We start from the raw sequence: 136271 nt of genomic DNA, 5'->3' as shown, positions 1-136271 counted from the left end.
GGGGGCTTGCCCCATGGCTGAGTGGTTAAGTTCACGTGCTCCGCTTTGGGCGCCCAGGGTCCAGCAGTTCGGATCCCGGGCATGGACCTACACACTGCTCATCAGGCCATGCTGTGGTGGCGTCCCACATGGAAGAACTAGAATGACTTACAACTATGTACTGGGGCTTTGGGGGGAAAAAAAAGGAGGAAGATTGGCAACAGATCTTAGCTCAGGGCCAATCTTCCTCACCAAAAAGCATACTAAAAAAAAAGAATTCTATTCTGAGTTTTAACCACTTGCATTTATTGTGATTATTGATATATTTAGCACTATTGATATTATCTTACTTTTAAATTACTATTTATCCTGCTTTTTCCATGCATCCTAGCTTTTCTGGGTTATTTGATTTAGTGGGATTTTCCCCCCCTTATTTTATTTTTCTCTTTCTGCTTGTTTGGAATTTATTTCCCTATTTCTATTCTTTAGTGTTACTCTTGCTATTTTATCATGTTGTGTTTTCCTTATCATGTAATTCACAATATTTTCTAATTTCCGTTATGATTTCTTGTTTGAGCTGTGGTTTATTTAGAAGCATATTTTAAAAGCCAGAACACATGGGGCTTTTCTGGTTATCATTTTGTCACGATTTCTAGCTTAATCACAATCTGGTCAGACAACATCCTGTGCATATTGTAACTTTGAACTTGGTTGCGACTTGCTTCGTAGCTCAGTTTTCGTAAAGGCTGTGTGAAGTTTTTTATCGAGGGGTCATTCTTTATGAGGCAGACACAGTGTGGTGTGCAAGTTTCAAGTGTCCCCTTTGGGAGTTCTGACAGATGCATGCCCCCACGTAGCCCCTCACTCCTGTCAAGTTAGAGAACATTTCCGCCACCTCAGGAAGTTCTCTCGTGTCACTTCCCAGTCTGTCTCCACAGCCACCCGTGTCTTCCTGTCCCAGCAACCAGGCAACCTAGATTAGTTTTGCCTGTGCTCGAATTTCCTCTATAAATGGAATCGTACAGTGTACAGTAATGCGTTACTTAACGACGGGGATAATTCTGAGAAACGCGTCACTAGGCGATTTCGTCGTTGTGCGAACATCACAGAGTGTTCTTCCACAAACCTAGATGGTATAGCCTACTGCACACCTAGGCTCTATGGTGCTGATCTCATGGGACCAGCATCGGATATGTGGCCTGTCATTGACCGAAACATCACCCTGGGGCGCATGAGTGTATAATAGCTTGTGTCTGGCTTCCGTCACTCAGCACAATGCCTGTGAGATGCTCCTATGTTGTCGTGCACATCAGCAGTTCACTTCTTATTACGGAGGAGCACTCTGTTATGTGGATATGTCATGGTTGGTCCACTCACCCTTTCCTGGACATTTGGGTTGGTTCCAGTTTGGCTGCTGTGGATGAAGCTACTTTGAACATCCTTGGCAAGTCTATTTTCTTTTCATTGCTCTGCTATAAATACCTAGGAGTGGACTTGCTGGTCGTGGGGTCGACGTATGTTTATCTTTCTAAGAAATTGCCACACTATTTCCCAAGGCGGTTGTACCATTTTACACTCCCCCCAGCACGGTATGAGAGCTGCAGCTGCTCGACGTATTAGCCAACACTCGGTGCCGTCATCCTTTTGATTTTAGCCATTCTGGTAGATATGCGTTTCAGAAAGATTGCATATTCTTCAGATGCTGGGTGCAATGTGCTACATGTGACCATTAAGTGAAGTTTGTCAATCCTGTTGTTCAAATCATCTATGTCCTTATTCTTTTTTCTTTTTTTCCCCTGAGGAAGATTTGCCCTGGGCTAACATCTGTGCCAGTCTTCCTCTATTTTGAATGTGGGTCGCTGCCACAGCATGGCCACCAAGGAGTGGTGTAGGTCCATGCCCAGGAACCGAACCCAGGCCACCGAAGGGAGTGCACTGAACTTAACCGCTAGGCCACAGGGCCGGCCCCTCCTTATTCATTTTCATCTTGTGTGTTCTGCCATTTGCGAAGAGGCATCTTAAAATCCTCTTCTATGAACGGGGATTTGTCTATTTCCCTTTCAGTTATTTCATCCCTTATTTTTGAATATTTTTGAATATCCCTTATATTTTGAAGATAAGAGGTACATAAAAATGTGAATATCTTCTTTCGAGTAGATTCATAAATAATATATTTATGAATGTATTCTTGAATATTAGTTCTTACCAGTATATTCTTGTTAATATAATTTATCGATGAAGAGTATAATAACAATTCCTCATGTTCTTGGGCCCTCAGTCTCCCCCCATCTCTGCCCCTTGCTCTCCCTATCTCTCACCCACAGCAGCTCTCGTCATGATTCTTCCCACCATTCTCCAGCTACAGCAGCATGGTCCTGAGGCAGATATACATTAAAAATTCTTAAAATGCCTTTAAGAAGACGAAACCAAAATTGGTCAACTAAACCCCATTAATTTGCCCTTGTCCGACTTGCCTTTTCAGAAATTGGACAACGTGCACAGAATCCATTTCTCTTAACCTCCTTGGTATGTCTCCTTCCTTTGGGACCCTGGGGCCCTTCTGGTCAAGACTCCCATTTCCCAGATGGGGAAACCGAGGCCCAAGGAAGAAAAGCTATTTGCTGGAGTCCTTTGAATGGGAATGGAAGCAAGGAGGACAGTTCGAACGGAGCCCGTGCTTCCTTAGACTTTATTTCTGGACTTAGGGGAAGGAACCAAAAAAGGTGAAAAACCAACTTTCTCTACCACTGGTAAGGCTGGTCAACATTGTGCCACCAGGGGGCGCTGTGGACAGGAAAAGACTTGGTGGGATTGGATTCCTGGGGCTGAGCGAGGAGGGGGCTGAGGGTCTAGACTCCAGGGTCTGATGGAGAAAGGCACTACGAACTCAGGTTCCTGAATTCCTTCAGCTGCATATATTCGGGGGTTCAGTTTCAGGGGTCCCAGCCCCAGGAGTTAACTGGCCTGGATGGTTTTCTGGATCCAGTCCGTGAACTTGCAGAGGTTGGTGTAGACGCCTGGAACGTAGGGTTGGCCACACTGGGCTTGTCCGAAAGACACGAGGCCCTGCAGGTACCCGTTGCAGACCACAGGGCCCCCAGAGTCACCCTGTTGTTGGAGAGGGAATCCAAAACACGAGAGGTGGAGAGAGATGTGAGATGAGACAGGAACCAAAGGAGACCGAGAGACAAAGACAGAAAAAAAACTTCAAAAAAGATAGCAACACACCCCTTAGGGGTTCCATTCCACAGCCCTGACCCCACCTGATTCTGCTCCTCTCGGTCCTAACAGCTAGCCGGTTCTCTTGGGTTTGCTGTTCTGTCTCTGTTTGTGTCTCTCCTCTGTCTGCCCCTCTGGATTGTTTCTCTGTCTCATCGACTTCCAGACTCTCAGTGCCTCTCTGCGTCTCTTTGTAGATTCTGTTTTTTTCCTATTTCTCTTTGCATTTCATCTCTGTGAGTCTGTCTGTCTCTCCAGGTGTATTCCTCTCTCTGTCTCTCTGTGTTCCCGCCTCCCTGTGTCTATTTCTGTTTCTGTCTTTCTTGGCTCCTCTTTATTCCTGTGTCTCTCTGTTCCTCCCCATCTCTCTCGCATTGTCACTATGCCCCCGTGTCTCTGTTTCTCACTGCATGTCCCCTCGTGTCTCTGTCGCCTTCCCTTCTCCGTCTGTCCCTGGGTCTCCCCGCTCTCCCCTTCCCCCATCTCTCACTTTGCAGGAGTCCTTTTGGTCCTGTCCTCCGCCAGCGCAGAACATGCTGGGGTGGTACAAGGCGTCATAGTGCGCACTGCAGCTCTCCTCAGACACCACCGAGATATTCACGCACTGGAGCACGTTGGGCTGGCTGCCTGGGACGCAGAGCTCCGGGTCAGCCCCTCTGGCTGGGCGCAGAACCCTTCAGGGAGGGCAGACACACTCACCCTCCTCAGCTCACCGTTCTTCAGCAGACCCCAGCCCGAGACGAGGCAAGAATCCCCAGGGGTGGGGCACTGGGAGGCGATGCTGATGTTGCGGATGGTGGCAGACTGGATCACCGATTCTTTCAACTTGATGAGCATGAGGTCGTTGGCTAAAAAGGGCTTGTTGTACTCTGGGTGCTGTATGGAGAGGTTGGCGTCCATCATGCAGCTGCCTTCTTCGTGGTTGTCCTCAAGGCTGTGCAGGCCGAGCCCGATGGTGTAGGAGCTGAGGGCCACGGGGGGACGGGTGGGTTTTGTAGCAATTACACCTTTATCTCCTTTCTGGCCCTCAACCACACCCCATCGTCCTTGCTAACAGCTCCTCGCCATGATCTCAAATCCTCGCTCACTGTCAGTAATCCAGGGGCAAGGTCGTGCCTTCATTCGCTAGTGACGCAGCAGCTGAGCTGGGATTTCAACCCAGGATTCTGAGTCTTTCCAAAGCAACAGCCCCCGCCTCCCTCGCAGAGCCTTCCTTCACAGCGATTTGCACATTAGCACCTGGAGGCTGAGCCTGATGTTAGGGGCCCTCCCCTCACCTAACCTAACATCCAGGTCCCCCCAGGCCCCGCCCCCGCCCCATGCTGACCCCCACTCACTTCTGAAAACAGTGCGCGGCCGACAGCACCCATTGCGGGTGCACCAGGACGCCCCCGCAGAAGAACTCCTCTTCCGTGAACAGTGCGGCCTGCCAGGGCTGCGAGTAAGGGCTGCAGTCTTCGCCGTTGATGATCCGGCCCATGGAGGCCAGGCATCCTGGGGGCGGAGTCAGGGCTGGGGGCGGGCTCAGTGGGGAACCAGGGCTCCTGGGGGCGTGGTCACAATGCAGGGGCGTGGTCGGGGCTTCGTGGACAGTCAGGGTTGGGAGGTGGGCTCCGGGTGGAGCCAGGCCTTTGGGGGCGGGGTTATGGTGTAGGGGCGTGGTCAGGGCTTCGTGGACAGAGACAGGACTGGGAGGTGGGCTCAGGGTGGAACCAAAGCTTCTGGGGGTGGAGTCTCGGTTCAGGAGTCCGTGGTCATGGCTAGCAGGGAAGGCTCAGGAGGCGGGACTAAGGCTCCTGGGGGGGCATCACAGCACTGGGGGCCGGACCAGGGCTATGGTGCGGGGGCGTGGCCAGGGCCCTAGGGGTGGAGTCTGGGATCCTGACGGCAGAGACCGGGTGTTTAGTGGTGGTATCCGGAATGGGGAGGTGGGCTCAGGGGATGAGGCTAGATCTCCTGGGGGCGGGTCAGGTTCCTTGGGGTGGGTTGGGACACAGGAGGCGGAGATCAGGGTACAGGAGATAGGGTCACTTGTCAGGGGGAGCGTGAGCTTTGGGTCTGTCACACCCACCTCCGGGACCCACATGCTATGTCTCTCTCTCTCTCTCTCTCTCACACACACACAAGCAGCATGCCAGGCTCATGATCGTCTGGGGCCACAGTCCCCCAGCACAAGCAGACCCTTCACACAGGGTGGCAGAGGCAAGGGTGACACAGCCGGCTGCTCAAGGGGGCAGTGTCGCTCCCTGTGGCCCTCAGAGTCGCGTCTTCCCCGGCTCACCTCCTCCACAGTCGCACCTGCTACAAGCGGGCTCACACAGAGACCCCAGACATCGTCCCTGGACGTGAGTCCCCGAGGGGCCCTGGAAGCAGGCACAGATTCCCAACAATGGGTGACTCTCCTAGAAGCACCGTCTCCCTTTGAGCGGCACCCTGGGGTTCCCACGTCCTCACAGCGTCCTCACACCAGTTGTCACTCCGCCAGATGCTCAGAGGCACAGACTGTCAGCGTCGTTCACCTAGTAATGCACCGACTCTCACAGTCGGTGATCATGCACAGGTACGACCACATGCCCCGTCACACTGTGTCACACAGAGAGGCGTACAAAGCCACACATACACACAGGACACAGGTGGCACACACGCAAGCTCCCTGTGACACAAGGAATCACACATGTGCGACTGGAGAGCAACGGCCACACAGTGCTGTCACACACGCAGCTTTAGTCACAGCCGGGAGGACACTGAGTCACGCCTGCACGGTAACAAACACTGTGCCCTCAGGCACAGACAGTCACACACACACACACACACACACTCAGATACCTGTGACACTGAGGAGGAGGCACCCCAGGAACCAGCCCCAGGGGGTTCCTGCTGTGGTCATCCTGTCGGCACCTGGGCATGAGGGTCATCTCAGGTGAGTCTGGGGGGCCTACAGCCCATGTCTCTCCATCTGTCTCTTTCTCCCTCCCTCCCTGTCCCCCTGGGATATTATGGGGCAGACAAGGACCTATACCAACCCCCACCCCCACCCCAACACACACATTATAGGGGCTAGGGTCCTAGCCCAGAGATCCAGAACTCACAGAGATGCAGAGGCCAAGAGAGGAAAAAAGAGGGGAGAGAGAAGTAGAAAGAGAGAGAACAAGGTGGGGAGGAAGCCACAGAGAAAGTGTCTCTCCATCTGTAAATGGGGAGAGGTAGGAGGATGGAGACATGGCCCCTCGGGGATGGAGGGAAGATGGAAACAGGGCAGCTGAGAGAGACAAACAGAGAGTCGGAGTCGTGGAGAGAGAGATTCAGAGAAAGAGAGACTGGAGGAGACAGAGAGAGAATTGGAGAGATGCTGCTAACTACAGAGAGACTGAGAGGCTCCTGGAGAGGAGATACAAGGTCCAGAGGCTGAGAGGCATAGTGACGTGGAGCTGGAGGGAGAGTCGCTCTGGGGGCAGTGGGTGGGGACCACTGGGATGCTCACCTGGCTGCCTCGGGGCTCCTGGATGCTGTGCCCGGCTGAGCTCCCGCCTGCTGCCTCCTACCGGGTCCCCGTGGGGCTTATAAGCATCCCCAGCTGGGCAGGCCTGCCCCCAGGGACACATTCCTGGGGTCAGGTGCTGGGAGCTTCCAGCTCAGCGCTCAGGCTGCCTCGGGGCCAGGGGGCCAGAGGGGCTGGGAGGGGCTGGGAGCAGGGACCCAGCGAGGAGACCCTGGGCTCACTCCCCTTATGTCTTGGTTCTTGGTTCTCTCTCAGCTTCCCCTCTCTCTCGCTCTCTCTCTCCGCCCCCTCCTCCCCCTCCCTCCCTCTATCTTTCTTCTCTCTCCCCCTCTATATTTCTCCTCTCTCTTTTTCTCTCCAGCTTTCTCTCTCTCTCCCTCCATCTTTCTCCTCTCTCTCTCTCCATCTTTCTCCTCTCTTTCCATCTTTTTCCTCTCTCTCCATCTTTCTCTCTCTCCCTTTATCTTTCTGCTCTCTCTCTGCCCCTCCATCGTTCTCTCTCTCTCTCTCCCTCCATCTTTCTCCTCTCTCTTTCTCCCTGTCTCTTTCTCTCTCCATCTTTCTTTCTCTCTCTCTCTCTCCATCTTTCTCCCCTCTCGCTCCCTCCATCTTTATCCTCTCTCTCTCCCTCCATCTTTATCCTCTCTCTCTCTCCATCGTTCTCCCTCTCTCTTCGTCTCATTTTTCTCTCTCTCATTCAATCTCTCATTCTCGCTACCCGCCCCCCACACACACACTGTACTTCCCCATCAAACTTTCCTGGCTTCAAATCCTGCATCACCTTCAGCCTTGGAACCTCGGGTAGGTGGCTGCACCCCTGTGGGCCTCCACTTCCCCCTCCATAAAATCTGGATAGCCTTCGTTCCTCTCTCCCAAAATACATGCGAAGAGATAACACGGGGAGGCACCTTGATGCAATGTCAGGCGTGTGGGGGGCGCCCGGTCCTTGGGAGCATGACCAAGTCTTCACTAGCAAAAAGCAGTCGTATACTGGCCGTGCCCCGAGCTCTCCTGTCCACCCTCGACACACACAGGAAGGAACAAGCAAATTCTGGCGCTCCTGGGGCTCCCATCCTAGTTGGGGAGGCAGACAAACAGAAAAACTACGGAACAAGCAAATATCTGGTAGTCATGCGTGTGCAGAGAACACGGGTGATGTAGAGAGTGACCGGGACTGGGGGTGGGGTGACCATAGATAAGGTGGGGGTCTGGGAGTCTCAGAGGAGGGGACATTTGGGCTGAGAGCCATCATGCCCGCGAGCCTTGCAGGAAAAAGAGAGAACTCGGTGTGCGTGAGGCAGAGTGAGGTGGAGGACTGGGGAAGATCCTGCAGGATTCGCACGCCAGGAAGAGGAGTTTGCGTTTACTTTAAGTGCAATGGCTTTTAAGCACAGGGTAGGGAGGGGGACAGGATCTTATTGACTTTTAAAAAACATCCCCTAGTGGAGAATGATTGTAGGGGGCGAGATGGAGGCAGGGAGACCAGCGCGGAGGTGGGAGGCGGCCACAGCCCAGTGGGAGAGGCTGTGGTCCAGGGAGGAGGGAAATGAATGGGCACAGGGCTCGTTGTGGGGGTGGAGTCGAGGTCCAGACTGCTTGATGGGTGGAAATCAGGGGAGGGAGGGGGGAGGGAGGCAAGGGGGGCGGGAGGCTTGGTCTGTTGATGGCCCCTTTGGGGCCCCGTTTGTGGAGACAGAGCAAGGCAGCATGGAGACACCTGTGAGAAGCCAGGCGGTCAGATGCAGGATGCGGAGGGCCAGGGAGAGGTCAGCGCAGGTGAGAAACCTCAGCCAGTCACCGGGGGGAGGCGGTGTTTAAGGCCATGGGGCAGGTGAGATCATCGGAGGAGCAGGTGTGGATGGCGCTGATGAGGGGTTGTGTGGACAGAAGATGAGATGAGGGGCTGTGGGGACAGGTGACGTGATGATGAAGCATGAGTGTCTGCGCCTCTCTCTGTCTCTCTCGGGCCTCATCCCTGTCTCTCTGGCGTGTTCCTGTCTCTCTCGCTCTCTCTGATTTCTCTGTCTCCGACTCTTTCTTGGTGTCTGTCTGTTCTCTGGCTCTGAGTCCATCTGTCTGCCTGTGTTCAGTCTCCTGGTGGCACAGACCACCCCTCCACCCCCACACACACACCCCTGCCCTGTTCCCGGGACCAGCTGCTCTGACCACAAGGACGGAGGAGGCCAGGGGCGTGGGGGCTGCGGGATGGGCTCAGGTCTCACAGCCGCCCAGACGTGACTAAGGTCTGGACGGTGGGAGGAGGCTGGTTGGGGCCGGTGTTGGGGGACAGGGCTGGGCAGCCGGAAGGAGGGAGAAGGGAGTGGCGTGGCGTCCCTCTGACCCTGTTCTGTGGCCTCTCCTGTGTCCTGTCCTGCCTGAGGCCAGGCAGACGAGACTCAGTTATCTGGGGATGGGTCCAGGACAGAGCTGTGGGGGAGTCACACCGTGGAGATGCTTCCAGCCTGGCCGGTGGGAATGGTTTGGGTATGGCTCCTGGAATGGGACTCCAGCGTCAGAACCCAGGCTGGGGTTGGGGGTGGAGGGAGGCAGAGATGGAGAGAGACAGACGTGAACGAGGAGGCTGGGGCCAGAGACAGAGAAATAAAGTCACAGAAGGATGTAGAGAGAGACAGAGAGAGATGGAGGCAGAGACAGGGGGACAGAGAGGAACAGAGACACAGGGGAGAAAACAGGGAGAAGAGACAAGGACAGAGAGAGACAAGAGACAGAGAGATGAGAGACACAGAGAGATATAGAGACAAGACAAAGAAAGACAGACGCAGAGAGACAAGAGACAGAGATACAGAGAGACAAGGGACAAAGAGAAACAGAGACACAGAGACAAGAGGCAGAGACATGAGACTGAGAGACAAAGAGAGACAGAGATGGAGATGGAGAGGCACAGAGACTGACAGGAAGAAGAGATAAAGACAGAAAAACAGAGATAGAGACGCAGAATGAGACAGAGACAGATCAAGACACAGAGGGAGACAGAGATAGACACAGAATAGAGAGGGACAGAGAGATGGGCGCAGACAGGGGCAGAGACGGAGAGACAAGGACAAAGAAAGATTATTAAGCATTCTGGAAGTCACTTTAAAAATAGTGACAAAACATAGTTTTAATTTCCCGCAACTTGACCTAAACCCAGCCCCCAGGCCCCCCTCTTGATAAGTGGCACCCCACTCACGGCTCCCCTTTGAGTCTTCTCTCAGCCACGCCAGCCCATCTGCAGGTCCTTTGGGTGGCGCCTCCCCAACAGAATTCACACCTAGCTGGGTCTCCCTTCCACCCCGCCCCCCCGGTCCAGCCTCTCCCTCCTCCACTTCGTCCCCCTCAGTCTGTTTCCCAGAGGGATGTGGCTTCTGTGAATGGCTCCAAGCCCCCTCCTCGCCTCCCTCCTCCTCTAGGCCGCCCCGTGGTCTGTTCCATGCGCCTCCAACACTCTTCCCCTCACTCTCTCCCTCGACGACGCCCACCCCCCCTTTTAGCTCAGCTCAAATGCCATCGCCTCAGTGACATTCAGGGCTGCCCCTCTCCTGGGGGTGTTGGGTGTGTTTGTTTTCCTCTCACAGCATCCTTCACGTTTCTTCACCTTGGTACAACTGGAACCCACGTTATTGTTTGGGTGTTTATTTTTCTAACATCTGCCTCTCTCACGAGCCTGGGAGCTCCTCGGGGACAGGCCCCTGTCTGTCCTGGTCACCGCTGAGAACTCGGTGCCTCTCGTGGGGAAGGCATCCAGTACGTATGCGCTGAACGGATGGATACAGAGAGAAAGACAGACACGGGGACACAGAGACAGACGGACAGACAGAAAGAGAGACAGCAGGAGACGAAGACATGGAGAGAGAAGAATCATAACAAACAATAATAGCTTACGCTTAATAATAGCTCTCTCTCCACTGTGACAGGAGCAAGGAACTTATTAACGTGGTTAATTAATTAATGATGTTGAATTAATGATACTTGTGTCGAGAGCTTACTGTGGCCCTATTTTAAGTGCTTGGTAGGTTTTAACTCATTTTTTCATCACAGCAACACTATGAAGTAGATGCTCTTATTAGCTTTATTTTACAGATGAGGAAACTGAGGCACAGAGAGGTCAATTCGTCCACCCAAGGTCACGGAAAGACTGAGGCTGTGGCGTTTCTCATTGGCTGAGCTGCAGCATTTCTCATTGGCTGAGCTGCAGTGTTTCTCATTGGCTGAGCTGTGGAGTTTCCCATTGGCTGAGCTGCAGCATTTCTCATTGGCTGAGCTGTGGTATTTCTCATTGGCTGAGCTGTGGTGTTTCTCATTGGCTGGGCTACAGTGTTTCTCATTGGCTGAGCTGTAGTGTTTCTCATTGGCTGAGCTGTGGAGTTTCCCATTGGCTGAGCTGCTGGGCTGTTGCCAGGTGGTAGAGAAATCTTCCTTCTATAATAGTTTTACTTCCTGCCGAAGATGCAAGAGTATGTCTCTTCTCGTTTGGAGTAATTGACATATATGATAGGGCATGAGAGCTCCTCCTACAGGCCTTCTTCACTCCAACTTAGTTAAGGTTTCTTTTATTAATTCCCACAAATGGCATATTATTCAGCCTTAAAAAAGAAGGAAATCCTGCCATATGTGATAACATGCACCAACCTGGGGACATTATGCTAAGTGAAATAAGCCAGTCCCAGAAAGACAGACACCACACGATTACACTTATACGAGGTGTCTAAAGTAGTCAAACTTGTAGAACCAGAGAGTAGAATGGTGACCTCCAGGGTTTGGGCGAGGGGGAAATGGGGCATCGCTACTCTACAGGTATAAAGTTTCAGATATGCAGCACGAATAAGTTCTGGAGATCTGCTGTTCAGCATAGTGCCTGTGGCAACAATGCAGTATCGCACACTTAAACGTTTGTTGAGAGAGTAGATCACATGTTAAGTGTTCTTACCACGATTTAAAAAAATGCCCAGACTCTGCAAAGATTCTGCAGCATGTATTTGGCTCAAGAGCTGTCTGTGGGTTGCCTGGGGCAGAGATTCAAGGGAATTACAATGAATTTTACTCCATAACCAGAAGAGGCAGGAAATGACATGTTCCTTTTATGAAACCAGAAGCAATAAGGCCCTCCCCTCCCCTTTCAGAAAGCAAATCTAAATCACGGTTTTCCCCTTTAAGAGAGGGATCTACTTTTAATCAGCAAGTCGGCAGCTGGATCTGTTAAGCAAGGATGATAAAGTCGAGACTCGGTTTTGAACTAAGTTCTATGTCTTGTATTTTCTCACTTCTGGAGTCCGTGGTGCCCAAGGTGAATACCATCAGAATCCTCCGAGGTGTTGCTGCATGTGTTTTCACCTATTTCGAACTAGCCACGAACCCCCCATGTTTGGGTTAGCACCACATTTTGTGAAACATTGTTTCAGCTATTTGCAAAATAGTATCAATAAGAACAACAAAAGCAAACTTTGAGCCAGCCTATGAGCCAGCCACAGTTCGAGCTGTTTTATATTATTAACTCATTTAATCCTGCCAATATTCCATGAAACAAGTGCTGTATTTATTCCCATTTCACAGATGAGAAAGTGAGGCACAGAGAGACTCAGTAACTTGTCCAAGATCACCCAGATAGTGAGTAGCTGAGCAAGGATTTGAATCCTGACAGCCTGGGTTCCAGAGTCCGTCTCTTAGTCAGTGTAAAATGCAACTGACAGATTCATAATTGTTTCTATTACCATAAATGAATTGTTAGCAAGGGCATCAATACTTCCCTCCTCGGGGGCATTTGTTCACTCAGTGAATATTTACTGACCACCTACTATGTGCCAGGTATTGTTCTTGGCACTGGAGATACAATGGTGACCGTGACAGGGATGTTTTGTCCTCATGGAGGAGTTTATGTTCCAGTGGAGGAGAAAAACACAAGGAACAAGTGAATCTTTAAATATGTCGTCTCGGGGCCAGCCCCGTGGCTGAGTGGTTAACGTTCTGCATGCTCAACTTTGGCGGCCCAGGTTCGTGGGTTCGGATCCCGGGCGTGGACCTTCTCTGCTCATCAGCCATGCTGTGGTGGCGTCCCACATACAAAATAGAGGAAGATGGTGATGGACGTTAGCTCAGGGCGAATCTTCTTCTTCAAAAAAGAAATGTGTCGTGATTTTGTGGTAGATAAAATTATGCCCACCACCAAAGATGCCCTGGGAATATGTGATCTTCCTTGGGGACTTTTCAGCTATGATGAAATTAAAGATCTTGAGGTGGGGAGATTATCCCGGATTATCCTGGTAGGCCCAGCATAACCACAAGGGTCCTTATAGGACAGGCAAGAGCATCAGAGTTAGACTAGCTGATGTGATGACAGAGCAAAGGTTGGAGTGATACATTTGCTGGCTGTGATGATGGAGGAAGGGGCCACAGGCCAAAGGACGCAGGCGGCCTCCAGAAGCTGGACAAGGCGGGGGAATGGGTTCTTTCCTAGCACCCCCAGAAGGAATCAGCCCAGTGAGACCGACATTGCCCTTCTGACCTTCAGAACTGTAAGAGAATAAATTTGTGTGTTTTTTTGTTTTCTGGTGAGGAAGATTGGCCCTGAGCTAACTTATGTGCCAGTCTCCCTCTATTTTGTACGTGGGATGGTGCCACAGTATGGCTTGATGAGCGGTGTGTAGGTCCGTGCCCAGGATCCGAACTGGTGAACCCCAGGCCACCAAGTGGAGTGTATGAATTTAACCACTACACCACCAGGCCAGCCCCAAATTTGTGTTGTTTTAAGCCGGTAAATTTGTGGTGATTTCTTATAGCAGCAATAGGAAATTAATACAGATTTATATACTGATAAGTTTTATACTGATGATCAAGGAATATATACTGATAATAAGAGTATATATCAGGTTATATATCATATATAGATAATAGATATATAAGAGTACATATAATCAGAGTATATATGCTAATAATAAAGGTGAAGAAATGGAGCCGCTCTAGACAGGGGGTGGGGAGTGGGGGCCAGGGAAGGCTTCTCTGAGGAGGGGACATTTAAGAAGAAACCTGAATAAGGGCTGAGACTGGTAGATATCTAGGCAAAGAGCATTCTGGGTGGGAGCAGCAGCCAGTGCAAAGGTCCTGAGGTGGGAACATGCTCCACATGTCTAAGAGGCGGCAAGGAAGCAGGTGTGGCTGGAGTGAGCAAGGAGGAGAGGGTGGAAGATGAGATCAAAGCAGGAACAAAGGGGGACAGATGGTGCATGTGTGGGCCTTGGCAGCATGGAGAAGATTCTAGCTCCCACTCTGAGTGTGATCAGAAGTCCTTTGGATAAGTTTATATGGTAAATAGGTGTCTCCTCTAGCCCCCAACCAGTTTGCAAAGTGATTCCGGCAGTTTCCACTAAAGACACAATATCGCTTAAGCTTTTTTGTTTTGTTAATCTTTGACTCCTAATTCCTCCAGATCAGCACTGTCCAATCAAAATATAATGTGAGCTGCATAAGTAATTTTAAATTTTTTGGTAATAGCATTAAAAAAGGAAAAAGAGATAAAATATCACCTCACACCCACCAGAATGGCTATTATTAAAAAGACAAGAAACAACCAGTGTTGGAGAGGATGTGAAGAGACGGGAACCCTCTTACACTGCTGGTGGGAGTGCAAACTGGTGCACCCACTATGGAAAGCAGTATGGAGTTTCCTCAGAAAATTAAGAATAGATCTACCATATGATCCAGCTATCCCGCTGCTGGGTATTCATCCAAAGAACATGAAAACACAAATGCATAAAGATACTTGCACCCCTATGTTCACTGCAGCATTATTCACAATAGCCAGACTTGGAAGCAACCTAGGTGCCCATCAAGGGACGAATGAATAAAGAAGATGTGGTGTTTATACACAATGGAATACTACTCTGCCATAAAAAATGATGAAATCTGGCCATTTGTGACAACATGGGTGGACCTCGAGGGTGTTATGCTGAGTGAAATAAGTCAGACAGAGAAAGACAAATACCGTATGATTTCACTTGTACGTGTAAGACAAATCAACAACAAACAGACACACAGATACAGAGACTGGATTGGTGTTTACCAGAAGGGGAGGGGGTGGGGGGAGTAGACAGGGCTGATTAGGCACCTGTGTGTGGTGATGGATGGTAATTAGTCTCTGGGTGGTGAACATGATGTAATCTTTACAGAAATCGAAATACAATGATGTACACCTGAAATTTATACAATGTTATAAACCAATGTTACCTCAAAATTTTTTAATATAAATCAATAAATAAAAGACACTGGAATAGGTTAAAAAAAAGGAAAAAGAAACAAGTAAAATTTTAATTTTAGCAGTATATTTTATTTTAACCCAATATATCCAAATTATGATCATTCCAGCAGGGAACCCATCTAAAATTACCCAGAAGAGAGTTTGCATTCTGTTTTTAGACCAAGTCTTGAAAATCCAGTGACTGTTTCACACCCACAGCAGCGTCTCCATTCGAAGGGGAAATTTCCGTCGGAAATACTTGATCTCTAGTTAGAGTCTATAAAACCCAGAGTTGAAAGAGTGGATTCACGGACGCAGATCGTCCCAAACGTACCTAAAACTTTTCCAATAACGGGATCGAGTGACAGTGTTTGCATTGAAATTAGTTTCAATTAAGAAAAATTTAGAAGCCGGTTCCTTGGTCACACTTGCGACGTTTCAAGTGCCCAGTGGCTGGTGGCTGCTGTATGGGATGGTGCAGGTCTCAATCCGCCTCACGGGAATGTCCCAGTCATTTCGGGGGTCCCCCATCTTCCTCCGAGGAGTGATGACAGATAACTGGGCTTAGCTGGTGCTAGAAAAATGGGGCAATGTCCAAGCCTTTGGTCCATGGGGCCTGCTGTCTTAACTCCTGCTCCTCTGACATTTGCTGAGGTCCCCCAGACCCCATTGCTGCAGACAGGCTGGGAGATGCCCCCACCGTAGTCCCCACGGCCACCGCCCATCTTGCCTGTGGTCAGACCACGTCCTCCGTGGCTCCCCAGCCTGGAGCGGGCTCCAACCCTCTCTCTCCAGTAAACCCTCCCCAAGGCCCCCCCTCTCCATCCTCCCGTTCTGGGTGGACCCCAGGATGCCCCACGCGGGGCTGGGCTCTCTCCCCTGGGACAGGAGCCGGGAGGGGAGACGCCCACATCAGGCTTTATGGGGCTTTTCCTACTGAATCCTCGGTTGCCCCTAATAAGGGAGGAAAACACCTCTCTCTGGGTCATACAGTCCGTCCCGGTGTAGCTTTAGGTGTTGAGTGAGACGGGGAGCGGTGTTACCCGCAGCGCACAGGCGTTTCTGGACTTCCACAGGCCAGTTCTCTAGCGGCCGCGCTGGACATTCCCGCTAAAACGTGGCCGAGCCACCCTGGGGCTTGGGGAGGATGACATTCCTAAGCAGGCGGCCTCGTTCCACTGCGCCTGGGAGATTTATGACGCTCTCTTGAGTTCAGCCACCCCCGGGGGGTGGGAGGGAGGAGGGGCTCGCTCTTCCCGTCGTGCAGTCAGAGTGGACGCCCCGGGCTGGGGGCGGCCTCACATCATCCCCTCCTCAGCAACGCTCCGTGTCGCCTGTGGCCGAGGCTGCATGGTACCTGCAGGTGGGGGGAGGGCAGATGGCTCAGGTGAAGAGCAGTGGACCCAGGTGCATCCTGGGCGCCCATGACCTGTGTTCCCCCAGAGATGGCGCAGCTGTCCCTCGGCTTCAGCTTCTGTTTCTTGACTTGCAGGAGGGAGGTGGCATAGCAGAGAGCTCAAGATGTGGTCTCTGGAGCCAGGAGCCCCGATTCACGGCCACTTTGCTGTGTGACCTTGGTTAAGTTGATTGACCTCTCTGTGCCTCTATTTCCTCTTGCATAAAATTTGGCATAATAATGAGTAGCTCACACGGTTATGAGGATTAAAACTAGTCAACATGCATAAAGCGGTTGTGATGGCACCTAGTAAAAGTGAGTAATATATAACTGTTCGATCTTTTATTATTTTTTAATTATGATCGCTAGCTCCTGCGATGTATGTCTCTTTCAGTGAGTACCTATCTTTAAGGCCTCCCCTTTCACTATGTTTCCAATTCTCTCCTGCCCTTTATCTGTCCATCTCTGTCTGTTTGTCCATCTCCATCTCTGCCAGCCTCAGTCTTTCCGTGACCTTGGGTGGACGAATTGACCTCTCTGTGCCTCAGTTTCCTCATCTGTAAAATAAAGCTAATAAGAGCATCTACTTCATAGTGTTGCTGTGATGAAAAAATGAGTTAAAACCTACCAAGCACTTAAAATAGGGCCACAGTAAGCTCTCGACACAAGTATCATTAATTCAACATCATTAATTAATTAACCACGTTAATAAGTTCCTTGCTCCTGTGGCAGTGGAGAGAGAGCTATTATTAAGCGTAAGCTATTATTGTTGTTTGTTATGATTCTTCTCTCTCCGTGTCTTCGTCTCCTGCTGTCTCTCTTTCTGTCTGTCCATCTGTCTCTGTGTCCCCGTGTCTGTCTTTCTCTCTCTATCCATCCGTTCAGCGCATACGTACTGGATGCCTTCCCCACGAGAGGCACCGAGTTCTCAGCGGTGACCAGGACAGACAGGGGCCTGTCCCCGAGGAGCTCCCAGGCTCGTGAGAGAGGCAGATGTTAGAAAAATAAACACCCAAACAATAACGTGGGTTCCAGTTGTACCAAGGTGAAGAAACGTGAAGGATGCTGTGAGAGGAAAACAAACACACCCAACACCCCCAGGAGAGGGGCAGCCCTGAATGTCACTGAGGTGATGGCATTTGAGCTGAGCTAAAAGGGGGGGTGGGCGTCGTCGAGGGAGAGAGTGAGGGGAAGAGTGTTGGAGGCGCATGGAACAGACCACGGGGCGGCCTAGAGGAGGAGGGAGGCGAGGAGGGGGCTTGGAGCCATTCACAGAAGCCACATCCCTCTGGGAAACAGACTGAGGGGGACGAAGTGGAGGAGGGAGAGGCTGGACCGGGGGGGGCGGGGTGGAAGGGAGACCCAGCTAGGTGTGAATTCTGTTGGGGAGGCGCCACCCAAAGGACCTGCAGATGGGCTGGCGTGGCTGAGAGAAGACTCAAAGGGGAGCCGTGAGTGGGGTGCCACTTATCAAGAGGGGGGCCTGGGGGCTGGGTTTGGGTCAAGTTGCGGGAAATTAAAACTATGTTTTGTCACCATTTTTAAAGTGACTTCCAGAATGCTTAATAATCTTTCTTTGTCCTTGTCTCTCCGTCTCTGCCCCTGTCTGTGCCCATCTCTCTGTCCTTCTCTATTCTGTGTCTATCTCTGTCTCCCTCTGTGTCTTGATCTCTCTCTGTCTCATTCTGCGTCTCTATCTCTGTTTTTCTCTGTCTTTATCTCTTCTTCCTGTCAGTCTCTGTGCCTCTCCATCTCCATCTCTGTCTCTCTTTGTCTCTCAGTCTCATGTCTCTGTGTCTCTGCCTCTTGTCTCTGTGTCTCTGTTTCTCTTTGTCCCTTGTCTCTCTGTATCTCTGTCTCTTGTCTCTCTGCGTCTGTCTTTCTTTGTCTTGTCTCTATATCTCTCTGTGTCTCTCATCTCTCTGTCTCTTGTCTCTCTCTGTCCTTGTCTCTTCTCCCTGTTTTCTCCCCTGTGTCTCTGTTCCTCTCTGTCTCCCTGTCTCTGCCTCCATCTCTCTCTGTCTCTCTCTACATCCTTCTGTGACTTTATTTCTCTGTCTCTGGCCCCAGCCTCCTCGTTCACGTCTGTCTCTCTCCATCTCTGCCTCCCTCCACCCCCAACCCCAGCCTGGGTTCTGACGCTGGAGTCCCATTCCAGGAGCCATACCCAAACCATTCCCACCGGCCAGGCTGGAAGCATCTCCACGGTGTGACTCCCCCACAGCTCTGTCCTGGACCCATCCCCAGATAACTGAGTCCCGTCTGCCTGGCCTCAGGCAGGACAGGACACAGGAGAGGCCACAGAACAGGGTCAGAGGGACGCCACGCCACTCCCTTCTCCCTCCTTCCGGCTGCCCAGCCCTGTCCCCCAACACCGGCCCCAACCAGCCTCCTCCCACCGTCCAGACCTTAGTCACGTCTGGGCGGCTGTGAGACCTGAGCCCATCCCGCAGCCCCCACGCCCATGGCCTCCTCCGTCCTTGTGGTCAGAGCAGCTGGTCCCGGGAACAGGGCAGGGGTGTGTGTGTGGGGGTGGAGGGGTGGTCTGTGCCACCAGGAGACTGAACACAGGCAGACAGATGGACTCAGAGCCAGAGAACAGACAGACACCAAGAAAGAGCCGGAGACAGAGAAATCAGAGAGAGCGAGAGAGACAGGAACACGCCAGAGAGACAGGGATGAGGCCCGAGAGAGACAGAGAGAGGCGCAGACACTCATGCTTCATCATCACGTCACCTGTCCCCACAGCCCCTCATCTCATCTTCTGTCCACACAACCCCTCATCAGCGCCATCCACACCTGCTCCTCCGATGATCTCACCTGCCCCATGGCCTTAAACACCGCCTCCCCCCGGTGACTGGCTGAGGTTTCTCACCTGCGCTGACCTCTCCCTGGCCCTCCGCATCCTGCATCTGACCGCCTGGCTTCTCACAGGTGTCTCCACGCTGCCTTGCTCTGTCTCCACAAACGGGGCCCCAAAGGGGCCATCAACAGACCAAGCCTCCCGCCCCCCTTGCCTCCCTCCCCCCTCCCTCCCCTGATTTCCACCCATCAAGCAGTCTGGACCTCGACTCCACCCCCAAAACGAGCCCTGTGCCCATTCATTTCCCTCCTCCCTGGACCACAGCCTCTCCCACTGGGCTGTGGCCGCCTCCCACCTCCGCGCTGGTCTCCCTGCCTCCATCTCGCCCCCTACAATCATTCTCCACTAGGGGATGTTTTTTAAAAGTCAATAAGATCCTGTCCCCCTCCCTACCCTGTGCTTAAAAGCCATTGCACTTAAAGTAAACGCAAACTCCTCTTCCTGGCGTGCGAATCCTGCAGGATCTTCCCCAGTCCTCCACCTCACTCTGCCTCACGCACACCGAGTTCTCTCTTTTTCCTGCAAGGCTCGCGGGCATGATGGCTCTCAGCCCAAATGTCCCCTCCTCTGAGACTCCCAGACCCCCACCTTATCTATGGTCACCCCACCCCCAGTCCCGGTCACTCTCTACATCACCCGTGTTCTCTGCACACGCATGACTACCAGATATTTGCTTGTTCCGTAGTTTTTCTGTTTGTCTGCCTCCCCAACTAGGATGGGAGCCCCAGGAGCGCCAGAATTTGCTTGTTCCTTCCTGTGTGTGTCGAGGGTGGACAGGAGAGCTCGGGGCACGGCCAGTATACGACTGCTTTTTGCTAGTGAAGACTTGGTCATGCTCCCAAGGACCGGGCGCCCCCCACACGCCTGACATTGCATCAAGGTGCCTCCCCGTGTTATCTCTTCGCATGTATTTTGGGAGAGAGGAACGAAGGCTATCCAGATTTTATGGAGGGGGAAGTGGAGGCCCACAGGGGTGCAGCCACCTACCCGAGGTTCCAAGGCTGAAGGCGATGCAGGATTTGAAGCCAGGAAAGTTTGGTGGGGAAGCACAGTGTGTGTGTGGGGGGCGGGTAGCGAGAATGAGAGATTGAATGAGAGAGAGAAAAATGAGACGAAGAGAGAGGGAGAACAATGGAGAGAGAGGATAAAGATGGAGGGAGAGAGAGAGGATAAAGATGGAGGGAGAGAGAGAGGATAAAGATGGAGGGAGCGAGAGGGGAGAAAGATGGAGAGAGAGAGAGAGAAAGAAAGATGGAGAGAGAAAGAGACAGGGAGAAAGAGAGAGGAGAAAGATGGAGGGAGAGAGAGAGAACGATGGAGAGAGAGAGAGAAAGATGGAGGGGCAGAGAGAGAGCAGAAAGATAAAGGGAGAGAGAGAAAGATGGAGAGAGAGGAAAAAGATGGAAAGAGAGGAGAAAGATGGAGAGAGAGAGAGGAGAAAGATGGAGGGAGAGAGAGAGAAAGCTGGAGAGAAAAAGAGAGAGGAGAAATATAGAGGGAGAGAGAGAGAAGAAAGATAGAGGGAGGGAGGGGGAGGAGGGGGCGGAGAGAGAGAGCGAGAGAGAGGGGAAGCTGAGAGAGAACCAAGAACCAAGACAGAAGGGGAGTGAGCCCAGGGTCTCCTCGCTGGGTCCCTGCTCCCAGCCCCTCCCAGCCCCTCTGGCCCTCTGGCCCCGAGGCAGCCTGAGCGCTGAGCTGGAAGCTCCCAGCACCTGACCCCAGGAATGTGTCCCTGGGGGCAGGCCTGCCCAGCTGGGGATGCTTATAAGCCCCACGGGGACCTGGTAGGAGGCAGCAGGCGGGAGCTCAGCCGGGCGCAGCATCCAGGAGCCCCGAGGCAGCCAGGTGAGCATCCCCGTGGTCCCCACCCACTGCCCCCAGAGCGACTCTCCCTCCAGCTCCACGTCACTATGCCTCTCAGCCTCTGGACCTTGTATCTCCTCTCCAGGAGCCTCTCAGTCTCTCTGTAGTTAGCAGCATCTCTCCAATTCTCTCTCTGTCTCCTCTAGTCTCTCTTTCTCTGAATCTCTCTCTCCACGACTCCGACTCTCTGTTTGTCTCTCTCAGCTGCCCTGTTTCCATCTTCCCTCCATCCCCGAGGGGCCATGTCTCCATCCTCCTACCTCTCCCCATTTACAGATGGAGACACTTTCTCTGTGGCTTCCTCCCCACCTTGTTCTCTCTCTTTCTACTTCTCTCTCCCCTCTTTTTTCCTCTCTTGGCCTCTGCATCTCTGTGAGTTCTGGATCTCTGGGCTAGGACCCTAGCCCCTATAATGTGTGTGTTGGGGTGGGGGTGGGGGTTGGTATAGGTCCTTGTCTGCCCCATAATATCCCAGGGGGACAGGGAGGGAGGGAGAAAGAGACAGATGGAGAGACAAGGGCTGTAGGCCCCCCAGACTCACCTGAGATGACCCTCATGCCCAGGTGCCGACAGGATGACCACAGCAGGAACCCCCTGGGGCTGGTTCCTGGGGTGCCTCCTCCTCAGTGTCACAGGTATCTGAGTGTGTGTGTGTGTGTGACTGTCTGTGCCTGAGGGCACAGTGTTTGTTCCCGTGCAGGCGTGACTCAGTGTCCTCCCGGCTGTGACTAAAGCTGCGTGTGTGACAGCACTGTGTGGCCGTTGCTCTCCAGTCGCACATGTGTGATTCCTTGTATCACAGGGAGCTTGCGTGTGTGCCACCTGTGTCCTGTGTGTATGTGTGGCTTTGTACGCCTCTCTGTGTGACACAGTGTGACGGGGCATGTGGTCGTACCTGTGCATGATCACCGACTGTGAGAGTCGGTGCATTACTAGGTGAACGACGCTGACAGTCTGTGCCTCTGAGCATCTGGCGGAGTGACAACTGGTGTGAGGACGCTGTGAGGACGTGCGAACCCCAGGGTGCCGCTCAAAGGGAGACGGTGCTTCCAGGAGAGTCACCCATTGCTGGGAATCTGTGCCTGCTTCCAGGGCCCCTCGGGGACTCACGTCCTGGGACGATGTCTGGGGTCTCTGTGTGAGCCCGCTTGTAGCAGGTGCGACTGTGGAGGAGGTGAGCCGGGGAAGACGCGACTCTGAGGGCCACAGGGAGCGACACTGCCCCCTTGAGCAGCCGGCTGTGTCACCCTTGCCTCTGCCACCCTGTGTGAAGGGGTCTGCTTGTGCTGGGGGACTGTGACCCCAGACGATCATGAGCCTGGCATGCTGCTTGTGTGTGTGTGAGACAGAGAGAGAGAGAGAGAGACATGGCATTTGGGTCCCGGAGGTGGGTGTGACAGACCCAAAGCTCACGCTCCCCCTGACAAGTGACCCTATCTCCTGTACCCTGATCTCCGCCTCCTGTGTCCCAACCCACCCCAAGGAACCTGACCCGCCCCCAGGAGATCTAGCCTCATCCCCTGAGCCCACCTCCCCATTCCGGATACCACCACTAAACACCCGGTCTCTGCCGTCAGGATCCCAGACTCCACCCCTAGGGCCCTGGCCACGCCCCCGCACCATAGCCCTGGTCCGGCCACCTGTGCTGTGATGCCCCGCCAGGAGCCTTAGTCCCGCCTCCTGAGCCTTCCCCGCTAGCCATGACCACGGACTCCTGAACCGAGACTCCATCCCCAGAAGTTTTGGTTCCACCCTGAGCCCACCTCCCAGTCCTGACTCTGTCCCTGAAGCCCTGCCCACGCCCCTACACCATAACCCCGCCCCCAGGAGCTCTGGCTCCGCCCTGAGCCCGCCTCCCAGTCCTGTCTCTGTCCAGGAAGCCCTGACCACGCCCGTGCGGCATGGTCACGCCCCAGGAGTCCGGGCCCCGCCCTTACACCGTAACCCCGCCCCCAAAAGCCTGGCTCCACCCTGAGCCCACCTCCCAGCCCTGACTGTCCACGAAGCCCCGACCACGCCCCTGCATTGTGACCACGCCCCCAGGAGCCCTGGTTCCCCACTGAGCCCGCCCCCAGCCCTGACTCCGCCCCCAGGATGCCTGGCCTCCATGGGCCGGATCATCAATGGCGAAGACTGCAGCCCTTACTCGCAGCCCTGGCAGGCCGCACTGTTCACGGAAGAGGAGTTCTTCTGCGGGGGCGTCCTGGTGCACCCGCGATGGGTGCTGTCGGCCGCGCACTGTTTTCAGAAGTGAGTGCGGGGCAGCATGGGGCGGCATCGGGGCTTGGGGGGACCTGGATGTTACCTTAGGTGAGGGGAGGGCCCCTAACATCAGGATCAGCCTCCGGGTGCTAATGTGCAAATCTCTGTGAAGGAAGGCTCTGCGAGGGTGGCGGGGGCTGTTGCTTTGGAAAGACTCAGAGTCCTGGGTTGAAATCCCAGCTCAGCTGCTGCGTCACTAGCGAATGAAGGCACGACCTTGCCCCTGGATTACTGACAGTGAGCGAGGATTTGAGATCATGGCGAGGAGCTGTTAGCAAGGACGATGGGGTGTGGTTGAGGGCCAGAAAGGAGATAAAGGTGTAATTGCTACAAAACCCACCCGTCCCCCCGTGGCCCTCAGCTCCTACACCATTGGGCTCGGCCTGCACAGCCTTGAGGACAACCACGAAGAAGGCAGCTGCATGATGGACGCCAACCTCTCCATACAGCACCCAGAGTACAACAAGCCCTTTTTAGCCAACGACCTCATGCTCATCAAGTTGAAAGAATCGGTGATCCAGTCTGCCACCATCCGCAACATCAGCATCGCCTCCCAGTGCCCCACCCCTGGGGATTCTTGCCTCGTCTCGGGCTGGGGTCTGCTGAAGAACGGTGAGCTGAGGAGGGTGAGTGTGTCTGCCCTCCCTGAAGGGTTCTGCGCCCAACCAGAGGGGCTGACCCGGAGCTCTGCGTCCCAGGCAGCCAGCCCAACGTGCTCCAGTGCGTGAATATCTCGGTGGTGTCTGAGGAGAGCTGCAGTGCGCACTATGACGCCTTGTACCACCCCAGCATGTTCTGCGCTGGCGGAGGACAGGACCAAAAGGACTCCTGCAAAGTGAGAGATGGGGGAAGGGGAGAGCGGGGAGACCCAGGGACAGACGGAGAAGGGAAGGCGACAGAGACACGAGGGGACATGCAGTGAGAAACAGAGACACGGGGGCATAGTGACAATGCGAGAGAGACTGGGAGGAACAAAGAGACACAGGAATAAAGAGGAGCCAAGAAAGACAGAAACAGAAATAGACACAGGGAGGCGGGAACACAGAGAGACAGAGAGAGGAATACACCTGGAGAGACAGACAGACTCACAGAGATGAAATGCAAAGAGAAATAGGAAAAAAAACCCAGAATCTACAAAGAGACGCAGAGAGGCACTGAGAGTCTGGAAGTCGATGAGACAGAGAAACAATCCAGAGGGGCAGACAGAGGAGAGACACAAACAGAGACAGAACAGCAAACCCAAGAGAACCGGCCAGCTGTTAGGACCGAGAGGAGCAGAATCAGGTGGGGTCAGGGCTGTGGAATGGAACCCCTAAGGGGTGTGTTGCTATCTTTTTTGAGGGTTTTTTTTCTGTCTTTGTCTCTCGGTCTCCTTTGGTTCCTGTCTCATCTCACATCTCTCTCCACCTCTCGTGTTTTGGATTCCCTCTCCAACAACAGGGTGACTCTGGGGGCCCTGTGGTGTGCAACGGGTACCTGCAGGGCCTCGTGTCTTTCGGACAAGCCCAGTGTGGCCAACCCTACGTTCCAGGCGTCTACACCAACCTCTGCAAGTTCACGGACTGGATCCAGAAAACCATCCAGGCCAGTTAACTCCTGGGGCTGGGACCCCTGAAACTGAACCCCCGAATATATGCAGCTGTGGGAATTCAGGAACCTGAGTTCCTAGTGCCTTTCTCCATCAGACCCTGGAGTCTAGACCCCCAGCCCCCTCCTCGCTCAGCCCCAGGAATCCAATCCCACCAAGTCTTTTCCTGTCCACAGCGCCCCCTGGTGGCACAATGTTGACCAGCCTTACCAGTGGTAGAGAAAGTTGGTTTTTCACCTTTTTTTGTTCCTTCCCCTAAGTCCAGAAATAAAGTCTAAGGAAGCACGGGCTCCGTTCGAACTGTCCTCCTTGCTTCCATTCCCATTCAAAGGACTCCAGCAAATAGCTTTTCTTCCTTGGGCCTCGGTTTCCCCATCTGGGAAATGGGAGTCTTGACCAGAAGGGCCCCAGGGTCCCAAAGGAAGGAGACATACCAAGGAGGTTAAGAGAAATGGATTCTGTGCACGTTGTCCAATTTCTGAAAAGGCAAGTCGGACAAGGGCAAATTAATGGGGTTTAGTTGACCAATTTTGGTTTCGTCTTCTTAAAGGCATTTTAAGAATTTTTAATGTATACCTGCCTCAGGACCATGCTGCTGTAGCTGGAGAATGGTGGGAAGAATCATGACGAGAGCTGCTGTGGGTGAGAGATAGGGAGAGCAAGGGGCAGAGATGGGGGGAGACTGAGGGCCCAAGAACATGAGGAATTGTTATTATACTCTTCATCGATAAATTATATTAACAAGAATATACTGGTAAGAACTAATATTCAAGAATACATTCATAAATATATTATTTATGAATCTACTCGAAAGAATATATTCACATTTTTATGTACCTCTTATCTTCAAAATATAAGGGATATTCAAAAATATTCAAAAATAAGGGATGAAATAACTGAAAGGGAAATAGACAAATCCCCGTTCATAGAAGAGGATTTTAAGATGCCTCTTCGCAAATGGCAGAACACACAAGATGAAAATGAATAAGGAGGGGCCGGCCCTGTGGCCTAGCGGTTAAGTTCAGTGCACTCCCTTCGGTGGCCTGGGTTCGGTTCCTGGGCATGGACCTACACCACTCCTTGGTGGCCATGCTGTGGCAGCGACCCACATTCAAAATAGAGGAAGACTGGCACAGATGTTAGCCCAGGGCAAATCTTCCTCAGGGGAAAAAAAGAAAAAAGAATAAGGACATAGATGATTTGAACAACAGGATTGACAAACTTCACTTAATGGTCACATGTAGCACATTGCACCCAGCATCTGAAGAATATGCAATCTTTCTGAAACACATATCTACCAGAATGGCTAAAATCAAAAGGATGACGGCACCGAGTGTTGGCTAATACGTCGAGCAGCTGCAGCTCTCATACCGTGCTGGGGGGAGTGTAAAATGGTACAACCGCCTTGGGAAATAGTGTGGCAATTTCTTAGAAAGATAAACATACGTCGACCCCACGACCAGCAAGTCCACTCCTAGGTATTTATAGCAGAGCAATGAAAAAAAAATAGACTTGCCAAGGATGTTCAAAGTAGCTTCATCCACAGCAGCCAAACTGGAACCAACCCAAATGTCCAGGAAAGGGTGAGTGGACCAACCATGACATATCCACATAACAGAATGCTCCTCCGTAATAAGAAGAAGTGAACTGCTGATGTGCACGACAACATAGGAGCATCTCACAGGCATTGTGCTGAGTGACGGAAGCCAGACACAAGCTATTATACACTCATGCGCCCCAGGGTGATGTTTCGGTCAATGACAGGCCACATATCCGATGCTGGTCCCATGAGATCAGCACCAAAGAGCCTAGGTGTGCAGTAGGCTATACCATCTAGGTTTGTGGAAGAACACTCTGTGATGTTCGCACAACGATGAAATCACCTAGTGACGCGTTTCTCAGAATTATCCCCGTCGTTAAGTAACGCATTACTGTACACTGTACGATTCCATTTATAGAGGAAATTTTAGCACAGGCAAAACTAATCTAGGTTGCCTGGTTGCTGGGACAGGAAGACACGGGTGGCTGTGGAGACAGACTGGGAAGTGACACGAGAGAACTTCCTGAGGTGGCGGAAATGTTCTCTAACTTGACAGGAGTGAGGGGCTACGTGGGGGCATGCATCTGTCAGAACTCCCGAAGGGGACACTCGAAACCTGCACACCACACTGTGTCTACCTCATAAAAAATGACCCCTTGATAAAAAAAACTTCACACAGCCCTTACGAAAACTGAGCTACGAAGCAGGTCACAACCAAGTTCAAAGTTACAATATGCACAGGATGTTGTCTGACCAGATTGTGATTAAGCTAGAAATCGTGACAAAATGATAACCAGAAAAGCCCCATGTGTTCTGGCTTTTAAAATATGCTTCTAAATAAACCACAGCTCAAACAAGAAATCATAACGGAAATTAGAAAATATTGTGAATTACATGATAAGGAAAACACAACATGATAAAATAGCAAGAGTAACACTAAAGAATAGAAATAGGGAAATAAATTCCAAACAAGCAGAAAGAGAAAAATAAAATAAGGGGGGGGAATCCCACTAAATCAAATAACCCAGAAAAGCTAGGATGCATGGAAAAAGCAGGATAAATAGTAATTTAAAAGTAAGATAATATCAATAGTGCTAAATATATCAATAATAACAATAAATGCAAGTGGTTAAAACTCAGATTAGAATTTTTTTTTTAGTATGCTTTTTGGTGAGGAAGATTGGCCCTGAGCTAAGATCTGTTGCCAATCTTCCTCCTTTTTTTTTCTCCCCAAAGCCCCAGTACATAGTTGTAAGTCATTCTAGTTCTTCCATGTGGGATGCCACCACAGCATGGCCTGATGAGCAGTGTGTAGGTCCATGCCCGGGATCCGAACTGCTGAACCCTGGGCGCCCAAAGCGGAGCACGTGAACTTAACCACTCAGCCATGGGGCAAGCCCCCAGATCACAATTTAAAAGACTGTTATACACTGTTTACAAAAGACACACTAAAAGCTCATAGAAAAGTTGAAAGCAGGGATGAAAAGAAAAGAAATATTACCCCTTAGAAAAGTACTGTAGCTTTACTAATGTCAGTCAAATAAGGCATTCGCACTGAAACCATTATTAGACATAGTGGATTGCTACAAAATAATAAAAAGTTCTTTATAACAAATATAACAATTCTAAACCTGAATATTCCTAATAAAATAGCTTCATAGTAGTACTTAACATAAAAACTGGTAAGACTACAGGGGCAAATGGACTGATTCACCTATTAAAAGTGTGAGATTTAAAAAGATAAAAAATGTGGCTGGTGCTGTGGCTGAGTGGTTAAGTTCGTGAGCTCTGCTTCGGTGGCCCAGGGTTTCACTGGTTCGGATCGTGGGCATGGATGTGGCACCGCTCTCAAGCCACGCTGAGGCGGCATCTCCATGCCACAACCAGAGGCACTCACAACTAGAATATACAACTACGTACCGGGGGGATTTGGGGAAAAAAAGCACACACAAAAAGTGTGAGATTTCAACACAGTTATGTATCATAAAAAGGATTCCGTGTCAAAGTCACATTCTCCAACCACGATGCAAGAAAATTAAAATTCAGTGAGCACATTGACAGAATATCCACACACGCAGAAGTTAAAACACAACCACCTCTCTAAATAATTCACGATGAAAATTAAATCATATTGGAAAAACTCCTAATGGAAATTTTAAAATGTTGAGAGTTGAATGATAAAATATATATATATATTACACAGCAAAACTTGTGGGAAGCAACAGATTTGTAGCTTTAAATGATGATATTAGAAAAGAAGAATGGATGAATATAAATGAGCCACTGTGTAGGAGAATAAACCTAACGCAAAGGAGACACTGAGACGGGGAGACCTCCAGGAATCAAGAATGGGGTGTTAGCTGGAGGTGAGGGCAGCCTAGGGTTCTGGGCCAGAAGTCCCTCAGTGCCTGGCCCCAACCCCTGCTCTGGGCATCCGGATCTGGGAGGTGGTAGGCGGAGGGGCGTGGACCGAAAGATTGCACCGTCTGACCGCTAAGGCATGTGGCCACCAGCCCTAGGGGTGGGACAGCCCGGCAAAGAGATGCTTATAACTCCGCGTGGAGCTCCGTGTGGCTCCAAGAACTGGCGGCAGATGGCAGCTCAGCCCAGGCCAGATGGGCCACATGAGTGAGTGAAAGCGTGTGGCTGTGTCCTGCCTCTCTGCCCCCCATCTCACCTTCTGGGTGTCTGACGTCTGTGTCTCCGTCTGTGAGTCTCTGAGTGTGTCTCTCTCTGGCTCGTATCTCTCCCTCTGTCCCTCTCTGTCTCTGTACCCTGCAGACTCAGCATCCCGCCAGCTCTCCTCTCAAGCTGTGTCGCCATCACCTGGTTCTGCCTAGCTTGGACGCTTTTGCTTTCTCTCTCTCCCTCTCCCCGCTAGTGTCCATGTTTCCGAGTTTTACTCCGTGTTTTTCTGATTTTTTTTTTGTCACCGTCACTCCATCTTCCCACTGCTGCCACTTCCTGTTGTTGACTCTTTATCATCTCCTCCTGGCTGTGTCGCACTCCCGTTCTCTACGTCCCTAGGCTCCATGTCTCAGGGCCAAAATCTCGGAGCCGAGGATGAGGTGTCCTTTCCCTGCCCAGAGATCTCCCGGGAGACAGTGGGAGAAGGGAGTGAGAGGGAGGGTGGGCCGACCTGGCCAATGCGCCCGGCCTCACCTGAGGACTCGGTGGACTGGGAGACTTCCCACGACTCCCGCCTGGGCGCCAGGCCCGGTCTGGAAGAGGGAAGGGTGTGAATGTGAGATGATGTGCGCAGTGGGGTGAGTTCCGAAACTACGTGTCTGAGGGCGCGGAGAGATGAAGTGTGGAGGGGGCGAGGTCCAGAAGAGGGGTCCCCGCTGGTCATTCTCTTGACCAGAGACTCCGTCCCTACCTCGCCCTCCTGAAGCTTCCTTGGTCCTCATCCCTCCCCTTGAGCTCTGGCCCCGCCCCAGAGCCCTGATTCCTCCCCTTTGAGCTCTGACTTCGCCTCCAGGAGTCCAGGCCGATGCTGGCAAGTCTCATCATTCACGGCACGGAGAGCAGCCCGCACTGCCAGCCCTGGCAGATGGCCGTTTGCAGGAAGAAGGACTCCACTGTGCGGCTCCCATTGCATCCCCAAGGGGTGCACACTGCCATTTGCTGCGAGGGCAGGGCTGGGGGCGTGGCCTGACTCAGGGCGGGGCCTTCCTGGGTGGGGCAGGACTGGAGGCAGAGCTTCAGCTCAGGGGCGGGGCTTCATTTCGGGGGCGGCGCTTCACCTTGGGGGCAGGGCCTGAATAGAAAAGCAGGGCGCTTTTCTTCGCCTGTGAAAAGGAGTTTGGCACAAAGTTGGAGAGCGGGCCTGGACTGGGAATGGGTCTGCAGCTGGAACTGAAGATGCAGTTGGGCTTGAGGATGGAATTGAGATGCGGCTGCAATCCAGATGAGAATGGAGACGAGGATGAGGCCGTCAGGGGGTGGGCTGTGAGGAATAAAAGAGGTGTGAGACAGCATTGTGAGACGCAGCCCACCCCATCCGGCCCCACTGAGGGAGAGAATGCTTCCAGTGAAACTACAACGTGCTATTGAACTCAGACACATCCAGTTTCATAGACGTTAAAAAGGAAGCCGGAGACCGGATGAAATACAGTGGTATTATCCCCCATCTGTGAGTTCGGGAAACTGAGGCGCAGACTGCCTAAGACGCAATCCCGGGTCCACGCGGTAGTGCTGCTGGTGGTGGCCCCTCCCCAGGAGATGACGCCCACCCCCTTGAAGGCGGCCAGTGGCTGACGGATGGGCCCTGGGGAACAAAAGCAGAGCCCCCTCCTTCAAGGTGGAGACAACCCGGGGGTGCAACTCCTCCTCCAGGGCTCCCCGGGGCTCAGGCTGGAGCGGACTCAAGCCAAGAACACCCTGTATCCTTGCTCGGCGACATTGTATCCTTCTCTTGAGCTACCTACTCTGCCTCTCTATCGTAATAACATATTTTTTTTTTAAAGATTGGCACGTGAGCTAACATCTGTTGCCAATCTTCTTTTTTTTTCTTCTTCTTCCTCTCCCCAAAGCCCCCCAGTACATAGTTATATATTTCTAGTTGAGGGTCCTTCTGGTTGTGTTATGTGGGACGCCGCCTCAGCGTGGCCTGATGAGCGGTGCCATGTCCAGGCCCAGGATCTGAACCAGCGAAACCCTGGGCCACCAAAGCAGAGTGCGCGAACTTAACCACTCGGCCACGAGGCTGGCCCCTCACAAGGATATCTTTCACAAGAAGCCAAATCTCAGGTTTGCTTCAGCGGAAGGGCACCTAAGACACACAGCTGGTGGGTGACAGCACCAAGACACCCTCTTAACCACAGCTTTAGGCAGCTTTCCAACTTCTCCTGCCCTGCCACCTCCGGGCCATGCAGCCCATTCGCAATGCCACCATCCCCGAGCACAGGGGCTTCAGACAGCCTCTTGGCTTTATATGTTTCTTGAGACAGAATCACTCCGTCACTCGTGCAACTTCAGGGTAAATAGGTCAGATTTCTCAAGAAGTTTAACTTTAGTTACCCTTGGCCCTTCCTTTGCATCTCTTTTTCATTCTCTTCTATTAAGGCTGGGCAGCAACAGAACTATTTTTTTTTTTTTAAATATTGGCACCTGAGCTAACAACTGTTGCCAATCTTCCTTTTTTCTTTTTCTGCTTTTAATCCCCCGCAGTACATAGTTGTATATTTTAGTTGTGGGTCTTTCTAGTTGTAGCCTGTGGGACGCTGCCTCAGGTGGCCTAACAAGTGGTGCCATGTCTGCGCCCAGGATGCGAACCGGCGAAACCCTGAGCCACCAAAGTGGAGTGCATGAACCACTCGGCCATGGGGCCGGCCCCGAAACAGAGTTTTTAAAAGTATATTTGAGGGGCCAGCCCCATGGCTGAGTGGTTAAGTTTGCACGCTCCACTTCAGCAGCTCGGTGTTCGCTGGTTCAGATCCTGGGCGTGGACCTAGCACCACTCATCAAGCCACGCTGTGGTGGTGTCCCACATAGACCCAGAAGGACCCACAACTAGGAGATACAACTATGTACTCGGGCTTGGGGAGAAAAAAAAAAAAAGAGGAAGATGGACAACAGATGTTAGCTCAGGGCCAATCTTTCTCACCAAACATGTTTTTAAAAATGTTTTAAGGGGCTGGCCCCATGGCTGAGTGGTTAAGTTCGCGTGCTCCGCTGCAGGCGGCCCAGTGTTTCGTTGGTTCGAATCCTGGGTGCGGACATGGCACTGCTCATCAAACCACGCTGAGGCAGCGTCCCACATGCCACAACTAGAAGAACCCACAACGAAGAATATACAACTATGTACCGGGGGGCTTTGGGGAGAAAAAGGAAAAAATAAAATCTTTAAAAAAAAATGTTTTAAGCATATTTGAGTGGAAATGACAGATATTAAAGTTCAGCAAAGATAACATATATATCATTGGAATCCATGAGAGGGAAGGAATAAATGAAGTCAAAGCAATGAAGAGAACAAATATTCAGGGGCCGGCCGGGTGGCGCAGCGGTTAAGTGCGCACGTTCTGCTTTGCTGGCCCGGGGTTCACTGGTTCGGGTCCCGGGTGCGGACGTGGCACTGCTTGGCAAGCCACGCTGTGGTAGGCATCCCACATATAAAGTAGAGGAAGATGAGCACGGATGTTAGCTCAGGGCCAGTCTTCCTCAGCAAAAAGAGGAGGACTGGCAGTAGTTAGCTCAGGGCTGATCTTACTCAAAAAAAAAAAAGAACAAATATTTGTAAAAACCACACTTCAGGACAACTTTTGGAAAAAGAACACGGGAATCTAGGCGTAACATAAGCCAAAAACCGATACCACTGGGCACACACGAGCACATGCTCACACACACTAGCTCACACTCATATACCTGTGCCAGAGAATAAGAGCCCCCAGGATGCAGGTCTGGAGGTTACAGAACTGTGGCCCTCACGTTTGCACGGGAGATGAGCAGGGAAATGCAGGCTAATTTGGGGACTGTGACCCAAAGAATGTCCACTCTTCCCTTTCTCTGTTTCTTTGGTCCCGCGGAAGATACTGGGCAGGGAGGGGCTGTGGAACAGGATGCTCCCACTTGGCTCTGAGATCTCAGAGGAGAGCCCTAGAACTTAGGGGGCTGGAGACTCAGGGACAGAAAGTGGGACAGCAAGAGTGACAGGCAGGAGAGGGGCAGCTACAGAGACTGAGCCATGAGGAGGGGCATGTGGAGGATGTCCCTGCCAGGTGTTAAAAATGAGTGCGGAGGGAGGAAGGATAGAGACTCAGAGAGGCAGAGAGACAGACAGACAGACAGAGACAGACACAGAGACCGAGAGGCAGAGACCACGGAGAGACAGAACGGCAGGGGTAGGCAGAGAGGGAGAGGCGGAGAGACAGCACAGAATGAGGGGCCGTTGGGGAGAGGAGGGCAGAGGGGGCCTTCAGGGACCCCAGAGCCAGGCTGGGACAAAGCGGGTGTGGGAGGCAGAGAGCACCCCGACCTGCCAGCTCCAGAGTCCGGGGCTGGGCTCATGGCCTGCCTCTTCCTGTGGGGGTTCCGGGGGCCTTATGAGCATCCCCAGCCTGGGGACAGCAGGCACACTGGGTGGGGTGTCACGGGCAGCCTGATCACAGCCCCGTACAGGGTTCCTGGAGCAGGAGCAGGGACCATGGACCCGGGGAGGGGCCCTGACCCAAACCAGAGGCCGCAGATCCTCCCCAACGGCTCCCTCTGCCCTCCCTGTTCTCTCTGTCCCCCTTGCAAGTGTCTTGGTCTCTTTCACACTCTTCCGTCTCTTTGTTTCTGCAGGTCTGCGCTGTGCTGTCTTCAGCTTCCTCTGCTCTCTGCCTGGTATCTCTCATTCTACGTCTGTGTCTTTCTGTCTCACTTCCCCCTTCGTTCTCTCCTTTGGACCTCAGGGGCCGAGGGCTGAGTTAACCTTATTCCCGAGTTCACGGACCTCTCAGTGAGCATTCCATGACGGGCCCCTCCACACCGTTCACATTCACATGTTCAGGCTTTGACTCACACCCTCAACGAATAACTCATGTGTTCCCGCTCGTCCCCACAGTCCACTCCCCAGAGGCAGCCTTCCAGTGTTTCCAGTTTTCTGTAGGGCACTTGACTGTGCTCACAGAAGGGGTATCTAGGGGCTGGCCCAGTTGCATAGTTTCCTAGAAAGACCCCGTTGCAGACCAGCACACTCCCTGGGCCACCCTACTGCACAAGGGGGGCAGACAGAGCGAGAAGAGTTAATGGGGACCCGGGGTCTGCCTGTGGGACCCCAGCTTTCAGACCTGGGCTCACAGATCATACATGGCGAGTCCCCAGCTATGGGGAAAGAGACGGCTGTCTCCAGAGTCCACTCCCAGAGAAGGTAGGCAGGGATTTCAAGGGAAGGGAGAGCGGCTCACGTCCTGGCCACTGGGGATGGGATGCAGGGTCCAGGTTCTGCCATGGATGGTCCCTGCAGACGGGTCAGAGGGAGGAGGAACAGGATCCATCTCCGGGACCCTTCCTCCCTCAGGGCTCATCTCCGCTGTCATCCCTCCCAGGAAGCTTTCTCTGATGACACCCTCCTCTCCCGGGGCACTGGGGAGCCATGGAAGGTGGGTGAGCAGGGGAGGGGCAAGGCCAGTTCTGAGATTAGAATGACCCCCTGGGCCAGGTGGGGACGGAGTGGACAGAGAGACTGAGGGCCGAGAGCGTGTGAAGAAGGCTGGGGTGAGGGTCCAGGTGGGAACAAGGCCTGATCTGGGGCTGAGACGATGGGACAGAAAGGAGGGACGTCAGTGAGAGTCAGGGGGCAGGAGGGACGAGCGTGGAGGGAGGGACCAGAGGGAGAGCTGCGGTGGACGGAGGAACCGGGGGAGGAGAAGGAGCAGGTTGGGTGGGAAACGCTGGGCTCAAGTAGGACTTGGTGAGTGTGTGTGTGTGTGTGTGTGTGTGTGTGTGGTGGGGGGTGTGAGCGTCTCCTTGGGGCTGCTCAGCCGACACTCAGGCCAAAGCTCAGGATCATCCTTAGTCCTCGCCGCCTCTCACTCCCACTCACACTCGGTCAGCGAATCCTGTGGGCTCCCTTTCCAGGTATCCAGAATGGACCCCGTCTCCCCTAGTCCCTGCCACCACCCTGGTCAGCCTCATCTTCACACCCTACCAGGCCCCCTGCTTCTCCTCACCCCTGCACACTCACCCCACAAGGACGCCAGAGAGGCCTGTGAACACCCAACCCAGACCCTGTCCTGCTCCTGCTCAGCACCACCCGCCCCTCCCGGGCCCCTCAGAGGAAGAGCAAAGTCCTCCCCTGGACCCAGGGAGGCCCCGCAGGACCGGCCCTTTCTTCCCCGAGCCGTCACCTCCCGCCCTCTCCCCTGCTCGCTGGGCTCCACCCACAGTGGCCTCGCTGGGCCTCACACACACCAGGCCCACATCCCTTGGGGCCTCTGCTGTTCCCTCTGCTCTTCCCCCAGACAGCACGCGGCTCACCCTCACCTGCCGCAGGTGTCTGCCCAGCCTCACCTTCCACACGAGGTCACCCCCCTCATCACACTGGCCACCTCCCTGGCTCTACTCTCTCTCCTCCCGCCCCAACAGCTCCCTCACCTCCTAACACACAAGGAGAGAGGCTGCTCACCACGCAGGTTTCCTTGCCAACCTCCAGCACATTACAGGAACTCTGTCACCATCTCGAGGGAGCTTTTGGCACACATGTCATTAGACAGGAGTGTGAGGTCCATACACGGAAGTTCGTCTGGGTACATCACTATGAACCAGGGAGATAAAGTGCTGTGGCCGACCCATGTGTCCCCAGCCCCTCTACCCTCAGACCTGGGAGTCCAGGCCCCCAGCCCCTCCTCCCTCAGACCCAGGTATCCGGGCCCCAGCCCCTCCTCCCTCAGACCCAGGAGTCCAGGCCCCAGCCCCTCCTGCCTCAGACCCGGGAGTCCAGCCCCAGCCCCTCCTCCCTCAGACCCAGTGGTCCAGGCCCCAGCCCCTCCTCCCTCAGACCCAGGGTCTGGGCTCCAGGCTGCAGGTCTGGCCCCCAACATACACTTATCTGATCCAGTCCCGCTTCAGCAGGAGGCACAGCAGAGGCTCCACAGTGCGGGTTCCTGGACGGGCAGGGCCAGGACCTGCACGGTGGCTGTGAGCTGAGTGGGCTGCACCACGCGGGGCAGCATGAGGTCGTGGCTGTAGTCGTCTCCTGGGATGAAGATGTTCTGCTTCAGGAGGCTCAGCTTGAAGTCAGGGTGTGGGAAGCTGTCACTGACCTGGAGGAACTGGACTGTGTCTTTATCCTCAAATGAGTCATAGTGCCCCAGCCAGACCTGGTCATCGCCGGGGAGAGAGGGGGACGGAGGGAATGAGGGGGGAAGGGGGAAGGGAGATGGGGCCGGGGAGCCTGGGGGAGGGTCCAGAGCAAGAAAGAGAAACAGAGACACAGAGAGACAGAGAGAGCGAGCCAGAAAGATACAGAGTCACAGAGAAAACAGAGAGAGTGAGTGAGAAAATAAAGGGATGTGACAATGTTAACAATACAGACAGAAAAAGAATAAAAAAGAACAAGTGAGAAACAGAGAAGAGGGTGCCAGGGAGGGGGGGTCGGAGTAGGGGGGGGCGGGAGGTGGGGCAGGGGAGGAGGGGAGGCCTGAGGCGGCTCAGCGGCAGCTGCGGCTGTGGGGCTTGTTCCCCAGCAGCTGGGTGGCCTGGCCCCGCCCAAGGCCAGCGTCCCCTCCCTCCCCAGCACCTTCTCCCTTTCTCCTTCTCCTTCCACCTTCCTCCATTGCCCCCACCCAGTGCTGGCTGAAACCAGCCCTGCCCTGTGTCCCCCTGGATGGATGATGTCCTGGAGGCAGGGGCTGGGCAGTGTGAGAAGCACCCCCATACCCCACCTGCTGGGCATGATCCCTTCCTTTTCTCTGGGAGTCCCCCCCAGTCCCATCCTGGGGGTGAGTGTGCTCAGCAGTGATGGGAGAGAGGGAGTGAGGCAGAGAGATGGAGGGTGAGACACACAGTGACAGGGATGGCAGCTGAGAGACCCAGAGATGCACAGAGACAGGGAGAGACAGAAGAGAGGGGGAGATAGAGACAAATCAAAGTCACACAGAGAGACACACAACAAAGTCAGTTACTGAGAGACAAACAGAGACAGGACAGAGGGAGACACAGGAAGACAGAGAGCCGGTTGCACGGGGAGACACAGAGAGACCAGGCAGCCATGGCAGGGCTTCCCTGGGGTCGTCCAGTCCCAGCGCTGCCTCTCTCCATGGGCCGTGGACCAGTGCCATCCTTCTCTCCCTCAGCCCCCAGCCTCCCCTGAGGTTATCCCAGGAGAACGGCCCTGGCTGACCATTCCTGTGGGAGCACAGACGCTCCCCCCGCCAGACCCCCTGATCCTACTCACTCGCTCTTGCAGTGGGCGGCTGTGAGCACCCACTGGGGGTGCACCAGGACACCCCCGCACTGGAAGTCAGTGTGATGGTACACAGCCACCTGCCAGGGTCTCAGACGCTTCTCACACTTCCAGTCTCCTATGACCCGGGACTGGACGAGGCCCACGACATCTGTAGAGGGGATGCTGGGTCAGGCGGGTGGGTGTTGCCTACGGGGCCAGGGGACTGGGCTAGGAGAGGGAGCTGTGCTGTGGGGTTGGGGGGACACGGGGGCAGAGGACCAGGCTGGGGGTCTGGGGACATGGGCAAGGGGTGTTGGGAAGGACCCGGAATTCTGGAGCCGTCCCTGGGATGGGGGGTGGGCGGCTGGTCCTGGGTGGGGAGACTTGATGCTGAGAGCAGAGCTGACCCCAGGGATCAGGACAGGAGATGACAGGACAGCACTGGGGCAGGCATCGAGGGTGGGCGTCGGTGATTTGGGGCCCTGGGCTGGGGGACAGGCAGCTGTGGGCGAGGTGTGGGTTCAGAGAGGGGGAAGGGGTTCTAGAAACCAGTGTTAATGACCCCAAGGGAGAGCGCCATTGGCTGGGAGGAGAAGGATTTGGGGCGTTTTAAGGAGTCTCAGGCTGGGAAATCATCTATGCCTGGGGTGGGGTTTTAGGGTCATGAGGAGGACTCAATGTTTAAGGGACAGGGTTGAGAACTGACTGCTGGATGGGAAACGTCACCGAGGCATGGAAGGACTTGGGGGCTCAGGAGCCAGAGCACTGGCCCAGAGAACCAGGAGGCAGGAGGGGTGATCAGGGTCCAGGGTCCAGGGAGGAGGCGCGTCCTTGGAAGAGGTAGAGAACCCCAAAGAGAAACACAGAGATGGCCCACGCTCTGCCTGTCTGGTAAAGGAGAATGTTCTGGGAGTAACTGGGAGGAAGCAGGGACCCAGTGTGGGAGTGAGGCATGTGACAGCGTGGAGAGCGGCAGAATGTTTTGGGCTGGGGATGGGAGAGATAGAAAAGAGCCTGGTACACTGGTCTAGGGTGGATGGTGGGCTGCGTGGCATGAGGCTGGGGTGCCAGCTGAGAGGGGAAGGACTTACGGGGAGGTGAGACCAGCATGAGAGTCAGGGCCCGCTCCCCTCCTGCATCTCCTGATACTCATTAGTCCATCCCAGGGACACAGCCAGGCACGGGGCCAGGAACCACGTGGTGAGCAGGCAGTGAGCTCGGAGCTGGGAAGCCTCCCTGGGGAGCCTTTAAACGGTCTCACACCCCCAGGGTCCCGCCCCTGCCCTACCAGCACCCGGATGTTGGCCAAGGCCCTGCCCATGATTCCAGGATGTGGACATGCCTCACCTCCACCCCAAGGCTATGGAAGGAATAAAATAGCCTGAATGCATAAGATACTAGGTTTCCAATAAGTTGGCTATCTCAGTTTTTTCAGTAAGACCAGAGCAGCTGACGTGGGTCCAGCACCCGCCATGTCAAGCCATTGATCAGATCTTCCCCGTCTCCCGGCTGAGGAACAGGAGAAGCTCCCAGTGAGCGAGACAGAGTGGTCACAGACACTCACAAGCTAACACCATAAGGGATGAGGCAAAGGAATCTATTCAGTCAGTGGTCTGAACCCCCCTCCCCCACATACACACACAGACCAGGTTCTCCAGCGTCACCCTGTGGGGACAAGTGTGCCTCAGGATTCGTCAAGAATCCCTGCATCCAGTTCCTCATTCCCATCCTAATCCCCTTCCCCAACATCAACCAGCATCTAGAACAATTCAACCCATTAAACTCAACCCAACCAACCATAACGCCACACAACTCCAAGCCAAGGCAAGTGAACCCACCCAACTTAACCTAACCCAAGACAACCCCACAGCCTCCCCATTCAAAAGCAACACAAACCCAAACCCATCCTCCCATCCCCACACAAGCCGATCCTAATCTCCAAGACTACTACCATTCCCGATTCAACTCCCATGTACTTCCCATCCCAAATCAAACCAAACCCCGGACCATGCCCTCCCACAACAGCCCCCACATCATCCAGGCCAGGCCAATCCAACTTTACTCAGCCCTGTTCCCAGTTCCAACCACAACCACAACTCCACCCCCATTCTGACTGCTCTTCCTACTCCATCCCCTAACCCCATCTCCGGCGTTTTCCCTGGACCAACGAAATCCAAACCCAAGCCCATCCCGCTCCTGAACCCGCCACATCCCTCTCTCATCCCTGGGAAGCCCCGCTCGGCTCTGACCGCAGGGCAGTCGCGGCCCCGCCCTCCACGCCTGCACACACCCCGTTGTCCATCAGGCGCCCGGGGGGTCCTCGTTACAAGCTGTGGTCGCGATCACGCTGGCCTTGGCAAAAACGCAACACGTGGAGGAGACTCACTGGGCAGAGCGGAGGACCTACAGCAGACCACACGTTCAGGCCACTGTCCCCTCCGTCCCGAAGCCCCGGCGGTCATCTCGTGGGTCTCCAGCACCCCGCTACCCCCGCGCCCAGGGCAGCGCTTCCGGGCGCCTCACCTGGCACGTGCCTACGTCAGACGGCACGCACGCCACGCCCACAAGGGGGCTGACGGGGGCAGCGCCCAGGCGCGCACGTGTCGTGAGGCTGTGGGCGTGGCTAGTCGCGACGACATGACGTCATGGCGGGGCGAGGATGAGGCTAACAGCGCAGACATCACAGCATGCGCTACAGGGTGCGCGGGTGTTTGGAGCCATTGCGCTTGCGCAGTTTGTGCTGGCCTGGCTGAGTCCGCGGGAAGCTGAGCAGGCGCGTGGTTCCCCGCGGAGCGTGCGTAGTAGTTGGAAAGACCAGAGTGGGCAACCTTGAGTCCCCACGCTGTCTGGGAACCTGGACGTCCAGTTACTACCTCTTATCAGCCTGGAACCGATAGTCCCTGCTCCTACCTCTCAGATACAGAAGCGTTCCAACACGCGCGCGCAAACACACACACAGACGCACACTCACACACGCTGTTCTAGCCGCAGGCTGCAGCACTTGCCTCCTCAGGATACAGCAGTCTGGGACCCTCTCCCAGGACCCACTCAAATGCAGGAGTCCAGACTCTCACGCTCTACCTCCCCCAAGATCCCGGAGTCTGGGCTCCCAAACCTCCGCGTCCCCCGGTCCAGAACCCAGGAGTTCCCACTCCCAGCCACATTCCTTCGGGACTCTGAGCCCTGCCGTCACACCAGGTTTGGCAGTGGGCTTCAGACAGCATCCAGAGTGGGGAAGGGATGGAGGGACCATAAGTGAAACTGACGCATTCAAGAGGGCCGCGGCGAGGCTGAGAGCGGTGCACACACTCCTCACCTCCCCAGACCTGTCTGTCTTGTGCCACTGGGAGAAGAGTACAGGAACCCAGAGAACACGCCCCGCTCTGCCTACGTATTCTTCACCTATGCCTTCCCTTCAATTTCTCTAGGAGTCCCTGATGAGTTTTTTCAACGTTGCCCTCTTTCTTTGAAAACTGATCTTTTCTGCAGAACTGTACTCCTTTTTTCTCCCCAACTCCTTTGCTATAGGTCCCTAAAGAGAGAGGATGGCAAAGAAGAGGGTAAGGAGTTTTCTGTGATTTGGGATGGAGGCAAGGACACTGGATACAGGTTCAGACATGTGGTCACTTGGTACCGGTCATTCAAGGCCACCCGTCTGTCACAGATAATAAACAGATGTGGCCGCTAGTATTTATGACACACAGACTGGGTCCCAGAGTCTGGACATCTCAGCCAAACTCAGTGTCATACAAGGACATGAATGTGGCTATACTGGTTCATGGACGTGCATACATGAGCAACCAGCCTTCCAAACTTAGGTACTGACATGGACAGCCCTTTAAGCTGAAACTCACTTGACATGTGCACGGGTTGCTACTTCAACAGTCACAGCACAGACTTCACATGTATATGTAAATGTGGACGGCTAAGATGGGCCCATGCATACACACACACACACATGCATGGAGCTTTGGACATAAAAGCGCAGACATAAATTCACGGTCTCCAGTGGATGTCTGGACATCCAATGTCGCAGATGCACACACTTGTACACAGGGTCCAGGCGTAAAAGGTGGGGTCCTTAATAACACAAGGGAGAGGCATCATTATGCACTCAGGCCCCTAAAGACATGTTCACAAACATGAGTCTATGATATGGTGGTTATATCCAGAATTTGGCTTCAGGGTGCTTCTGTTTCCTTATCTGTTAAATGGGAGTTGTTGTAAGGGTTAAATCGATGTGTGTGTGTGTGTGTGTGTGTGTGTGTGTGTTATAATGCCTGGAACATAGTAACTGCTTAATAAGTTTAGTTACTTTAATCAAAAATACATGATATTTTATGAGACATGTATTTGGATTTTTATGTTGTGGGCAGAAATATGGCCAAAGTCAGACATACATGATAAGATAGTTCAGGTCAAAACTTGATTCATCCACAAGCCGCTTAGAGGTGATTCAAAGTTGCAGGCACAAACCCAGAAGCCGAGCATTCAGATGTGGACCCACTAAATCAGACCCCAGGGCTAACCCCTGGACACAGGGCTGGCCGTGACGGTGAAAGACACATAGCGAGAGACACAGGCAGCCAGGACGGGACATATCCATCCATCTCTAGATGAGCCCTCACATCAGACACTTGGTGTTCAAAGTCACTCATTGGGTTTCACCTGTGGGGACACGGTTCACACGTGCAGGCAGGTAGTAGACGAGTAGAGCCTTGCACATCTACCACCCCCACACACACATAGAACTGGACTATGCACAAGAACCAAAGAGATTTTCAAGGTCAAAGGACTATGAGCTTCTGTTCTGGGAAATATGGGGGTATCCTCTCAAGGTCAAAGCCACATTTACACACACAAACAGCAACATTAGGGCAGGAATTGCACATAGAGGTCAAATGACCACATTCTGCCCCCTGTTGTTGGAAACTGGACCTAGGAATACAGTGAGCAGGGGACACGGATGCGTGGGTGACGGGTATGAGGGAGAAAGAGTGAGATTGTCTTGCGGGGAGAGGTGAAGGCTGGAAGCCAAATGACTTTGGGAGAAAAGTCTCCGTGGGTCTGCCACGTGTCTTCAGAGCAAAGGATGAATACATTTTCACTCTGGACTGTCTATCAAGGTTGTTTGTCTGTCAAGCAGCCTTGCCTGGTGGTATCGCCCCCAGAGAAAGCTTGTTTACTGTCCAAGATAATAAAGATAATATCTCCCCACAAAAGATCTGTTTACTGTCCAGGACAATAAATATAATATGTCCCTCCACAGCAGTTTTGTTTGTGGCCCAGGATAATAAAGATATTATCTCCATCGGGGACAAAGGTTAGGAGGCCTTGCTGGCAGCCCCCTTACAAGATTGATTCCTAAGCTCAAATGCTCAGCTGTGGCACAAACCACAGAATCCAACTTGGCTGCTCCGATCACCCCTGTGGGTTGGCTGGGCAGGGTTCCACCGGGATGGTTCATCTCTGCATGAGTGTTGACTGATTTTGCTCGGGAAGTTGAATTAGGCTGGAGGGTCCTCAATGGCCTCACTCACACATCTTAGCCCTTCAGCCGGGATATTTGGAAAGCTGGGGCCTCTTTCTGCTCAGACCCTTTCATCCTCGGTCTCATCACATGGTCTTCCCTGCAGACAGTTAAACTTCTTTGTTTTTTTTTTTTAATTGAGTTAATGATAGGTTACAATCAGTTGACCTTCTTTTACATGGCAGCTCAGGGATCCAAAAGGAGGAAAATGGAAGCCACAAGGCCCCCTAAGGGCTATTCTTGGAAACTACGCAATGTCACTCCCAGCCGTATTAGCTTGGTCAAAGTAAGATACTTTCATTTCAGCCTAAAGGACCCCCTTTAGCACTTCTTGTAGAGTACGTCTCCTAGTAATAAACTCCCACATCTTTTGTTTACCTGGGAGTGTTTTAATTTCACCTTCACTTTCGAAGAATACTTTTGCCATATATAGAATTCTTGATTGACTTTTGCTTTAAAGGCTCTAAATACATCATTCCACTGCCGTCTGGCCTTCATGGTTTCTGATGAGAAATAGCTAATCTTATTGAGGATCTCTCGGATGTGATGAGGGGCTTCTCTTTCTGCTTACAGGATTCTCTCTTTGTCTTGGGCTTTCAACAATTTGACTAAAATGTGTCCTGGTGTGAATCTGTTTGAGTTGATCTTGCTTAGAATTCACTGAGCTTCTTCGATGTACAAATTCATGTCCTTCACCAATTTGCAAAGTTTGGCCATTATTTCTTCAAACATTTTTTCTGTTCCTTTCTTTCTTTCTCCTCCTTCTGGGCTCCCATGATGTGTTGGTACACTGGCTGGTGTCCCACAGATCCCTCAGGCTCTGTTCATTTTTCTCCCTTCTTTATTCTTTCTGCTCCTTAGACTGAATAATTTCACTTCCACATCTTCAAGTTCAGACATTCTTTGTTTGCCTATTCAGATCTTCCATGGAAACCTTTTAGTGAACTTTTCATTACACCTAGCGTACTTTTCATCTTCAGAATTTCTATTTCACTCCTTTTTTATCATTTGTATCTCTTTATTGGCATTCCCTATTTCTTCATACATTGTCCTCCTTAGTGCTTTGGTTATGGTTTCTTTTAGCTAAATGGGCATATTTAAGACAGTTGAGTTCACGTCTTTGGGTGGTAATCCCAATGTCTGGGCTTCCTCAAAGCTGGTTTCATAAAATTATATTTTCCCTGTGAATGACCCATATTTTTCTGTTTCTTTGTATGCTTTGTAGATTTTTGTCAAGAATTGGACATGTTAGTATTATGATGTGCTGGACAAAGCTGGAAATCAGATTCCCACCCCCCCTCCTTAGAAATAGTTGAGTTTTGCTTCTTGAGGGCTATAGTCCTTTCTGTCTGTTCCAATTTATTGGACTTTTCCAAATCATTTTGAAAACCCTGTATTCCTTGTTGAATGTAGTCACTGAAGTTTTGGTTCCATTATCTCTAAGTCAGCCTGTGACATAACAGAGGTTTCCTTGAATCCTTAAGATATCTCTCACGCATATAGATGCAAAACTCTCAACAAAATACTAGCAAACTTCAGTTGGCAGCGCACGAAAAGGATTGTACAAAATTATACCCAATTTTTAAAAGGGGGTGTGTCTCTTTGAGTCTTCCTATAGCCGCCACCAGGGAAGCCCCCAATGCTTAAGGAGCTGAGAACAAAAGGAATCACCAACAGATCACAATTCATAACCCCAATTTTGCAGGACAAGGCCCTCACCTTTTGCCCTGGCACTCGCCAGCCACTGCAGGAGCACGACTGCTGTCCCTACAGCTGTGGCTGAGGAACGAGGATGGGAGCTGGTCCACATGCAGTACTCTCTCACTGAATTCCAGCAACGACTACCTTCATCAAGCAGTCCCTAGCGGCTGTAACTGTCTGATCAGATTTTAGAGTTCTGAAATCGTTGGTTCTGATCATCTTTTCTAGTTTAACGGTCATTTTGGTGGAGGGACTAACCCCGGAAGCGTCCTACTCTGCCATTTTCCAGGTCACGGTGGAGCACAGTGGAGACTCCGGGCTCTAGAGTGGACATAGGTTGTAGGAAGTCATTCTTTGCAAGGTGGTTTTTGAGGTGTGGGGCTGTCCTGCCTTTTTTTCTTCCTCTATTTATCTCCATGACTCTCAGTCTCTTTCTCTGGGCAACTCCTACAACCCTACGGCGTTCGTGGTGTTCATGCATGGTCTTGAATCCACTGGAGAAATCATCTATGGCATTGCCAACTGGCCCAACATCCACACCAGCCTATGCCTGTTCACTGGCTGGATGCAACAGAGACCACACAGGATAAGGAGGACAGTCCCAACCAAGGATGCTGACAAACCACAAATCCATCCTGATTTGGGGTTGCTGACGTCAGTGCCCCACCCCAGTCCTCAGAGATCCCGCTGTTCTGACCCCCACTATAAATGACAGTGTTAGTTTATCCGGTAGGGTTCAAGTCTTGCAGATAAACAAAGGCGCTCTTTGCAGGAAGAATGTCCCAAAGACGTGCAGATCACCTCTCAGGAGTCCAGGGAAAAGGCAACATCTCCCTTTAAGCAAGATCTATCCTCTACCAGACACCCTCCTTCACGGGGTTGTTGTAGAGAATTCAGTGCAGGCATGTGTGTAAGGCACTTGCACGTGCCTGGCCCAGGGCAGTCCCCTGTGAGGGCGTGCCAGCACTGCTGAGTGCTTAGTGTGTGGCGAGCAGGGTGCTCAGAGCTTACAGATGCTCGCTTGAGCCTCACAACAGCCCTGTGAGGTGGGCACTACTGCTTTATTTCACACTGGAAGTGGTTGTCACTCAGAGAATAGCGGACATAAGGTCAGGGTTACTCTGAGGGAAGGGGACTCCAGACACCATGATCAATCACCAAATGCTAATCAATTTGTTGTGATTTGATGCCCCCACCCTGGAGAGGGTGGGGCGGACTTTCATCAACCCCCTCGCTCAACCCTCATCATTGAGATTCTCTCCAAACCTCCCCCGACCCCACCATCCCCTCAGGCTCTCTCTGTGTCCTCCCCTCTCCCTGTCCTCTATCTCCCCACTGCACCCAGCTGGGGCCCCCACCCACCTCCAACTCCAGCTGGTCTGGTGCAGCCTCAGTGCCCGTGTGTATGACAAGAACAGGGGTGGGTCTGAGATTTTCCTACCTGCAAACAATTAAGTTAGCCCGTCACGATTTATAGACACTGGCGGAACACACCATACTCCTGGGTCAGAGACAAAGGACAGATTACTCACAGCATAGCGGGAAACACGACCTTCAGGTTCACATCAATTCCCCTTGCCCCCCAAGTCCTGTAGGATGATCAGAGAGGCCCTGGTGGGTGCTGTGCACACAGTGATTTATGCATAAGCCACGTGGAATTCGAGCTCAGGAATCCTCAACCTCATAAGGGAGCTGCCAGCAAACCTGTCCAACCTTGGCCCTGGAAGGAGACATTATCTTTATCATCCTGGATCAAAAACAGAACCGCTCTGGAGGGACGTAGTCTATTTACTATCCTGAACAGCGGACAATGAATCTGTTGCAAAGACATTATCTTTATTATCCAGGACAGTAAACAAATCTGTTCTGGAGAGACACGTTATTTTTATTATCCTGGACAATAAACAAACCTGCTCTGATGGAGAGACCATCTTGCACACTGCCTACTAGAGAAGCATCCGTGAGAGAGAGGTCCAGTTCAGGAAAGATGTTAAGGGCTAAGCTTTGATGTCCAAATGTGTCCGTGACTGTGTGAGTGCGTGCACACCCGTGTCTTAATTGTCTATATTCATATACACACACGAACGTCTGTGTTGTGATGCTTGAAGCTGCAACCCAAGTACATGGGAGTGAATTTAGCTGAAAGTGCCGGCTATACCAGTATCTACGTTTGGCAGTCTGGTTGTGCATGTATGACCTTGTTTGGCCACATTCGTGTCCTTGAGTTTGACTGAGATGTCCAGACTCTGAGGTCAAAACTGTGTGTCGTATGTGTTTGGCCACATCGATTTGATGTCCACGACAGGTCGGTGACCTGGGATGACTGGTTCCAAGTGACCACCTGTCTGAACCCACATCCACGGTTCCTATCTCAACGCCCAATCACAGGGAACTTGTTGCCTTCCCCCTTCCTCTCTGTCCCGCAGATCCTACAGAAAATGGGGTAAGGTGAGACAGGAAAGTTCTGGAGAAAAGAGGCGGCAGTTGCAAAAGCTAGAGAGAGGGCAGAGATTTGCAAATAAAAATCAGAGACTTCTGCAGGAATCGGTGGAGGCATCTGTGAAGAATATGCAGGGAGGGCAGGTGCAGGGATGGGGCAAGGGCTGAAGAAAAAGCCTCTGTCCTCAGGGGTCCTCCCCCACCTCTCCCGGTGACCCAGGACAGTGACGAGCTCCTGGAGGGTGAGGAGTGTGCATCCCACCCCCAGCCACAGCAAGGGGTCCCCTTCAAGTGTGGATACGGCAGTGCTTCCCTCATCCCCCCACACGGAGTGCTGTCTGAGACCCAATGCCAGACCCGGGATGAAGGCAGGTCCAGTGGGGGCATAAGTTGGGTTCAGAAAGCGTGCCTTTGGGGTGGCAGAGCTGGGGTCTGGACGGCTGGTTTTGAAGGAGTCCTGGGTTCTGAAAGAGGAAGAAGTTATAGGTCCCGGCCCCATGTGAAGAGGGCTATGGGACCCAAACTCTTAGGTTCTTGAGAGAGAACAGAGGAGACTGGTAATGTGCCCTTTCCTGAAGTCCTGATGGGCAAGGACTCATCATCTCCTCTACATCTTGTGACTAGGACTATCCAGGGCCCCTGATGAACACCATGGGTTGTGCTGCAGTATAGGGCGCAGGCTCGACTCCTGCGAGGTCAGAGCCCAGGGTGTCATCAGTTAAGAAGAGTGATGGAGGTTGGTTTGAGAGTTGGGAGGGGACTGGATCTGGGTTTCCCTGGGTCAGAGAAGATGCCAGGGTGGGCTTGTGGATGGAGCAGGAAAAGCAGTTAAAATGGGGGTGGGTTTGGAGCAGGATTAGAGATGGGGACAGGATTGTGCTGGGGTTGGGTTAGGGACTGACAATGGTGCAGTTGGTTTGTGGTGGCACCATTGGGGTTGGGGATGGGTTTGCTTTGCTTTCGGTTGAGACGTATGTGTGGGTTGAATTGGGAATGGGAGTCAGTTTGGTTTCCAGTGCAGAAGACACAGAGATAGGGGTTGATAGAATTGGACGCGAGGACAGGCAGGAGTTTGGTTTGATTTTGAAAGGTGAAGACGTGGGGAGTTAGGCTGGGTTGGGTTAAATTGGACTGGTTGAGTTGAGTTGGATCAGGATTGTGTGGATGGGTTTGGGCTGGTCTGAGCTAAACTGGATGGCGCTGAGTTGCCTTGGATTTAGGTGTGTATGGTGTGGTTGGTTTGGGTTGGGTTAAATTGGGTTAGGTTGTGCTGTAGTTGGTTGAATTCGCTGGGCTTCTGTGGGTTGGTTTGGATTGGGTTGGTTGAGTTGGATCGAGTTTTGGTTGTGGTTGTAGATGGGAACAAGATGGAGGCACTGGATCAAGGAGGTCCTCACTCAAGCTGAGGCACACCTCTTTCCACTTGGTGATTCTGGTAACCTTTGGTATGTATGTGAGGGAGTGTCAGAGATCCGGCCACTGGCTGAGCATATCCTTCTACCCTAGTCCTTAAGGTTTTAAACTGTGCTTATCTGTGCCCACTTCCATCTCACTAACTATCTTAGGATCTTCTGTTTTCTCATGTAGGAAAGAAGGAAGATTTTACCAAGCTCTTGACACACAGCTGGGCTGACCCCACGTGACCTCTTCTGGTTGTACTGAACAGCAGAGATAATCAACGTGCTGGAAGCCTAGAAAACCTAATCAGATTAACAATGGAGGCCACGGGAGGATAATTCCTGATTCTCCTCTGAGACCCCACAATGGGATTTTCAAGGCCACCTCAATCTTGAGGTACACAAACCTGGCTCTTGAGCCCTAAATATCTTATTTACAGAGTAGGGCACCTTAGACTTTGCAGGGATCATGCTCTTGTCCCGGGAGGGCACATCATCCAGAATCCTTGGGAACTCAAGGTCCCAGATCTGGAGACTAAGGAGTGGATGTCATGTGGACCCCAGCCTTGTTTTGGAGGACATTGGATTTGGGAATGCTAGGGAACTTGCTCTGGGTGACGCCAGGACCTGTGGTTCTGGGGGTGCTACGATTATGGATCTTTGAGACCCCAAGGGCTTGTATTGAGAGGATCAATAGATTAGAGAACTAGTTTCTTAGCCTGAGAGAGCAAGAATCGGGGAGTTCTGAAGGCCAAGTCTTCTATTTCAAGGGACACAGAAAGTGGGAGTGCTCTCCTATCGGCTCAGAGCATAGCAAGGGTGAGGGGGTCTCAGAGCCCCACTGCTGGTACGTCAGGGGACACTAGGTCTTGGGGGTAAGGCGTATGAGGCATGGTATCAGGGTCAGTGATACCCTACTATTTCTGTCCCTCCCACTGGCACTTGTCACCAACGTTGTCCTCAAGAGCAAGCCCCCAGGAGCTACATGCGCTGCCCCATCTGGTCTTAGCCCCCAAAACGCACCCAGGGTAATCTAAGACCTACAGGAAAACAAGTTCTGGCTCTCCCTCCCTTCAACAGCCTTGCACATGGGAGGAGGTGTCCAGCTCCCAGCCAGCAGGCGCAGGCCCTTGGCCAGCATCCGGGTGCCTGCGGGGCAGGGGTGGGGCCCTGGGGGAAGGAGAGCTTTAAAAGACTCCCCAGGGAGGCTCTCCAGCTCAAGGCTCACCGCCTGCCTGCCCTTGGACACCTCTGTCACCATGTGGTTCCTGGTTCTGTGCCTCGACTTATCCCTGGGCGAGACTGGTGAGACGGAGCGGGGGATGCGGGATGGGGAGCGGGCCCTCACCTCCTCATATGTCCTTCCCTTCTCCCCCAGCACCCCAGCCTCATCCCCCAACCCACGGCCCACCCCAACACAGCCCTGCAACCCACAGTCCATCCCAAGTACCAGGCTCCCCCTGTCTCCCCAGCTCCATCCTAAAAACCTATCGCAGCCCCTCCACCTTCATCAAATTCCTCACAGTCCTTATTCCACACTAAGTCCCTGCTCCCTCCCAGGGGCTCCTAGAACCTTCTCCCTGCCCCCAGCCACTTTACCAAAGAGGCAAATTCTGGGCCATCTCTGTCTCTCTTTCAGGTCTCCCATTCTTCCAAGGTCTTCTCCCAATCCCACGGGTCCCTGGGACCCTCATCATCCCCCTCTACCACCTAGTTCTCTATGGCTCAGTGATCTGGCTCCTGAGCTCATGAATCCTACCAGGTCCCAGTGATATTTCCCATCCAGCTGTCAGCTCTCAACCTTGTCCCCCAGACCTGGACCTCTGGCTGCTAATCCTGCACCCGAACATGCAAATTCCTCCAGACACTCTTGCTTCTTCTCAGCCACGCTACTTGACCTGTGACTCCACGTGGGCTCCCCACCCTGGTATGGGGGTTCTGAACATTTCCCCTCCTTCATTGAATCTTTGCTCCAGACCCCTATCCAGCACTGCCAGTCTTCTCCTCAAGAAAAATATCCAGACACTCCCAACAGCAACTTCTCTCTCACAGAAAATCCATCACTCCCTCGCTTCAGGTCTTCTCCAAAGCAAATCCCTTCTTTTAGCATCTCTGCTTTTCCAGGACCCTCAAGAGCCCCAATACTTTACAAGCCCCGTTGTCCTGCCCTGACCTCCCTTGGGTTCCCCAATAGGTGATTCTAGGATTCCACGTCAAGCAGGGCCTTGAGTCCACCCTACATCCACTTGGCCCCCACGTCCCTCCCTTCTCCATTCCTGCCCTTGGAGCAGACTAAATGAACCATAAATCACTCCATGACCCTCATCCCCTTTAAAAACAAAGATCCCAATCAATATCCTATCCCATTGATTATCACTCACCCCTCCCTGCTCAGCCCTGGCCCCAGCCTGACCTGAACTGTATCCCCCAGAACCCTCACCCCATTGAAAGCCATTCCTGGTTCACAGGACCCCAAACCTCCACAGGATTTCTCCCAGTCTAAGCTTTTCATTCGCTCTTTGACTTAGAACCCCAAATTCTCCCAACTCTCCCAGCCCCAATCCAGGCACCGTAAATCACACCCAGATTCCCCAGCTCAGACGCTCTTCTTGGCCTCTCGGACCTGATTCCCCAAATCTGCATCCTTTTAAGAACCTGGAAGCCCAACGCTGGCCCTAAACATTCACAGCCTGAGGTCCCCTTAACCTCCCAAATCCTCCCTGCCCCCAGCATCTGGGCTGCTCTCTTGGGACCATTATCCCTGGTTTTCAGAATCTCTTTCTGCTCTCAGAATTCACAGCTTCCTCTCCCTCAGTCCAAGACCCCAAGTCACCCCCAAAACACCCGACTCCCACACCACATGCTGCTCCAAATGCTGCCATGTTGTCTCCTACCCTGATCCCTGGGGTCGACTCTGCTCTCTGCATAAAATCTCCTCACCCAGAAACAACCAATATCCCAAAATCCCAGGCACGGTTCAGGAATTCCAGGTCCTTCCCAACACCCATTGCCCATGTTCCCAGACCCCCAGCCTGGTCCTCTGCCCCCATGTGCCCCTAACCCCACCGCACAGCTCCCTCTTCTAGCCCAGCCCCCCAGCCCCATGGCTAACCTCCACCCCACTGACCTAGCACCCCTTTCACAGGCGCCCTGCCCCCCATCCAGTCCCGGATCATAGGAGGCTGGGAGTGTGAGAAGCATTCCAAACCCTGGCAGGTGGCTGTGTATCATCAAGGGCACTTCCAGTGTGGGGGCGTTCTGGTGCACCCCCAGTGGGTGCTCACAGCCGCTCACTGCATGAGCGAGTGAGTAGGGACAGAAGGTCTGGGGGGGGTTGGTGGCATCTGTGCTCCCACAGGAATGGTCAGCCAGGACCATTGCCCTGGGATAACCTCAGGGGAGGCTGGGGGCTGAGGGAGAGAAGGGTGGCACTGGTCCAGGGCCCATGGAGAGAGGCAGGGCTGGGACTGGACGGCCCCAGGGAAGCCCTGCCATGGCTGCCTGGTCTCTCTGTGTCTCCCCATGTAACTGTCTCTCTGTCTTCCTGTTTCTCCCTCTGTACTGTCTCTGTTGTGTCTCTCTCTGTGTGACTATGATTTGTCTCTATTTCCCCCTCTCATCTGTCTCCATGTCTCTGTGTCTCTCCCTGTCTCTGTCCATCTCTGGGTCTCTCAGCTGCCATCTCTGTCGCTGGGTGTCTCACCCTCCATCTCTCTGCCCCATCTCTCTCTCTCTCGGGGTCTGCCCCACTCCCTCTACCCCATCACCGCTGAGCACACTCACCCCCAGGATGGGACTGCAGGGACCCCCAGAGAAAAGGAAGGGATCATCCCAACATGGCGGGGTGGGGGAGACTTCTCACGCTGCCCAGCCCCTCTCTCCAGGACAGTTGTCCATCCAGGGGGACACAGGGGTGGAAATTAATAAAAGAAACCCCAACTAAATTGGAGTGGCGAAGGCCTGTAGGGGGAGCTCCCACGCCCTATCACACATCGTCAGTTACACCAAAGGATGCCTGCATCTTGGACAGGAAGTAAAACCACTTTGCTACTGAGGGAAGATTTCTCTCCCCACCTGGCAAGAGTCCAGCCAATGAGAAGTGCTGCAGCTCAGCCAATGAGAAGCGCCACAGCTCAGCCAATGAGAAACGCCACAGCTCAGCCAATGAGAAATGCTGCAGCTCAGCCAATGAGACGCTGTTGCCACCCTGAACTGTTACTTTCCCCCAATGGACTTTCCTTTAGAACAGCCCCTCCCTCCTCCCCCTGCCCCACCTCCCGCCCTCCCCCCTCTTCTCTCTCACTCTGTGTCCCCATCCCTGGCCTGGTCTCCTGTTTCTCGTTTGCTCTTTTTACTTCCTCCGTACTTACTCACTTTCTCTATTTCTCCTTCTCCTGCCTCTTCACTCTTTGCTTCTTCCCTGTGATGAGTTCTCACTGTCTCTTTTTCTCATCCTATCTCTTAACCGCTCCTTCTATTTCTCATTCTTCTCTGTGTCTTTTTCATTCTATCATTTTAACCTCTCTTTTACTCCATTTCTCTCCAGATCTGCCTCTTTCACACTGTCACATTTCTTTCTTTCCTCCCTCACTGTCTCTATTTTTCCTCATGACTCTTTCTTCTCTCTTCATGATCTTTCTTACCTCTCTCTTTGTTTTTCTCACTGTTTCTCTTTCTCTCTTCGGGACCCTCCCCAGGCTCCCCTGCCCCATCTCCCTTCTCCCCTCCTCTCTCCTCCTCATTCCCTCCATCCCTCTTTCTCCCCAGCGATTACCAGATCTGGCTGGGGCGCCACAATCTGTCTGAGGATGAAGACACAGCCCAGTTCCACCAGGTCAGTGACAGCTTCCTAGATCCACAATTCGACCTGAGCCTCCTGAAGAAGAAACACCTGCGCCCTTATGATGACATCAGCCACGACCTCATGCTGCTCCGCCTGGCTCAGCCCGCCCGGATAACAGACGCTGTGAAGATCCTGGACCTGCCCACCCGGGAACCCAAACTGGGAAGCACCTGCTACACCTCGGGCTGGGGCCTGATCAGCACGCTTACAAGTACGCCAGGGCCGGACACACCTCGTGGAGCCCGGACAGCGGGTCTGAGGGGGGAGGCTGGGGGCCCAGACAGTGGGGTCTGAGGGAGGAGGGGACTGAAAAGCCAGGTGCGACTGGCCACAGCTGTGTCTCTCCATTGCCCATAGACAGAGGCTCAGGCACACTCCAGTGTGTGGAACTCCGACTCCAGTCTAATGAGAAGTGTGCCCGAGCCTACCCAGAGAAGATGACCGAGTTCGTGCTGTGCGCTACCCACAGGGATGATAGCGGAAGCATCTGCCTGGTGAGCCGCCCTCTCCTGCTAAGATGCTGCAGCTCTGGGGGAGTGGACCCAGACTCAGGGCCGGGGTGTGAGTGCCTAACCAGGCATTGTCTCTCCTGCTTCCTGGCTGGAGCTGCCCCCCAGTGTCTCGGCTCCCTCCCCCATATGCCTGCCCTTCCCACACCCCCATCCGGGCACCATCAGCATCTCACTGCTCCACGTCATAGTTCCCCCATTCCTTCCTTCACCATGTGTTTACTGAGCATCTACTACCTGCTTGACACTGGCCCAGCCCCTGGGAAGACAGCAGTGATCAGACGGAGAACAGCCTCCACCGTGGAGCTCTTGTTCTGGGGAGGGGAGACAGACAGACAGACATAGTGAACATGGCACAGAAGTGATGGTACTTGTCAGGAGGTGAGGGAGCTGTGGGGGCGGGAGGAGAGAGAGCAGAGCCAGGGAGGTGGCTGGTGTGATGAGAGGGGTGACCTCGAGCAGAAGGTGAGGCTGAGCAGACACCTGCGGCAGGTGAGGGTGAGCCGCGTGCTGTCTGGGGGAAGAGCAGAGGGAACAGCAGGTGCAGAGGCCCCGAGGGATGTGGGCCTGGTGTGTGTGAGGCCCAGCGAGGCCAGTGTGGGTGCAGCCCAGCGAGCAGGGGAGAGGGCGGGAGGTGACGGCTCGGGGAAGAAAGGGCCTGTCCTGCGGGGCCTCCCTGGGTCCAGGGGAGGACTTTGCTCTTCCTCTGAGGGGCCCGGGAGCTGCTGGTGGTGCTGAGCAGGAGCAGGACAGGGTCTGGCTTGGGTGTTCACAGGTCCCTCTAGCATCCGTGTGGGGTCAGCGTGCAGGGGTGAGGAGAGGCAGGGGGCCCAGTAGGCGGTGAGGATGGGGCTGCCAGGGTGGTGGCAGGGACTAGGGGAGACGGGGTCCATTCTGGATACCTCGAAAGGGAGCCCACAGGATTCGCTGACCGAGTGTGAGTGGGAGTGAGAGGCCGCGAGGACTAAGGATGATCCTGAGCTTTGTCCTGAGTGTCGGCTGAGCAGCCCCAAGGAGACGCTCACACCCCCCACCACACACACACACACACACTCACCAAGTCCTACTTGAGCCCAGCGTTTCCCACCCAACCTGCTCCTTCTCCTCCCCCGGTTCCTCAGTCCACCAGCAGCTCTCCCTCTGGTCCCTCCCTCCACCCTCGTCCCTCCTGCCCCCTGACTCTCACTGACGTCCCTCCTTTCTGTCCCATCGTCTCAGCCCCAGATCAGGCCTTGTTCCCACCTGGACCCTCACCCCAGCCTTCTTCACACGCTCTTGGCCCTCAGTCTCTCTGTCCACTCCGTCCCCACCTGGCCCAGGGGGTCATTCTAATCTCAGAACTGGCCTTGCCCCTCCCCTGCTCACCCACCTTCCATAGCTCCCCAGTGCCCCGGGGAGAGAAGAAAGCTTCCTGGGAGGGATGACAGCGGAGATGAGCCCTGAGGGAGGAAGAGTCCCGGAGATGGATCCTGCTTCTCCTCCCCTGACCTGTCTGCAGGGACCATCCATGGGCAGAACCTGGACCCTGCATCCCATCCCCAGGGGCCAGGATGTGAGCTGCCCTCCCTTCCCTTGAAATCCCTTCCGCCCTTCCCTGGGAGTGGTCTCTGGGGATAACTGTCTCTTTCCCCATAGCTGGGGTGGTCGCTGTGTGTGATCTGTGACCCCAGGTCTGAGAGGTGGGGCCCCACTGACTCTTCTCGCTCTCTCTCTTCCTCTTCGGTCCTAGGGTGACTCAGGGGGCGCGCTGATCTGCGACGGTGTGTTTCAAGGAATCACGTCATGGGGCTACAGCGAGTGTGCCGACTTCAACGACAACTTTGTCTTCACCAAGGTGATGCCCCATCTGAAGTGGATCAAGGAGACCATAGAGAAAAACAGCTGAATGCCCGGCCCTCCTGCTAACACAATTAAAATAGAATATTAAGCAAGTCCTAGCATCATCTGTCTTTTCTAGATGTGGAGCCCCCAGAAGCTCAGGACCCACCTGGCCAAAGCTAGACCCTCCCAGCCCTCCTGATGTGTGTCCTGAGCTGTGGAGTCGGGGTGGGGAGAAAGGAAGGGTGAGAGACAGGTGTAGACCAGTGGTTCTCAAATGGACACAGTTTTGTCCCTCCCTCTCGGGAAACATTGGCAGTGTCTGGAGACATTTCTCCCACAGGTTCTGCAAGGACACAGGCAAGGAGGTGGATGGCCACGTTCTCTGTGGCGGTGGAGGGATGGAGGCAGGACAGGTGTCCATTTTGGGAGAGGGGACAGTGACATGTGGTAGATGCTTCCTATGGAGCAATAAGCAGAATTTGGGAGTGAGATGCACCAGACACACACACAACAAGGATGGACCTTAAAGCCTGGCTATATTGGTTTCCTAGAGCTGCCATAACTAAGTACCACGCCTTGGGTACCTCAAAACAACAGAAATCTATTCTCTCACAGTTCTGGAGGCTGGAACTCCATAACCAAGGTATTGGCAGGGTTGTTTCCTTCTCAGGGGTTCATAGGCAGAATCTGTCCACGCCTCCTTCTAGCCTCCCTTTGTTCCAGCATTCCTTGGCATTCCTTATCTTATGGTAGCATAACTCCAGTCTCTGTCTACATGTCCACATGGCCATCTTCCCACTGCATCCTTGTCTCTGTTTTCTCTTCTTACAAGGCCATTAGTCATTGGGTTAGGTGCCATCCTAATCCAGGATGACCTCATCTTAACTCATAACATCTACAAAGGCCCCTGTCTCCAAGTATGGTCACATTCACAAGGAGCAGGGGTTAGGCTCTGGGCTTATCTTTAGTTGGCTTCCACTTTCTTGTATCCAGTCAGACAACTGGCAGAGGTTGGTGTACACATTGAGTTTGTTGAGTAGGTCACACAGAAATGGTCCCAAGGATATGAAGCCCTGAAGGAAACTATCACAGTCCAGGATGCCCCCAGGGTCACCCTTGGGAGAGAGTGAGAGGGGAAGTGAGTCACTGAAGTGAGAGACTTTCAGAAGGAACAGGGCAGCCGAATATACACAAGGACAAAGACTCAGGGACACACACGGAGACCCAGGCACGGAAAGAGAGACAGGTTTGTAAACAGAGGCAGCATTGGTCACCCTCCCTTTAAAAAACCAGCCTCAGGAGAGACATCAGCAAAATGACAGAGTAGGCAGCTACGGACACCCATTAATCAACAGAAAGATTGAAAACAAGCAGACACCATCAGAACCAAGTATGTCAGAACTCTGGAACAGTCAAAGGTTTACAGCAACCAAGCGAATGCTGAGTCAAGAAAAAGGCAACTTAGAAATGGGAGAAAAGCTTTGCAGAGTTTTTATTGGCTCCAGATCTGGCACCTCCCTTGTTTGACAGTAGTCCCGAGGATGGCAGCCTACACTCCCAGGGTGGGACCGTGGTCTCTGATTCTGAAGGGAGCACAGCAGATCTTATACACAAGTTATTGTGTTTGTCTATTCCTACCTGTCTTGGTTAACCTGAAGGACTGACAAAGGGTGCTTGTCTCTATTCCCCCAACTCAGAACTCACTCAGGGAGGAAAAGTGGCAGGCATTGTCCAAAAACATCACCAGGAAAAGGAAAACCCCACAGCTGCCTGGGACAAAAGATTGCAGTTACAACATAAAAGGTACTATCTGAAGCCTGGAAAGAAAACTGGAGAATATCTTTGGCAAATTGGGGCATTTCAAAGGGTACATGTACACTAGGGGAATTTAGAAAGCCACACTCATGCCAAGGGCAGACCATATAGACAGAAAAGACCTGAAAAGTCCCTCAGCTTTCATCTCCCGCTGATCACTAGGCTGAGCACCAGGAGGAAGTGAAGACAAACGCTGGGTTATTTTAAAAACCTGGCTAAGAGTCAGAGGAGTAACGCAACACTGAGCCAATCGACACAGGCTGGGACAGGTGTAGATATTCCTCCTGATGCTCAAGGAGATGTCCATCAAAACACTAACTGAATGCAACCTAAAGGAACAGGGACTTCAGTAACCACACACAACAAGGAATAAAGTCTTTTGTAGGAAAAAAAAAGTTTTGAAATATCATTAAACCAATGGACTACTACAGCCTACTACAGTCAAAAAGAAAAAAAAACTCTAGGGAAAGGAGAAATCTTATTTTTATGGTTAACATGCTATAATGTGCAATTTTCAACAACAAAAAAGGCATGCAAAGAAGCAAGAGTATATGGCCCATTCAAAGGAGCTAAATAAAGTAGCAGAAACCATCCCTGAGGAACCACAGACATTGGATTACTTCTATACAAAGACATTAAAATAACTGTCTCAAATTTGCTCAAATAACTAAAGGAAAACAAGGACAAAGAACTAAAAGAAATCAGGCAATGATGAATGCATAAAATGAGAGTATCAATAAAGAGATAGATCTTATAAAAAGGAACCAAACAGAGCTGGCCCAGTGGCATAGTGGTTAAGTCTGTGCACTCTACTTCAGCAGCCCAGGGTTCATGGGTTTGGATCCTGGGTGTGGGACCTAGCACCACTCGTCAAGGCCGGCTATGGCAGCATCCCACATAAAATAGAGGCAGATTGGCACCAATGTTAGCTCAGGGCCAATCTTCATCCAAAAAAAAAAGGAACCAAACAGAAATTCTGGAGATGAAAAATACAATACCTGAAATGAAAAAATCACTTGGGGCCAGCCAGCCCTGTGGCCAAGTGGTTAAATTCGTGTGCTCTGCTTCGGCAACCCAGGGTTCACCGGTTCAAGTCCTGGGTGTGGACCTACACACTGCTCATCAAGTCCTGCTGTGGTGGCATCCCATACAAAGGAACTAGAATGACTTACAACTAGACAAATATGTACTGGGGCTTTGTGGTGGGGGGGAGAGAAGAAGAAAATTGACAACAGACGTTAGCTCAGGTGCCAATCTTAAAAAAAAAAAAAAAAAAAAGCATTTACCAGCAGAATTGAGCAGCCAGAAGAAAGAATCAGCAAACTTGAAGGAAGGTCATTGAAATTATCCTGTCTCAGGAACAGAAATAAAAAAAAGAACAGTGAACAGTGAACAGAACCTAAAGGACATGTGGGATACCATCGACTGAAGCCACATACACATTATGGGAGTCCCAGAAGGCAAACAGACAGAAAAGGAGGCAGAAGAATGTCTGAAAAAGTCATGGCCAAAAACCTCCCAAATCTGATGAAATACATGAATCTACACATCCAAGAAGCTCAATAACTCCAAGTAGGACACACTCGAAGAAATCTGAACTGAGACGTATAATTAAACTGTCAAAACACAAAGACGAAGAGAAAATCCTGAAAGCAGCAACAGAGAAGCAACTGGTCATGTGCAAGTGACCTGCCGCAAGACCAACAGCCAATTTCTCATCACAAACCAGGACACCTAAAGGCAGTAGGATGGCATATTCAAAGTGCAGAAAGAAAATAAACCATCAAACAAGAATTCTACATCTGGCAAAACATTTCTTCAAAAAATGAGGGAGAAAGTAAGGCATTTCAAGAAAAACAAAAGCTGAGGGAGGAGCTGACCAGAATGCCCATCCTACAAGAAATGCTAGAGTCCTTCAAGTTGCCATGAAAGGACACTAGACAGAAACTTGAAGCCATGCAAAGAAATAAGGATCTCCGGAAAGGTACTACATAGGTAAATACAAAAACCAGTAATACTACATTTTGGGTTTGTAACACCACTTTTTCTTTCCTACAGAAATTAAGACACAAATGCATGAAAAGTAATTATAAATCTGTTTTACTTGGCACATGACGTAGAAAGATGTAATTTGTGAGAACAATGACATAAAGGGGGAGCAGAGGTGTAGTTTTCATACGCTCTTGAGGTGAAGTTGGTATCGATTCAAATTAGGCTGTTACAAATTTAAGATGTTAATCGTAATCCCCCCAATTAACAGTAAGAAAATATTTTTTAAATATATACACAAAAGGAGGTGGGAAAGGTAGTGCCCTGTGTTTCCTAGCATCGCTGAGCAGTTATTATATGCCAGGCAGGAGGCTTAATCCTTACAGATGTTCATCTAATCCTTGAAATATTTATACGGGGTGGGCACTACTGGCCTCATCTGACAGAGGAGGGGGCTGTGACTCAGAAAGGGGCAGCCACTAGGTGGAGGGAATGAGTTCCAGGATTTGGAGGCTACTGCAAGTGGCAGTAGCATGCACAAGATTTATTTGGATGTTTATTTGGTTTGCATTGGTGGGGGGTTAGAGGATTCCCCCATGACATGAGACCTTCCAGTGGACCAATTTCCAGGGGCCCACCATCCAGAGGGCAGAGGGGAGGCAGGTCCAGGGAGCTTCTAGAGGAGAGGGAGCTCAGAGAGGAGGTTTCCCTGGTGATGTCGCCCAGCAAGTTGGGAAGCCCATGGGTAAGAGAGCTCCAACGTGCCACAGTGCAAAGGGCCTGTATTCATAGGGAACAGATGGCAGATGAAGTTTCTTGGGGTGTTCAAAGCAAATGGCTAAAAGTATGTTTGTCTGGGCTATTTTTAAATAATTGGATACGTAAATTTTTGAGTTTGCAATCATAGGCTTTTGAGCTGATGGGTCTCAGCCTGCTGTGAAGAAATAAACGTACAGACCAGTATACAAAATCTACTGCTGGCTCATTTTTATAACAGTCAGCCAAGGTCACCTGGATGCAGGGGGGGTTCCGGCCCCCACCATCAGCCACCACATACAGAGAAATTAACTGTGACCTGATGCCCACGCCGTGGAGAGGGTGGCAGTGGACTGAAATCAGCACCCACTCTCATCTCTGGGGGATCCTTCACCTCCTTCAGGCTCCCAACCTCCCCTCAGGCTCTCTCTGCCCCTCTCTCCTTCCAGCTCCCACCTGGCCCCTGTTCCCAGCTCAGGCCCCTGCTCTACTCTGGCTCCACCTGGCCAGGTGCACCCCGTGTTGTCCAGAACTGTGAAGGACCTGAGATTTTACCTGCCTGCAGTCAATTAGGTTAACCTGTCACAGTTTCACGGATCCTGGCAGAACACTTGAGACTCCTGGGTCCGAGAAAGGACTTTCCATTCTTGACTCAGTGGGCAGCATGAGCTCCGCATTCACATTGGCTCGCCTTGACCCCCAAGTCCTACAGGATGATCAAAGGGGTTCGGTGTGGATACTGTGCGGCATTTGTCCTACTGCTGGGGAACCCAGGCTTGCAGATCCTTAATCTTAGAAGGTGGCTGGGAAGAAACTTGTCTGACTTTTGTACAGGAGGGAGATAGTATCTTTATTATCTTGGACAGACCTGCTCTGAATGGGGCATACTATATTTATATATTTCGGACAATAAATAAATCCGTTATGGAGGGACATTATCTTTAATCATCCAGGATGGTGAACATACATACTCTGTGTTCTATGTGAATATCCTTGAAAAGACAGCCCAGAAAGAAACAGTAGTTAATGAGTTTCTGAGAAGACACACGGAAAGGTGAGAGGGCTGTGGAGAAGTGTTCCCATCACCGTTCAGCTCATCTCCTCCGTCTCTCTTTCTACTTCCTCCATCCCTTCCTCACTTGGTCTATTTTTCATTCTCCTGCCTGTTCTGTTCTTTCTCTCCTGCTCCTTCCTGGGATGAGGTCTCACTGTCTCTGTCCTGTTTCCTCCATGCTGTCTCTTCACTCCATCTCTCACTGTTTTCTCTCAGCCTTTATCATTCTCTAACTTTTGATGCTCCCTCAGGACTCCATTTCTTCCTGTCATTATCTCTTTCGCACTCTCCCTCTATCTCCCCTTCATTTATTTTCTCACTGTCTCGGTTTCTCCATGAGTTCATGTTACTCCCCTCCCTCCCTCCCTCTCTCTCTCTGTCTCTCTGTCTCTCTGTCTCTCTGTCTCTGTCTCTCTCTCTCTCTCTCTGTCTCTCTCTCTATTCCTCACTGTTTCCTTCTCTCTTCTGGACCTTTCCCAAGCCCTCCTGCCCCATCTCCCTTTCCCCCTCCTCTCTCCTCCTTCCCTGCATCCTTTTCTCTCCCCAGCAGCTACAAGGTCTGGCTAGGTCAGCACAGCCTTCTGAAGCACAAAGACGAAGAGCAGTGGACTGAAGTCAGACGCTGGCCCCCTCCCTGGACGACTACAGCCACAACCTCAGGCTGCTCCACCTGGCGGAGCCTGTCAACACGACCGTGAAGGTCCTGGGCCAGCCCAGCCAGGAACCCAAATTGGGGAGCCCTTGCCACACCACTGGCTAGGACAATGACTCAGAAAACGTATGTCAAGGCCGCCTTGCCGGCTGGGACTCAGACACCTGGATCTGAAGGAGGAGGGGGCTGGGTGTGGGAACCCTTGAGTCTGACTGAAGAGGGGACAGATCTGGACTCCTCGATCCAAAAAAGAAGGAGGCTGGGGGCTGACACTCCTCGGTCCTAGGGGGAGGGGCTGAGGAGCCAAGCGAGGTCAGCAACAGTTCCGTTCCTCCATTCCTACAGCCAGGAAGCCAAAGGATCTCCCAAGTGAAGGCGTCAAACTCCTGTCTAATGACATGTGCCAGGGCCCATGTCCACAGGGTGCCAGATTCATGCCATGCACTTGGAACATGGAGGATGGTAAAGACACCTGCCTGGTAAGCCAGACTCTCCCCTTGGGTCGACCACCTGGGCGGGCGAGAGGACCCAGATTCAAGGCGGGGGTGTGAGAGCGCAACAGACATATGTCTCCACCGCTTCACCCCTCCCCCATTCAGCCCCTGCCCCGAGCCTCAGCTCTCTCTTTTGTGCTGCCTTCGCCTCCCCAAACCCCGACCCAGGCACCACCTGCATCTCATGCCCCCACGTCATCCTTCATTCCGTCCTCCATGCAACATGTCTTACTGAGCATCTGCTATGTGCCCGGCACTGTCCCAGCCCCCGGGAAGACAGCAGTGATCAGACGGAGAACAGCCTCCACCGTGGAGCTCTCATTCTGGGGAGGGGAGACAGAGAGATAGACACAGTGAACATGGCACAGAAGTGGTGGTGCTTGTCAGGAGGTGAGGGAGCTGTGGGGGCGGGAGGAGAGAGAGCAGAGCCAGGGAGGTGGCCGGTGTGATGAGAGGGGTGACCTCGTGCGGAAGGTGAGGCTGGGCAGACACCTGCGGCAGGTGAGGGTGAGCCGCGTGCTGTCTGGGGGAAGAGCAGAGGGAACAGCAGGTGCAGAGGCCCCGAGGGATGTGAGCCTGGTGTGTGTGAGGCCCAGCGAGGCCGGTGTGGGTGGAGCCCAGCGAGCAGGGGAGAGGGCTGGAGGTGACGGCTCGGGGAAGAAAGGGCCCGTCCTGTGGGGCCTCCCTGGGTCCAGGGGAGGACTTTGCTCTTCCTCTGAGGGACCCAGGAGGGGCGGGTGGTGCTGAGCAGGAGCAGGACAGTGTCTGACTTGGGTGTTCACAGGTCCCTGTGGCATCTGTGTGGGGTCAGCGTCCAGGGGTGAGGAGAGGCAGGGGGCCTGGTGGGGGGGTGAGGATGAGGCTGACCAGGGTGGTGGCAGAGACGAGGGGAGATGGGGTCCACTCTGGGTACCTCGAAAGGGAGCCCACAGGATTCGCTGACCGAGTGCAAGTGGGAGTGAGAGGCGGCGAGGACTCAAGGATGATCCTGAGGTTTGGCCTGAGTGTCAGCTGAGCAGCCCCAAGGAGACGCTCACACCCCCCACCACACACACACGTGCGCGCGCACACACAGCCCCTGACACCCACCAAGTGCCACCTGAGCCCAGCGTTTTCCACCAAACTCACTCCCACTTCACCCCCCAGCCCCGCAGTCTCTGGGCCGCCCCCTTTCTTCCCTTCCACGACCCATCAGTCCCCAAGCCTGGTCCCTCCTGTGCCCTGACTCTCACTGACTGCCCCCTCCTCTCTGTTGCACTAACTCCACTAACAGGCGGCCTTGTTCCCACCTGTTCTCACTCCAGCCTTCTTCACAGGCTCCTGACCCAGTCTCCCGCTCTACACTATCCCCCACCTGCCCCAGTGGGTTATTCCAATCTCAGAGCTGCCCTTGCCTCTGTGGTCACTTCAGGGCAATGTTACAGGCAGGGAGCCCTGCACTCTACTAGCCTGGGCACACTCCGTGAGCTGCACTCTGTGACCCGCGCACAGCCGGGACTGGAGGCGTGGCCTTGGTTCCGAGGGCGGGACTGGATGGGGGCGTGGTCCCAGCTCCATGGGCAGGGCTGGGCCAGGGGCGTGGCCACAGCTGTGTGGGCGGGACTGGATGGGGGCGTGGTACCAGCTCCGTGGGCGGGACTGGGAAGGGGCGGGGCCTAGGCTCTGTTGGTGGGCCGGGATGGGGGCGTGGCCTACACTTGTTCTGCGGACTGTTCTAGACCGAGGCTGTGGAATTAAGAAGTCAAATCTCTGCTCAGGAGAGGGCGGGTGACCCAGCTATGGAGACTTAGCATGGAGGGAATGATTTGAACCTGGACATGAGGACCCAGAGAGTAGGGCAGAGGGTGGAGTCTGTTGTGATGGAGACCCATTCTGCTCTGGGTCCGAAACCCAGCTCAGCCTCTCAGGCAGTGAGTGAGATCAGGCAAGGTGTCTTGATGAGCCCTGATCCCTCATCCTTGAGGCAAAGGATGAGGATGTAACTGGAGATGGTTGGGACTGAGGATGGAGCTGGGCTGGCAATGGGGATGGCGATGCGGATGCAGTTTCTGCGGAGCTGACCTGTCCTCTGGTCCTTAGCTCCTCCACCAGCAGCCCGAGTTTGTAGGGCCTTGACCTCAACCTACAGCCGGGCAGTCAGGTGATGGAGGCCACGTGCTCCGTTCCACGCCAGCATACAGCCGCTCCACCAACATCAACAACCTCATGCTACTCAAGCTGAATGCCGCAACCACCGTCGGACTGCATCGGCTCCCTCAGCATCACCTCCCAGTGCACCAGCCCGGGTGCCCCTGCCTCATCCCCAGCTGGGGCTGGAGGAGGAAAAGGGAGCCCTGACTTTGACTCTCACTGTGTCTCTGTGCTTGACTCTCTGCTCTCCTTATGGTGTGTCCCAGGCCAGTCCCCCAGTGCTGCAGTGTGTCAACGTGCGGGAGATGACCGAGGAGGTCTGCAAAGCCACCTACCCATTGCTCTGCCCTCCGGGCATGTTCTGTTCCAGCAGAGGCCAAAAGGCGAGGGGCCCTGCATGTCAGATCTGGGAAAGGCAGGTTCGGGGAGAAAGGAGGAGACCTGTACACACAGGGAGACGGGAGTGGGGCAGAGAGAAGGAGAGAGTGAGAACCAGGACCCCAGGATGGAGAGACACAAAATATGGAGACCCAGGGAGGTCCAACAGAAGGTGAGTGAGGCCCCATTCAGAAAAAGAGGGTGGAAGACAGAGAAGTGGGAGGCAGAGGGACGCGCGAGGCTGGAGGCATAAAGAGAGAACAAAATGGAGACAGTGGGATGGAGAGAAATGAGGGACATCAAGGGGAAAGGAGGAGGGAGATGCCCAAACTGAGATGGAGAGAGATGGAGGAAGGGAGAAAATCAGACGCAGAGAGGCAGGGAAAAGGGTAAGGAAAACAAAGAAACAGAGGGAACCAGAGGTAAAACAAAGAAACAGCGAGAGAGAGACCAACACTGCGGGTCGCTGAGAACAGCACAGATTAAACTTCAGGACGAGCAAGGACAGGCAGACGGAGGAGGAACAGCTCGGGCGGGAGAGGGGCAGGAAAAGCGAGCAACTGAGCGGGCAGAGGGCGCCCAGGTTCTGGGACGGGACCTCTCGGGGGTGGGGGGTAGAAGTGGGAGAGGGCTGGGTTTGGGGGGAAAGATCTGTCCTGCCTGCCTTTGTCTTCTCTCCTGTTTTCTCCCGCTTCCTCTCTTCTCCATCTCTCTCTGTTCCCCCACCTTTGACATTCCGCCTGACTGGAATCTTGGTCCCCCTCTCCCTCTCTCCCAGGGAGATGCTGGAGCCCTCTGGTCTGGGGTGGGAGGATCCTGCCGGGCCTGTGCCCACGCGAGGGCGTCCCCGTGAGAAACCCGACACGCCAAAAAATCGGCACAAACATGTGCCCGTTCAGCAATTGGATCCAGGAACTCCTGCAGGCCGATTAAGGACGAATCCCAGGACCAAGGCGTCTCCAGCCTCCCCTCCCCGCTGCCGCCAAGATCCACCCCTCTCCTCAGAGTTCCAGAATTCTGAGTCCTTCCCCTCCTCCCACAGCCCTCCTCCGCCAGACCCCGGAGTCCCCGCCCCCAGCCCTCTCAACCAGCCCAGTCCTCCCTCAAAGCCAGGAAACCGAGTCCCCAGCTCCTCCTCCAGCCCCCTCCTCCCCCAGACCCGGGAGTCTGGACCCCCAGACCCTCCTCCCTCAGACCCAGGGATCCAGGCCCCCAGCCCCTCCTCCCTCAGACGCAGGAGTCCGGAGCCCCAGCCGCTCCTCCAGCCTCCTCCTCCCCCACCCCCAGGAGCCCGGGCCCCTGCCCCTCCTCCCCCAGCCCCTGGAGCCCGGGCCCCCAGCTCCTTCTCCCTCGGACCCCACAGTCCAGGCCCCCAGCCCCGCCTCCCTCAGACCCCATAGTCCAGGCCCCCAGCCCCTCCACCCTCAGACCCAGGAGTCCAGGCCCCCAGCCCCTCCTCCCTCAGACGCGGGAGCAAACCTCCTACAGACAGGCGCACACTTGCGCCGTCTAGCGGCGGGACACTCCCACGACAAGAAGAGAGAGGCGGGTTTTCAGGCTCCGTTCCCTCCTGCTCCGCCCAGCACAGCCCAAGAAATAGTCTCAGAGAAAAACTAGGCTCTGCGTCGTCCGGCGTCTCCCTGCTCGGTGTCACACTCACACTAGGGCCTCACGCATCCGTTTCCTCTCCCTGGGCCTCAGTTTCTCCATCTGTCTTGATAAGGGGGTTTCAGAAAAGGAGAGACCTTGCCTCTCAAAGTCCCGGATCTGCCACTGCCAGGCTATGTCATCTGAGACAGACCCCACGACCACCCCTCCCCAGGATTCTGTTCCCAGGGGAAACTGATAATAATGGCCCAGTATTACTCAGCACTGAATGCGTGCCAGGCACGGATTGCAGGCATTAACACCTCAAAACTCCCCAACGAGGCAGAAACGACTATCATTCCCATTTACAGGTGAGGAAATTGAGGCACAGAGATGCCAAGTGGCTTGTCCAAAGACGCACAGCATTATATGTTGGAGGCAGGATTCGAACCCAGGCGGCTTGGCTCCAGAGTCAGTGTCTGAATCACGTCCTGCATTAACCGGTCTTTCAAGCGGCTGCCTAATTTTACGATTTACACACCTGCTCCATGTGGATTACCTCATCCAACCCTAGCTACCCCACCCTAAGACCCCTTCACAGACGAGCACCTCATAACCAGAGAGGTGGTGCTGTGCGCCCAAGGGGCAACAGGACTTGCCTCCCCCCTCAGCTCCTGCAGCCCGGGTGACCTTGAATGACCAGGGCCCGCCCCTCCCCCACTGCCTGCTCACGCGTCAAACCGGGTGGGATTAACAGTCGTGGTTCACTCCGTGTTCTTAGCTCCTTACACGCACTAACCCTTAGCTACTCCTCAAAAAACTCTATCGGGGGTCCTCTGATTATCTGATTTTAAGGATGAGAAATTGAAGTACAGAGAAGTGAAGACATTTACCAGGATCTCCCAAATTAGCAAGTGTGGAGGGGGGGTCCGGGCCCAGGCCGTCTGACTCCAGAGCCAGCACCCTGGACTGGCCCCATGAGGGATGGGGGCTGTGGTGAGACGAAAGGAGAAGAGGGCAGATGCCACATGGGGGTTCCCTCGGGCACCAGGAGTCCAGTGCCCCTCCCAGGGTGAGCAGGACGCAGTGACTGTCTGCCTGGGGGAGGGGGCTCAAGATGAGGCTTGTGGTAGTAGGGGGGTCCCAAAGGGCTTCAGATGCCAGGCTGAGGGCCGGGACCTTGTCCGGGGGGCAATGGGGAGTCATCACAGAAGGGCAGTGAGGAGAGGACGGATGGCTCAGCTCTGAGTGTAGAGAGACCCTCAGAGGCCACCTAGACTGGAAGGTGGGAGGACAGGAAGAGGCTGGGGTGAGGGTCCAGGGCAGAGGAGGGCGCCCGAAGTACGGCCAGGCCCAAGGGACAGAGAGGAGGGAACGGGGCAGCAAGAGGCAGAAGCAAGAGGGCGCGGCTGGGGACTGTTGGGTGGTAGGGGATGAGGGGAAGAGGGGGCGCCCTGGGAGTCGGGCCACATGGCTGGGTGGACGGCCAGGCTGTCCCTGAGATGAGAAACATGGGAGGCAGAGGGTATGGGGAAAAGGAGAAATGAGTTAGGACACAGTGAGTGAGAAGGGCCTGGGGACACTGGGGAGGGGGGCTCCCAGGAGCAGGTGGCTGCCCCAGGCAGGAGCTCAGGGTCAGACGGAGGAGAACTGCCTGGTGGGGGCTTAAGTTCGAGAGAGTTGATGAAAGACTCTGGGGAGGAGGAGGAACAAGACAGAAGGCGGGACTGAGGCCGCGGTGGACGTGAAGGACATCTGAGGAGATGCCCGGGAGGACGTCTACGGCTCAGGTCTGACTCGCCAGAGTGGGCGGGAGGAGGGGCGCTGACGTCAGCGCGTGGGGGCGGGGCGCCCTCCCGGGGATCCCCCGAGCGCTCGGGGCGTGTGAGCCTGGGCTGCGCTGCCTCCGGGGACTCCCTCAGTGTCCCCATGTGTGTCACGGAGACTCTGTGCGTTAGTACCTGCCTCTGGGCGTTAGTGGGAGGAGCACGTGCGTCTACGATGGAAAATGCTTAGCCTGGCACCTGGGAAGCCACCCCACTGGCTCACCATCTTCCCTTCGCCACCGCCCAGCCCCAAAAGAGGGAGGTGGCTCAAGGGGTGGGGGCGAAGGGCCAACCAGGTGTTCCCAGAGTCAAGACACTGGATTCCTCTTTGCAACCTTTGCCTGTGACGCCCCTCTCTGGGCCTCAGTTCCCTCCGTACTAGGGAGGAAGCCATAATAACCACCTCACAGGGCTGCAGGAGGATAAATGAGATCATGGAAACAGGGACGGCTCAGCTGAAGCTGCGGCCCTCTGTAACGCCCACAGACTTTGAACACAGAATTACGGCGAGATGAAGGGAGAGAGGAGTTCTAGAATAGCTCCCAGCCCGGGAATCCAGAATGTCTGAAGGTCTGGGGGTTCCAGGACATCCGAAGATCTAGGGTTCTAGGATGCCTGGAGATCTGAGATTCTAGATTATTTGTAAATCTTGGCGTTCTAGAGCGTCCGAGGACCTAGACTTCCAGAATGTCTTAGGGCTAGAGATTCTAGAAAGCCTGGTATTCTAGAGATTTTGAGGATCTATGGTTCTAGAATGACTGGAACCCTAGGGTTCTGGAATAACAGAGGGCCTGTGGTTCTGGTCTGAAAGACATTCGGGAGTTTAGAGACCATCATTGCCCCATATTATCTGTGGGGAAGTCAAGGGCCAGGGACCCCTAGGCACTGGCCACTGATCTCCTGAACAGTCAGCCCTAATCATGCAGCCTCTTCCCATAAAGGTGATGGCTTTCCAGATGCAGGGAGGGGCCATACTGACAACAGAACCCATCCTTCACTGGGTGTTCTGAGGCTGATTCCTACTGCTCTCTGTGTATCCTCACTAGTTAAACAAGTCAGGATAGACTCTAGACAATTGTTCAGGGCCCTCCATGGACCCAAGATACTGGAGACAACTTCAAATTCCCAGAGCCTTGGGTCATCTTACTGATGCTATCCAGCCTCAAGAAGCAAAATCCAGATTTTAAGCCTCAGAAGCCAGAATCAAGACTGCAGGATCCAGAATGAAGGCTCCAGTCTCCCAGTCTCCAAATTCAGGCTCTAGAGTCAAGATTCTAAGAATCTCAGAATCACGGAAGCAAGGCCCGTGTCTCCCCATCCAGCCTCTTAAATGCACAATGGAGATTTGAAACTCTAGACTTCACAATCCAAAGTCAACCCATGAAACCTCAGAATCAAGACCCAGACTCTAGAATCCAAGTCTCAAAATTCAGAATCCAAAATCTGCCATTCATACTCCAGGCCCCAGGCTTCACACAGCAGATGTGAAGGTTTCCAATCTCAAGTCCTAGATTCCAAACACTAGACTTCAGACTCCTAGTCTAGACTCTAAATGTGAAGGCCCAGGATCTAGAATCCAAGCCTGAGACTTGTCATTCAAAAGCCACATTCCAGGATCCAGATTCCAAACCCAAACTCCAGAACTCAGACTCCAAAATCTACATTCTAGACTTCAGGCCATGAATGCTCAAATCTAGACCCCCAAATTGAGAATCCAGAATTGGAGGTTCAGAATTGAAGATCCAGAACCAGAGATCTTGATCCAGAATCCAGAACCATAGATCCAGATCCAGAATCCAGAATTGGGAGGTCCAGAATCCAAGATCCAGAATTGAGAGGTCTAGATCCAGAATCCACTGTCCAGAATCCAGAATCAGAGATCTGAGGTCTAGAATCCAGAATTGAGCATCCAGAATCAGGGATCCAGATCTAGGTCCAGGATCCAAGATCCAGAATCCTCCTCCAGACACAAGAAGCATGACTCTAGAATCCAATTTCGACACTCCAGACCCCAAATTCCAGGTTACAGCCTCTAGACTCCGGGCTTTATATTTTGATATCCTCCTATTTTCTGCTCTTTCCCTCCTGTCTCCTCCTCCTGGAGTAACTGCCCCTGGCAGAGAATTCCACCTTGTAGACTCAGACAAAAGCTTGAGACTAATAAATGCTCAATAGGCATCATCCCCCCGCCCCACCAGCCACCTAGGCGTCCCTGCCTGTAAACCCAACTCTCAGTCACCTCCCACCTCATCCTACCCAACCCCACCCCAGATCGGGGTGGGTCTGGGAGCTTATAAAGGCAGGCATTCAGGTGCCTGCTCTCCTTTTTCTGGCATCCAAGCTGCCGCAGATGCTGCTGGAGGATCTGGAAGGGGGTAAGATCTTTGAGATAGGAGTGGTGGGGCTGGGAGGCACAAGTCTGCCCCGGTCTAGGGGAGACACCGATGCCCTGATCCTAAGGGACAAACATGGATCACCCTGAGGGAGTTGAGTGTCAAGGGCACCTGGGTAGGTCTGTGTGTCCTTCACTGAGGCCCCAAGTTGAACCTAAACCAAGAAAATGTCCTGGAGATGCAAGAAGGACCCGCGGGGGGTGGGGGAGGGCGTGAATCCCCAAAAGCCGTTGTACCAGAGCCAAGAACAAGGTCAGGAGTTATCAGAGGTTCCGGTCAGCTCAGCACACCCTCCCTGAGGCGTCCTGTGTGCCAGGCCCCAGGCTGGGCAGTACTGGGGACATAGAGAAACCCCGACATGAGTGTTCCTGGGGATCTGTGCTGTGGGACCCAGAAGAGATGCCGCTCAGGTATCAGGGCCTCTCAGAAGAGGTGGGGGGCTGAACCTCAGAGGGCAAATATGGATTTGGAAGGGGAAGGGAGGAAGGACTTTAATTCATTCCCAAAGCTTGCTGAAGATGGGACCCTGCACCAGGCCATGCTGGGGATCCAGAGTCCAGTCAGGCTGAGCCTGCCCTCGGGAAGTCCTCAGTCTGGTGGGGGAGGTGGGCATCACTGAGAGGGGGAGCTCAGAAAAGGCCTCAAAGAGGAAGTGGATTCTGAAGGGAATGGCCTACCTGGGAGAAAGAACAACCTGAGCAAAGGCACAGAGGCATGAAATTGCAAGAAGGAAAATGGAAGAATTGGCTGTGATCTGGCCAGAGGGGCTAGAAGGAGAGAAGCCACACCTGTCCTCAAAAGTGGGGCTGGAATCTTATACTGGGGGTGCTGGAGATCCATGAGGGCGGTGAGTGGGAATATGGCCAACTCTGGCCATACAGGGGGACAGGCTAGGGGGTGCGAACATGAGTGGAAGGACAGATTGGAAGCTACCCAAGAGACTGGGACAGGGTCAGGGGAGACAATGTATCTTAAGCCAGGCTTTGGGGATCGAGAGAGATCCAGGAGGCAAGTGGGAGGGTGCTGGGGTCTCTTCCGGTGCCTGGGGAAATGGCAGATCCTTCAGAGATGGGGAACGCAAGAGGAAGAGCAGGTTGGAGGTGGAGAACAAAGATGGTGAAAGGAAGTTTCTTAAGCAACAGGTGGGATGAGTTTGTATCTGGAAGGGACCAGGTGGGGGCAGGAGGGTCCAGCCTCACCCTGGTTCGCTCTCTCCGCTCCTCAGACTTCAGCAGAGCCCTGATCCCTCTTGCACAATGTGGCTTCTCCTCACCTTCTACTTCCTGCTGACATCGGCAGGTGAGCTGGGCCAGGTTGGGTCCGGGGCTATGGGAGCTTGATGTCCCCTAACTCCCCCATCCTGAGCATATCTGGGCCCTGCAATCTGCCAGCCCCTCTCTGACCCGGAGACCATGTGATGATCTCTCCCTCACTCCCACCCCCACCTCAGCCACCAGCCCTTCCTGAGTCCTCAGCCCACCCCAACAGCTGTCAGGGGCCTGGGGCTGCTCTGGAGTTCCCATGACAAGGAGCACAGCCCAGGGTGACACAGACTTGAGTTCAAGTTCTGGGGCTGCCTCTTCCTTGCTGTGTGACCTTGAGGAAACTACTTCCCCTCTCTGGGCCTCAAGTGCCTTCTCTGAAGGACAGACAGCACTACCTGTGAGTAGGATGATGAGGTTTCAACAGCATAATGTAGGTAAAGCTCATAATAAGCATTAAACAAGCGTTGAGAGGCCAAGAACACAGACTCTGCGTTTGAATCCTGCCTCTGCCACTTTCTAGTTACTTACCGTCTCTGTGACTCAGGTTTTCCAACTGTACCATGGAGATGACAACAGACGCGTGAGGCACTAGAAGGTGCCTAGCTGGGCGTAGTGCCCTGTACGGATGTGTTAGCATTGCTGAGCGCTCAGTATATACCAGGCACAGTGCTCAGTGCTAGGATGCTCAGCTAATCCTCTATGGGTGGGCTCTACTGGCCTCAATTGACAGGGGAGGGGGCTGTGGCTCAGAAAGGGGCAGCCACTAGGTCAAGGTGACCCCGTGTGGCAGGAAAACTCCAGACCCCATTCAGCCACCACCCGTGGACAAATTAATTGTAACTTGATGCCTGTACCCTGGGGAAGTTGAAGGTAGACTTTCATTAACCCCCCCTCACATGACCCTCGTCCCTGGGGGCCCCTCGGACCTCCCTCAGCCTGCCGCCAGCCTCCCCTCGGGCTCTCTCTGTGCTCTCTCCTCCCTGCCTCCTGCCTGCCTGCTGCACCCAGTTGGGGCCTCCGCCCTCCTCCGGCTTGGACTGGCCAAGCGCGGCCTCGGTGCCCAGCTCTTCAACCCACATCCTCTGTCCCTCGCAGGACACCCCACCCTTTTCTTGTTAAGCCCCTTGTCCACCACATCCGCCTTCCCCCTGCCTTGCGGGGGCCCCTGGCCCAGTTCCTGACTCTTGTGGGCAGAGTGTGGGCATTTGGTCCAGCTGTGCAAATCCTGCCCCAGTGTGGGTGTCTGTGTACCTGGCTGTGACCTTGAGGGGACATATCTACATTGCCCAGTGTAGGGAGTCATAGTCCTGTGACCTTGAAACATCCCTGTTTATGTCCTTGTTCATGGTGCTATTCTGTCTGTGTGTGTGTGTGGTGGGTGTGCAAGGCCCTGTGTGTCCACATTTTGCACACCTGTATGAACCAGGTCCCCAGACACGAAACCGGATGAGTGACCTTGGACGTCAAGTGACTGATTTGGCGGCTGATCTAGAGATGGATAAATACATCCCGTCCTGGCTGCCTGTGTCTCTAGCTATGTGTCTTTGACCTTGACTGCCCAGCCGTGGGTCCAGGTGTCGCTGTGGGGTCTGATCTAGTGGCTCCACATCCAATGTTGGCCTCTGTCGGTGGTTATACCTTTGAATCTCCACAAAGAGGCTTGGGGATGAATTACAGTTTTGACCTTGGTTATCTTCATCTGGGCCTGCACACGTGTCTGGCTAACTTGGCCATATCTGAGTCCACAACCTGAACATCCACATATGCTGTGCATGTCTGCATAACCAAGTCTATTCTCCTTTATTTAAAATAGCTAAGATTTATTAGGCAGCTACAATGTGCCAGAAACCACACACACACACACACAGACTCCTATTCAATTCTTACAACAACCCCATTTTACAGATGAGGAAACAGAAGCACAGAGAGGTCAAATAGTTTGCTCAAAGTCTCACGGATAATATGTTTGGGCCCAGGGGACTGTATCACTCCAGGTTTTTAACCAAGATATTATAGACTGATGTCTGTGAACAAGTCTTAGGGGGCCTGAGTGCATATCGGTGTCTCTCCCCATGTACCTTTATTAAGGACCCCACCTTGTGTGTGCAGACCCCATGTACAAGTGTGTGCGTCTGTGACCTGGTATATGCAGACCCACACTATAAATTTAGGTCTGAGCTTCCGTGCCCAAATCTGCATCTGTGAACGTGTCTGTGTGTGTGCACGCCCACGTCTTAACTCTCCATGTTCATACCCCCATATGCACGTCTGTGCTATGATTCTTGAAGCTGCAACCCATGAACACGCAAGTGAGTTTCTGTGTAAAACACTGTCCATAGCAGTTCCTGAGTTTGCAAGACTGGTTGTGGCTGTCTGTTTCCCCATGACCTTGTGCGGCCACATCTGTGTCCTTGTATGACACACTGCTTTTGGCTGAGCTGTCCAGACTCTGGAGCCAAGACTGTGTGTCATACCTATGGAATGGCCACATCCACTTGATGTCTGTGACAGCTCAGTAACCTTGAGTGACTTGTTTCAAGGGGCCATCTGTCTGGACCTGTATCCATTGTCCCTGCCTCCACTCCCAATCACAGAGGACTTCTTGTCCTCTGGTCCTCTCCCCTCCTCTCTCTCCCAGAGTCCTGAAGCAAATGGGAGTGGGGCCGAGGGCAGGGGGACAGTTCTAAAGAAAACAAGCAGCAGCTGTAAAAGCTAAAAGAAAGCAGTGCTTAAAAATCAACAGCAGGGACATCTTAAGAAACTGGGGGAAGACATGAGTGAAAAAATATGTAATGAGGGCAGGGTGCGAGGAAAAGTACTTTGTCCTCAGGGATCCTCCTCTCCCCCCTCTCCCAGCCTCACAGGACGACAGTGACAAGATGCTGGAAGATGAGGAGTGTGCACCCCACTCCCAGCCGTGGCAAGCGGCCCTCTTCCATCGTGGACGTTTTAACTGTGGTGCTTCCCTCATCTCCCCGCGCTGGGTGCTGTCTGCAGCCCACTGCCAAACCCGGTATGAAGGCAGGGCTCAGGGTCCTGAGGGGGCGTGGCGGGAAGCGTCTAGGGAGCTGAGGATCTTGGATTCTGAGGAAGAAAGAGCTGGAGCCAGGGAGTGAGTTCCAGGTGTGTGCACGACTCTGGACACCTTGGTCCCTGAAGAGCAGAGGCTGGAACTATTGGCCTCAGGGCCTTGGGGAGAGGGGAACGGATATCCAGATTCCTAAAGGGTCAGGGGACCCCAGGTTGCCCGCTCTCTGATTTTTCCTGTCTACTCCTCACTCCACTTGCGGCTAAAACACTCGCCCGCACAGCTCCATGAGAGTGCGTCTGGGCGAGCACAATCTGCGCAAGCGCGATGGCCCCGAGCAACTGCGGGCTGTTTCTCGTGTCATCGTACATCCGGGCTACGAAGCGCGCGGCCATATCCATGACGTGATGTTGCTGCGACTAATCCGGCCCGCGCTCATCTCCGAGCAAGTGCGACCAGTGGCGCTGCCCACGCGCTGCTCTCAGCCCGGCGACGCCTGCCTGGTGTCCGGGTGGGGCCTGGTGTCTGGCGGCGGGCCTAGGACCACGGGGAGCTCGGTGCCCCAAGGTGCGTGAAAGGATGGAGCTGGATGCTGCGCCCCTAAGGACCATGTTCCCGAGGCGTCTTGGGCGGAGGGGACAAGGGCCTGAAAATGTACGGGTTCGCTCCAAGCCCACTGTTCTTCCCAGTGAGTCTTCCGGATACGTTGCATTGTGCCAACATCAGCGTGATCTCGGCCGCATCTTGCAACAAGGCCTACCCGGGGTGCTTGATGGACACCATGGTGTGTGCGGGCGTGGAGGGCGGAGGCACGAACTCCTGTGAGGTCAGAGCCCGGGGGCCATGCCCGGAGGGGAGACGGAGCGGGGAGGGGAACAGGTGCTGGAGTTGGGATGGGGTCGCGTTTTGCCTGCTTGGGGCCGGAGAAGATCCGAGGGGTAGGTTTGGGGATGGAGAAAGCAGAGCAGTTAGAATGGGCGTGATATTGGAGTTGGGGTTAGAGACGGTGATAGGGTTGGGTTGTGTGTGTCGTGTGGAGTGTTGCTTGGTTTGGGATGGCGCGGGCTGGTGTGGAGAAGGGGAACGGGTTTGGTTTGATGTGAGGTGGGAAATGTGTCAGGGTTGAATTTGGGATGGGAGTAAATTTTGTTTGGGATGCCAAACACGTGACGACTGGGGTGGGTTGTATTGGAAGTGAAGATGGGCGTGGCTCTGGTTTAATTTCAAATGGGGAAGATGTGGGGTTGAGTTAGAGTGGCATGGGGTGGGGTTGGACGTGGGTTGGCTGAGTCGCGTTGAGTTGAGTTGGGTTCTGGTTGAGTTGGTTTGGGTTACACTGAGTTGAGTTGGTGGCGTTGGACTGGATTTTGACTGAGATTGTGCATGATGATTAGGATGGGGATGAGGGCACTGGATCCAGAAGGTTCCCACTCAAGCTTCCTCTTCTTCTCACAGGGTGACTCCGGGGGACCCCTGGTCTGTGGGGGCGTCCTGCAGGGCATTGTGTCCTGGGGTGACGTTCCCTGCGACACTACCACCAAGCCTGGTGTCTATACCAAAGTCTGCCGCTACTTGGAATGGATCAGGGAAACCATGGAGAGCAACTGACTGTTCTGGCCTTACCACCGGTGTCCCTGACTGAGCAGAAGCTCCCACGGCTGGCCAGCAGCCCCATCCTGACCTGGGACAGAATTAAGCCATTCCACAAGACCCCATTTGTCCAAGGCCCAGATGCTAGCCAAAGACTTGTCCCGTCTGAGGCCAGAGCTGGCGCTCAAGGCCACCTGTTTAACACCAACATAACAGAGAGTGCTGATGCAAATTTTTCTGTGACTTTCTTCTGAGGGTGAAGGGAAATGGGGGCCAGAGACTGGGTGGGGACCTCAGAGCCACCGAACACTGTTCCTTTTCACCTACCGCCCTAATCCCTAGGTGAAGAGAAGAGGCTTGAAGGAGGACTCTGTTCATTCAACACCTAGGATCAGCTGTGTGATCTTCAGCAAAAGACCCAACCCCACTCAGCCTCAGTTTCCTCATCTGTAAAACGGGGATCGTATTGCTTACCTCATAGGGTTGTAAGGATTGAATGAGGAAATTCATATGAAGTGATTCAAATAATGCCTGGCACTGGGAAAACACTATATATCTCTGGACCCTGGTGAAAGGACCCACCACAAAATAAATTATCAAGAATGACTTCATTTTCTTCAAGACTTAGTTCTGGGTTTCCTGGTAGCCATAGCAAAAAGGCAAATACTCTCCTTTGCTTAGGCAGGTTCCTGACCTACCGCGGAGGCTGGGACCCTGTAACCTGCTTGGATCTTACTGAAGAGCCAAGGGAACTTGTCGCAAGCCCATGGGTTTACCATTGAGGCTGCAGGAATCCAGTTCCTGATTCTCTTCAGAGATCCCAAATACATGACTTTCAAGGTCACTCAGTGTTGAAGTACGTGAACTTGGCTCCTCAGACCTAAATAATTTATTGTTGTGGGGGTGGATTGGAATTTGAGGAGAGGACGCTCTTGACCTTGGAGGGGAGATCGTTTGGGACTCCTGGGACTTTGGATGACGTAACCTTGAGCATCCGGATTTGGAGAATAAGGAGTGGGGGATGGTAATGGGAACCCAACATTGTTTGGCAGGAAGATTGATTTTGAAATCTAGGGAACTTATCCAGGGAAACCATTGAAATTCCATGTTCCGGATCCAGGATGCTAGGATGGTGGTGATGGGTACCCTAAGCTTTTATCATGAGAGGAGCAGGAATTTGGGGGACCTAGATCCGAGTCTGGGAGTACAAGAATCAGAAAGCTATTTCAGGGGGAGCTGGAAGCTGGGAAGCTGACACTTGGCTCTAAGTGGTGCAGGGAGGAGAGAATGAGCCCCACTGTTGGTATTTGAGGGTGCACAGGTCTTGGGGTGCATGGCCTTACTTGGGGTTCAGGTGTATGGGGTCTGGATTAGGGATTAGGGAGCAGTCTCTGCTCCCTCTCACTCTCCCCTCCCCTCACTGGCTCTGTCCCCAAGAGCAAGGCCCCGGGAGCTCCAGGCCCTGCCCCGTCTGGCCTCAGGCCCCAGGACTGCTTCCAGCATGATTGAGGGCCTGCAGCTCGACAGGTGCTCGCGCTCCCTTCCTCCTGGGGTGGGAGGAGGTGTCCGGCTCCCAGGTGGCAGGGGCAGAGCCTTGGCGGGGCGTCTGGGTTGCCAGCAGGGCAGAGGCGGGGCCCGGGGGGACGAAGGCTTTAAAACACTCCTCCGAGAAGCTCCCCAGCTCCAAGCTCACCGCCTGGCTGCCCCTGGACGCCTTTGTCACCATGTGGCTCCCAGTTCTGTGCCTTGCCCTGTCCCTGGTGGGGACCGGTGAGAAGTGGGGAAGATGTGGGCGGGGGAGCGGGCCCCGACTCTCACTCTACCCTCTCCCTCCCCCCCATAGGTCCTTCCCCTGTCACCCTTCACCCTAGACTGTGCCCCAGATCAGGGTAGCAGGCTCTTTCTTCTCTCCCAGCCCTACCCTAACATCCTACCCCAGCCCCTCCTCACAGGCCTCACTCCTCCACTAGGTCTTCCCAGGATCTCCCAGAATTTTCTCCTCCTCCCCACTCAGACCCTGCCCCCAGTCCCTTTACCAAAGGGGCAGGTCCTGGGCCATCTCTGTCTCTGGGCGACTCCAGCTCTTCCAAGGACGCCCCCACCCCCCACCCCGCCAAGCCCACCAGACCCTGGGACCCTGACCACCTGCTCCTACCCTCTGGTTCTTTATGACCCAATGGTCTGGTTCCTGAGTCCCCATATCCTACCACACCCTGGTGACTTCCCTTCCAGCTGTTAGCTCTCAATTAGGTCCCCCAGATTGTGGCCTCTGGTCTCCCCCAATCCTCCCAGGACCCCCAAATACCACCAGACACCTACACTTCTTCCCAAACAGACTTTCTGGTCCATGACATCTGGTGGGCCCCCCATCCTGGTTGGGGGCTGTGTGAATGTCTCTTCCTTTCCTGACTCTTTGCCCCAGAGCTCGCATCCAGCACCCCCAGCCTTCTCCCCCACGCAAAACAGCCAGAACCCCCAACCACATGCTCCTTTCTTTGTAGAATTTCCATCCTTTCTCAAACTCCAGCCCTTCTCCAGCCGAGACCCTCCTGTACAGCTCTGGTTTTCTGGGATCCCATCCCCAGGATCCCAAACACCTTCCAGCCCAGCTGTCCTGCCCTGCCTCCCCCAAGTGCCCCAACATGTGATTCTAAAGCCCCACATGAAGGGGTCCTCCCCGTGTTCCCACAGCTGCTTGGCCCGATATGCCTCCTTCTCCATTCGTGTCCTGGCACCACTCCCAAGAGAACCCCACATCCTGCCAGCACCCTCAGACCGTGAACCCCATCCCCATGGAACCACCCGGTCCAGAATGACTATCATCCGGCTCTCTGTCCTCCTGAGCCTAACCCACTTTTGACCCCAAACCTGCTCCCAGAGCCCTCACAATGCCATCCCTGGTTTGCAGGACCCCAAACCCTCACAGGATCCCTCTCCCAGCCTAACCCTTTCATTCGCTCTTGACCTGGAACCCCAACTTCTACCAACTCTCGGAGCCCAGTTGGCCCCCTCCAGTCCCAAATCCAGGGACCCCCAAATTCCCCAGCCCAGATGTTCTCCTTGGCCTCACACCTGATTCCCCAAATCTGTATCCTTTCCAGAACCCCAAAACTCCATCCGGGACCTCACCATTTCCTCACCTGGTAGCACCCAACCCTCCGAATCCCCCCCCAGCTCTGAACCTCTCCCTTGGGGCCTTTATTCCTGGTTTCTCTTTCCCCTCTGAACGCACAGCTTCCTGCCCCTTGTCCGAGACCCCAAGCCACCCGACCCCCACCCTCGATGCCTGCCCCAGTGCTGTCTTGTCATCTCCTATCCTGATCCCTGGGGTCCACTCCGCTCTCAGCATCAAGTCTCCCCACCCAGGACCAGCCACCCACCCCCCATCCCAAGGACGGCTCCAGAATTCCGGGTCCTTCCCAACACCCCTTGCCCATGTCCCCAGACCCCCAGCCTGGTCCTCTGCCCCCGTGTCCCCCCAACCCCACAGCACAGCTCCCTCTCCTAGCCCAGTCCCCTGGCCTCTCCTGTCAGCCTTCGCCCCCACCCCTGACCCAGCCCCCCTTTCACAGGTGCCGCGCCCCCCATCCAGTCTCGGATCATAGGAGGCTGGGAGTGTAAGAACCATTCCAAACCCTGGCAGGCGGCTGTGTACCATTACAGCAGCTTCCAGTGTGGGGGCGTCCTGGTGGACCCCCAGTGGGTGCTCACAGCCGCTCACTGCAAGAACGAGTGAGTAGGGGCCAGCCCAGTGGTGAAGCAGTTAAGTTTGCGCGTTCTGCTTCAGCAGCCTGGGGTTCACCGGTTTGGATCCCGGGTGTGGACCTATGCACTGCTTGTGAAGTCCTGCTGTGGCAGGTGTCCCACATATAAAACAGAGGAAGATGGGCACAGATGTTAGCTCAGGGCCAATCTTCCTAAAAAAAAAAAAAAAAGAAAGAAAGAAAGAAAGAAAAAGAAAAGAACAAGTAAGTAGGATCAGGGGGTCTGGGGAGGGTGGCGTCTGTGCTCCCACAGAAACAGTCAGCCAGGGCCATTACCCTGGGATAACCTCAGGGAGGCTGGGGGCTGAGGGAGAGAAGGATGGCACTGGTCCAGGGCCCAGGGAGAGAGGCGGGGCTGGGACTGGACGACCTCATGGAAACCCTGCCATGGCTGCCTGGTCTCTGTGTCTCCCGTGCAACGGGCTCTCTGTCTTCCTGTGTCTCTCCCATACCTGGCTCTGTTGTGTGTCTCTCTGCGTGACTTTGATTTGTCTCTATCTTCCTCTGTCTTCTGTCTCCATGTCTCTGTGTCTCTCCCTGTCTCTGTCCATCTCTGGGTCTCTCAGCTGCCATCCCTGTCTCTGTAGGTCTCTCTCTGGGTCTCTGCCTCACTCCCTCTCCCCCATCACTGCTGAGCACACTGTCCCCCAGGATGGGACCGCAGGGGACCCCCAGAGAAGAGGAAGGGATCATCCTCAACATGTATGGGGGGGGACTTCTCACGCTGCCCAGCCCCTCCCTCCAGGGCGTCGTTCATCCAGGGGGACACAGGGAAGGGCTGGTTTGAGCCGGCACTGGGTGGGGGCAATGGAGGAAGGTGGAAGGAGAAGGAGAAAGGGAGAAGGTGCTGGGGAGGGAGGGGACGCTGGCCTTGGGGGGGGCCAGGCCACCCAGCTGCTGGGGAAGCAGCCCCACAGCCCCAGCTGCCGCTGAGCCGCCTCAGGCCTCCCCTCCCCTGCCCCACCTCCCGCCCCCCTTCTCTCTCACTGTGTCTCCCCTCCCTCCGTCCTGTTTCTCAATCACTCTTGACTTCCTCCGTGCCTACTCACTGTCTATTTCTCCTTCTCCTGCCTCTCCGCCTTTTCACTCCTGCTGTGACGAGTCTCACTGTCTTGTCTCCTCCTCCCGTCCGTGCTCTCTCTAGCTCACTGTTCCCCTGCCTTCCTCATGCCCTATATTTTTTAAGCTCTTTTTTTTCCACTCCGTTTCTCTTTGTCCCTGGATCTGCCTTTCACGCTGTCACATTCTTTTTTTCCTCACTGTCTCTATTTCTCCATGACTCCAATCTTTCCTTCTCTCTCTCTCTCTCTCTCTCTCTCTCTCTCTCTCTCATGTTTTCTCCTTGTTCTTCTTTCCCATTTTGGACCCTCCCCCAGGCTCCCCTGCCCCACCCCCCTCCCACCTCCCCTCTCCTCATTCCCTCCATCCCCCTCTCTCCCCAGCTATTACCAGATCTGGCTGGGGCGCCACAATCTGTTTGAGGATGAAGACACAGCCCAGTTCTTCCTCGTCGCTAAAAGCTTCCCACACCCTGCCTTCAATCTGAGCCTCCTGGAGAACAACAACCGCCTCCCAGGAGAGGACTACAGCCACGACCTCATGCTGCTCCAGCTGGCGCAGCCCGCCCAGATAACAGCCGCCGTGCAGGTCCTGGCCCTGCCCGCCCAAGAACCTGTACTGGGGAGCACCTGCTATGCCTCCGGCTGGGGCAGCATCGAACCAGATAAGTGTATGTCGGGGGCCAGACCTGCAGCCTGGAGCCCAGACCCCCGGGGGTAAGGGAGGAGGGGCTGGTGGCCCGGACCCCTGGGTCTGAGGGAGGAGGGGCTGGGGGCCTGGACTCCAGGGTCTGAGGGAGGAGGGGCTGGGGGCTGGACTCCCGGGTCTGAGGGAGGAGGGCTGAGGACACCTGCGTGTCTTTATCTCCCTGGCCCATAGTCACATACCCGGATGAACTCCGGTGTGTGGACCTCACACTCCTGTCCAACGATGTGTGTGACAACGCCCACTCCCAGAACGTGACAGAGTACATGCTGTGTGCTGGGCACTTGGAGGGCGGCAAGGACACATGCGTGGTAAGTGAGCCTGTGCCCCCAGGGCTTCGAAGTCTTCGGGGAGGGGACTCAGATTCCAGACTGGGTGTGAGAGCAAAGTAGGCATCTGTCCCACTTTTCCCAGTTGTAGCCCCGCCCCCATGCCTCAGCTCCCTCCCCGTGCCCCCTCTCTTTCCCAAACCCCCATCCAGACATCCCTGTATCTCCTTCCACATCATAGTTCACCCCTTTCTCCCTCTGACACATATTTATTGTCCAGTCCGAGAAAGTTTCTTGGCAGAGGTGACATGTGAGATGACCCCGAGGGTGGACGGGTCCCATACACGTATCCTGTTTCCTCTGCACTGACCTGTCTGCAGGTACTGTCCTGCTGGACCCTGCCCCATGTGCAGAACCTGGACCCTGAAGTCCCATCCCCATGGGCCAGGGCTCAAGGCACTGTCCTCTCTACTGGAATCTGGCTTCCCTTCTCTGGGAGTGGACTCTGGGGATAACTGTCTCTTTCCCCATAGCTGGGGGGTCGCTGGGTGTGATCGGTGAGCCCAGGTCTGAGAGCTGGGGCCCCGCAGGCAGAACCCGGGGCTTCGCGGACCTCTCTCTCTCCCCCTTGTGCTGTAGGGTGACTCAGGGGGCCCGCTGATCTGCGATGGTGTGTTTCAAGGAGTCACGTCCTGGGGCCACATCCCGTGTGGCAGGCCCAATAAGCCCGCTGTCTACACCAAACTGATACCCCATGTGCAGTGGATCCAGGACACCATAGCAGCCAATCCCTGAATGCCCCCACCCTGTCCCCTACCCCCAGTAAAATCGAATTCGCATCAAGTCCTGGTATCATCTGGGCTTCCAGGCGCCGGGCACTTGGAAGCTCGGGACCCACCTGGCCCAGGTTGGAGCCATGAGCGAAGGGGAAGGGAGGGGCTGAGACAGGCATGAACAGGCAGAGAAAGGTTCAGACCCCAAAGGGCGAGGCAAGGACTTGGAACCGGTTCGCACACGCTGGGCCTGACCTCGCCCTGGGGGCAGAGAGGGCAGTAGAGGGTCAGACTCTGAGAGGTTGGGGGGCGCCCACGTTTTATTGTGTCTGGGAAGCCTGAAAGGGGACAGAGGGAGGTTATTGCAAGCCACACCTTCCTGGGGAGGGGACTGTCCCGCAGAAGGGCGGGACTACACCAAATGCTGGGCGCTGTCCTTTGCCCCCACGGCAAGACTGGACACCCAGGGGTGGGGCTGGACCTCGGAGAGGGAGGACTTCCGGTGATGGCGTGTGGCTCCGGGGTCGAGGCCTAGCTAGGCTTGGGGGGTGGGGCCGCACCAACTGGCCAGGCTTCCTGGGGCTGCACACAACTGGAGGGGGCGGTGTCGGACTTCGGGGTGGGGGCGGGGCGAGGACTCAGTGGGCGGGAACAGAGCTGCAAGGGGTGGGCCCTAGCTCGAGAGTGTCCTCCCAGGGCGTGGCCTGTTCTTAGAGAGCGGGCCCCAAGGGAGGTGTAATGCTGGACTCGTGGCCAAGATGATCCGAGAAGCTCGAGTGCAATTGCTTAGAGAGGCTTGGGGGGGAACCTGGGGCGGTGAGTGAATTGGGCAGGTCCACGGTGTGCTAGGGGTCTGCGTCTGACTGCTGGTCGGATACGTGCCTTGGGGTGCTCTGGGTCGTGACCCGCCGGCGGCTCACCCGCCGCTCCCGGCTGTACGTCCCTTTGCTCCACATGCCCACTTGGTTTAGGTAGCTCAGCGTGCCTGGGGGCGGGGGCTAGGTGGGCCGTTGGACTCGGAACCCCGCCCTAGGCCCCGCCCCGTCCCTCGAGGCACACATGCCCCTCGGGTCCGCCCCATGCGACCCCGGGCCCTGCCTCGTCTTCTGCCTCGGCCCCGCCCCCTGCCCAGGCCCCGCCCCTCTCTCCCGAGGCCCCGCCCCTCCCTCCCGAGGCCCCGCCCTCACCGGCCCACAGCATCAGGGCGGCAGCGCCCCAGCACAGGTAGGTGGTCACCAGGTAGGATACCTGTGGCCTCGGGCGCAGTGTCTCGCAGTTGACTACAAAGAGCGTGAGGCTGAGGACAATCAGGAACCCTGCACTGGGGTGGGGCCAGAGACGGACACGAGGCTGGACAGGGACCCCGGGACTCGCAGAAAGAGAAGAGACAGAGACATCCTCTCCCCGCCTCCATGACAAACAGACACACACACACACACACACACACGATAGACTAAAATGATACCAGCAAAGAGGCGGAAAGAAGAGGGAAACATGGCAAAGTGAGAGACACCCCTCACACCCCGACTGAGAAAGATAAAGTAGAACAGATGCACCAGGGAGAGGTGGAGCAGAGATCCCAAGAGACATTCGAAGACGGAGACCCAGCAGCCAGCAGGACAGAAACTCTGAGATACACCTCCCCAAAGCCGGAAAGAGAGCCCTGGGGAGAGATGCTGAGGGGGGAGGGCACCCCTTCCCCCAAGCTGACACTTACCAACGCTGAAGCTGAGGGAACTGAAGACAAGGTCGATCTTATTAAGGCGGCGGAAGACTGGCCAGAAGGAGATGCCCATGGTGAGGAGGAGGACCAGACACAGCATCAGGGCCAGCATCATGCAGCCCATGCTCATGTGGATGAGAACTGGGGGGGAAAGGGGGGTGGAGGATGCCCCGGAGTCATCCCCAGACGCTCTCCAAGGTCACCCTCCAAACTCATCCCCGTGACACCCACGAGCAGCATCCCAAACAGACACCCCCAAAGTTTAGCCACAGACATCCTCAAAATCAGCTCCACTTGCATTTCCAAACTCACCTCCTAGAAACCCCAAAATGACTCCTCTCACTCACAAATCATCCCCAAGTCCCCGTAAAGTCTGTTCAAAGTCATCCGCACTCACACCCTCAGAGCTGTCTCAAATCGCACCCACTTACTCCACAGTCAGCCCCGAGCGAGCGTCATAATCAACCCCACCCACACCCCCAAGGCCACCCCACAGATGACCCTGAGTCACTCCACAGAAGCATCTCAACCATTTCTAGAGTCACCTCCACATACAGCTCCAAAGTCACCCCACTCATAATTCCAAAAGATGTCCCACAGCCACTCACATTCGTACCCTCAGTGTCACCCCTAGACACTCTCAATAGCACCCTCAAAGTTACCCAAGACACCTTAGTCATCTCCAGACACCCTACTTCTGCTAAAGTCTCTCCACTCCCACCCTAAGGTCCCCTGGTCACCCCATTCACAGCCCCAGAAGTTCCCTGGGTAGCGCAGTGGCACCCCCATTCACACCCCAGAGCCCCCCACATTCTCTGAATTACCCCCGTCGTCCCCCAGAGCGCACACACACACATGTATACACAAGGAAAACCTCCAATCAAATACTCTAATGCCAACGTACCTAAAAGATGCAATCACACTCCGTTTACAACTGATATTTATCCAATTTACGTTTCAGTATGTCAAGAGCTTCAGCCCCTCCTGAGAATTACCTCTCCTCCTTTTAGCCTCTTCCTATTGAGTCTGCTTTTCAACAATGCAAGACTGTTTGAGCCAAATGAGCTAAGACTCTCTCTGCTTCGTTTCTGGCAAACTGCACGTCTCTAACACCTAACCAGAAAGCGGGAGGTTAGTAATAGAGACAGAATGACCATAGCGCTCTCGGGGTCAATCACACTGTCTTGATTAAGGGCTTCTCAAGACACACCCTGCCCTCTGGGACCACAGAGGTACTCATGTGACTCCGGCTGAGCCAATCACGGTGCCCCCTGCCCCAGCCATGGTGATTGGCCCAAAGATGGTCACATGACCAAAGCCCACCAATCAGGCTCTGCCCTGGGACTTATTTCTGACTAAAGCTGTCAGGGATGAGCTCTCGCTCCTCCAATCAAGAAGATAAGGAGCCTGCAACTGTCTCAGCCTTGGATCCAGCCTCATAAGGGACAGGAGCTCTGAGAGAGCAAAACTAAGAAGGGAAGGCAGACCAGAAAAGGAGAGAAAGAGAGCTGAGATGACAGTCAAGTCCCTGGCTCTTGTCGTCCCACAGACCGGGCCACTCTGTGCTTTGGTCAGCAGTCCATATTTGCAGCTTACCTTCCCAACATGCATTTCACACTCCCGCCCGTTCCCTACTCTGCCCCACTTACAAGCTAATCAATCAGTACATTGCAATGCTCTAGCCACCAGGCTTGGTTTGGGGTACCCGTGTGACCCAGCCACACAGGACTTTGCAGAAAATGTTCATGCTCTTTTTCCTGCCTGACTTGAGGCCTAAGGTTAGGAGTTCGGCCGGTCGTTGTCTGCTCTCAGATCCATTCCCTGTCCTTCCCTAGTCTGTATTGCAAGAACTACATTTCCCAGCCTCCTTTGCTTCCTGGCTTATCACTACGTTAGGCTAATGGGAAGCACTGGGAGAAGACTGGCTCTGGGAGGAGGGGACAAGCCTCTCTCTGCTTCGGTTGGTGTCTTCAGGAGTAGCTGTATTTCTTCAGTGAGTGTAGCCACCTCTAAGCAAATCCCACCATGAGTCAGTGCCTTCCAGATGGCTCCAGCTTCTGGGTTCTGGTCATACCACGTCCTCCCTTTGTCCTTCTGGCCTAGGGACTAGCAGCTTGCTGAGTTGCTAACCCCTGCCTTGCCTCATCATTCCCTACTTGGCTTCTCAGCTCTTCTGTGACCCGTGAAACCAGTTCCCTACAGTTACTACCCTCTGAAGCATCTAGAATGATTTCTTCTCCTAGCTGGATCCTGACTTGCCACTACATGGAGCCTTGAGAATGAAACCAATTCAAGTAGCCAAGAAACAGACAGACAGAAATGTCTGATGCTATCACTTGGACTCCTGGGTTCAGCCATGCCTGAAAGCACTCCTACCCCAACCCTTTTTCACTGAGGCGAGCCCGTAAATTCCTTCACCCAAGCTAGTTCAAGTTAGAGTTTCTGTCATTGTGACTCAAAAACTCCTAATTCAAGGTATTCCATAGGTTGGCAAGGAACACAGGAGTCAATGCTGCCTGCGTACCAGCCACCAAAATCACAGTCAAACCCTAAAACACACACACACGCACAGCCAGAATTCAATATTCACCAAAAATCTAGAGCGAGGAGAACTCCCCAAAGCTGAGAAACAATTGGTAAGGTCACAGAGGCAAAGGTTGAAATTAGACTACATAAAAATTCTACATTTCTTCACCTTATTAAAAAAAAAAACTTTCATAACTTACATGTTACATCTTTATGCCAGCCATAAAGCTTTGCACAGTCCTAGCATTCAATAAATGGTGATTTACTTTAAAAAGAGACTACAATACTGCCATTTGTGTTTTTGTTTTTTGGGGGTTTTTGTGTGTTTTTGAGGAAGATTGGCCCTGAGCTAACCTCTGTTGCCTGTCTTCCTCTTTTTGCTTGAGGAAGATCGTTGTTGAGCTAACATCTGTGCCAATCTTCCTCTATTTTGTATGTGAGTTGCTGCCACAGCATGGCTTGATGAGTGGTGCATATGTCCACGCCCAGGATCCAAACCCGCGAACCCTGGGCCACTGAAGTGGAGCGCACAAACTTAACCATTATGCTTCTCGGCCAGACCCCTATGTGTGTTTTTAAAATGGTAAATAAATAAACATATATACATATACACAAACCTATGTGTGTGTGTGTGTATATGTCTATGTTTGTATATGTATATATAGTCATATGCAAGTATAAATATATAGCCTTTTTCTCATACATGGAGAGAATATGGCTAGAACACAAAAGACCTTAAAAATGGTTTGGTGACATCAGAAGCCCCCAGGAAGGGAGATGGGAGGGAAGGAGGACGGAAATGACGGGCAGACATTTGCACTTGTTAAAATGTTAAAGCGTGTAAATATATCACAGGTTCAAATTCAATAAAAGTCATTTAAACTTTCAAATAAAGAAAAACTTTGAAGTCACGTGAACAAAGTTAACGTTTTAGAATAAACGGGGAATGTAATGAACATTCACCTTTTTCGTCTTCTCAGTACCTTTGAACAGCAGTCCCGCATTTGGGGAATTTTCCCATCGTAGGCATCCACCTCTCCCAGGAAGGAATCCAGCCTCCCTTACAGCTAGGACCTCGGCACGTGACCAGGCTCCACCAATAAAACAGGGCCACGCCCTGAAATCGGCAGCCGGAAGAAGTAGGCTGGTCAGAGCGGCCGCAGCCATCTCTAAGGTCCTGAGGCAGCAGAGAAAAGGGTTCCCCAGGGGAGACCAGGCCAGGAGAGGCCGGGGTCCACAGGGCAGGCTGCAAGGCGTGTGCCCAGCCAGCCAGTCCTCCAGAGCATCTCTGGGTATGGTCCTGGTCACTCGACCCCCGCAGCCCAGTTCTCTCGCCTCCCAGAGATCCCACAAGCTCCCCGACAGACGTCCCGTATAAATCTGTTTTCTGCTTAAACCAGCTTGAATTGGCTCCTGCTGCTTGTCATGAGAATCCAGACCTCTCTGGGGAGTGTCTATCAAAGGCTTACAAAATCTCACCAGCCCTTTTGAAACACGGTTACTCCACTCTTGGGAATCTTACCCCCAAAGGAATTATGCTCAAATAAAGAATCACAAATATAGGGGGAAATGGTGCGCAGTTGTTTCTGCCCACCCAGCATGCGTTCCTGTTCTTCTGGCAACAGCAACTCGATTTTGTTCGGAGGAAGTCTCCAGCCACCGTCTGTCCTTGTGCTCCTGACGGAAGGGACTGCTCCACTGACTTTTAAGAAAAGCATGTGATCCAGATCCAGCCAGTCACAGCATGACGTTCTCCTGACCACAGCAACTGGGAGGAGTGAGAAATGCCAGGGAAGAGCATCTGATCCCATTGGAGTTAATCCTGAGACCTTCGCTTGAGAGCCACAGAAGGCAATCAGTCCTCTTTTTCCCAGGGTTGTTTACAGAAAGGAGGGACTCTGGGCACTGGTGACGGCCCCATTGCCACAGCATGAGCACAGCTTGTCTGAGGGCCCAACACAGAGGAAGCTGTCACAGAGAGATGGCAAGAGACAGATTGCTACTCACACTCTTTGAGCACCTGGATCCAGCAGTACCTGAACCCGCTTACATCCATGCCTCTGGATTTTTCCATAACTTAAAGCCATGTTCATTTTAATTATACTAACTTGAATTTGGGAAGTATAAGAGAAAGAAACCTCCAAAATAAATAAGTAAGATTAACACTACACAGTGTTCTGGAAGTTTCATAAGCAGTTATCTGAGATCTGAAATAAAGGCAGGTGCATTGGCTGGGGGGAAAATCCTTATAATAAAATAGCTAACCCTGTTGTCCCACTTAATATGTGCCAGGCACTGTTCTAATTCTTTGGCATGTTTTAACTCACTTTTTCCTCAAACAGCCCCTGAAGAGTTACTACCATCGCTGCCATTTTAGAAATGAGGAAACTGAGGCACAGAGAGGTGCCCCAGATCACCCAGCTACCAAGCAGTTGAGCCAGGATTCCAACCCCCTGTTGGCATGCTCAGAAGCCCTGGAAACGCACTGAGACCTACAAGGAGGCAAAACATTTCTGAAGAAGCTGGGAGCCTCTTGTCATCTTGAAAAAACCCCACTATTTTAAAAAGTGAGAGAGAGGGCCAGCCCAGTGGCATAGAGCTTAAGTTTCCATGCTCCGCTTCGGCAGCCTGGGGTTCACAAGTTCAGATCCCAGGTGCAGACCTACACACCACTCATCAGGCCATGCAGTGGCAGTGTCCTACATAGAAAATAGGGGAAGATGGGCACAGATGTTAGCTCAGGGCCAATCTTCCTCACCAAAAAAAAAAAAAAAGTGAGAGAGAGAGAGAGAGGATGATGGTGTCTTTAGCCATCTAATCATGAGTCGGATTGGCTTTTGATCCAGTGTAATGTTCTCCTTCCCATGAGCTAGACAGTCCCATTTCCGTATAAGCCATATACAACTCCAGGAGACTCCCTCGCAAGGCCTTCAGAGAGTTCCCAGAGACCCTCTGGAGAGTTCTAAAGATTTCCCCCCAAGAACACCCAAATAGATTTCCCCAGAGATTCCAACCCCTGATAATCTCCAGAGACGGCCCCCCTCCAGAGCACCCCGTAGCCTGTCCAGGCTCCTACTGACCGGTGACTTGGCCCGGGATGGCACACTGGTGCTTCCTGCAGTCAATCCAGATGCCCACATAGCCAGTGTGAGAGCCCTGCATGTAGGCCATACGCCCGTCCATCATGGTGAGCGCCATCAGGGTCGCGAGGATGCTGAAGACGAGACACCAGGCCCGCAGGACGAACTTGCGATCTTCCTCCCAGGAAGAGGCTGCGTCCACCGGGAAAGAATAGGGTTCTGGGGGCCCAGATCCACCTGCATCCTAGTCTCCATGTCTGGCCACAGCCACATCTCCATCCCCACACATCTCCCAATCCCGTCCTCGTCCCCACATCTGTGCCTGTCTCACAGCCAGCTCCAACTTCACCTCCAGCACTGTCCACAACCCCAAGCCATCCACCATATTCTCCTTGTCCTAAACCCCAAACACAACCCCATCCCCATCTCTAGCTCCAGACGCATCCTCATTTTCATCTCTAACCCTAATTCCCAACCCATCTCCCATCCACTCCCCTATCCTAAGCCCAAACCCACTTGTTTTGTCTCCAACCCACCCTCCAGTCTCTAGTCCCCAAACCCCAGCCCCATCTCCACCCTCAACCTCATCCACTTATCTGCATCCCTGTGGCAAATCCCAACGCAGGACACACACAACTATGACACAGGTCCCAAAGTGTGTTCATGAGGCCAAGACCCAAAGTGTTAAAAGAATGAACACAGGTGGTGCACCCAACATTCACCAACCACTGGGGTCCTCCGACCTTCCCAGCTGGTGGGGACGTTGCCCACTTACCTCCAGCCACACTAGACGTCACAGGGTCCCTCCCACACACCAAGAGCCTTCCTACCTTGGGGTCTGCACACAGTTCAGTTCATGGTCCTTCTGCTGGGGCACTCTGTTCCCAGCTTTTCCCACCTAATCACCTCACCTCCAATGTCACTTCCTCCACCTCTCATTTCCTGAGCCCCCCACCCCACCCCCAGCCTCAGTTCCTGGTCAGATCACCCATCAAATGCTCCCATAGTGCCATGTGCAATTCTCCTTCGCTGGTGTCCTACAGTCTTGTGGTTCATCACATCACTGATTACTTTTTTCCCTACAAGCCTTCCCAAACAGATCTCCATGAAGGTAGGTGACAAATCCCTTTTGTCTCTGGCTGCGCCCTCATTGCCTGGCACAAAGCCTTTGCTATTTGTTGAAGGAAAGGAGCAACAAATGAATGTGTGAATCAATGTGTGGGCGGATGCTTTAGCGTATCCACTGGTAAGAACGCCTTTCTCTTCTTCTGTGGTCCATCTCAGTGTGGATTTCAGGGGAAGTTGGGTCTACGGGTCTGGAACTCAGCAAGGAGAAAGAAACGTTTAGAACCGAAATAAATATCTGTGAAGTGTAAACTTCAACAAGTTTTTATGGCAACGGGTTCTAAGTGCTCTTCCATATTATTAACCCATTTCATCCTTATGAGAACCCTCTGAAGTATCATTATCTCCTTTGACTGATGGGGGAACAGAGGCACAGAGCAGTTAAATGGGTATTCATGTCGGTGAAGACGTAAACGTTTGTGGGGTTTTTTGTTTTTTCAAAAGGTCGTCACAGAAGCCAAAGGAAAGGGTGGAGGAAGCAGCCGTGTGAAAAATCGCCTCTCTTGACTGGAAAGAGTGAACCTACTGGGTGGGTGCCCACACCCCTGCTGGCCTCTCCTGAGCCCTTCTCCAGCTGTGGCTGCGTCTGCCTCTCCCCAAACCCAGCTGGAGGTCTTTGAGGGCCCGATCTTCTCTGGATCCCTGAGGCCTCAGAGAAAGGTGAAGAGAGACAGAGACGGAGGAGAAAGAAAGAGAGCAAGGATAGATGTGGAACCAGAGAAGGGAATACAGGGATAAAACTGATTCAGAGAAAATCTTGGAAGGGCCTGGGGTGGGGGCATGTAGGAGGAGGGTATTATAAATGCAGATCTCAGGCCCTCCGGAAGCTGCAAGAAGTGATCTCACAGATGCCAGTGACCCAGCCCTGATTCAGCCCTGCCTAGCCCTGACCCTACTCTGGCCCCTCTCTGACCCTGTTGTCTCCACCCTGACCCCACTCTGACCCCACCTTGGCCCCACTCTGACCCTGCTCTGTCTCCACCCTGATTACTCCCTACCCTCCATCTCACCCCTGCCCTGCCCTGATGCTTTAACCCAGCAGTGACCTCTTCTTGACCCAATCCTGACCCTGCTCAGACCCCACGCTGAACTCGTCCTGATCAGCCTCAGCCCCATTGTCACTCACGTGGAGCTAGGACGGAGGATGAGTCCATGGCCAACGTCTCAACCTCCTGGAACTCCCCCAACTGTCATGGAACCTCCCCCCTGCCCCCAACTGCAGGCCACACTGCAGCCTGGAGGCCTGCCTGTGGACAGCAGGAGAGACCAAGAAACACAGAAGAAGGGACAGAGAGATGCAAAGGCCAAGGGACAGGGCCTGAACCCCGGAGAGAGACCAACGGACTTCCAGGTAGCCATGGAGGTGCCTGCAAGGAGGGGCTGAGGCAGTTGGCAGGCTGTTGAGTGCATCTGGGGAGTGACCTTGCCCTGCGTCTCCTCATGTCCCAGAGGCCCCAATCTGGCCACGAGAGCACCCAGCCAGATTTCCATCCAGAATCTCCAAATAACAACCAAGATGAGACCCAAAACCCTTCGCCACTTACCTACAGGCCCCAGGTCAGTACTCAGGACTCTCCACCGATTGTCCACAGTCGCCGGGTCAGTATCCAAGAACCCCTGCCCATTAGCCACAGTCGCCGGGTCAGTATCCAAGACCCTCCACCAGTGAGCAGTCGCCGAGTCAGCATCCAAGACACACCATCCATTTTCAGCAGTCGCCGAGTCAGTACCCAAGACACACCATCCATTTTCAACAGTCGCCGAGTCAGTACCCAAGACACACCGCCACTTACCTACAGTCGCTGGGTCAATAGCCAAGAGCTTCTACCAGTTCTCCAAACTCGCCGCCCCAGCGTCCAAAGCCCTCCATTGATTACGCACACCACCCTGAGGAGTATAGAATCAAGTGACGACAGTAGTGAAGTCAGTCTCCCGGACCACCGGCCAAAAACTGGGATCTGGCCGGTAATCCGGGCCAAAGTCGACATCCCCCCTTCAATTACTGACAGCCCCGAGGCCAGTATCAAAAGCATGGAATCGATTACCTGGGCCTCCCAGGAGAGTCTCAAAGGCTCTACGGACAGCTCCCAATTCAACCAAACTACTCTAGAGAAAAGCACCCTCAGCTCACCATCAGGCCACGACTTTGAGGTCAATTCTGGCAGGTGAGAGGAAGTAGGTCCAGGCAGTAGGCCAGGCTCAGGGCTAGAATTCTGCGGGACGGGCAGCAGTGAAAGGCGAGGGACCGGAATCATATCAGAGACTGGAGGTTGGACCTAGGGGTGGCAGGGTATAGAGGCTAGACCTCTGATTCAACCTAGAGACTAAATTGGGGATGGCAGGAAGCTAGATCTGGAGGCAAGGGAGCCTGGAGGCTGAACCCCGGTGGGCATGTCCTAGAGGCAGGATGTGGGGGATCCAGAGAAGGAAGATGGAGTCCAAAGGCTAGACAGGGTGGGATGGGCTCTGGCAGCTGGACTTGGGGTGTCTGGGCTGAGTGGCTTGACTCAGTGCTGACATTGGTGGGGGGTGATCTGCTGCAGGTTTCAGAACAAGTATAAACGCAGCCATTCACCGCTGCCCGTAGGCTGGCGGCTGCTGCATGAGGCCAAGAAGATCAGCCGCCTGCTGAGTCTGGCACTGAGCCTGGCTGGCATGGTGATCATCGGTCTCATCTCTCTGGGCCAGCCCTGGATCCACTTCCAGGTGCCATTGCTGCCCCCTTGGGACCCTGCGGGCCCCTTGACCATCCCCGTCAGCACCATCTTCTTTATGCAGTGCCCTGACAGCTCCTGCCTGCATGAGTACAACCAGGATATTTGTAAGGCCTGCCCTCTATTCACCATTCCTGGGACTCGTCTTCTCTCTTTGTCTCAGAGACCCCTTTCTGCCTTCCCTGGGATGGTTCTCACTCCCCCTAGATTGTCCCCTCTCCCTCGGGATGGCCCTCACTGCCCCAGGACTATCCTCATTGTGCTATGCCCATCCTCACCTAGGTGCTACCCATCCTCAGAGTCCTCATAACCCTAGGAGCTTACACAGTCTCCTGAGGCTTTTTCACCCCAGGGAATCTGTCCTCAGTATATCAAGCTGGTTGCTCAATGTCCACCCCACTTCTCACTGCCCGAGAACCTGTTTTGACTGACCCAGAGGTGTATCCTCAATGCCAAAGGCATCTGCCTCAGTATCCCTTCTCTAGAGCCCAGTTTCAATTTTCTTAAGATGAGGATGAAGAGTTTGCAAAGGAGAGGGTTTAAAAATACTCCTAGACTCACTGGGGACCCTTTCCACAAGCTCATGGCCTGAGGGCCTGCCTTGGTGTCCCTGATTGTCTTTCTTTCCCAGACTTTCTGGACTTCTCCTGGGCCTTCCTCATCATCGCCAGCATCACCAACGTCTGCCTCTGCATCATCCTCATAAACATGAACTTCTTCAGCTGGTCCAACATGCCAGCACTGGACTTCACCAACATCGTCCTCAGCATCCTGACAGGCATGGCACTGAGATCCTTCCCTCAGGACCCAAGGCGAGGTGTACCCAGCCCAGTGCCTATCGTGATACCCAACCCCCCTCCACCTTACACCAGTCCCATCCCCATCCTCACCTTCATCCCTAATCCCGGTCCTATCTCCCTCCAAATTTCCAACCCATCCCAATAAAAATGTCAACTTCCAACCCAACCCCATCTCCAGCCCCAATACCAGCCTCCACTTCACCTCCCATCTCCATCACCAACAAATCTCAAGATCATTCACATCCCCTTCTGTGATACCCATCCCCATCCCTACCTCCATTCCAATTCTATCTTCTATCCAATCTCCAAACCATCCCCAACCCCTTTACAAATCTCAACACCCAACTCAACCCCATGCCAGACTCTCCTCAACACTCATTCCAAATCCAACCCAACTTTATGACCTGTGAACCTCAACTTCAGACTCAACCCCAACCCATCTGTGACCCCATCTTCTTCTCAATTTCCAACCTCACGCCCAACCACAAACACAATCCCATCTCTCTCACCTGTGAACCTCACTCTCAAACTCAACCCAACCCGTTCCCAACTCCATCCTCTCATCAATCTCCAATCCATCCTCATCCCCAGCACCAGACTCAGCCTCCATCCTTGTCACTCAAACTTCAACCTCTACCCAGTACCCAACCCCATTTCCCATTCCAATCCCATCTCAAATCCTGTCTCCCCACCTCCACTAGCTGGGTGATTTTGTTCAAGCTACTCAATCCTTCTGAGCCACAGTTTTCTCATCTGAAGGATGGGGATAAAATTTCCTACCACGCGGAGATGTCATGAGGATTGAATTAGAAAATGTTGGTACTTGATGGTAGCTATTTCACTTTGCACGAATCCTTATGGTGATAATCCTCCCACCCCTACCCAAATAACTCAAAATTGATATTGTGATTAGAATAATTTAGTTTTCCATTGGCAAGCCAAGTCATACTTTTGTTAGAAAAGAAGATGGGGAGCACTTTAATTTGGAAATGAAGGATATTGCGTTCCCATCTCTGGTAGTAATTGACCCTAACTTTCAGTTGCATCAAAGGAAGCACGTTCTTGGAGAGTGAAAATGAGGCCAAGAATGGAGAGCACTCAACTTCCTGTTTCCCTGTTAGTGAACGGTATTCATCCAATTTGTCTAGCGGCTCTTCCTGATTGTTTAGATACGAGATACAAAGCGTAGAAAACACCTCAGTTTTATGCCATCTTAAATGGGACATTTTTCTCTAAGAAAATCATTTTTGTCCCTTTCCCCTCTTAATGAAATGGAAAACACTTCCAATATTATTTTTCGATAACATAAAGAAAAAATTACCCAGTACTTCGACGACCCGAGCTAAAACCAAGTCTTTTCCTTTTCACAAATTAGCTTTAATTCATGTCATTTCAAAATAAAGTTAAAATATCCAGAGTGACTGCGTTCCTTGTCCACTGCTTCAGAAGCCCCAAAATTAAAGACCCAATATAGTGATAATAACCAATCTCAATTCTTGAGGGTTCACTGTGTGCCAGGACATGAGCCAATCTCAATAATTCCCCATGACAGCCCAAGGAGATGGGTCCCATGATTATGCCCACTTTACAGATGAGGGAAATGAGGCTCAGAGAGGTGGAGTTGCTGCCCTAGCTGGGTGGCAGAGGCAGGACAAGAGCTCCAGTCTGTTGGCCCCACAACCTGTGATTTTAGACACCACCATCACCTGGTTAAAGACCAAGGCTCCAATGTCCTCTACCATGACGTTGTGGGAGTCCATTTTCCTGCTCGTGAGCAGAGGTACAGGGAGGCAAAAGAAAGTGGGAAAATAATGAGCAAGAGCTGGGCGGCCACACAGCTGTGGGACAGGGGTCCTCACACAGCTGACGCCTGGCCTCCTAACACCTGTACTTACACAGGGACGAGCACGATCTTGGGTGTCTTGTGCTACCTGCTGCAGGCTGACGAGTTCCTGCAGGAAGGCATGACCTACAGACTGGGGCGGAGCTTCTACCTGGCATGGACCAGCGTCTTCTTCTTCATGATGACTGGTCTGGGCTGGGGTGGGGTTGGGTTGGGCATGGGTTCAGGGATGCAGATGGGGACTTGGTGGGACAGGGTTTGGGGTGGGGTTGGGGTTGTGGACAGGGTTAAGTAGGATGGAATTGAGTTGGGAGACAGGCTGGGCGTAGGGCTGGGTGTAGGGATGGGTTTGGGGTTGGGTTTGGAAATGGGTTGGGGACAGTGTTGGGAATGGTGTTGGGCTTGAGGACAGTGTAGAGGATGGCTTCGGGTTTGGGTTTGAGGGTGGGGGTTGGGGAAAGTATAGGGAGAGGGGTTGGGTTCAGCTTTAGGGACAAGTTTGGGAACAGGGTAGAGGGTGACATGCGGCTGGGTTTGGAAATGGGTTGGGGACAGAGTAGGGGATGGGATTGAGTTTGAGTTTAGGGATGGGCTTGAGGACTCGGTAGGGGGTGTGGTTGGGCATGGGGAGAGGACTGGGATCAGGGGCGGGCCGGTGACCTCTGCATCTCACACCCTCTGCTCTCTTCCTCCCCCCAGGTTTCTTGTCCTATCTCAACTACATGAATTTCTGGTCCATCCTGGCGATCCAGGCTGTCTGGACTTAGGACGTGGGAATGACCCTGCCTCTGACCTGCTCCCACAGCTCGCTGCCAAGCACCTGGCAGGACTTGAAAAAGGAGAAGACTCTTTTTCAGTCTCTTCTGAATCCCTCCCCAACTCAGATTAATAATTTGTACTTTTAAATAATCTGTATTTTTCGCCCAAAATATTCTTTTAGCTCAGTACCTTGTAAATGTTCTTTGGAAATGCCATCCCTCCCTGGGGCCATCCCTCAGGCCCTCTAGGTTAGAGGGACAGGTGAGGAAAGGGGCTCAGGGGAAAGAGACTCGAGGCACAAGGTCAGCAAAGAGGCTGAGCCGATGGCTCCTGGCATACAGATGGTGCTCAATCAATGTTTGCTGAATAGCTCATTCTCCCCAAGCTCTCTGGACGTCATTCTGTATCTTTGAGCTTTTTCATACTTTTACTGTTTGCAATCCCAATAATTTCCCCCTCCTGTGATGAATTTTCCCTGCACCCACACTTCACCTGCTGCCATTACCAGCAGCTCCTGCCACCACTTCCTCTTTCTTCTCCCCAAATCTCCCAACACAAGGCTATTCTTTTCTTAAAAACTTTGTTTATTTTCTATAGGGTCCCGTTGCTTCTCTAAATTTCTTTCTTTCTTTTTTCCTTTCTTTCTTTCTTCCTTCTCTAATTTTTTTCTTTCCTTTTTCCTTTCTTTCTGTCTTTCTTCCTTCCTTCCTTCTCTGATTTTCTTTCTTTCCTCCTTCCTTCCTTCCTTCCTTCCTTCCTTTCTTTCTCTCTTTCTTCTTTCCTCCCTCCCTCCCTCTCTCCCTCCTTCCTTCTTTCCTTCTTTCTTCTTAAGGCCATTGTGTGTAGCCGATGATTTGCGGCTAACAGAGTCATTTACTGAACAGGGCAGGGTTGCAACTCAAGTACAAAGTTACATCAATGTCTGGGGTCCTCCTGCAGGGCCCGGACCTGGGGGTCCCATCCGTCTCCCTCTCACACAGGGGTTAAGCTGCCAGGTTTTGAGTCTGGGCTCGGCCACTTACGAGCTCTGTGACCTGTGACAAAGTGTTGAACCCATCCGGCTCTGTGTCCTCATCTGTGAAAGGAGGATCATGAGAATACTTCAATCTAGATAGAGTTGAACACATGCCTGGTGTCGCCTGCAGCGGCAAAGGGCAAGGAATGACAGGTACCGCCAAGGCTACTTGGTTGTTTAAGCAATCAGAGTATTGATAAAGGGAAACAGAACGAGGAGCAGGCATAAAGGGGAACAACAAATTGGTGCTTACAACATCCACACCGCAATCAGCCAGGGAAGTCCCAATAGTTTGTAGGGCAGATGGGAGTGCCGATTGTCCGGGTCTGAGGCAAAGCGTCCTCTCCTCAGTGAGACTGCCAATTGTTCTATGCCTGTGACTCTCTTTTATCCTAAGGTTTCTCTGTGTTCCGACTCAGGGTTTCAGACATTTGGATACTTTGAGTTATTTCTTCTTGTTCTCACGGATGGGGTGCTTTTATCTTTTTTGTTCCCATGTATGGGATGTTTCTAAAGTCCTGTCAGGTGCCCGTCGGGGTGGCCAGGCCAGACAAGTAACATGACGCAGGACGTATTTTGTGTAACTTGTGCCTTAGAGTCAAGGCCGAAGTGGCCATCTTTGGCCCCGAGCCCAGACACATTCCTTTGTGTGGGGCCCAGGCCCCGTGTCCTTGGAAGGAGGGGTGGAGGGTCAATGAACTCTGTACACCTGGTCCAGAGTATGCGCTCTTTGAGTACTGCTACAATAACCCTTCCTCATGTCTCCCCCAAAAGGCTCTCAAATATTTTCATTTTTAACAGAAATTGAGCCACAACTAGGCGGCCGACACTGGGTCTACAGCAGTGATCGAACTAGACAGAAATTCTCGCCTTTGTGAAATTGACATCTCAGCAGGGAGGCAAAAGTATATGCCCACAAACAGATATGATAGGAGAAAAATAAAGGAGGGTAAAGAAATTCCATCCGGGAAGGACGGGGTGCGTTATACAAAGTGAAGGGACAGGGGGCTCTATGCTAAGGTGACACCTGAGCAGTGACACGGCTGAAGAGAGGAAGAGAGTCATGCGGATAGACTGGGGGCTGGGGGAGAAGAGTTCCAGGCAGAGGGAACAGCAAATGCAGAGGGCCTCAGGTACAAATGTCCTGAGCAGGTTCCAGGATGGCCAGGGAGGCCAGCGTACTAGTGTGGCCTGAGTGAGGGAGAGAGAGAGGAATAGGGGCCAGGTCACCCCAGGCCTTGTGGGCCACCGTGAGGACTCTGCTGTACTCTGAGTGAGGCAGGAGCCAGTGAAGGACAAGTCTCCCACATTCTTAAGAGAGGAGTTTAGTTTTAATCCAGACCCCAGCCTTGACGAGACGAGTCTCCTCACTGGAAGAAAGACAGCCATCCAAAGGTCCAGGGGACCAGCTAAACAAAGTGTGTTGTGTCACACAAAGGAATACTTTGCCCCTGTTCAAGGAATGAGGTCACTCTGTACATACTGATGTTGGAGGAGACTACTTAGGGGACAAAAAGCGTCTTTGCCCATAGTGTGTGTGTGTGTGTGTGTGTCTGTGTAGCCATCAAGTAAAAAACTGTTGACAGTGGCGACTGTGGTGAGTGGGTTTGGAGTAGAGAAGTTTCATTTTTCATCTCTGAAAAAAAATTTTACAGTCACGTCAGTTGCAAGACACTCCTTCGATCTCCAACCCTACCAAGAATCCAAGCCCCCAGGGCTTAGAGGATCTAAACCGGGGGTGAGCCCCAAATCCGGTCCTCCCTTAGCCCCAGGAGTCTAGTCCCCGGCGCCCTCCTCCTTCAGACCCGAAGTCCAGCCTTCCTGTCCCTCCCTCGAGGGCTGGCCCATCCTCTCACTGCGCAGAATCAGCCTCCAAGTCTGCGCCACGTGGGTGCTTTCCCAGAAACGCCCCCCTGTCAATCTCCGCACTGGCCCCGCCTCCCGCTCTGTGCCGGGACTTCGCCTGGCTCGGCCCCGCCCCTGCAGCCTCAGCTCACGCCCCTGCCGCGAGAGCAATTCTTGCGGCTTCCCTTTCTGGCCCCGCCCATTCCCGGGGGGGGGTCCTTCTCCTCCACGGCCCGCCTTGAGTGCCGTCCGAAGAATTGCCTGACGCCCATGACCGGACAATGGGCCCCGACATTTCCCTGCTCCTTTTTCTCTGCCTCCATCTCATCGCCTGTTCAGGAAGATTCTCGCGGGAACATGCGTTCTTCCCTTCTCCAAGCACGAAAGCAGGGTTTCCGACACCGGCGTATGCACTGGACGCCTCGGGGCGGAGCCCGAGCTGGCGCCGGTGGGCGGACCTTGCGAGCGGCGCGCACTATAAAGTGGGACGCGCGCCCGCCTGCGCACGCTTTGAAGAGAATGAGTGAAGGTTGAGTGCTGTTCGGCTTTGGTACTTTTTTGTCTGCGCGGCGGGCTTGGGGTCCGGGCGGTGCTCTGGGCGGCGGCAAAGCTGCGACGTCGCCGCCTGGGTGGGGTCAGGGCCTTTGAAGGGACCCGGCGCGCGCGCGCTCCGAGGCGAGCCTGGGGGCTCCCTGTGGGGCGGTGGTGGCGGCCGCCGAGGGTCAAGGGGGCCTCCTGCTGCCCGAGCAAACGGGGGCGCCGGGCTAGTCCTGTGTCTGCACCGCGGCCCGGCCGCGCCATTTCTGCGGCCCACGTTGCACGTCTCCGCCATCTTGGCCCTTCTTCTTGGGGGACAGGAGTGGGGGGTGGTGACGTTGAGTTTCTGAGGTTTCCCACCCGCGTGCTAGGCACGTGATTTCTTTAGGAAATCGCACTTGTGTTTTTCGATTCCGGGCGGCTGACGTTTTTGGGCAAGCCCGAACACATCCTCTGGGGCAGCTGGAGGCAAGATTTCGGGGGTGGCTAAGCAAGAAGTGGGAGTGGGGGTCTCTGCGGGAGTGACGGGGTGGTTTCTGAGAACCAGCCAGGAGTGGTCTTAGGAGAAACCAAGCGGGGGCTTATTTCATCTTCAGGAATCGTTATGACACGGTCACTCCAAATATCAGAGTTTTGTGGTCACTCCAACATCACAGTCTTGTTAAAGGTTAGTTCTGGGCTCGTTGGTGCTTAAGGTCGTCTTGATCATCCGTTTCCTAATGGCCGAGCAAGGCCGCACCCCTGCCGAGGAGGCCCAGCCCGGGGCAGCTTGCTGATTTTCTGTCTCCCCACCACGGCCCAGGAAGAACCCCCCTGGCTGTGTCCCTCTCTTCAGGCAGCCACCTAGAAAACCCTTGACTTTATCCTCACCATCGCCATGTCCGAGTGGAAGGCTTTTTCTCCGGCATCCATCATTGGCATGCCCTCTTGCGCCGTTGTCCAATATATTCCTTTTTCATAGCTTATTTTTTTAACTTATTATTAAAACCCTCCTACAGGGAAATAGACGTAAGTTTCACAGTTGTACCATTTGGCCTTGTTTGTTTTTTTGTGTATTTAGTGTTTTGAAAGTAAATTTATTTCATCCAAAATAGTTAACCGTTGTGTCTCTTAAAGTAAAATTTTTCTCCTGAACGACAGTGCTGTTGTCATCTCTAATGAGACTGATCCCTTAGTGACGCCGTCCCCTGTCTGCTTTGTGGTCACGGTTCCTAAGACATCCCCAAAATGTCTCTCACGGCTGATTTTTCAAAAATGGGTGCCGCGAAGAGTCTCCAGTCATTGCTCGTAGTCCTTGTATCTCGGCTTTTTTTCCCTAGAATAGCCCCCTCATTCCTCCCAACAGCTTCTTCCAAGAGATCTGCATCTTAGCTTTCACTGTAGGCTTATTAGCAGGAATAGCCAGTGCCAAGAATGTGCAAAAGTGGGCAGGGGCGCGGGGACCCCTGGTTCTCTCCACAGAGTGGGTTTGAGGACAGTTCCCTGGGACGCTGCGGGGGTGGGGGCATCCTGCCGTCTCCATAGGGAGAGCTGTGGGCATTCTCACCCTCATGGATTTCGTGGTTCCCAGTCTCAGTGCTCTTCTCAGCTTGGCCTCTGTCCCCGAAGGTGAGTGCCCTTGGGGCCTGATTGCAGAGGGCCCAGGGCTCCCATGATGTCCAGCACTGGGCTCCTATCACCCCTGAGGACACAGTGCCCCCCAGGACCTTTGACACCTGGGGATCTGAGGAGCCCTGGTTTTGATAGTCTCTGTACCCCCAGACGGTTTCTCCCCCACCCTCACCAAGTCCTTTCTGTGTTTACAGGTGTGTCTTCAAGCGAAGGAGCCACCCACCACCACCCCGTCTTGGTAAGAACCCTTGCTCCCACTCCCTCATGCACCCACATCGAAAACACCTCACCCTCTGTTTGGGTGACTTCATACCCAGTATCTCTGGGACCTAATTTATGTGCCAACCATTGTGCTTGGGATTTATGCCAGATCCCAGCTCCGCTGTTGATGGCTTGGTAGTGTTAGTCAGACACTGCTCTCCCGAGCCTCAGCTTCTGTGTCTGGAGAGTGGACCCAACACATCAGGGGTGGATGGGCCCAAGGCCTCCACACAGCGGGTGGTGGGCCGTGAGGTTTCCCGCCTTCAGAGGTAAGGGTTGAATAAGACAGAATGTGTGGGCTGTGGAAGGAAAGAATACGGATGTGTTTGGGTTTGGGGCAAGACAACTCAGGAGAACTCTCATTTTCAAACTCAGCAGAAGAAAAGAAACAGAAAGGCTGGCGGCTGTCATCGCTCACACTGCGGGTTTTGTACAGCCTGGCTACAGTGTACCTTTCAGCAAAGCTTAGCCAGCCTCCCATGAATCCTGGGCTTACAAACTGATACAGTTATTCCAGCTGCCCTTACTTTACACACCAGCCCTTATTAAAATGACACAGATTATCGGGAGAACGTTTAACAAGTCTTTCAAAGAGCTGAATCATCAAAGGGGCAGAGATCTGCGTGTCCTCCAAAAAGAAAAGAGTTCTCAGCTCTAGGGGGGATTTTCCGGTCCAAGGAGCCGGGAGAATGGGGGCTGCGGGGAATTAGGACTGAAAGTGTGTTCTCCAGGATTCTCAGGTTTCGCCTCTTGCTGATGAGCGTTTAGGGATGAGCGGCTGCTTTCTGGGAAGGGTGAGCTCAGATTGTGGGTCATCTGAGGGGCTCAGGCGAGGGGTCCTCTGTAGAGCTCTGAGCCGTCAGCGCGGGCTGAGAGGGAATGTCTGGGGAAGCGTGGCGCAGGCAAGGGGCCGCCTGGGCAGTGATATGTGGCGGTGGGGGGGTGGCAGCAAGCAGAGGGAAGATGTGACAGCAGGATAGGGAAGACCTGAGGAGTGTGTCACATCTGTCGATTTCTCAGGCAGTGCTAGCCGACAGCTGTCAGGACGTGCCCGTCCTCTCTTACATTGTCCATTCCAGTAGCCCCTGCCACACGTGGCTCCAGTACCTGAAACAGCAAGTGCAACTGGGAGCTAGATGTTGAAATTGTACCTATAAGTAGCAGCTGTGTCTTTGGACAGTGCATTTCTACACACAAAACATGGGTTTGAGGGTTGTGCTTGCTAAATAGTAGCTCACACTTGGGGAGCACTTGCTCTCTGAGTCCTCCCGGGGTCCCAGTGAGAGGCATAACCGTTCCCCATTTCACAGTCGCCTCCCCAAATCACAGAGCAAGGGAGTACAGCCACGCGTCGCTTAACAACGGGGCCCGTTCGGAGAACTGCGTTATTAGGCGAGCTCGTCGTCGTGTGAACATTCAGTGTGCTTCCACACACCTAGATGCTAGAGCCTCCTGGGCACCTGGGCGCTGTAGTGCTGGTCTCATGGGACCGCCACTGTTTATGGGGTCTGTCATGGACCGAGACGGGATACAGCACATGACTGCAGTGATGTGGGTCCCGCCCAACCAGTTTGTCTCAAGACCACGGCTGCGGGGCCGGCCCCGGTGGTGCAGCAGTTAAGTACGCACATTCCACTTCGGTGGCCCGGGGTTCACTGGTTCGGATCCCGGGTGTGGACATGGCACTGCTGGGCAAGCCATGCTGTGGCAGGCATCCCACATATAAAGAGAGGAAGATGGGCACGAATGTTAGCTCAGGGCCAGTCTTCCTCAGCAAAAAGGAGAATTGGCAGCAGTTAGCTCAGGGCTGATCTTCCTCAAAGAAAAAAAAAAAAAAAATATCAGCCGAACAAGAGACTTGGGAAGAGTTGGGAAATCAGACGAGAGGTGTGGGGTGTTCTCATTCGGCACGCTGGGGAGCTGAGCCCGGGGGAGGCCGCCTTCGTCTCACTGGAGTCTGCCAACTGCCTGTCTGCCTGGCGGATCTGTTCCATTTTCCAGAGGAAGAAACAGCCGGCGGGGCGGGGGGCACTTAGTTCTGTGGCTGCAGGTCATACAAGAAGTGACACCCGGGGAGGAGCCAGGCAGGGAGGGGTGGTCTAGGGGGGCTTGGGGGCGCAGGTATGCTGTTGGAAGGTGAGTCATGGAGGCTTGCCTCCCAGGGACCAGATACCGCTCATTTGTCCCGCCTGCGTCTCTGAGCTCTTGTCTGTGTCATCCCCTTAGGACTATAGGCAGGGGACTCTGGGACCTGAGCGAGGAGGGGCATGAGGGCACCAGGGCCCCCGTGATGTCCAGCACTGGGCTCCGACCGCCCCTGAGGACACGGTGCCCCCCGGGACCTTTGACACCCGGGGGTCTGAGGGGCCCTGCTCTGGGTGGGGGAGGGAGGGCTGGCGGGCCGTGGGTGCCCTGTGCCCCACTCACCTCCTCTTCCCCTCCCCCTCTTCTGTGTGCAGATGTTTCCTCCGGGACTGGAGCAGCCCCACCATCCATCTTGGTAAGAACAGAAGAGGCTCCCTCTTATTAATACCATGATGATCATATTCAATTTATGTTATAAATGTATTGTTTATAAATAAAATTTATAAACTAAAAATTTCTAGATTATGGTAATACTAATTTAACAGAGACAAATGCTGAGCATTTGCTGAGCCAGGCTTGGTTGTAAGCACTTGCCTGCCCCCGCTGGCCACACAAGGGCTTGGGGAGACCCCGGGCTGGTGGCCGAGGGCTCAGCTGGTGCTACTGAGGATCACCAGGTGGTGGCAGAGGGGAGCGTTGACGCCAGCCTCTGCGGCCCCCGAAGCTGCCATCCCCTCCGTGACGTGGCGTCCACCGCGCAGATGCTGGGGGAATGTAAGACGAGGGGGGTGCTCCATCAGAGGGTGCTAAAGGGGCAGTACGCGGGGCCCCCGTGATGTCCAGCACTGGGCTCCGACCAGCCCTGAGGACACGGTGCTTCCCGGGACCTTTGACACCCGGGGGTCTGAGGGGCCCTGCTCTGGGGATGAGGGATGGGGGCCTGTGGGTGCCCTGCACCCCACCCACCTCCTCCCAACCCCCCACCCTCCCCTTCTGCCGGGAGCCATATTACCAACGCCTGTACAGCCGTCTGACAGGGTCCGGGCTGAGAAGGGCCGAGGGGCGCAGGGACGCCCCTCGGTGGAGAATGGCCGACCGTCACCCCTGATATTTTCTGAAATGTATGCATGCTTTCTATCAAGGTTTGACTATACTTGTCTCTGCTTTTCATTCTTGAAGATAGATAATTTAACTTAGCTTTTCAGTCTGATGCCTTACTAGCAAAATGATATTTTCTCCGGGCAGTGTGCTCAAGGGACAAATAGTCCTACCCCCTGAAAGACAAAGGAATGCTTTCAGCCCCTAAGGGGCGCGGGAAGGTAAAGATGTTTACCCGCTGAGAAGGCACATAGTCCTGGGGATAAGCTACCCGGGAGTTGCTTTTTGTTCCCATTGACCATCTGAACAATGACTAGCTGATCGATGGGGGCAGGGGTAGCTCCCCCAGGACGTGAACAGACGGAATGCTGTCCTGTCCGGGTGTCTGGACCTTCTCTCTGCCTTTGATCTAACTTTACCATAAATTACCTTTGTTTCTGAACCCACAAATCCATACATGAAGAATAGAAGATTCAAATAGACCCCATCCCTGACGTCAATGTATATTCGTCCCAAAATAGTAGAGGAAGTCATTTCTATACCCTTTAAAGTTTAGAAGTTAAATTTACACATACTCCACTACAACAGATGCTAAGCTACCTATCTCCTTTAGTTTAGAGACAATAAATAATCGTTAATTGCGGAAAAGATGATTGTTAACCTCGTGCTCGATAGAATGGAATGCTAATAAAAATTCTTGTGCTCGCTTTGTACTTCCTTATCTCTCTGAGAACATCTGTAGAGCTATTTCTGTTCTGATCCTGAAAAACATAAAAACGACACTTGTGCACAGTAAAGACAGACTTGATTGCACCGACTCAAGTTTCACGTCTCTTCCTTCACTGCCGCGACTCCGTCCCTCCCTCAGGAACCTGGACTTGGCTGGAGCACCACTCCGGCACCCTTCCGTCTGCAAGTGCTTTCTCCAGGACTGGAGCAGCCCCACCGTCCTTCGGTAAGGACAGAAGCTCCCTCTTGTTAATACCATGCTACTCATTAAATTTATTCTAAGTTCGTAGTGAGTAAACCTTACAGACCATGGCAGCGACAGGCAGGTGCCGAGCGCTTGCTCTGAGCCGGGAGCCATTCTAAGTGCTCGACTCATTTCATCTCCACCGTTGCCCTATGAATTGGGGGGGTCACAGCCAACATCCTGTGTCAGGGGTCCTGAATGGGCTGTCCCCCGCAATGTCCAGCACTGGGCTCTCACCGCCCGTGAGGACATGGTGCCCTCCGGGCCCTTTGATACCCCGGAGGGCTCTGAGGGGCTGCTCTGGAGAGATGGGGGCGGGGGCCGCTTCCCCGCCTGATGTCTTTGGTGTCCTTCCTGCAGGTCCTCTGGCCGAGGCCTCAGGCTTCTGTGCCTCTCCCGCCCGGGGCACCTGTGGCCATGGCCGAGGGCGCGCTGGCACCCACGGAGGTGGGGCGGGGGGACCGCCGGTACACGCACACCGAGCTCCTGGCCGTCTCGCAGCGCTTCCAGCAGAACCCCAGCGAGCTCCTGATCACCTGGGTCCTGCGGGTGTATGACCAGGGGGGCTCAGCCCTGACCCTCAGCCCCGGGGAGCTGACGCTGCTGGGCGACCTGACCAGCGACACCGTCTTCAACTACCGCTGCAAGGCGCTGCGCGGCGGCCGCCAGCCGCTGCTCACCTGGCTGCTCCTGGCCTGGCGCCAGCGCTGGGAGTCCTTCCTGCATTTCGACTCCACCGAGCTGCCCTTCCAGCCCTGGACCACCATGGAGGAGGGCATCCAGCTGGTGCGCGAGCTGGGCATGCTGGACTGGATCTACAGCGAGCTGCCCCTGCCTGCCACGCCCGAGGACGTGCCCTTCACGCCCGGCCTGCAGCAGCGCCTGCTCACGGCGGCACCCTCTGAGGCGCGGGTCTCGCTGGTCGACCTGCTGGTCCAGGGCATGACAGTGCTGGAGGCCGTGATGAAGATCCAGGCCACCGCCGACGTCGGCCTGCTCTGGCGTCACAGCCAGCCGGGCGGCGCCAAGCTCGTGCTGGGGCCCAACCCGACGCACAAGGACCTCCTGGGCTGGCTCCTGAGCCACGGCGTGCCCAGGGAGAGGGTGGACAAGCAGCCCACCAAGGTCCTGATGGAACTCTACATCAGAGAGGCCAGGCGCAGCCGTGGCCACCCGGCCAGAGTGCTGGGGGACAAGCCGCTGCCGCCGCCACCACTGGTGCATCGCAATTAGGACCCCAAGGCCTGGCCTTCCATGGCCCTCGGAGTGGAGGCGGGAGGCCACGTTCTGGGGGAGCCAACAGGGCAGGGGGCGAGCACCTCAAGGGCCACGAGTCTCCTGCGCGTCCCCAGGACAGACTGAGGGACCATTTGCCCGCCTGTTCTCCAGCCTACTGTGGGCAGGCCCCCTGACAGCGTGTTGGGGGGAGCCCAGAGGGGTCCTCGCCCCCGGCCACCCCACGGGCATCACCGGCCAGAACTGTGGAGGGGAAGGGGCTGGCTGGTGGCTGCCAGGTGTGGTGGCCCCTCTGGGTGAGCCAGCCTGACACAGGCCGGCACGTTTCAGTCTGTCTATTGGAGCCCGATGGGCATGGCGGGTGGACCCCTCTCCCACCCGGGCCCGCAAAGCACTACAGGCCAAGCGGGGAGACCTCATGGTCCGTGGCATGTAAGCCTCTTGAAGTTTGTGCCCTTTTTCTTAAGGTTTCTTCAAATGCACTGTTTTTACTTAGCGCTTTAAACATAGATGACACTTCAGTTTTAGGGGGCACTCATTTCTCTTGTAAGTGTTTTTTAAACCTTTTGGCCATGGCTTTCCCTTTTGAAGTGGACTCGTGCTGTTTACTTACCTGGGGAAGGTGCGGCTGTTCCCATCCGGCTTGTCCAGCTGCCTGTGTAGCCTCCAGCCAGTGTTTGTCACGTGGGTTAAGAGTGTCGGGACCCACAGCCTCGTGAGGGTGGACGGCCCTGCAGTCAGTGCTGGGCACACTCTGCGCACTACAGAGCGCGCCTGGCACTGCGCATGCACTGCAGTGTTGGTGCAGTCCTGGGTGGAGCTTAATCCAGGCCCCTCCCGGGGCAGGGGCAGGTGGGACACAGGGTGGCCACCTCCCCGCGGGCTGGGCTCTGTCGGCCCCTGGGAGCCGCTCACAGCAGTGAGGGAACCTGCCAGAACTCTGGGTCTCTCCTGGATCTCTAAGCAAGAAGCTGCACGCACTCCCAGGACCAGGAAGCGCAGAGGGTATCCGAGGCTTTCCCTGGGTGCCGCTGCTGTCCACGGAGGCCCCGGGACCACCCCGCACCCCTGCAGGTCCCTGGGGATGGGTGCTCCTGACAAGAGGCTACTTGGGGGGCCCATGGCAGGCTCCCTCTCCCCATGGTACTGGGAGTGGATGGGCCTGTGGGGAGGGTGTGCTGGTGTCCCGAACAAGGAAAAGGGATGTCCCTGCCTCTCTGGATATGAGGACAAGGCTGCTGGCCCCGGCCCGTTCCCTCCCACAGTCCAGGGGTCCCGGTGCCTAGGAGTGGCTCTGCTTCTGGTCACAAGCTCCCCTTGCCTCTGAGCCTCTTACCCCTTTAAATGGGCACCAAGTGACTTACTGAGTGCCTGCTGTACACCAGGCTCTCCCCGGGTAGTCCAGTGGGTGTTCACACGTTTGCCCAATGGTGCAGGCACAGCCGTTGGTGCTGTGCACAAGGGACAAGACCCTTGGGACTGGTGCCTTGGCCAGGGCCACACCGAGAGGAGGCAGCCCCCAGACTGCTGCCCGGCACCCGGCATGTGGGGAGGGTGGAGCCCCCTTCTGGGGTGCAGGAGCACAAGTGCCTGGGCTCCTGGCTTAGCAGGTGTGTGGTGGCTGTCCTTACCTACTGTGCTGTCCCAGAGAACACTTGCGGTAGTGGAAACTGCACTGCCCAGGGGGCAGCCCCCAGCCATGCACGGCCAGCAAGCACTTGAATTGTGGCCACTGTGACTGGCACCTCCAGTTTACATTGTATGTAATTTAAACCGTCCCATGGTGACCAGTAGCTGCTGCACTGGACAGCACTCAGGTGGTGACCTGTCCCGTCCAAATTACGGCAGCGTGTGCTGTGCTGGGCAGCCCTGGGGACGGTCCCCAGCCCCACCTGCTTTGCTGGGCCCCATGAGGTTAGTTTCAGGGCTCGTGGAGCCTCAGGGAGGAATCTTGTCTCTGCCAAGTGAGATGGGGGCACAGAGAGGCCAGTCACTGGCCTGGAGTCACACAGTCTCAGGATTGGTCCCAGCTGGCTGGCTGTGGGGCCGGGCTTTGAACCCTGTACTCTCTGAGGTCTCCTCTCAATAGCGGGCACCAGAGCCGGGTCCCAACAGAGCAGGGGCTTGCCCAGCAGGCACAGCTTCATTGCACATCATGTGCCCACACAGGTCCCCACGTGCCCTCACATACACTGCACGCTCTCATGCACGCCTGGAAACTTAGACATAAACTGCCTAAACACGTTACCCACGTGTGCAGCCACCTGTGCACACGCACATGCACAGACAAGTGCAGGGACGTCCACATGAATGTCCGTGTGCGGGTACCACTGCAGGCACACACGTGCCACGTGCACGCGCACACAGAAACAGCCTGTCACAGGCCCGTGGACACGCACACACACATGAACGCTTGAGCACACAGAGAACCACTTGTGGCTTCCAGGCCAGGGAGCCCTCCCCGTGTCCCCCACGCGGACAGGCACACGCAGGAAATCACAGAAAGCCAGAGCAGCAGGTGAGCAGACGTGTTGGGGTCCAGCGTCAGCCATGGGGAGGGGGTACCCGGTTCCCCGGCTCACACGGGGCCCCCCCAGGCCCGCAGGCAGCCCGGTCTCCAGGCCAGCAGGCCCAGCCCCATGCTGAGCGCCGCCAGCACGGCCACAGCCCCGGCCAGCAGGGGCACCACGGTGGCTGCGGGGAGAACACGGGGGTGTGAATCTCGACACGTGCCCCCTCCACTCCCACCCCAGCACCGAGGGCCATCACCTGCGGTGGCGGCAGGCTCTCGAGAGCCGTGGCAGGGGACCCCGTGGGCCGGAGGCCGGGCGGGGGCCGTCAGCTGGTGGAAGCGGCCTAGCGGGCAGGGGGCCTGGCACCCGGGGAGGCGGAGGGGCAGGGGCGGGCTGGCGGAATCGTTGCGGTAGAAGAGGGAGATGGTGATGTTCCTGGAGGGAGAGAGGAGGGGGTGGCACGCAGGCCCCTCCTCGCCTTCCCTCCCCCGACCTTCAATCTGGAGAAGAGCAGCTCAGTGCAGAGACTGGGCTCCTGACTCCTATGTGTCCACCTGCTGATGCCATCCTGACCCACCTGGGCCGGGCACCCGTCCCTCCTCTCCAGAGTTCTCTCCCACCTGTTCTCAGGCGCCACCCCCTTCCTCACCCTGAGTCTTCGTCCAAGTCCCCGAGGCGTCTCCGGAACTCGAAGCCAAGGCAGGCAGCGTATGGGGGGGTGTGCCCATCATAGAGACCCAGGGCCCCCTGCAGGGCCAGCAGAGTGCTGTCGTGCTGCAGGTGGATCCCAGGGCTGAGACAGGGCTCCTCTCCGGATGTCTCCTCTCCCGAACTCTAGGCTGGTGCATCCAGGTCCCCCGGACCTCTTAGCACCAACCCCCCCCACCCCCTGCTCACCCTGGAGGCAGGCCCACCAGTTACAGGTGATCATTTAATAAACGTTGGTCAAATGGATGCAAGATATGATTGGCCAGCTCAGTCACACAGCCTGTCTTTCCAGAAGAAGTAAATTCTTTCTCTCATAACACTATCACCTCCCTCCTTCCAGAGTCTATTCCTCTAGTGATATGGCCCAAGAGTATGGTTTGGAGATAGGAGTTACCCAAGACTGAGGTTCCATTGAGACCACCAGCTCTTCCTCACCCAAATCACCACCCCCCTCATCCCTGTGCCCACATGGCACTGCCTCCCTCCCCAAAGACTCACAGCTGAGTACATAACCATCTTGAGGGGCAGCCCCAGGCGCTGGACCCGAGAGAAGTTGGAAAGGATGGCATCTAGCAGGATCCCTGAGAGAGCAAGAACAGAATGCGGAGAAGCCCCCAGAGGAAGGGCCCTCAGCCTCCTGGCCTCCCAGCCCCACACCTCACCCCCTGTCAGCTGGGCCTTCTCTGCTGCCCGGGGTGGGCCCACGTGGGCCCCAATATCCAAAGCTGAGATCTGGGCTAGAGTCTTCAGGACATCCGGGGAGGCCCAGGATGGGAGGGGAAGCCCGTGAGCTTGCTGGGGAGAAAGAGGGAGAGAGGATAAAGTGACCGGGTCATCCCGAGCTCGTCATGCTCCTCTCAGGCCCTCCCAATGCCCGTGCTGTCCCCATTGGCTGCCATCATCTCTCCAGCCCCTCACCTGACCCCCTCATGGTCTGGGTCTGGCCAGGAAGTTGGGGGGGGGTGGCAATAGCAAATATTAATTAACAATAGTAATGACCATCAGTCCACAGTCCAGAAGCCCTTATCTGAAACCCCTGGCGCCAGAGGGGTCTCAGAATGCAGACGTTTTCGATTTTAGAAGGGTCCGATGGTGCCAATGCCTTGTACCTCAGAACACGGCCCGTGGGGAGTGCGGCAGCCCCCTTAAGGGTACGCATTGCTATTTCCGCCGTGCCTTTGGGAACATCTCCATGAACTGGGGGAAGGAAGAGCACCACCCCGCCCCGGGTCAGCCCCTGCTGCCCAAGTTTTGGTTTCGGCGCTTTTCCGATAGTGGGATGCGCAGGAGTGATTGCAAACAGGCGGCCGCACACCCTCGTGCGCGCCTCACGGCGTGCCAGGCGCTGTTCCGAGCGCATCGCGTGGATCACACCGTTTGGATCTTCACAGCAACCCCAGGGGGTGCTGACACGGGTGTCGCCAAGCCCATTGTGCAGATGGGGAAACTGAGGCACCAAGGGTTAAGTGACTTGAGGGAAAACAGGTGGTGAGCAGCAAAGCTGGGATGTGAACCAAAGTGCCCTTAACCCCTTAACCACTTGGCTTGGGTGAGTGGGGCGGGGGACTCACCTGGCACATCAGCGTGTCCAGAACCTTCCACGCCCTGCGGAGGGGCTCCCCGACCAGCGACAGCCCGGTGAAGTTCTCCAGGCGAATCAGGAAGTCCTGGATGGACCGCGCAGGGTGAGCCTGGCAGATCTCCGCGCCCCTCCTCGCAGGCCCCGCCCCTCTCCACAGGCCCCGCCCACTAGCCTCACCCCTCTCCGCAGACCCGGACCCGCCGGCCCGCCTTCCCGTTGGCCCTGCCCCTCGCACAGGCCCCGCCCCTCCCACAGGCCCCGCCCACCCGCCCTGCCCCCTTCACAGGCCCTGGTGGCCCCGCCCCTCCCCACAGGGCCCGGCTCTCCCACTGGTCTCGTCCCGCTGGCCCCGCCCCTCCCACAGGCCCCGCCCCCTCCCACAGGCCCTGCCCTTTCCATAGGCCCCGCCCCTCTCCTCAAGCCCCGCCCCTCTCCACAGGCCCCCGCCCACTAGCCTCACCCCTCTCCGCAGACCTGGACCCGCCGGCCCGCTCTCCCGTTGGCCCTGCCCCTCCCACAGGCCCCGCCTCTCCCGCTGGCCTCGCCCCTCCCACCCACAGGCCCCGCCCCTCCCCCAGGCCCCGCCCGCCCGCCCTGCTCCCTCCACAGGCCCTGGTGGCCCCGCCCCTCCCCACAGGCCCCGGCTCTCCCACTGGCCTCGTCCCGCTGGCCCCGCCCCTCCGGCAGGCCCCGCCCCCTCCATAGGCCCCCGCCGGCCCCGCCCCTCTCCTGAAGCCCCGCCCATCCCGCTGGCCCCGCCCCGCAGGTCCCGCTCACCGTCCAGCCCTCCAGCGCCGCCTGGTACTCGGCAGCCTCCGTGGCCTCCCGCAGCAGCTCGTGGTATCGGGGACAGCTGCGCATGGGGAACCTCAGCAGCTGGGGGAAACTGAGGCTCAGAGAGGACAGTAGCATGACTGGGGCCCCACAGCCGGCGGGGGAGTCGGGTCCGTGGGGCCCTGCTCTCTGGTCCAGGGTCTCTCCCAGCGCTGGCTGTGCAGCGTGGGGACCCCGGCTCACCCCATCTGGACAGCTCTGCCCCCAGGAAGGTCTTGGGCTCAGAGCAGCTCAGGCTCCGGGGAGCCGCGCAGCCAGGAGAGACGCCGGCTCCCTCCATCTGCGTCTCTGTCTCCCTCCAGCCCTCCCACCCTCTGGCCCTGTCCCGCCCCTGACCTTGTCCTCAGAGGTGGGCACCGTGTGCACGGGGATGGGCCTCCAGGCAGACTCGGGGCGCCCCGGGGCAGCCTCGGGGAACAGCCCCGCGAGATTGGCCTGAGCGCTCTCCAGCGTGCGGTCGAAGTCTGTGCTGCGAATGTACACCTGGGGGGTGGGGACGGGGCAGGCAAGGGGACCAGGGTCGGGGTCAGAGGTCAGCTACAGCGGCAAGCCGAAAGCTTCAGATTCAGTTCTGGGTCGAAAGTCGGGTGTTGGGGGTCAAAACTCAGGGCGGGTTCAAGTGTCTGGCCCTCAATGTTGGAAGCTGGGACCAAGGGTCAGAGGTGAATGTCAAGAGCCGCTGGGTTGGAGGTCAGAAGTTGGGTGGACATGTAGGATTAAGGGGGTCAGTGGGGTCAATGAAGGTCAGGAAGACGAGAATGGCTGGAGGCTGGAAGTTAGAGGTCAAGATGAGGTCATGGGTCAGAGTTCAGGACATATCTATCAGGGATTAGAGGTCAGAGGTTAGGAGGAAATCCTGACTGGGGGATGTCAGAAGACAGAGAAGGAGATAGGAAAGGAAAGTCCTATTTGATGAAGGGTAGAGGTCAGAGGTTGGAGGTCAGGAGGGCAAGTGGAATCAATGAAGGTCAAAGACAGACTCAGTCAAGCTTTGGAGTCAAAGGCCGGAGGTCAGGAGGTCTGGCTGGGGTCAGTCGGCGTCAGAAGACAGAGGTGGAGGCCAGAAAATAAAGTCAGAGTTGATGGAGGTCAGAGGTCAAGATGCGACTCAGATTGAGATGGGGTCAGAGGTCAATGTGACTGAGTGGATGGTTTGGAGGTCCGAGATCAGACATAGGGTACAGGTCATGTGGATGGGGGTCAAAGGCCAGAGGTGGAGGCCCAAGGGAAGCCTTGAGTCAGTGGAGGTCAGAGGTGGGAGGTCAGGAGGCCCGGTGAGGGTCCACATGGCAGTACCTCCTCCCGCCGGTACTTGGGGCTCAGAAAGGTCTCGTAGCGGCTCCTCAGGAAGCGGCCCAGCTCCAGCTGCTGGCGGACCCCCTCCTGGGGACAGAGCAGACTCAGCAGACCCCTCCCCCTCAACCCCCTCCCCCTACCCCACTCCAGCTCCTCACCCTGGTCAGCTGGCCCAGGCCGCGCGGCCACAGGGTGGAGACGGCCTCCTTGTGTGGGTCGGTGGGGTAGGACACCAGGGGGGCGCGGTCGCCGTGGCGGAACACCTGGGGACAGGACGGGGTCAGGGCTGGCCTGGGGCAGGAGAGGGGCCAGGCCGGGCTTGGGGGCGCTCCTCACCACAGCCACGAACACCAGGGGTCCCTCCATCAGGGCCGGCGGCAGCAGGAGCAGCAGCAGCAGGAGACGACCGGCTGGGTGGCCCCAAAACCCCGGGCCGGCCATGTCCACACAGCCCAGACGCTGAGCTCAGCCCGCAGTCTGCACCACAGCCCCAGCTGCTCATTAGCCTCAGCGCCCCAGGACAGCACGTCCCAACATGCCTCCTCGCCAGCCTCCCGGGACGCAGGGGCCCCAGCGCCTTGGATTAACCCGTGGATTTACCCATTTCGTCTTTCCTGAAAATGGAGAAACTGAGGCACAGAGGGTTAAGTCCCTTGCCTGAGGGCACTCAGCTAGTGAGTAGCAAAGCTGGGCACAGCAGGACGGAGAGAGACCCCTGCCCCACATTCTAGACTCCCACTCTCTGCTCTCTCCTCCCTCCCCTCCCCTTCCTCTGAGTCTGTTCTTCCTTTCCGCTTCCCTTCAATGTCAGGGCTCTTTGAGGCTCCCTTGGCCTTCTTGGAGATGTCACCTTCTTCCAGGTGGCCCAAGCCAGCATGGCCCAGTGGTCGAACCCCCAGACCCTGGCGCTGGACAGGCTGGGTTCAAACCCTAATTTCCCCATTTGCAAGCTGTGTGACTTTGGGCAAGTTGCGGCACCTCTCTGTGCCTTAATTTCCTCATTTGGGAACGAGCACAATCTGTGCCTGGGAGAGTTGCATTGAGGATTCATGAGTTCTAATATAGTCGGTACTCCGAGCCGGGTTTGGCAGAGTAACCGCCGAACAGCGTCAGTGATCGATTGCTGCGTAACAAGTTATCCTAAAACTTGGTGGCTGAAGACAGCAGCTGTTTATCATCTCTGGGTTTTGTGGGTTAGGGATTTGGGAGTGGCCGAGCTGGCGGATTCCGGCTCAGAGTCTCCCACCAGGCTGCAGTCAAGCTACGGGCCAGGGCTGCGGTCGTTCGAAAACTTGACTGGGGCTGGTAGAGCCACTTCCAAGCTTAGGGACGTGGCTGCCGGCAGGAGGCCACAGCCGGTCCCCACGTGGGTCTGTCCTCAGCGCTGCTTGAGCATCCTTACAACGTGGCCGCTGGCTTCCCCCAGAGCCAGGGACCCAGGAGTTGGTAGTACCTTTTGTTTGTTTGTTTGTTTGTTTGTTGTTGTTTTTTGAGGAAGATTAGCCCTGAGCTAACATCTGCCGCCAATCCTCCCCTTTTTGCTGAGGAAGACTGGCCCTGAGCTAACATCCGTGCCCATCTTCCTCTACTTTATATGTGGGATGCCTGCCACAGCATGGCTTGCCAAGCGGTGCCATGTCCGCACCTGGGATCCGAACCACCAAACCCCAGGCCAGCGAAGCGGAACGTGTGCACTTAACCACTGCGCCACCGGGCCGGCCCCCCAGCAGTACCTTTTATAGCCTCACCTCAGAAGTCACCCGTTTCCACCTTATCTGGTTGTTTTCACAGATCAGCCCTATCCGATGAGGGAGGGGACACGGGGGGTGAAGACCAGGAGGGGACAATCCCTGGGGGCTGTCTTGGAGGCTGGCCCCACGGCAATTTCTTTAAATAAGTAAAGATGCATCTTCATACTGAGCGCCCCCCAAATTCCTATCTTGAAATCCTGACCCACCATGTGATGGTCTTAGGAGGCTCGGCCTTGGGGGGTGATGAGGTCATGAGGGTGGAGCCCTCAGGAATGGGATTAGTGCCCTTATGCAAGAGACCCCAGAGGGGCCCGCTGGTGGCATAGGGGTTAAAGTTCCTGTGCTCCGCTTTGCTGGCCTGGGGTTCGCAGTTTGGGATCCCGGGTGTGGACCTAGCACCGCTCGTCAAGCCATGCTGTGGAGGCGTCCCACATAGGACAGATGAAGATTGGCACAGATGTTAGCTCAGTGACAATCTTCCTCACCAAAAAAAAAAAGAAAAAAAGTATATATATAAAAATCTATATGTATATGTCTCTCACATAGATTATAATCTTAAATCCTAAGAACTACTCATCCACGGAAATTCAATTTTCTTTATTTTACAAACTGGAAACTTTGCCTGAGGCCGCCCCACTCACAGGTACCAGAGCTGGGATTCAAACGCCTCCCGCTGGCCCCAGGGTGGGAGCTCCCCGCACAGCAGCGCCCCACTCCAGGCACCCCCTCTGGGCGTCTCTCTGCTGAGAGCTGGGACAGGAGGGCAGAGCACCACCTTGTCTGACCTCAGCTGGGGATGCGCGCATCCACCGACTCCAAAGTTTAGCCGCTCTGCGCATGTCCGCGAATGATCGCGAGAACGCCGCGAGTCTTCATTGGGCGGTTACAAATGACTTTTAGCGAACAGGCGAATTCGCAAAGATGGAATCCGCGGGTAGAGAGGGTCGACTGTACTTGTTTCTCTCTCCTGTGTTTCTGGTAATCTGGACGTTAATTCTAAAGGCGTGACGGACAAAAAGAAGTATCTGCAATAGTAACAGGAGGGCTGGCGGAGTAAAAGTCAGGGACCGCTGGAAGCTGCTGCCACTACCACGGTTTCTACCATTAGAACTGCCACTCCCACCCCCACAGCTGGTGACCAGGCGCTGGGATGCCCAGTCTAGCCAGCGCCGTGTCTCTTAACTTTGCTCTGGCAGACGCTGCTGGCGGAAATTCGGCCTGGGCCACCTCACCTTCTCTTCCAGCCTCACCCTCCTCCTGCTCCGGGATATTTCTGGCACTAAGAGCTGACTGCTGCCTCCCCTGCTCACAGCCCCACCATGGCTCCCAAGCACCCTCAGGGGAGACAAACTGCTCGGAATGGTGTTGGAGGTCTGGGCTGTCCCATCTCAAATGTCCCAATCCCAAATTCAGATACTGCATGTGACAGTCTGCATCCAATTCCTTTTCTCCCCCAAGCCTCTGCCCCAAGGTCCCCTCTACCCAGAATGCCCTTCTCTTGTCACCATGGCCACCATTCTGGTCTCCCAGACAACCCCTCTCAGGTTCTGGTGGCTTGTCTCCCCTCTCTAGCTCAGAGACCCAGGAAAGGGAGAGAGAGGTCACGTGAATGAACGCGTGTGGCTCAGTCCCCATGGCCATGAACTTTCAGGAAGTGAGGAGGGGTCCAGCGGTGGTGGGGGAGGCCTAGGGGGGAGGGGAGGGGGGGAGGGGTGGGCCCTGACCTCTGAACCCTCCCCCCAGAATGTAACCCTGGCCATGGCCGTATTCACCATCCTCGCCTCCATCTACTTCTTCAACAAGGTGAGTGGGAAGAGGGCGGCGGTGGCGGGCTGGGTCTGTCTCTTTGGTCTCCACTTTATCGTCTTGGTCTCTCTTTCTCGCTCGTGTCTCTGTGTGTCTCTGCCTCTCTTCCTCTCAGGCTCAGCAATGAGAAGACACAGGATCCCCCAATCCCAGAGCCCCGCCTTCGCCCCGGACCGTGGCTCCGGCCTCTGAGACCAAATAAATGTGACCGATCAGCACACCGTGCTCCATCCCACTGCCCCACCCGTCACAGCCTCGCTGGCTCTGCTTCAGGGCCAGGCCCCTGGGTCTGAGGGAGGAGGGGCTGGGGCTGGACCCCTGGGTCTGAGGGAGGAGGGGCTGGGGGCCTGGACTCCTGGGTCTGAGGGAGGAGGGGCTGGGGCTGGACTCCTGGGTCTGAGGGAGGAGGGGCTGGGGGATAGACTGCTGGGTCTGAGGGAGGAGGGGCTGGGGCTGGACTCCTGGGTCTGAGGGAGGAGGGGCTGGGGCCTGGACCCCTGGGTCTGAGGGAGGAGGGGCTGGGGGCCTGGACTCCTGGGTCTGAGGGAGGAGGGGCTGGGGCCTGGACCCCTGGGTCTGAGGGAGGAGGGGCTGGGGGCCTGGACTCCTGGGTCTGAGGGAGGAGGGGCTGGGGCCTGGACCCCTGGGTCTGAGGGAGGAGGAGCTGGGGCCTGGACTTCTGGGTGTGAGGCAGGAGGGGCTGGGGGCCTGGACTCTCAGGTCTGAGGGAGGAGGGGGCTGGGGGCCTGGACTCTCAGGTCTAAGGCTAGGGGCCCAGAGTCTGAGCTGGGTTTTGAGGGATGCATAGGAGTCTGTCAGGAGCGTTTAGAGACGGGGGACGGACATTCCAACTCTGGGTGCAAGAGCACAGAGGAGAGATAGAGCAGGGCCGATTCACCTGGTACCCACACGGACTGCTGGGTACTTCAGATCTGTTCCTTCTCTCTGAGCCCCAGTTTTCTTCTCAGCCAGACAACAGTGAAAATCTCTGTCCAATGGGCCCCAGAGGCCACGGCAAGGCCGGCCCGAGATCAAAAACGTGAATGGAATTTGTAAGCTGCAAAGGGTCTGCCGTTATCATCTTCATCGTTATATCATATCAACACGTCTTTCTCTTTTCTTAGCAAACTCCTATTCAACCGTCCATACCATCATCCATGCCTCCATCTTATAGAAGCATCCAGGCCCCCAGACAGAGGGTCTGTCACCAGCTCCCTCGCTCCTCCCCACCCCCTGCCTCCGTTCCCAGCAGGTGGGAGACGCCCCGGGTGACACCCCAGCCTTTGGTTGAGTTTCACCCACTTTCTCATCTGTTGAGAAACAATTTCATTTCGCTCGCGATCCGAAAAGGCAGCTTCTGAAGAGGATGACGGGAACTCTTGGGTTTTCCGGGGAAGGCGTCGTGAACGCCCGTTAGGAACGGACTCACGGCGTCGCTGGAACTTTCGCTGGAGGGTTGCAGACGCCCTGGTCCCTCCTCCTGCGTGTGGACGGAGGACGGTCTCGCTCGCGGGAAGCCCCGGGTGCAGAACTCGGAGCCGCCACGCGGGGGCGGCGCTGGCCCGTTTTCCCGTCGGTCCGCGACTCCTGGAGGGAAGTCGGTTTCGCAAAAGCGTCAAGCTGATGCCTGATGGCGGGTCTTTCTCTGGGCTTCTCCTCGGTCCTCCATCTCTCCTCCCGTCCTCCCAGGAGTCTTTCTACACCCGGAGCTGACCCTGACCCGCCCTCCCTTGGCTCCTCAGTCCACCCTGGGACAAGAGTCCCAGACCCTCCTTTTGTCACTGGAGGTTGTGTGTGACCGGACTCCCTCTCGTCTTTCTTTTTCACCTCACTCACCTCCTACGCCCCCTCCGTGGTATATCCTTAACCACATATAACTCAGAGATTGTAAAAAAAAAAAAAAAAAAAAAAAAAAAACCTCGCCATGGCATGCCCCAGTGCCTTTGCACATGCTGTGCCCTCTGCCTGGAGCGCCCTATTTTGTGTCAGCTCCCCCTGGAAGGCCTCCTGGAAATCCCTGCCAATCAATGAGTCGGCCTGCCTCCTCCCTCCCACCGCCCGCTCCTCTCCCGTCCCATCTTTGGTGGCTGTAACTGGGAGCTTGATAATGGGGGAGAGGTGGGGCCGCCCAGAATAAGACCTTACTCCTGCTGGACCCCCAGCTTGGGTCTTGGCATTGGAGGTTTAGAAAACAAACAAATATTGATAGAGAAGTCGGTCTTTGCGTCCCTGCCCCGCCCGCGGGCTTTGCAACCACTCAGTGCTGGGTTTCTCAGTCCCTCCCGGGAGCTATATCGTGTTGCATTTTCACAACCACAGGCACTCGGAGGTGGCGGGCGCTCAGCCACCGCGCCCGCGGGACCCCCCGGGGGAGCATTTGAAGCTCCCGGAGCCCAGCTCCCCACCCCCCCGCCCCGCACCCCCCGGCCCACTGAAACCGCGGCGCCCGGGGACGGGGCCTGGGCATCGATCGGCTTTTAAAAGGTTCTCCCAGAGTCAGATGCGCAGCCGGGGGCGGGAGGCGTCGCCGGAATGCGATTCCCAGACACGGAAGTGACAGATTGTCCCCTTGGAGTCGGTGCCCTTTCTCAGGTGGCTCCATGGGTACATGAAAACGCTCAGAATGCGGAGCAAAAAATTAACCTTCGGTTTGGAAACGTTTGGGAGTCGGAAAACCAAAGATGGCAGAAAACGTCGTTTCCCAGGGCAGGGCCTGCAGGGGTGGTGGGAGGCGCGTGCGGCAAGAGAGGACAAGGACAACTCACGCCCCGGGGACCCAGGATATCCGGGGGCCCAGTGCTGTCCTGTTCCTCGGTCCCACCCAGGGGGACCAGCGCGTCCCCGTGTGCGCGGGACTTTCCTGGATTTAGCCCCAAAAGCCCCACATCCCAGGAACGGCTCAGAGGGGAAGAACTGGGCTGTCCGGTCACCCCGGCTCCAGATCCCCATCCCAGGGCTCGCTCTCTCTGTCTCTGAGTCTCTGTCCCTCTCTGTCCCTTTCTCACTGTCTGTCTGTCTCTCTCCCCTCATCCTCCTCCCCTTCAGGCCAACGCCAGTTCCATTTCCATCTGGCACCAGAGCTCTCCGCGTGCCCGGCTCTCTCCGGGTCTTTGTCTCCATGTTGTCTTCTGTCGTGTCACCCACTGGGTCCCTCCCCGCAGCCTGGCCTGTGGCTCACCCTGTCTCCCAGCCTCGGCCTCCGGTGTCTGTATGACCCCATCGTGGCCACATCGGAGCCCGTTCCTCCCTCAGCGGGCTTTCCTTCCACTGTGTCTGCTTTCTCTCTGGGTCCCTGTCCCCCTCTCTCCGGGTCTCCGTCCCCCTCTCTCTGGGTCTCTGTCCCCCTCTCTCTGGGTCTCCGTCCCCCTCTCTCTGGGTCTCTGTCCCCCTCTCTCTGGGTCCCTGTCCCCCTCTCTCTGGGTCCCCGTCCCCCTCTCTCTGGGTCTCTGTCCCCCTCTCTCTGGGTCCCCGTCCCCCTCTCTCTGGGTCCCCGTCCCCCTCTCTCTGGGTCCCTGTCCCCCTCTCTCTGGGTCCCTGTCCCCCTCTCTCTGGGTCTCTGTCCCCCTCTCTCTGGGTCCCTGTCCCCCTCTCTCTGGGTCCATGTACCCCTCTCTCTGGGTCTCCGTCCCCCTCTCTCTGGGTCTCTGTCCCCTCGCTCACCTCCGTCTCTGTGCCTCCCAGTTCTGCTCATCTCTCCACACGTCCCAGTGTTTCACATTCTCCAGAGATTGAGGACATGTGAGACCCCCCTCCCGCCATCCTCACCCCTGCCCTCTCCCCCATCCCCAAGAATGTCCCTCCAGGTTCTCACCAGATGGCGGGGCCTCCACCCCCAGTTCCTGACCGCGCCCTCCCCTCCTCAGACCCACACCCCTAGAGCAGAGGGTTGAGGCAGCCGCCGGCCCCGCCAGGTGGAGCCCCAGGGGTCTGAGCAGCCCCCTGGCCTCCACCTCCCCAGCGGCCGCAGCCGAAGCAGCAGGTGGAAGGGGAACCAGCAGAGAAACAACGTGGCCCCCGTGACCCCCGGCAGTGGAGGGGTCCCCAGGTGCCCTGCCGGCTGCAGCCTAGCCTTCAGGAGGCTGTGGGGGCTGCTCAGCATCCCCAGCAGCTCCCTGAACCCAAAGAGCGGCTGGAGGAGTGGGGGGCTGGGGGGCGGCCCCCCTGGGTAGCACCCTGTTATGAGGGTCTGCAGGGCCTGGGTGCCCAGCTCCAGCACCAGGAGCCGGAACCCGCCGACCCAGGACACCCCACTGCGGGCCGCGAGGTGGTCCAGCACCCTGGCGGCTACAGCCCCGAGGGGTAGCCGGCAGCCACTGCAAGGAAGGTCAAGAAGACGAGCCCAGGGTCCTGGTGGCCGAAGGCACCACCCAGGGGCCAGCGGAGCGCGTCCAGGTCAGGGCCTGCGGCAGGAGGACCATGACGGTGACATGGGTCGTGACCTGGTGGCCAAACTAGGCGGCTCACACGGGGGGAGGCAGGAGGGGACCGGCTGCTCCCATCAGCAGGTTGTGGTGGGCCCGCCTCGAGGAGGCAGGAGTGAGGGCGGCCCCCGGGGGCACACGGCTCCCGGGAGTGCTGGCCGCTGAGTCTCCGGAGGGTCCCCGTGGGCTGGACGGTGCTGTGCAGACTCACAGGCCTCCACGTTCACTCGTCCCGCACTCGTGCCCCCGAACATCCCCAGCACCTCCGTCTCAGGGACGTCCCCACCGTCCACCCAGACCTGGGCACCGTCCTCTCCCCTTTCTGCCTCTCACCTCTCAAGTCGCCCTCTGATTCTCTCTGCTCTGTCCCCATCACCCTGGCCCCGCCCAGGCCTCCATCTCACCTGGCTGGACCCAGCCCAGCCTCCCTCCCGGCCTCCCTGCCTCCAGTCTCCCCCTCCACCTGGCTCCAGAGCTGACCTGCCCTCCTCCCCTGCTCTCACACCCCCCATGGCTCCCCAGTACCCCTGGACAAAATCCCAGCCCCTGAGCCTGGGGTGGAAACCCCCGGGGTCGGCCCCGCCCTCCTCCGCAGCCCCTTCTCCTGTCGTTCTTGTCGCGTCAAACCTACCCGCTGCCGGAACCAGCCCCTCTCCAGTCTCACGCCCTTCACTCCCACGGCCCTTCTCCATTCTCTCAGGAGGCCCGTGTCCTTGAAGGATGGCGGGCTCCGTGCTGTGCCGAGCCCGACGGGGTGGCTCCTCTTAACGGCTCCACCATGCAGGTGGAGAAACTGAGGCTCAGATGGGGAGATCCACTTGCAAAATCAAAGCACACAAAGCAGAGACTGAGCGCGGATTCGAACTCGCGTCTTTGTGACCTCAGAGGCCCGCTGTTGACTCAGGGGAGCTGCACCCACGGCCCGTTCTCTTCGTGGGCCTCGGTTTACCTGCTCCGTTCCCTCGTTGTCCTGAGCTCGCCGGCAGGTGGGGGGCAGCTGTCTTCTGGGGTGTCCGAGCGGGAGCTGGCGGCCTGAGCTGGAAAGCATAGGGGCCACCACGCAGGGTCTGAGCACCGGCCTCGGTTTCCCCACCTGTGAACTGAAGGATTAGCTTGTTCACCCGGGCGCTGTCTTCCCATCGCCCCCAGGATAAGGTCCGAGCCCCTGAGCCCGGCATTGGCAGCCCCGCCTGTTGTGGCCCCACCTGCATCCCCAGCCTCATAGGTCGCTCACCCCTTCCCTCCCTTGTGCTCTGGAGTTTCTAGAACAAGCCGCAGGGTTTCATGCACATATGCGCACACCCATCCTTGTCCTTGCTGTTCCCTCATCCTGGAAAAACTTTGCTTTACCCCATCGCTTCAGCCGGCAAACTCCTAGTCATCCATTAAAACCCCATTGAGCACCACCTTCCCCAGAAACTCCTCTCTGTCTGCTGCTCACCCCACCAGACTGGGTCAGGTGTCAACTTTCCTCGTCTGTAGGGGTCTCTGAGAGTGGGTTCCAGCTACACCGAGGGCAGGAACTAAGTATCAACTATGCATGGGGCGGTGTGCTGTGACCCTCACACGCAGCATTTTAAATTATTCTTCCAAGAACCACGTGGGGACGATACTATTGCTGTCCTCATTTTATCAAGGGGGAAACTGAGGCATAACAAGGTTGGGTAACTGGGCCACCCAGTAAATGAAAGAACTAAGAAAGGAATCGAGTTTGACAGACTCCAGGATCTGAAGTCCTGACCATTGTATTATCTCGCCCAAACAAAAACATATGGAATGAATGAATGAATGAACAAATCGTCCTTGAACAACCAACCCACACATGGCCTCAGGACATGTGTAAATGAAGAGGCGAGGGAATGCATTCCCACCTCCAATTGGCGAACTCCTACTCATACATCAATTTCCATTGCAAATGTCCCCTCCTCCAAGAAGCCCTCCTTGATTTTTCCAGGTAGAGTCTTCCTATAACCTCCCTCTCTCTCTCTGATCCCCTTACTCCCCCCAGGCTGGAACTATCTGCGCCTTATTTGTGTCCTGCTGCAGCCTTGGAATCCCCCACCCCCAAGACTGGTTCACATCTGTGTTCCCAATACCCCCCAGCTGAGGACCAGGCCCACGGGAGGCCTCGGGACATATTTGCATGTGCAGCTAATGGTCTGGAGACAGACCAGGGGGGAAAAGGGGCTCAAAGCCAAGGATGAGAAAGATGTGCACAACCTAGGGCTGGTTCTCCAGAAAAGAGACAGGCAGGTCGAGTGAGCACTGTCTTGGGAGTCCAGCTACGACCCACATTCTCGCCCTCCCTCCTCTCCAGCCTCCTTGTGTGACCCCATCCCTCGCGCATCCCCGAGCCCGTTTTCTCAGCTGGAGAACCAGGACCCATCAACAATTCGGTAAGTGAATAATTTGGCAAGTCATAGATCGCCGTCTCAGAGCCTCCGTGCTGTTCCTTAAATGCCTGGCACATTCGCGCCTCCAGGCTTTTGCAGTCACTGTGCCCTCTGCCTGGAACCTGGAGTGCCTTTCCCCCCCACCCCGTATCCTCCCAGCCTCCTCACGTCATTCAGGGCTCTCCTCAAGGTCCGCCCCCCCGGGCAGCAGCCCCCTCATTACTCACTCTCCCCTGATCCCTCCTGTTGGCCCCTCCTTAGCATGGATGATGGTGTATTATTATTTTTATTTTTATTTATTTTTTTGCTGAGGAAGATTGGCCCTGAACTATCATCTGTTCCCAATCCTCTGCTTTTCACTTGAGGAAGATTGTCACTGAGCTAACATCTGTGCCCATCTTCCTCTATTTTATGTGGGACGCCGCAACAGTGTGGCTTAATGAGCAGTGCTAGGTCCGTGGGATTGGAAACTATAAACCCGGGGCCACCAAAGCGGAGTGCGCAAACTTAACCACTAGGCTACCAGGCCGGCCCTGTATTATTTTTCATCTCTATATTGTTTAATTGTCTCTCTGCACCCCTGCCAGGAAGGCTACAACACAGAAATTCCGTAAGAGGGGAGATTCTCATCTTAAAGTAGTGCCTGGCGCGTAGTAGGTCTTCCCTGAATATGGTGGAATAAATGGATGAGTGGGTGCGAACAGGGAGCCCCATGCTGGGGTGGCAGGCACATCCGCGGCCCCAAAAATGTCCCCGTCCTGACCCTCCAGAGCCTGTGCGTGTGTTACACGAGGTGGCGAAAGGGACTGAAGTCACGGAGGTCAGGCCGCTGAGGAGCTGACCCCAAAAAAGGGCGAGGGGCCCGGGTCACCGGCGGGGCCCAGCGCGGTCCCTGGATGCTCCTAAGAGGAGGAGAGAGACCCACTACCCGGCCGGCTTTGAAGACGGAGGAAGGGGCCCTGAGCCGTGGGATGGGGGCCGCCTCTAGAAGCCGGAAAAGGAAGAGACATGGGTTTCCCCCTAGAACCCAGGAACATCTATTTAGGATCTGACCCCCCCCCCCCCCAGGGTCATGAGATAAATTTGTGCGGTTTTGAGCCGCTGAGTCTGTGGGAACTTGTGACAACGCACGTAGGAAACAAATGCACTCATCTTACAGACCAGCAGATGGCGCTCTGTGAAGGTCACATAGTCACTCAATTACGGAATGAGAGGGGAGTGGGAAGTTGGGCACAGGCCGCAGAGAGAGGAGGGTGGGGACGCAGACGGGAGTGGCCAGGCTGGGGTGGGAGGGGTGGGGCTGGTGTCGGGGAAAGAGGAAGGAGGGGGAGCGGGGATGGGAGGCTGGGCCAGGCTGCGGCTCCTGTGGCTTCAACGTGCCCAAGACTGAGAGAGGGGCAGGCGAGGGAGGAGCAGAGGGGCCCTGGATGAGAGGCCCCCCACCCAGCCGTTCCCTCCCTCACTCCCTCCAGCCCTGTCTGGCCTGCCGCGCCCCCCACTCTCTCTTCTCCATCTTCACGGCCTGGCCCCTGCTCAGGCCTCCTCCTGTCCCCCGGGACCCCCGCCCCAGCCTTCTCCTGGCCTCTGTTCACCCCCCCACCGGGCCCCAGAGGGATCTTTCTACGCCCAACATTGACCCTGCCCTGCCCCTGTTCACACACCGCTCATGGCTCCCCAGTACCCCTGGACGAAGTCCCAGCCCCTCAGCTTGGCCTTGCACTGTGGCCCATCAAAGCCACAGCAGGCCGAGGTCCCCAGTTCGAATCCCGACCCTGACCTCCTGACCCCGGCTGGGACCTCAGCAAGGAAGTCTCTACCCCCATTTGGGTGCTCAGCCGACAGGAATAGAACCTACGACTTTGCAGCCGCCCGGGGAGGGTTTCAGGCGCGGGGAGGGGAAGGTGTCAGGTGTCAGGGGCTGAGGAGTCTCATGACAGCTATTTTCCGACATTTGGTGACAGTCTGTCTGTCTCCCACGGCTGGGAACATCTCAAACCAGGCCAGGCTGGGGGCGGCGCCTCCCCTCTCTCCTGGCACAGAGAAGCAGAGGTTGTAATTAAGAGCGCGTACCTGCCGCCCTCCTGCCTGGGAGGTGAGTGTCTCTCTGTGGATCCTCCCGTTCGGGCCTGTCTTCCCCGGGCTGCGGCCTCCGCGAGGGCAGAGGCTCGTTCCTGTCAGGCGCGCTGGGATCCCAGGGGTGACAGAGACGTGTGCCTGCGAGGAGCTCAGTCAGTACTCATAGGGACAGAGTATGGTGGGGAGGCGGAGGTTGTGGGGTCTTAGGGTAGGGAATGTCGGCCCCTCCCCTGGGACGTCAGCCCCTCCCCTGGCATGTCAGCCCCTCCCCTGGGATGTCAGCCCCTCTCCTGGGATGTGAGTGCTTCCTATTGGAAGGTCAGTGCTTCCAAGGTAGGGATCTCTGTCTCCTTCTCCTTCCTGTCGCCGGTGCCTAGAACCCTGCTGTTCTCCTGACGGGCACTCAGTAACCATGACCGAATGGATTAGCAGGGTCAGACCGTTCAAGTCCTGACTACTGCTTACTCGCTGTGTGACCTTTGGTCAGTGACTTCACCTCTCTGAGTCTGGAGTTTCCCTAGCTGTACAATTGTACACTGCCCTCATGGATTTGGGATACCGATTTCCGGAGTTCCCACCGTTGTAACCCTCTGGACAGGACCTGGGGCACAGGACACGCTCAATACCCGTGAGCTGTCCATATTTGATGGATGAAGGAATGAACTGCCTTCTCGGGTTCTCAGAAATCTTATTAGAGAAGCATCTTCAGTCCCTAGTTGGCAGATTATTCAGTCCCAAAACACCGAGGTTCAGGGCACGCTCCACAACCCGAAACACTGGCTTCCTCACTGCTTCTCGCTCCCTGGGTCTCAAGGCGCCACCTTCCCCGCCATGCCGGGCTCTCCCCCTCCAGGACCACATCTTCCCGAGGAGAATCCTGCAGCAGCTCCAGAAACCGCAGAGTCCTCCTGAAAGACTGTTTAACCGCCCTCATTAGAAAATCAATGCAAATTAAAAACCTCGCTGGGAATCCCACTATTCTCCTCTGAGAAGGCGAAAATCAAAGAGACTCACTCCGTGGTTGCAGGCGAAACAGTGGGAAACAGCTTGGCTGGCGCCCTGCGGGGAGTCTGGCAACGTGGACCGTGCCCTCTGACCCCGCCGGTGCCCCAGGAGAGTCTATTCTAACAGGTGGCAATATTGATAACAGCAAATATTTACACTACACCCCCTGCGGTGCCAGGTGCTGAACGAGGACCATCATCCCAGCACCTCTTTGGGGAAGGTCCTATAAGTTTCCCATTTCACAGAGGTGGAAACTGAGGCATGGAGAGTGGAAGCCACTTAACTGGTGTCACCCAGCTCTAAGTGGCCATCATGCCATCTGCCTTCTTGGAGTATTCACCAAAGCACGCAGGCACAAAAGTCAAAGGACATTATTGTTGGGAGAGAGAGAACCAGCTTCTTGTCATTATCCACTTCCTTCTTTTTTGTTAGTTTCCTCGATAATCTCTATCAAGGCTTTCTTTCAACTTTTGGCACGCATTTATTTATGTATTTATTTATTCTTCTTCTAGCTTCCCGAATTCTTCACTTTTCTCGTCTCCTTTTGGACTTTTTTCTTCCTCATTAACATTGAAAGCTATAGATTTTCCTCAGGGTGCAGCTTTGGCCCCACCTCACCAGTTTTGGTGCGGAGTGTGCTCATGTCTAAATAAAGTGGCACTTCAGTTTTATTCTTCCATTTTGCCCAGGAGTCACTTAGAAGAGTGTTTTGAAATGCCCAAGACCATTTGAGTGTTTTTGGTTATCCTTCACTATTAATTTCTAATTTTGAATGTGGCCTGGATTGCTTCTGCTCTTGAGAATTGAGCCGTGCTGTGTTTGTGACCTAACGCATGGTCCATTTTAGTCGGGGAAAAAAGAATATCAAGGCAGGAGCCTGATTTTTTTTTTTAATGCTATCAAGTTCATTATTGCAACAACTAGGAAATTTGAATATGGACTATTTATTAGATAGTATCAATATTAAAGGTCTTGAGGGTGGTAATGATACTAGGGTTGTACAGGGAAAACGGCCATGTTCTTAGGAGACACAGATTAAAGAATTCGTGGGTGAAATATCGTGATGTGTGCACCTACTTTCAAAAGGTTCAAAGATTTCTAGAGGTTCATCTTATGATTGGGCTCATCGAGTGATAGTAACTGTGTAGGGGGCTCCGTCCCTCAGCCTCCCAGACATCTGGGATCCTGATCTGCTCATCATGATGGATGTACCATGGTATGTACACCTGTGTGTGGAGAGATGATGGATGGATGGATGGATGGATGGATGGATAAAGGGTGGAAGAGAGAGAGAGATACACAAATAAGGAGAAAGAGAGAAGGAGAGAGAGAAACTAAATATAGGGGATACAGGGGTGAGCAAATATTAGCATTTGATAAATTTAGTTGGAAGGTACACTGTATTATTCTTGTAACTGTAGGTTTGAAATGTTTCCAATGAAAAACCTGAGAGGGAAAAAAAGGCAAGGCAGAAAAAGGTTTACAATAAAAGTTAGGAGAGAGGTTATCTTTGAAGGAAGAGGAGAGGTTGGGAGGGGGTGCTGAGGTGGCTGACAGTGTTCCGCTCCATGACCTGGTTAAGCTGCATGGTGTTTGCCCTGTGATAAATCAATGAGTTCCTCGAATTGTTCAGAATGTGGGTTATATGGAATGATTTTTAAGTTTCAAAAATATCATCAAAGCCGATTCAAGGCAACCTAAATGCTCATCGGCGGGAGATCAGTGAAATCCCTCTGTACACGGTACATCCAGACGGGGAAACACTTGTCCGCCAGCACTGAAAAATAATATGGCAAACCTCTTATAGGCAACCACCTCCAAGATACACTCTTAGTAACACGCACACACGATGTAGGATCATGTAAATGGCATGCTCTATTTCAGTCTAAAATGCTCATGCATGCATAGGCTATTGGGAAGGATCCACAGGAAACTGATGACAGACTCTAGTGAGAAGAAGTCGGAATTTCAGGGTCTGGAAAGATAGAATCATTTTCTCTTTACCAGGTGTCTATCTTGTTTTAACGTTTTTGTTCTTTAGTAAACCACTTTTCCCAGCTTATTTTTTTAAGGCGCCTCTATTCTTCGTTGATACTCAGTCATCATATCATTTCAGCCTCTCTGCATCTGTGAAAGATGAAAGCATTTGGCCCTGGTTTACAGAGTCGAGAGAATCAAGGCTCCGAGAGGGGAGTTCTCAGGGCTCATCACAGCGGGACCAGAACTGCCTTTTCAGATTATGAACAAGTAGCAGATAGCTTTTGGTTTGGATGAAAGTTCTTCTCTGCCTCTGCCTAGAACTAAGGAAATGGTCCACTGTGACCAGGAACCACCAGGATTTCTGTCCCCGGGAAGGAGTGCTTATTGCATGCTTCCACAGGGCTTCTGTGGGTTTAAGATAACAGGAAACCTGACTCCAAATGGCTTTGACAATAAGGAGATGTATTATGTCACTTCACACAAGGTCGACGGCCAGTAAAGTATAGATTCAGCTACTATAACAGAGACACAAAATAGCAGTGGCTTCGATGAGCTAGAAATTGAGATCTCTCTCTTCACAGCCTGGGTGTAAGCATTCCACGACTAGTATGGGTTCACGGTCACTTTCCACATGGCACGCCACCGCAAGTGCTGTGGCAGATTGCAAAAGTGGCCCCAGTTCTGCACACCTTCCCGTGTCTATGCTCCTTTGCAATGTCACTTTTCAGATTTTCCCACCCAGCGGTGGAATCGATTTCCCCGCCCCTTGAAACTAGTCACATGGTGTAAAGTGTCAAGTCTATGTCTCATGTGTCCCCTCTTGGTCTTGGAGCCCTCCCCAGCCACCATGTGAACATGCCCCAGTCAGCCTGCAGGACGGTGAGAGCTACATGGCTCAGTCAATCCCATCACCCCAGCTGAAAGCAAGTCGCCCCACCCAGAAGTCGAGTTGCTTAGCTGACCCAAAGACGATGCATGAGGAAGCCCAGCCAAGACCAGCTCAAATTGCTGGCTCAAGAAATCAGACAAGGTTATGGTTTTAAGGGTCTAAGTTTTAGAGTGTTTGTTACGCAGCAGAAGCTAACTGTTACAGCTGCATTCTAGACGATGCAAAGGGGGCAATGGAGAAAGAGGGCAGGCCCCTTTCCCTTTAAGGGCACTTCAAGGAAGTTACATTGATTACTTCCATGCACGTCCTATTGGCCAGACCATAGTCACATGGCCATACCTCATTGCAAAGGACACTGGGAAATGTAGTCCTTGAAGCCAGCCTAGAGAAGAGGTTGCAGATTAAGCAGGAATTTTCCAGCTTCCACCTGAAGGTCTCCGTCATCCCCCAGGGGCTTCACCTCGGGGACAGACTGGCTGAGAAATCCCTCCTCACTAAAACGCCCTGGCCAGGGCAGAAGGCAAAGACTGGAAAAGCTTTCCTTGGAAATCTCTGCCAATGAAGACATAGAGGAAAGCCTTGAGGCAGCTGTTGAAACAGCCCGGGGAGAAGGTAGCCCAGAGGATGAGCAGCATCGTGGGGTCACGGGACTTCTTTAGCACCAAAAATCGCCCCAATTGGACCTAAAGCACCAAGTTAACCAGAAACCAGAAGATGAAGAAGGCGCTAACCAACACCAGCAGCTACCTCGCCCGCCGGCCGGCGTGGACCCAGCCCTCCTGCCGGAGCGTGGTGTGGACGAGGTGGCACAGGTGCTGATGATGGCCAGGGGCGCCGAGAAGCCCAGCAGGAAGTGAATGATGGTCACTGCCAGGAGCCACACGCCGACAGCCAGCCAGGTGTCTTGCTGCACAGTGTGGTGATTTTGAGCCCAGAGGGGGCAGAGGATAGAGATGCAACGGTCAACAGAGATGAAGACCAGGAGGCAGATGCTGGGAAAGAAGGTGAAGGCCAGGGAGAGGTTGCAGGTCAACTCACTGAAGGGCCACTGGCCGGAGGCTATGTTGTATATGGCAACGGGCAGGGACCATGAGACAGTGAAGCTGGCAAGGGCCAGGTTGAAGGACCAGATGGTGGTGACAGGGCGAGCCATGTGGAAGGCAGTCATCCCATTGACCACTATGCCAACCACAAAGGACACAGACAGGATGGCTGCGGTCAGCTGGCGGAGGCACGCCACCTCCTGAGGTGGGCAATTGGAAGCAGAGATAAGGTAATATATAATAAGGTAAGATAATGACCACATGTCAGAGCCACAGGCTACCTTTCAGAGCCCGTGGGCCCCTCTAAGACCCCTTCGTTGATTTCTCTATTCAGTATCTTTTGGTTGAGCGCTTGCTATGTCTCTCTAATATTGTTCTAGGCACTGGGAGTGAGTCATGTGACAAAACAGACCCTCATGAAGCTCACATCCCAGTGGGGGAAGTCAGATGGGAAACATAATGCCTATAATAAACAAATCCACGATAACTGCTTTAGAAGATTACAAAATAATACAAAATTAAAAGGAGGGGCCTCTGACTTTGGGTTATGTCAGAGTAGGTTTGTCAGACAAATAGTCTGGCGGATAAAAAATTATAAAATTGGAAAAATATAGTAAAAACGAATTCACTGTTCAAAGACATTGGAGAGTGATCAAAATCAAGCAGAAACTGAAGATGAGTGTACCCCTGAGGGGGGAGCTGCCCGGGGTCAGAGCTGTGAGTCTGTCCTCTGGGCGTCGGCTCTGTGCCCTTGCTGCATCCTCACTGGCTTGAGGTGTGAGAGGAAAGAGTTAGAAGCTGACAGATCAGCCAGAAAGACAGTGAGAGAGGAGGAAATTGTGGGAGGGAAGGAAGCCCCAGAGAAGGTAAATTTAAAAATCTGCATATAAAATCCATCCAAATCCTTGGCTGACTAGATTATTGCTGTTCGGAGGGGACCCGGGACACCTGGTGAAAAAGCGACAGCTGGAATCTGAAAGAACTGAGCAGACCTTTCAGCTGTCACCCACCGCAGAGAGTACAGAGCTTGGAGTTGGAATCCAGCTGACTTAACTGCCTCCCAGAACAAGACACACACTCTTCAGAGGAACATAACACAATGCAGGGTCTCTACAGTATATCAGGCATAGTGGCCAGTATCCAGTTAAAAACCATTACACATGTGAAGTAACAGGAGAGTATGAACCACAGTCAACAAAGAAAGCAGTCAATGGAAACCAATGCCAAGATAACACAGGTATTGCAATATGCAAAAATGTTAAAGCTCCTAATACAAATGTGTTCAAAGACTTAAAGGAAAAGATATGCACAATTAAAGAACAGTTAGGCAATCCTAGTAGGAAAGAGAAGCTATGAAAAAAGAGTCAAGTGGAAATTCTAGAGCTGAAAAATACAACAATCGAGGTGAGAATTTCACTGGCTGGGCTTCACAGAAGGTTGGACATGAAACCAGTGAACTTGGAGATAGACCAACAGAAATTATCCAACCTGAAGAACAGACAGAAAAACATTTTTAAAAAGTGGCTGAACCTCAGAGACCTGTGGAATAATATCCATCAATCTACCCTACCACTAGGTGGAGTTTCAGAAGGGAAGGGAAAGAGAATGAGACAGAAAAGTATTTGCAGAAATAATGGCCCCAAATTTACCACGTTTGGTGAAAGATATTAACTTACAGATCCAAGAATTTCAACAAACTCCAAGGAGGATAAATACAAGAAAATCACACCCAGGAATGTTATTATCAAACTGTTGACATCCAAAATTAAAGAAACAATCTTAAAAGCAGCCAGAGAAAAATGACACATTATGTGCAAGAGAACAATGAGGTGAATATCAACTGACTTCTCACCACAGAGCAGGGGAGGCCACGAGACAATGGAACGGTATCTCTAAGGTGCCGAAAAAAGATGAAATCTGTCGATCCAGAATTTTGTAACCTGTGAAAACATCCTTTGAAAACGAAGGTGAAATAAAGACATTTTCAGACAGACTACATCTGAGATCATTGGTTGCCTGCAGACCACAAGAAATGCTAAAGGAAGTCCTTTAGGCTGAAAGGAAATGACACCAAATGGTAACTCATACACGCAGAGAGAGGAATGAAGATGGTTAGAAAAAAATTTCTAATTAAGGTAAGGGAATTGGGAATATGGGGGATGAGGCAGAAACAGGCTGCTTATAGTATCAAAGAGAGTGGTCAGGGAAGACCTCATTAAAAATGTGACATTTGAGCCAAGATTCGAAGGAGGTGAGGATGTGAGCTATGTGACCATCTGGAGGAAAAGGATTGCATGCAGGAGTAACAGCTTGTGCAAAGGTCCTGAGGTAGGACCATGAAAGGAGATGAGGTGGTGCACCCTGAGGATATCTGGGGGAAGAGCATTTCAGGAAGAGGGAGCAGCCCATGCAAAGGCCCTGAGGCCTGTGTAACTGGAAACCAGTGCGCAAAGAAAGAAGTAATAGGAATCGAGGTCAGAAAGTTAACAGGGGGCAGATCATGGGGCCTTGAGCTTCCATAATGATTTTGGCTTTTGTTCTGAGGGAAATGGGGAGCCATCGGAGGGTTTGCTGATGAAAGTCTTTCATTTTTCTTCCTTTTTCTTTTTTTTCTCTCTCTCTTTTCCAATTTTCAGAGCTCTTAGAGCTCTTTGTATAGAATTAAACATTAATCCTTCCACAGGGCAGTGAAGATTCTTTCCAAATCCATTGACTGTGTGTGTGCAATAGAAAAGAGTGTCCTTGGGGCTGGTGCAGTGGCGCAGCGGTGAAGTGCGCACGGTCCCCTTCGGCGGCCTGGGGTTCGCCGGTTCGGATCCTGGGTGCGGACATGGCACAGCTTGGCAAGCCATGCTGTGGTAGGCGTCCCACATATAAAGTAGAGGAAGATGGGCATGGATGTTAGCTCAGGGCCAGTCTTCCTCAAAAAAAAAAAAAAAAAGAGTGTCCTTTTTTCTCTGGAACTCGTTCCTACTGCTCCCTCCTTTGGGGAGATGATGGTCAGTGTAATGGTGGGTAGTGTTTTTCCTTTTTAAAAGCCAAAATAAAGATGTATGTGCTCTCCACTCGTTCTCCCAATGTACATGTATGTGGGCACACGGTGTTGAAAACCCCAAGCTCTAGAGGCCCCCAGATGCCCAGGGTCCGTGGGGATAAGCGGCAACGCCCAGCCCAGCCCATCAGAACCACCCGGACAACCATGAGCACAATCATGGTTGCTGTTTTCATCCCCTAGGTTTGGGGCTGGTTTGTCTCAGGCAAAGGCTGACTGGTACACAGGCAAACGGCCCCTCTCACCCAGTCTTCCTCAAATACGTGTCAGGCACCTGCGCTGTGCCAGGCGCTGGGCTGGTTGTTGGGGAGAAAAGGGTGGACACACACAGACCGGGGCCCCACCTACGGGAAACTGAGTGCTGAGACGGACGTGAAACAAGCATACTCACAAACAGACGTATTTATTTACAAATGGGGCTGGGGGTTCTAAAGGAAGGGAACATAGTCTGATGAGAGTTGTAACAAAGAAAACGGTGTCAGGGCCAGAGGTTTGCTGGGGAAGCCACACTTGAGGATGATAAGCATTCACTAGGCAAAGAGGAAGGGAAGAGTGTTCCAGACAGAGGGAACAGCATGTGCAAAGGCCCTGAGGATCGTATCTGCTTTTCTTTTCTCG

The 136271-nt window shown here is 54.4% G+C and overlaps 9 protein-coding genes, 2 long non-coding RNA genes and 4 other non-coding genes across 22 annotated transcripts; 11 read left to right on the top strand and 4 right to left on the bottom strand.

The window, feature by feature from the left end:
- Window positions 1–2649: 2649 nt before the first annotated feature.
- Window positions 2650–6950, bottom strand: LOC106845495 (kallikrein-4). The gene is made up of 6 exons (XM_014863720.3): window positions 6680–6950; window positions 6025–6096; window positions 4536–4692; window positions 3912–4162; window positions 3689–3825; window positions 2650–3087 (listed from the first exon to the last, which is right to left on the bottom strand). Exons 1-6 carry the CDS (start codon window positions 6798–6800, stop codon window positions 2935–2937), a joined length of 891 nt encoding a protein of 296 aa, XP_014719206.2. The 5' UTR covers window positions 6801–6950; the 3' UTR covers window positions 2650–2934.
- A 13790-nt stretch (window positions 6951–20740) lies between these two features.
- On the top strand, window positions 20741–32668 carry LOC139042136 (kallikrein-4-like). The gene is made up of 6 exons (XM_070498285.1): window positions 20741–21028; window positions 21610–21681; window positions 23140–23296; window positions 23670–23920; window positions 24007–24143; window positions 24749–32668. The coding sequence occupies exons 1-6, from the start codon at window positions 20908–20910 to the stop codon at window positions 24899–24901; spliced, it is 891 nt and encodes a 296-aa protein (XP_070354386.1). The 5' UTR covers window positions 20741–20907; the 3' UTR covers window positions 24902–32668.
- On the bottom strand, window positions 30246–39860 carry LOC139042137 (uncharacterized). Its single transcript, XR_011498387.1, has 4 exons — window positions 39693–39860; window positions 37316–37475; window positions 35963–36239; window positions 30246–30385 (listed from the first exon to the last, which is right to left on the bottom strand). It is a non-coding gene; the product is annotated as an uncharacterized lncRNA (long non-coding RNA).
- Window positions 39861–49632: 9772 nt separating this feature from the next.
- On the top strand, window positions 49633–55656 carry LOC123275590 (kallikrein-1E2). Of its 2 annotated transcripts, none has more exons than XM_044758879.2 (5): window positions 49633–49678; window positions 51519–51678; window positions 53141–53427; window positions 53574–53710; window positions 55455–55656. In XM_044758879.2, exons 1-5 carry the CDS (start codon window positions 49633–49635, stop codon window positions 55608–55610), a joined length of 786 nt encoding a protein of 261 aa, XP_044614814.2. In that variant the 3' UTR covers window positions 55611–55656. The 2 variants fall into 2 exon arrangements, with proteins under 2 accessions (XP_044614814.2, XP_070354389.1); XM_070498288.1 differs by having other exon boundaries at window positions 53141–53451; window positions 53586–53710.
- A 14894-nt stretch (window positions 55657–70550) lies between these two features.
- Window positions 70551–77114, top strand: KLK15 (kallikrein related peptidase 15). 4 transcript variants are annotated; one of them, XM_014837357.3, is made up of 6 exons: window positions 70551–70602; window positions 71846–71919; window positions 74742–74898; window positions 75197–75480; window positions 75603–75739; window positions 76369–77114. In XM_014837357.3, exons 2-6 carry the CDS (start codon window positions 71877–71879, stop codon window positions 76519–76521), a joined length of 774 nt encoding a protein of 257 aa, XP_014692843.1. In that variant the 5' UTR covers window positions 70551–70602; window positions 71846–71876; the 3' UTR covers window positions 76522–77114. The 4 variants fall into 4 exon arrangements, with proteins under 4 accessions (XP_014692843.1, XP_070354385.1, XP_044614807.1 ...); XM_070498284.1 differs by having other exon boundaries at window positions 70552–70602; window positions 75603–75697; XM_044758872.2 differs by lacking the exon at window positions 70551–70602 and adding an exon at window positions 70876–71030 and having other exon boundaries at window positions 75603–75697.
- A 924-nt stretch (window positions 77115–78038) lies between these two features.
- On the top strand, window positions 78039–83143 carry LOC123281043 (kallikrein-1-like). 2 transcript variants are annotated; one of them, XM_044758877.2, is made up of 5 exons: window positions 78039–78273; window positions 80076–80235; window positions 81710–81996; window positions 82206–82342; window positions 82940–83143. In XM_044758877.2, exons 1-5 carry the CDS (start codon window positions 78228–78230, stop codon window positions 83093–83095), a joined length of 786 nt encoding a protein of 261 aa, XP_044614812.1. In that variant the 5' UTR covers window positions 78039–78227; the 3' UTR covers window positions 83096–83143. The 2 variants fall into 2 exon arrangements, with proteins under 2 accessions (XP_044614812.1, XP_044614813.1); XM_044758878.2 differs by lacking the exons at window positions 78039–78273; window positions 80076–80235 and adding an exon at window positions 80850–80969.
- A 10415-nt stretch (window positions 83144–93558) lies between these two features.
- Window positions 93559–97651, top strand: LOC106845493 (outer dense fiber protein 4-like). The gene is made up of 5 exons (XM_014863715.3): window positions 93559–93692; window positions 94071–94348; window positions 94873–95019; window positions 96941–97072; window positions 97584–97651. The coding sequence occupies exons 1-5, from the start codon at window positions 93559–93561 to the stop codon at window positions 97649–97651; spliced, it is 759 nt and encodes a 252-aa protein (XP_014719201.2).
- Window positions 97652–101007: 3356 nt separating this feature from the next.
- On the top strand, window positions 101008–108831 carry LOC106845491 (uncharacterized). 2 transcript variants are annotated; one of them, XM_070498464.1, is made up of 7 exons: window positions 101008–101053; window positions 101637–101707; window positions 102611–102648; window positions 102846–102889; window positions 105372–105412; window positions 106964–107050; window positions 107429–108831. In XM_070498464.1, exons 2-7 carry the CDS (start codon window positions 101645–101647, stop codon window positions 108299–108301), a joined length of 1146 nt encoding a protein of 381 aa, XP_070354565.1. In that variant the 5' UTR covers window positions 101008–101053; window positions 101637–101644; the 3' UTR covers window positions 108302–108831. The 2 variants fall into 2 exon arrangements, with proteins under 2 accessions (XP_070354565.1, XP_070354564.1); XM_070498463.1 differs by lacking the exon at window positions 101008–101053 and having other exon boundaries at window positions 101503–101707.
- LOC123281352 (small nucleolar RNA SNORD88) lies at window positions 102684–102774 on the top strand. Its single transcript, XR_006520788.1, has one exon. It is a non-coding gene; the product is annotated as a small nucleolar RNA SNORD88 (small nucleolar RNA).
- Window positions 105192–105282, top strand: LOC123281354 (small nucleolar RNA SNORD88). Its single transcript, XR_006520790.2, has one exon. It is a non-coding gene; the product is annotated as a small nucleolar RNA SNORD88 (small nucleolar RNA).
- LOC123281353 (small nucleolar RNA SNORD88) lies at window positions 105822–105912 on the top strand. Its single transcript, XR_006520789.1, has one exon. It is a non-coding gene; the product is annotated as a small nucleolar RNA SNORD88 (small nucleolar RNA).
- On the top strand, window positions 107273–107366 carry LOC123281355 (small nucleolar RNA SNORD88). The gene has a single exon (XR_006520791.2). It is a non-coding gene; the product is annotated as a small nucleolar RNA SNORD88 (small nucleolar RNA).
- A 1901-nt stretch (window positions 108832–110732) lies between the features above and the next one.
- On the bottom strand, window positions 110733–115815 carry ACP4 (acid phosphatase 4). Of its 2 annotated transcripts, XM_070498462.1 has the most exons (11): window positions 115574–115815; window positions 115396–115500; window positions 115238–115324; window positions 114278–114424; window positions 113885–113983; window positions 113097–113192; window positions 112188–112320; window positions 112024–112106; window positions 111467–111591; window positions 111074–111252; window positions 110733–110998 (listed from the first exon to the last, which is right to left on the bottom strand). In XM_070498462.1, the coding sequence occupies exons 1-11, from the start codon at window positions 115676–115678 to the stop codon at window positions 110883–110885; spliced, it is 1275 nt and encodes a 424-aa protein (XP_070354563.1). In that variant the 5' UTR covers window positions 115679–115815; the 3' UTR covers window positions 110733–110882. The 2 variants fall into 2 exon arrangements, with proteins under 2 accessions (XP_070354563.1, XP_044614835.1); XM_044758900.2 differs by having other exon boundaries at window positions 110733–111252.
- Window positions 115816–118503: 2688 nt separating this feature from the next.
- On the top strand, window positions 118504–119041 carry LOC123281044 (uncharacterized). Its single transcript, XR_006520260.2, has 3 exons — window positions 118504–118642; window positions 118732–118791; window positions 118910–119041. It is a non-coding gene; the product is annotated as an uncharacterized lncRNA (long non-coding RNA).
- Window positions 119042–132052: 13011 nt separating this feature from the next.
- Window positions 132053–132864, bottom strand: GPR32 (G protein-coupled receptor 32). Its single transcript, XM_014863303.3, is given in 2 exon segments — window positions 132053–132366; window positions 132369–132864. Coding segments are annotated over 2 exon segments (810 nt in total).
- Between the last annotated feature and the right edge of the window lie 3407 nt (window positions 132865–136271).

Source organism: Equus asinus, chromosome 26, assembly GCF_041296235.1.
Source record: "Equus asinus isolate D_3611 breed Donkey chromosome 26, EquAss-T2T_v2, whole genome shotgun sequence".
In the NCBI taxonomy this organism is placed as follows: Eukaryota; Metazoa; Chordata; class Mammalia; order Perissodactyla; family Equidae; genus Equus; species Equus asinus.
The sequence above is the reverse complement of the archived record's forward strand: the minus strand, read 5'-3'. Positions and strand labels throughout refer to the sequence as shown.

Bases quoted from the DNA above. Each gene is read 5' to 3' on its own strand.
- LOC106845495 (XM_014863720.3), bottom strand. From the start codon at position 6,800: ATGTGTCCCTGGGGGCAGGCCTGCCCAGCTGGGGATGCTTATAAGCCC. The intron at 6,097-6,679 runs GTGAGCATCCCA...CCTCATGCCCAG, and splicing joins AGGAGCCCCGAGGCAGCCAG to GTGCCGACAGGATGACCACA. The intron at 3,088-3,688 runs GTGAGAGATGGG...CTCCAACAACAG, and splicing joins ACCAAAAGGACTCCTGCAAA to GGTGACTCTGGGGGCCCTGT.
- LOC139042136 (XM_070498285.1), top strand. From the start codon at position 20,908: ATGTGTCCCTGGGGGCAGGCCTGCCCAGCTGGGGATGCTTATAAGCCC. The intron at 21,029-21,609 runs GTGAGCATCCCC...CCTCATGCCCAG, and splicing joins AGGAGCCCCGAGGCAGCCAG to GTGCCGACAGGATGACCACA. The intron at 24,144-24,748 runs GTGAGAGATGGG...CTCCAACAACAG, and splicing joins ACCAAAAGGACTCCTGCAAA to GGTGACTCTGGGGGCCCTGT.
- LOC123275590 (XM_070498288.1), top strand. From the start codon at position 49,633: ATGTGGTTCCTGGTTCTGTGCCTCGACTTATCCCTGGGCGAGACTG. The intron at 53,452-53,585 runs GTGGAGCCCGGA...ACAGAGGCTCAG, and splicing joins GCCAGGGCCGGACACACCTC to GCACACTCCAGTGTGTGGAA. The intron at 53,711-55,454 runs GTGAGCCGCCCT...CTTCGGTCCTAG, and splicing joins ATAGCGGAAGCATCTGCCTG to GGTGACTCAGGGGGCGCGCT.
- KLK15 (XM_044758871.2), top strand. The intron at 71,920-74,741 runs GTGAGCTGGGCC...CCCCTCTCCCAG, and splicing joins CTTCCTGCTGACATCGGCAG to CCTCACAGGACGACAGTGAC. The intron at 75,481-75,602 runs GTGCGTGAAAGG...TGTTCTTCCCAG, and splicing joins GGGGAGCTCGGTGCCCCAAG to TGAGTCTTCCGGATACGTTG.
- LOC123281043 (XM_044758877.2), top strand. From the start codon at position 78,228: ATGTGGCTCCCAGTTCTGTGCCTTGCCCTGTCCCTGGTGGGGACCG. The intron at 80,236-81,709 runs GTGAGTAGGGGC...CTCTCTCCCCAG, and splicing joins GCCGCTCACTGCAAGAACGA to CTATTACCAGATCTGGCTGG. The intron at 81,997-82,205 runs GTATGTCGGGGG...CCTGGCCCATAG, and splicing joins CAGCATCGAACCAGATAAGT to TCACATACCCGGATGAACTC.
- LOC106845493 (XM_014863715.3), top strand. From the start codon at position 93,559: ATGGAATCGATTACCTGGGCCTCCCAGGAGAGTCTCAAAGGCTCTACG. The intron at 95,020-96,940 runs GCATGGCACTGA...GTACTTACACAG, and splicing joins CGTCCTCAGCATCCTGACAG to GGACGAGCACGATCTTGGGT. The intron at 97,073-97,583 runs GTCTGGGCTGGG...TCCTCCCCCCAG, and splicing joins CTTCTTCTTCATGATGACTG to GTTTCTTGTCCTATCTCAAC.
- LOC106845491 (XM_070498464.1), top strand. From the start codon at position 101,645: ATGACACGGTCACTCCAAATATCAGAGTTTTGTGGTCACTCCAACATC. The intron at 102,649-102,845 runs GTGAGTGCCCTT...CTGTGTTTACAG, and splicing joins CTTGGCCTCTGTCCCCGAAG to GTGTGTCTTCAAGCGAAGGA. The intron at 105,413-106,963 runs GTAAGAACAGAA...TCCCTCCCTCAG, and splicing joins CAGCCCCACCATCCATCTTG to GAACCTGGACTTGGCTGGAG.
- ACP4 (XM_044758900.2), bottom strand. From the start codon at position 115,678: ATGGCCGGCCCGGGGTTTTGGGGCCACCCAGCCGGTCGTCTCCTGCTG. The intron at 113,193-113,884 runs GTGAGCGGGACC...CGGTCCATCCAG, and splicing joins CGGCGCTGGAGGGCTGGACG to GACTTCCTGATTCGCCTGGA. The intron at 111,592-112,023 runs GTGAGTCTTTGG...ATCCACCTGCAG, and splicing joins AGATGGTTATGTACTCAGCT to CACGACAGCACTCTGCTGGC.